Source organism: Nicrophorus vespilloides, unplaced genomic scaffold (genome assembly GCF_001412225.1).
Source record: "Nicrophorus vespilloides isolate i.1.1-1 unplaced genomic scaffold, Nicve_v1.0, whole genome shotgun sequence".
In the NCBI taxonomy this organism is placed as follows: domain Eukaryota; kingdom Metazoa; phylum Arthropoda; class Insecta; order Coleoptera; family Silphidae; genus Nicrophorus; species Nicrophorus vespilloides.
In genome coordinates, this window is record NW_017098071.1 from 1 (window position 1) to 101,787 (window position 101,787).

At 30.6% G+C, this 101,787-nt stretch overlaps 14 protein-coding genes across 21 annotated transcripts; 7 read left to right on the forward strand and 7 right to left on the reverse strand.

Annotated features, from left to right (window-relative positions):
- Nucleotides 1–22,629: 22,629 nt before the first annotated feature.
- LOC108561606 (phosphatidylinositol-binding clathrin assembly protein LAP-like) lies at nucleotides 22,630–46,833 on the reverse strand. 8 transcript variants are annotated; one of them, XM_017919619.1, is made up of 15 exons: nucleotides 46,456–46,833; nucleotides 30,027–30,169; nucleotides 27,579–27,654; nucleotides 27,304–27,324; nucleotides 26,815–26,914; nucleotides 26,545–26,756; nucleotides 26,376–26,482; nucleotides 26,187–26,317; nucleotides 25,851–25,965; nucleotides 25,493–25,799; nucleotides 25,343–25,441; nucleotides 24,620–25,039; nucleotides 24,264–24,459; nucleotides 24,029–24,200; nucleotides 22,630–23,690 (listed from the first exon to the last, which is right to left on the reverse strand). In XM_017919619.1, exons 1-15 carry the CDS (start codon nucleotides 46,595–46,597, stop codon nucleotides 23,589–23,591), a joined length of 2,343 nt encoding a protein of 780 aa, XP_017775108.1. In that variant the 5' UTR covers nucleotides 46,598–46,833; the 3' UTR covers nucleotides 22,630–23,588. The 8 variants fall into 8 exon arrangements, with proteins under 8 accessions (XP_017775108.1, XP_017775106.1, XP_017775113.1 ...); XM_017919617.1 differs by having other exon boundaries at nucleotides 25,851–26,013; XM_017919624.1 differs by lacking the exon at nucleotides 27,304–27,324.
- Nucleotides 46,834–47,189: 356 nt separating this feature from the next.
- LOC108561609 (probable arginine--tRNA ligase, mitochondrial) lies at nucleotides 47,190–50,380 on the forward strand. Its single transcript, XM_017919626.1, has 5 exons — nucleotides 47,190–47,372; nucleotides 48,487–49,648; nucleotides 49,706–49,830; nucleotides 49,879–50,102; nucleotides 50,159–50,380. Exons 1-5 carry the CDS (start codon nucleotides 47,337–47,339, stop codon nucleotides 50,307–50,309), a joined length of 1,698 nt encoding a protein of 565 aa, XP_017775115.1. The 5' UTR covers nucleotides 47,190–47,336; the 3' UTR covers nucleotides 50,310–50,380.
- On the reverse strand, nucleotides 50,288–59,064 carry LOC108561610 (28S ribosomal protein S9, mitochondrial). Its single transcript, XM_017919628.1, has 8 exons — nucleotides 58,913–59,064; nucleotides 58,598–58,801; nucleotides 58,373–58,546; nucleotides 58,231–58,316; nucleotides 57,932–58,176; nucleotides 57,754–57,869; nucleotides 50,514–50,676; nucleotides 50,288–50,457 (listed from the first exon to the last, which is right to left on the reverse strand). Exons 1-8 carry the CDS (start codon nucleotides 58,976–58,978, stop codon nucleotides 50,366–50,368), a joined length of 1,146 nt encoding a protein of 381 aa, XP_017775117.1. The 5' UTR covers nucleotides 58,979–59,064; the 3' UTR covers nucleotides 50,288–50,365.
- On the reverse strand, nucleotides 51,192–54,582 carry LOC108561608 (transient receptor potential channel pyrexia). Its single transcript, XM_017919625.1, has one exon. The coding sequence runs from the start codon at nucleotides 54,547–54,549 to the stop codon at nucleotides 51,628–51,630; it is 2,922 nt and encodes a 973-aa protein (XP_017775114.1). The 5' UTR covers nucleotides 54,550–54,582; the 3' UTR covers nucleotides 51,192–51,627.
- A 411-nt stretch (nucleotides 59,065–59,475) lies between the features above and the next one.
- LOC108561605 (isoleucine--tRNA ligase, mitochondrial) lies at nucleotides 59,476–62,921 on the forward strand. Its single transcript, XM_017919616.1, has 11 exons — nucleotides 59,476–59,633; nucleotides 59,684–59,803; nucleotides 59,856–60,006; nucleotides 60,063–60,261; nucleotides 60,323–60,433; nucleotides 60,485–60,848; nucleotides 60,904–61,140; nucleotides 61,198–61,370; nucleotides 61,429–61,570; nucleotides 61,624–62,568; nucleotides 62,626–62,921. The coding sequence occupies exons 1-11, from the start codon at nucleotides 59,487–59,489 to the stop codon at nucleotides 62,851–62,853; spliced, it is 2,817 nt and encodes a 938-aa protein (XP_017775105.1). The 5' UTR covers nucleotides 59,476–59,486; the 3' UTR covers nucleotides 62,854–62,921.
- A 2,295-nt stretch (nucleotides 62,922–65,216) lies between these two features.
- On the forward strand, nucleotides 65,217–65,912 carry LOC108561603 (probable 28S ribosomal protein S6, mitochondrial). The gene is made up of 2 exons (XM_017919613.1): nucleotides 65,217–65,347; nucleotides 65,401–65,912. The coding sequence occupies exons 1-2, from the start codon at nucleotides 65,303–65,305 to the stop codon at nucleotides 65,797–65,799; spliced, it is 444 nt and encodes a 147-aa protein (XP_017775102.1). The 5' UTR covers nucleotides 65,217–65,302; the 3' UTR covers nucleotides 65,800–65,912.
- Nucleotides 65,913–66,166: 254 nt separating this feature from the next.
- LOC108561596 (NAD-dependent protein deacetylase sirtuin-7) lies at nucleotides 66,167–70,082 on the reverse strand. The gene is made up of 3 exons (XM_017919607.1): nucleotides 69,463–70,082; nucleotides 67,923–68,236; nucleotides 66,167–67,864 (listed from the first exon to the last, which is right to left on the reverse strand). Exons 1-3 carry the CDS (start codon nucleotides 69,592–69,594, stop codon nucleotides 66,373–66,375), a joined length of 1,938 nt encoding a protein of 645 aa, XP_017775096.1. The 5' UTR covers nucleotides 69,595–70,082; the 3' UTR covers nucleotides 66,167–66,372.
- Nucleotides 70,083–70,386: 304 nt separating this feature from the next.
- LOC108561597 (vacuolar protein sorting-associated protein 45) lies at nucleotides 70,387–72,234 on the forward strand. Its single transcript, XM_017919608.1, has one exon. The coding sequence runs from the start codon at nucleotides 70,501–70,503 to the stop codon at nucleotides 72,175–72,177; it is 1,677 nt and encodes a 558-aa protein (XP_017775097.1). The 5' UTR covers nucleotides 70,387–70,500; the 3' UTR covers nucleotides 72,178–72,234.
- On the reverse strand, nucleotides 72,205–72,865 carry LOC108561602 (uncharacterized protein C19orf52 homolog). The gene has a single exon (XM_017919612.1). It carries the CDS (start codon nucleotides 72,852–72,854, stop codon nucleotides 72,255–72,257), a length of 600 nt encoding a protein of 199 aa, XP_017775101.1. The 5' UTR covers nucleotides 72,855–72,865; the 3' UTR covers nucleotides 72,205–72,254.
- Nucleotides 72,866–73,110: 245 nt separating this feature from the next.
- LOC108561601 (methyltransferase-like protein 23) lies at nucleotides 73,111–74,346 on the forward strand. The gene is made up of 2 exons (XM_017919611.1): nucleotides 73,111–73,344; nucleotides 73,743–74,346. The coding sequence occupies exons 1-2, from the start codon at nucleotides 73,240–73,242 to the stop codon at nucleotides 74,325–74,327; spliced, it is 690 nt and encodes a 229-aa protein (XP_017775100.1). The 5' UTR covers nucleotides 73,111–73,239; the 3' UTR covers nucleotides 74,328–74,346.
- LOC108561604 (SRA stem-loop-interacting RNA-binding protein, mitochondrial-like) lies at nucleotides 74,319–74,611 on the forward strand. Its single transcript, XM_017919615.1, has one exon. It carries the CDS (start codon nucleotides 74,331–74,333, stop codon nucleotides 74,589–74,591), a length of 261 nt encoding a protein of 86 aa, XP_017775104.1. The 5' UTR covers nucleotides 74,319–74,330; the 3' UTR covers nucleotides 74,592–74,611.
- A 2-nt stretch (nucleotides 74,612–74,613) lies between these two features.
- On the forward strand, nucleotides 74,614–75,499 carry LOC108561599 (acyl-CoA-binding domain-containing protein 6). The gene has a single exon (XM_017919610.1). It carries the CDS (start codon nucleotides 74,637–74,639, stop codon nucleotides 75,381–75,383), a length of 747 nt encoding a protein of 248 aa, XP_017775099.1. The 5' UTR covers nucleotides 74,614–74,636; the 3' UTR covers nucleotides 75,384–75,499.
- A 2-nt stretch (nucleotides 75,500–75,501) lies between these two features.
- On the reverse strand, nucleotides 75,502–76,664 carry LOC108561598 (peptidyl-prolyl cis-trans isomerase E). The gene is made up of 4 exons (XM_017919609.1): nucleotides 76,400–76,664; nucleotides 76,174–76,344; nucleotides 75,913–76,122; nucleotides 75,502–75,858 (listed from the first exon to the last, which is right to left on the reverse strand). The coding sequence occupies exons 1-4, from the start codon at nucleotides 76,595–76,597 to the stop codon at nucleotides 75,541–75,543; spliced, it is 897 nt and encodes a 298-aa protein (XP_017775098.1). The 5' UTR covers nucleotides 76,598–76,664; the 3' UTR covers nucleotides 75,502–75,540.
- A 620-nt stretch (nucleotides 76,665–77,284) lies between these two features.
- LOC108561595 (rho GTPase-activating protein 17-like) lies at nucleotides 77,285–86,315 on the reverse strand. The gene is made up of 6 exons (XM_017919605.1): nucleotides 85,745–86,315; nucleotides 80,315–80,420; nucleotides 79,983–80,255; nucleotides 79,689–79,917; nucleotides 79,370–79,519; nucleotides 77,285–79,311 (listed from the first exon to the last, which is right to left on the reverse strand). The coding sequence occupies exons 1-6, from the start codon at nucleotides 85,795–85,797 to the stop codon at nucleotides 77,651–77,653; spliced, it is 2,472 nt and encodes an 823-aa protein (XP_017775094.1). The 5' UTR covers nucleotides 85,798–86,315; the 3' UTR covers nucleotides 77,285–77,650.
- Nucleotides 86,316–101,787: the final 15,472 nt, after the last annotated feature.

The following is a 101,787-nucleotide window of genomic DNA, read 5'->3' on the forward strand; positions in this document are numbered from 1 at the left end:
AGATAATCCACGGTGTCCAAGGATTTCTTAACCCTGGGACACGACAACAGAATGGTGAAAGATTGAAGAAAGTATTAGATTTTATTGATATCAAATTCAACAGAGAGATTCAATCTATTTATCTCCAACAATTAATAGCTGATTGAAGATATGGGCCAAAATAGGTATAAGATTTGTAGATTCAATCAATAATCTACAAATGAGCATCTTCGAGAAACTTGAAAAGTAGATAATCTAACTAATAACAGAAGTTATCATTATAATTATAACCTAATATAAATTTTAAAGAAAAAATCTTAATTTGAAAACATGAAAAAATGTTATTAATTTTATAAAACCATCTTCAATAGAATGTCTGGACTATATAACAAGAAAATTAAGTTAAAAATAAATATTCTATTTTATCATACAAATTAGTCCGAATAAAAAATTCAATCTCGTTATTAATCAAATAAAAATTGTAATAAAATATTCTTTTGTACGAAAATATAATTTACGTCCATATTTAATATGGCAACAGCACGTAAAGCCTAAAAGTAATATCCTCTTTAAGCTTTATTACCTACAAATATGTAAAGTTGATTATTATAATATGAACCGAAAAGTAGGAGACTGATGTCTTTTTTGGCGAAATGCAAAAAAAAACAATATATATCATAAGAAGTGAGTCAATTTAAATTTCGCCCGAAGAAGAAATATGTATCAAGATAAAGTTAATACTTATATTATCAGCAATCTTGGCGGTAATATGAAGCCATAAAAATCGAAATAAATGCACCATTCTCCGCATACCGTATTAAGTAATTACGGACGAACAGGCATAAAATGGACGGTATTAATTTGCACAGACTTACCGTTTTAATCGAAAATAATGGAATGCGGGGGTGGTAGGGATAGAAGAGAAAGATAGAGATGAATAGATTGAATGAGAGAGAAAGAGAAATATACGGATGAATTGAGTAACAGGGAAAAAGAGACAGGAATGTGAAGAGAGATAATGCATATACAAAGTATAACGAAATTTCCGGAATGCGAAATATCCCTCGGTATTAAAATAATAGAGCAATTAGTGGATCCCAAACTCAATATTGTAATTAAATTTGAAATATCTGCGTTGGGGCGATAAGAAAGAGGGCATTTGCATGAGTACATATATTATATATATAACACATGGATGGCGACTATCGAGTTTCCATTAAAACTGAGGTAAAAATGCATAAAACTTTTATCGCCGCACGAATTTACATCGAGTCCAACTTTATTTTAATACCTTTTATCTCAATCACATTCACGTATGGATTTACATAAAGACCAAATTGGAAAATATTTACATTTCGCTCTTCCTCCTTCTGCGAGCGCTCGTTCTCCTTCCCTATTTACTTATACATTTTATTTTATTTTTTAAATTTATTTACTTTTTTCGCCGTTCTCATTTCATATGAAATTCATTTATTTAATCCATTCCGGTGCGATCAGCAAAAGCACTAAGGTTGGCCTCTCAGCATAATTTATGCTAATTAACGGACATGATTTTATAAATTGAGTTGCAATTCGATCGGAATGTATAGCAGCATTTGTGTGTTTGGCTCCGTTAAAAGGTCCATGATTAATGGCTTCATTCGTATCTGCTTCAATGCAAATAATTAATCTAGATTCTAGAATAATGCACTTCGCGACTTGGGGAAAGTATGATCACGGGTTTTTGATAGATGAGCAGCACGTTCAATCTGAATCTGCAAATCTATTATGCAAACCCGAGTTTAATAACTTTAATCAAGACAACATTTCATTCGGATTTGCGTTCGAAATATAGAATTAATTTAAATCATCTGTTAGGTGATTATGCAAATCAAGAAGTTGAAGATTTACTATAACAATCATATTTAAATATCTAATCATTTATTTACACTGTAATTATATTTCAGATACACAAAAACTAGATTTTTGTCACTTTACATAATATTTTCGCTTCAAAAAAGTTAGTAAATTCCCTAAATTAATATTATGCCCAAAAGTATCAAATTTATTAAATATTAAGAACATCTTGTATCTAAAGCTTATGAAATTGTAGAAAACAAATATACCTATAATTCACATCATTGGAAAATGAGTTCTATTTTACCCACATTGTTAAATTTGTTTTACATTCACAAAACTATTCACTCATTGCCAGCATGTGGCAGGTTGTAATAAATTTATTTAAATGAAATATAATTTCACACTTTATTTTGTATATACATATTTGTACAAAATTACAATGATTATTGTAATTGCAATGATTTTGAAACTTGTAAGTTTTAAAACAAAATTAAAACTATTCAAATCTATCGTATTTGTTGTTCCTAAAACAGAAATTTAAAACTTAAAAACACATTTTTAAGAATTGACTTAAACCTAAACAAATATGTTTAAATATATACATGCTTTTTGACTGATAATAAACTGATTAAACCATTATTAGAATAAATAATTATGAACCTACAATAATTACTATAAATTATTGAAAGAAATTATTTTACTTTTTTGTTTAAGTAACAATTTAATTGATAAATATAAAATACATTAGTATCTTGCACAAAACAGCTTCAAAAGTACGGTTTGAAATTTTCAAAACAAACAAAATTTTAATTAAAAATCTAAAAAAAATAGTATACAAAATTATTATATTATAATTCTCTTTTTGTGTAAAAGTCCTCAATTAATACGGTTTCAAATAGTGCGATACTAATTAATCTATAAAAATAAACATTATTTTATCGTTCTTAGAACTGTTACTAATTTTGTTTAAATTTTTATTCTATTCATGATTTTTTTAATGTCGTATAATTTTATTCACAATCTGTTCATCAATATGAACATTGAGTAAATTTAAGATCGCGATTGATATTAAATGAATAACCTTTCTCGTTGGATAGTTACCATTATGATGATTTAATTTCTAATTTGTAGGTTAACTTCAGTAGTATATTCATGCTCTGCGATTCCACTATTTCTTTTGACTGTGAATCTGCTGCTCTCCTTAACACTGTCATTGTCCATGGACTTGGCTGAAGGTCCATATGCTAAACTACATTCATTTGACTGTCCATCTGTGATGAAGGATGACCCTATTGCTGCAAGCACCGAGAGGGCTCACAATGGGCCTGGCTTGACCAGGATTCGAACCGTCGATCATGGGTAGTGCGACCATTCGGCTATCAGTCGCCCTATTCATGAAATATTAAACAAAATTTCTTAATAATCGTTATTGTAGCATATTTATTAACCTTTAACTACTCGCGGTATAAAAAGTACACCAATTTTCTAAGAAATGATACCAAATCTATATTTTCTTTCCCCATCTATGACACTTAACGTACCCTATGCAAATAAGTTGTTTTTGTGCATGTTCGTTCTTATTCTGCAATGTTGGTGTAATAGCAGACGAATTTATACCTCTACTCACGCTTATATATAGGGCAATGACGACAATTCTGATTCAGAAATTATTATATTAATGTATAACAAATCGTTATGAATCTAATAAGAAAAGCATTAGTTAACTTGAAAAAATGTTTCTTGTCATAATACAATCAGTTATGCGATCCGTCTGGTAGTAATACATGTGGTATATAAAATACACTGCGCATAGTACATAGAAATTTCAGTGCGCGAGTAGTTAATTAAAGGTTAATTAAAATGGAATGGAATACGACATAAGTAAAATACGAATACAAAAAAAATGTGTACAATTTTGTTAGAACAAAATATAACAATGAGCGGAATAGTTTCCCGGGGACTATTGTGAATCCGGAGTGATCGAATCCGCACTATGCGAGGTATTATTGTTTTTGCAGATGGAATACTATGTATCCATCTATATCTGTATATATTTTTTGGAACATAAAAATTGCATGGTGGAAGTTCTAATCGCGGAGCTTTTACGTTACCCAAGTGTCCTTTTCGCAGCACGTAATTGCCCTATTTTATAGCCTGTGCAAGTGTCAACTGGAATACTGATAACATGTTTAAAAAAAGAACGAAACAAAATTGCCAACATTGTATTCCGGGGAGTTAGCACACCTAATTCTAACATAGTATCCTTCTTTCTAGCTGCACCCCGAGCCACCCCTTTTTCAATCCCAATTAATTACGAAATAAATGTATGCCCATTTAATTAACTGCGCAATTAATTCGGCGGGTCACAGTTGAATGTATTAACTTTCGGACATCGAAGCGTGTATCGGACAGAGAGAGTAAACGTTGTTAGAGAGGGAAGGACGAGGCGTTTCAGACTGATTAGTGAAAGTGTACCATATCTATTTGATTAACGCTAATTAGCCGTGAAATCCAATCAAGCGCGTGGAATTCGCTATTTTCATACAAATTGATTTGCTTCGATTGTTTCCTTTCAATTTGCATTTGCATAAGCGTTTTCAGTGCGAGCCTTTCAAAACGGCCGACCGACCGATGGAGTATTACAATGATAATGTCATTAAAATAATCCAATTTAATAATGTTTTCGTAATTGGTGAAATGAATCCGCGATTAGATACAAAAGCGTAGAGAGAGAGTATCGTTGACGTTTCGCGCTGATAAATACCGTTCGAAAATTGTTCATTATTTCATGTTTGCTTGTCGATCAAAGACTGCCGACAAAGTCGGCAGATAAACAGTTTACTAATTGATGCACCGCAATTCATCATCTCGATAGGCTATGCAAAAACATCAATGTTTTGATCAACTTTACAGGGAAATCTGTAACCTTTGAATTGTTAATTTCCTAGAATTCATACTTTTTTATACATGTCGTGTTATGCAAAGTATAAATGTATATGAAATTGAAACGGCAATAACATATTATAATATAAAATAAAAAAAACTTATAACAACTATGCTATGCTATACTTATACTAAAGTATAATGTAATTATTGTAAAAATGAACTTAAAATCAAACTAATTTTTAGTACAATCAATGATGATTTGGAAGAAATCTCCATTATTTAAATTCAAAATATTCAGCACTTTAATATGCAATTCAAAATTCATTTACTAAATTCTCATCACTAAAATTATTAATAAATTAATTGAAGAGATTAATGTTTATTATGATATTAACAAATGATTACAAACAGAAAATTATATAGAAAGAGTTAAATGAGTCTTTTTATCCACAATTTTCTCTCTGAAGTAGAATTTAATATTTCAATGTGTCTATTATTATCTCTTGATAATGAAATCCAATTATTTACTATGTCTTAGATACTTAATTTATTATGTTATGTTTTTTTTTTAAATCCATACCATACTAGCATACTTACACGAAAGCTAGATTTTGATTACTTTGCATCATATTTTCGTTTCAAAAAAGTTAATAAATTCCCTAAATTAATATTGTTCCTAAAAGTATCAAATCTGTTAAATATTAAGAACATCTTGTATCTAAAGCTTATGACTCGGACATTGTAGAAAACAAATATACTTGTAGTTCACATCATTGAAAAATGAGTTCTATTTTTCCCACATTGTTATATTTGTTTTACATTCTCAAAACTATTTACTCATTGCCAGCATATGGTAGGTTGTAATAAATGTATTTAAATAAAATAAAATTTCACACTTTATTTTGTATGTACATATTTGTACAAAATTACAATGATTATTTAAATAATTATTGTAATTGTAATTATTTTAAAACTGGTAAGTTTTAAAACAAAATTGAAACTATTCGAGTCTATCATATTTTTTATTCCTAAAACAGAAATTGAAAACATTTTAAGAATTGACTTAAACCTAAACAAATATGTTGTATTTTATATACTTTTTTTTTCTTATATAATTGTTGCAATAAATATTGAAATTATCATTATTTTTATATCTATAAGCTCTGTTAGAACAAATCTCATATTATTCAAAATCGTACTGTTCGAGGTTTTTCATAAAAACAATTATTATATAATTATTGTAAGCTTTATTAGGACCAAACTCGTATTACAAACGGTACTATTCAAAATTTTTCATAAAATGAGGCATAAAACGTGAAGACACATTTCTTTCTAATTTACCTAAATAAATGAGTTTATTTTTTTGGTATTCTTGTAATATGCAATAAATAAAATAATTATTATTATGTTTAAATGTTTAAGCTGAATTATAACAAAATTCGTGCAATTGAAAACCGTACTATTCGAATTATTACCGTACCATTATTTTGCATAATATAAACAGATAGAGAGCTCGTTATATAACGTTTTATAGCTATAACTTAACATCATAATAAATTATTTGATCACTAGATTAATGTCCAATGTCCTTGTTGAATTGTGCCATTGACATCATTAGGAATTGCAACGTATCCAACCTATTGAACTTTTTAGCAATTACGAAAAATGGAAATATCCACATATGGGAAATTATTTAGGATTCCTGCCACGTCAATTATTCTTTCGTCGTCGTCGAAGGGTAAAGGTCGACATGGAAGACAATTCCTGCTCATTCCGTTCGTTCTTCATCTTGTTATATTATTTTTACAGAAATCCGCAGACCTCTCGAAAGAAGAGAAGAAAAAAATACACGGAGGGAGAGATGACAAAAAAAATGTAAATTAAAGAAAGCATCGACGAGAAATGTAATTCGCGTATCGCCCATAGCACTCATTTAATTCACGTTCATTTTTAATTGTGGCTCGCGGCTTCGCATTTTCAATTTGAAATTCAATTAAGCCTGTGTATCCCTTATTTGGACGTTATGGCAATTTAATGAGTTAACAGCAAATGATTCATATCGGAGATTTTTCCCTACATTAAATGTCTGTTTAAAAAGAAATATGAAGTAATCTATATGGGTATTACAGTAATAAACGCAATTCAATTTACCTAAAAAGACATCATTTATTAGACACTTCGATCGATCAGATTTAAGAATTAAATAATGAGTCAATTACATAATTATAAGATTTAAATAGATTAGTACAAAATATATACAACTCTTATATAAATATTTCAACCTCTCAGGTTCTATTGAAATAGTTAATTAATAATTAGATTATGTAAATTTATTTTAATCAATAGTTTCTTATTAAAGTTGTACTTTTGTCTTTGCTATAATCAATAATCAAAATTTATCAAAATTATAATTTGCTTCATAAAATATTTGAAAATTCTAAAGTAATCAGCGTTAATTGAGGAAGCGTTAAATTGGGTTTTACTGTATATAAATATTATATAGTAGTGAACCTGATGCATTTCAATAAAAATATCTTTTATTAAATACTTCGATCAGTAAGTTCAAAGTATTGAAAAATAAAGTAGTTTCATAATTATGCGATAAAAACAATTTTATCTGTAATCGATAGTTTCGTATTAAATTCGTATTTTTTTTCTTTGCAAACTGATGAAACCAGGCTGCAATAAGACGCATGGAAATGTTTCCAACTGAAGTAAGTGGTATTGTGCCAAAACCTTATTTGGCAAACGGTGCATATAGGTCAGATGAAATTGATGAAAGGACATAAAAAGAAGATGTAATGTCCGCAATAAAACTTCTTTCTCTTCCTCTTCCTTTTTATACTTGTCGTTGTTGTTGTTTTTTTTTTGTCTGAATGTTATAATATGTAATGGATTGCATCAATCGTGAGGTTATTCCGAAAGGGGCAGCCGATTATTATTGCTGTTCCTCGCCGCAAAAACACAGTCTCATTTTATTTGATTGGAAAAGTACTTCTCCTTTTCTCTTCGTCTGCCACCAGGAAGAAAACGCCTGGACTTTATTGCTCGATTAATAACAATCCATTGTGCTCGAGTGGTTATTAAAACGTTCTTTTTAATTGAATTAAAAAAAATCGTTCTGCGGCTTATTTTGAGCAGTTCAAAAAAAATAAATTATTCTCTCTGACTTGTAGTTTGTATATTTCATTGTATTATTTTTTAGGTCAGTGTGTTCCATTTAATACTGTTTTAATTGGATGCACAAATTTTAAAATATCATGAGAATGTTTCAAAATGATTATTTCTTAATGACATAAGTAATAATGCCTATTTTGTATTGCGCAAAAATTATCCTGAGATTCCTATAATTTTCACAATTCTTTATGTTTTCAAGTTATAGTACGTTTGATACTGGTAATTTTAATTACTTTATACTAAATTGAAAATAATTTTGATGGATGTTTTGATTTTATATTTCTAAGCAAGGTTTGCTGTCTTCTAGAAAAAAGTTGGAGAAGATTGGAAAATTATTGAAAGAACCTACATCGAGAGGCGTTAAACTAATAACGACTATATGTAACGCGATATTATGCCTTGGGATATATCCTGCTCAATGGAAAGTAGCTCAGCTCAAAGTAATTCCCAAACCTGGAAAACCAGCGAAAGAAGTAATATCATAGAGACCAATCAGCCTACTACTAATAATACTAATTAGTTAATACTAAAACGTATGAGCCCAATACTCAAAGAAAACTAAATATTCCCGAAAATTAAGTAAATGCTAACCATACCCATTCTTCCAAATTGTAGAATCATACCTAACGGATAGACTATTTTCGATAAAGTTGCAAGATGAAAATTCCAACTTATTTCCGATTAGATCCGGGGTACCACAGGGAAATGTACTCGGACCTATTATGTATCTCATCTTCACATCGGATCTCCTAACAACAAATCTTGCAAAGTGGATTAAGTCAAATTGAACAATGGCTCAAAGAATAGTAAATTAAAGTCAACGAAACAAAATTGACTCATGTCACTTTTACGATGAGGAAGAAGTAACTCTAAGTAACAAAGTTTTAGCGCAGGAAGATTATGTAAAATATCTTAGTATGCAACTTGATAGAAGACTCACTTGAAAGAAACATATCTGGACAAAGAGAAAGCAATTAGGTCTGAAATTCAGCAAACTAAATTAGCTACATTAATGGATATTGTCGATTACCCATCTTCATTACATATGTACCACCAACAAATTTACTTATTTACTTCATCCATACATAGATTTAAATAAAAATAGATGTTATATAAAAAAATATAGGTTTATGTTTGATTAAGTAAGATTTTGGGAAAAGTTGGGATGTGTAAGGTTGCATTTCTTTAAGAATTATTAGCATTTAGGTATGTTTTTCATGTAGGTAGTGTTAACTTAAGTTAGATGTTGAGGAATATTGAGATAGTTGAAGTTGTACTGCATTAGTAATCCTCAAGGATAGGTTAATGAAAAATATATAAAATCTTAATACTAGTTATGAGCACTTGAAGAATGCACAATTTTCTATCCTCATATCAATTGAATTTTTATGGTTTCATACAAATTCTTAGAAAAATTCAAATAAAATAGCTTAGAAAACAAATTAATTCATTTTATGTTTATTTTTTATACATACTTCCAAGAAAAAGTAAGCGCTTAATGTTACTATATAATCTTTTATGAATAAGAAATATAACAACGCTATTCTCAAAATGTACGGTAATGGAAGTAGACGAAAACACTTTTTTGCTGATTGTTTACGTTCTTCGACCTTGCATGAGTCTAGACGAATTTTTACATTACTTTTTGGGCAATATTAGTAAGAAATAAACATTTATATGAATATGAACAGATTCAATTCCATTAACTTATATTTACATTTATATATTAATTCATTACTCATTTGTAAATAAAAGATATTTTGTGTTTGAAATATTTTTTAATTTTGCTTTAATTACATATAATTATTTAAAATGATTGAAATATTGATGTATTAAAATTTGTAGTTTTAAGATATATTAGATATTTCAATAGTTATTCAAAATCTAATTTTTAATTAATTAAATCATTTAATCCATACGGATCAAAGGTCTAGCGCAGGAGTTCCCAAACTTTTGGGTTTGCGTCGCCCCTAATATTTCCAAAAATTTCCGCGGCACCCCAAGTCGAAACATTAGTCTATCTTAGGGCGAATTTTATGTTAATATATCAGAATTTTCTCGGCGCCCCTGTAATATAGCCACGGCGCCACAGAGCATCGCGGCGTACAATTTGGGAATCCCTGGTTTATCTGTAGTCTTTCTTTTCAGCAAAATGTAATACAACAAATATATTTCGTAGATTCATATGAATTTCTCATAGTTTTATTGATTTATTTTTTTGTTTCTCGGTTTAATTAAAGGAAAAAAAAGAAACTGATAGTTCCATCTACTCCTGTCGCGAAATGAATTTGAATGTCATTCATTTCTATTCAAATAGCCAAGCACTCGGTTATTTGCATTTGCGTTCGATGTTTCCAACTCGCTACGCGACTTATTTCGTTCCCGAAACAAGTTTACTTCATTTTATTGCATGTCAAACCTATCAAGTGCAGTTTATATACACTTTTCCGATATAATCTAACTGTAATTTCTCCTTTCATTGAGCAGGATTCAATTTAATTTTATCTCGCAGTTGCGAAACGCTGGATCGACTCTTTAACTATAGGTCAAATACATGCTGTCTATATATCCTATATTAATTTTTCATTTTATATTAGAAAAATGTTATATTAGTATTTTTTAGTTCAACCATGAGAAATATATAAGAAACATAAAAAATATATATTAAGCGCATATACGAGCATATATATATACGAGTTTAATCCATTCCAAAATTATATATAGTGAAACATATTCAAAAATACGCATAATATGTGTACATAAGTTTTAAAAATGATGTACCAGGCGCGCAATCCTTGACTTCTCTTCTCATTATCACTTGGTGTACAAAACGTCGTTCGCTAAGCGAGTAATTTTTCTTACTATTAATTTTGCTCGTTAAGAAAAATGCTCGTTATGGTAGGTACTCGTTAAGCGAGGTTCCACTGTATTACATATTTCAAATACTTCAAAATTTGAATGACTACAAATTCTTAATATAAAATGAACATTGATCTGTAATATTATTACAAAACTTTACTACCAATTCTAGTAAAAACTATTACGTAAATTCAAATAATTTCACATACAGTAAGACCTCTTTTAGCGCTTTTTATCAAAATATTCTCAGTACTTGTCGCCTAGAAAAGCATTTTAAACGAGGTCTTACTATAAATATTAAATCTATATTAGTTTCAGCAACTTATTTCGTAATAAAATATGTGTGTATGTGTATTTAATTTATTTTGATATTAAAATAAACCAAGAAATAAATTAGAGCATTTTTTGTATTGCAAATTGGCTGTTAATTACATAAAATAAACATATATGCGTGTCATTAGCATATGCTAAACACATGTACAAATATAATATTACAAAATGCTATTTTGATGAAACTCGAAAAATAAACTTATAGTAACTATATATGAAATTGTTGCAACAGTTCGTAATAGAAATAAATAAATATATACTTTTATATTAATATGATAAGTTTATAAATAATCACACTAAGCTAATTTAAATATAAAACTTTTTTCACGATCTTAATTAACAACTATGAAATCTTACTTTCATCGAGTCGAACAGAAATTAATTTCGTTCCGGTTTACGGTTACGTTCCAAGTAAATGTTTATCGTTCAGTTCCGAAATGAACCGAAATTAACCGTAATTAAAATTTCGTTCCGGTTTTTCAATTGAGCAATTTTTCGTTCCGGTTACAGTTACGGTTCAGTTAAAAAATTCGGTACATTTCCATTTACGGTTTTCGGTTCCGGTTCGACTCTCTGCTTTCTTCACACTTTTTCATTAATTACATATTCAACTCTACTTCATAATTAACAGATATTTTATATACACATTAATATTTGCCTAAATATACACATTCTAAAATTTCATTCCTTTATTAATGAATTTAGTTTTATATATGTTTTATAATTATTAAACAATGACAATGTCACAAAATAAATATATCGTGTTGTTGAACATCAATTTATTTTAAAACATTTATTAAATTAAAAAATGATTTGTATGTATAAATGATTCATTTATTTTATTGTTACCAATATTTTCAATTTTCCAGATTTATTGTTAAATATAAATCAAAAATAAATACTAAATGATATTAAAGCAGTTTTGTTCAGCTTTGAATTATACTAGTTCAATGCAATATCCAAATAATGTTTTACATTGATTCCTTATTATGTAATTAATTTGAGTTTTTCTTTATTTTAAATCTTATAAATCTATCTTATTTCTGTTTAGAGTAATTTATTAAATATCAATAAACGTTACAGAATTGACAAAAATATAACTTTAATTTATATTCAATCTATACTTTAAGTATATATTATGTATATAATTTATCAATAAAGTTATTTTATGAGTTTCAATAATGATTATTAGTTATATTAGATATATTATATATTATTAGATATATAGATTATTAGATAAATAATCAATTATAAAGCCACTATTGTATTTTATTACGATTCAATATTTTATTGTGATTAATAGAAGAAAATATTTGAATTTGGTATGTAACAAAAATAGGAGAAATGTCATAAAGAAAATTTGAATAATTTTCCAAATAAAGTTAAACTTGTTTTCATAATAAAAATAACATTTATGGTAATATAAAATAAACTAAGTAACTAATAAGTTTGTAAATAAAATAATCACAAATATTGTTAATTAATTGTTAGTAATAATATATTTATTATAAAAACTTTGAAATAATCCTTCTATAATCATTTTAATTAGTACATTTATTTATATCGAATCATTTTCAAAATTTTCATTCGATGTACTTTAACGTGTTTCTATATTTATGGAAACATGTTAAGTATATAATTGCTCAATTTAATTGATGTCTAATAATGAAAATGTCTGTAAAGTATTTGATTAATTATGTAAATAAACTATAAATAATATAGTAATTCAATTCAATGAATTGATTATTAATATAATATTGCATTTTATATTTGCTTCATTGCTTGTGGATGCAATATGAATTCCCAAGACTATATTAATTTTTATATAGTGATTCAATTCATAGAGTCGTTAATTTTTCAGTATTAATAAAATATGAAAACAATTGTTTCCAGAAGCAATAGTACGAAGCGACACGCAGATCTAACTAAATGGCATGTACAACTAAATATACTCAACACAGCACATGTATACAACGTAGTAGCAAGTAACCCAAATGAAGAAGAAAATTGCAGATGATAACATCAATTATAGTTCTCGGTAGTAATTATTTGGTAATAGCGGAATGCGTGACCATTTAAATGTGAAATGTGTTATTACAGTAATATAATAAATAAAGTAGTAAGTAAACCACACACGTCATCATGCATGGACTGAAAACACTATAGGGAAACGTTGTTTGTGGTTCGATGTGCACATGTAGTCCGTGGTAGTAGTATATGTGCGAACCTTACAAGTCGATATCGTGACCTATTATCTCACCTTATTTCAGCTGCGATGCGATGAAAGAAGCGGAGAAGGTAAACAAAAGAAGAAAAATAAAAAGAAGTGTGTGAGAAAAAGAAAACAAAAAAGAACAAACGAAAAGTAAAAAAACAAAGTCGAAGACGATGTCGTCGGGAACGTCCGGACGGCTGAGATGCAGTTCATTAACTGATTACTTCATTTATGAAACACACCGGGCTCTTGTCAATGTTACGGCGAGGGTTTCCGTTTAAACACATTTATTTTGCAAGGAGGAGGCGGCTGCTGCTGCCGCTGCAATTAAACCGGAATGCCAGTTCAACCCCCTTCATAGTAGTAACACACGAGTTTGACACTGACAGAACTGTAACACATTTCCATTCGGATTTCCATTCATGTTTTTCAAACGTACTCGCGGCCCGACGCCTCCGCCACTTCCACCGCCGCCTCCGCCGCTGCCTCCAGCCGCAGATCCATTTCCACGTTTCACGTTCACTCGGCTTTTACTGTTACTGTTATTGTTTGAATTGCCCGTGTTTCGTTTACTTACATACTCTGCAACGTTTCGCCTTCTAGTGTGTATGTGTGCGCGTTTTTTTTAATAACAATAAAACGCGGCTCTGGCTCGGTTATTATTTAGCTTGTTCAATGTATGTTATAGGGACTTGTGTCAGACTGTTATATCGATTAGGAGGTCGGCATCGCGACGCCGCGCCGGTCGCTAGGGTGCAGTGTTGAAAGAGACCGTTTGTGGCGCTACACTGCTATGCCATCATCGCATCGTGCCTTGCGAAACCATACTTATACCATTGGTATAGCAATGCCATCGAGACCAATATTTTTTAATATTAGACCATCGACCTTCTTCGGTGCTCTCGTGCGTTGCCTTTAACCGGCAACGATGTATTTTTATATAAATAAAGCGCAATTCATTTTCACCCCTAAAAAGTTTTTCCATGAAGCTTTACGACTTTACCGTAGCCAGCGATCTTACCCTTTTTTTTATTAAATGATTTTCTTGAATATTACTCGCTTGCAGCAGATTTTATCTTTCAATTTACCCAGTATGAGGTGCCTGAACGTGGATTTCGGTCGGATTATTCAGCGTGAACAATTTTTTTATGTTTTCTTCTGCTTCCTGATAATATTATATTACGTAATTGTTTTATCATTTATATAAAATTATTATAAAACACATGCAACTGAAGTACAGATTACCATATAAATTTCCACAGGCAATACAAATTTTATTAATAAACAAATCTATCATATAAATTATATAATATTTTAAAGATATTTTCTTACTACTTAATGGTGAAAGTGTTAAAAAAAACTTTTGTCTTTTATTCTAGGAATAATTGAACTCTCCACATCATATGTTTGTTACTGTTCTGTATAATATAAGTATAATTAAGAATGCTGAAATAGCAAAAGTTTACAAAAGTATACAACATGAATTATATTCATATTTAACTGATACCTATACGTAATAAAACATTGTAAACCTAATGTAAGTAAAGAGAAACAGATAATTTTAAAAACGAAGACTCTAAATTAAATATACAATGTATAATATAGAGCGCAAATATGACAGTTTACTTTACAATTACATCCTATTTAATATAATCTTTGATACAAGACTTAACAAATACATTAAATTAAATTTTACTAATAAAGTTGCTCTAATACTCTAAACATATAGCGTTAATTCCTAAATATAATCAAATAACAACTTACTAATTATTTTATGACATACAAAATATATATTGAGAATTACATCTAATCCACTGTATTGTAAACATATGATATTTCCTAATAAAAATATAACTTTTTTAAGGTGATTACTACATCTTTTTTAATACTTCAGGAAAATTTACAAATATTTCTAAAATAGGAAGTTATTTTATTGAATGCTTTTTAACCAACTATTTACAATGAATTCCTAAAAAATAATATTAACATATATTTACAAGGTTATGTTCTTAAAGAAATATATAGTTTTTAAGATATTTTCTTCAAATTTGTTTGTAATCTTTTGTTTCTAAAAATTTCATATTTAGTCGATCTCAATTACAAGTGTATAAAACTTTCTTTATTGAAATAATTTACTTAATTCTCTTAACTATATAGCATTTGACAAGATGACGTTTATTTAAGAACATACAACGCACTAATTATTATTAATAAAAAATGTTGACCTTATTTTAATTTTAACCAAAAAATAAAAATATCATTTAAACACCCTTTTATTGTTGTTTTTATGGTTGTAAACATATTTTCAGCAGGAACTTATTTAATTTCCTCTTCATTTCTTTGTCTTCTATACCTTTCTATCCTTTTCATCGACATTTTCTAAATCTATTCATTGAGCCATCAGGATTTATAACTTCTTAGATGTTATTTTGTACAATTTCCTGATAATTGTCTGCCGTTCGCCTTAACTCTTTGAGAAGAGGTAGGCTTTTGAACATGAACATTATTGTAATTTTCTAGGAAATGTCCAGGAAAAAGGAATTATCCTTTAATTTGGTTAGTATATCAAAGGATGAATCTTGATAGGCCAGATCATCCGATGTTGACTCAGTTTACGTAGCTGTCTGATTCAGTTGTCTAGAAATTAGTTGGAACTAGAAATTAAGACATTTCTGGCCCCTCGAAGATTTAAATTGGAATATTTTGTTTGCTAAATATGTTTTGATATTGAACTCTTCGTTATATCGAAACATCATTATCAGAGGTATGACTGTATTTTTTGTATTATATAGTATTACACTGTCAAAGTTAATCAAAATCTTTTGAAATAATACGATTATCATATTTTTAAATATATACACTTTATGATTAATTTCCCATTAAACGACTACGACAAATTGATTAATTTCTCCGTTTCTTGTTAATACTATTTAATTTAATTCATTTTTTTATTGCATTCTATGTTACATAAAGCTAGTTTATGTTAAAAACGGTATAGATATGCAGTTTTCAAAAGAATTTCATTTAACTGGTTGGTGAACGTGAGCAAAGCGCGAACACACTTTATGCAGTCGAATTAAATAAATTACGTGCACATTAGCAATTGAAATTAATTGCTAATTTGCAGACTGTTAATTTTCAATTAAACATTATAATTAGCATAATTCACGGGCACCCGCAGAGAAATGCAGAAAATATACTTACCACTTTGGCTGCTGCTTCTCGCTCTCTCCCACTCTCACACGAACGTTACTATTTGTTCCGCCGTGTAACGACCCAAACCCGAGGAATCGAGGGAGAAATCCAATTAATTACTATTAATTTTGATGCAAACAAGTATAGAATGGTTATAATGAACATAACGTTTAGCAATAAGCAAAACATTAAATTTAATAGAGGTTCCAGATTTGTGAAATTCCTTTCAAATATTTGTTTTTCATTGTTTGTCATTTTAAAAGATTTTTAGAAAGTAACAGAGATTTTATAGAAATAAACTTGAGTTATACAGTATGACCTCGTTTAGAGCTGCCTCGATTAACGCGGTTTGCTGGAAACCCTAAAAGCTCAAAATGTACCCGGATTCAAATTGTCGCGGCATTTCATTGATTCGTATATAATACGATTATTCCCGAACATATAGCAGTGTGCTTCCGAATCTAAACTTGTTTGAGATGTAGATGAGCAGGAAATAGTGTTTCTGAAGACGATGAATCAAAAGAACTTGCTACAGATTTTCTTAGAAAAAGTTTAGAAGCGATAACCGAAATCGTTCATCAAATTGTAGCGAATGTTTCAAATTTTGACACAAGTGTAAGAAGCAAGATGAAGTTTTATGGGCGCGATCATCTGCAACATTTGATTAATGAAAAAGAACGACAAATAACTAGCAAAAATATCAGAAGAGCCTTCAGGAAAGCATCTAAAGCGCTGAACGAGTTCTTACTGTATTTAATATCGTCAATTATATAATTAGTTAGTTAGCTTAACTGTTCCAAATTATTTTCAATTTTTAAACTACAAAAAGTTGTAGAAGAAATTGTATGGTATAAATTTATAAAAAGTTTTTTTGAAACATTTTATAATATCTCGTTTTATACAAGTAAAACTATTCATTATTGCTATTTATATCTAGAGAATATCTCATTCATTAAAGCATATATGGGTAAACTTCGGCACGCAGGCCGGATCCGGCCCTTTACTTCTTTTGAAAAATCAAATAAGAAGTGGAAACTTGGTTTCATTAATTTAATATTAATGTATTTTATTTAATAATTTGATCAGATGATAGAATGATCATTTAAACCCAGAAGTAGGAAAAATTGCCCATGTCTATATTGTAAAATAATTCCAAGAAATTTGCAAATATATCTAAAACATTGTTAACATAGAATACTAAACATAGAATAAATACAACAATTACATCATAATTCAAGAAAATCAAAATCTATACAACTTTAAACATCTTAGATACGTATCTACAAAACAGAAAACACTAGAAATATCATCTACATACGTAATATTAACCAAGAAGATTAAATAGTGAAATATAATCAAATCAATATAAAATGAATTTATTAATTATACAAATTCAAAATATATAAATCAAATAAATCGTGGCTTCCCCTAATCAGAGTAAAAAAGCTAAATCATTCATATAGGATTTTGTGATAAAAGAATTAAATTTTCTGAAATCTCGCATCTAAAAAAAATCACCTTTCACATTTCTAATTAATAAAAGTTCTTGTAATTCTGTTAGCTATATAGTTATAATTATTTAACAATCTATAAATACACTTATTCAATGTAAAATTCAGGATATTACTCCAAGTCAAAATTGAATCATCAAATTTATCCAGATATGTTTTATTATTAAGTTTTAAATTTCATTTAAGAACAGAAACAGCTAAATTAGTTTAAGAAAATCTTACATTGTAGAGAAAAGATGGTAGCAAATTGTAAATCAAAACTTCATCACAATTTTATTGAATAAAATATTATATTTGCAGCAAAAGTAATCCTCCAATTAATTACATCGATGTGAAATCGTACAGAAATGACTGATGTGAAATTACTTCCGTATCCTTGTGAATCCTTTTCGGTCTGGTCGCAATTGAATGGAATGCCCGCAGGCGACGCCGTAAATAGCGATATCAAGGGACCAACAATTTAAGGTCCGTGAAATATTTGCGAACGATTCCATCTAAAATTACCCGTCGGTACAGCCACTAAAAAAAAATCCGTTTCACTTCGCACAAATTCCGTGCGCGAGATTAAAACCATATTTTTTTCTTAATTACCTTTCAATTATTCACATTTAACTCGATTGCCTTGCAGTTAAAATGCCATTTCCATTGGCGTCAATCAATAAAACCGTCAACGGTTGCGTAATTAACGGTATTAGTTTGGTAATTAGCATGCATTTCGGTCGCGCGAAATTGATTTACTCTTGTATATTTTGCTTGGTATTATTATTACTATATTTTTTTTTAAATTAACTCGTTTAATTATTTCGGGCCGCCTCAAAGTTTTCTTCGAGAAATTAAATATCAATTTCGTCCAATTAAAAAGTTATTGCTGCTGACAGTTCAATAATCATTATTGATTTTTTGTTTGTTTTCAGACGTACGTCGTGCCATAATGTTTGTATGTGTGTAACTCTTTTTTTTATTGATTGATTGTGTGTTAAGTAATGGACGTTCAATAATCTTGATTGCGTGGAAGTAAACAGAGCAGTGCGGTATTCACATATGTCGCACAAATTAATATTATCTGATACATACAAAACTGATATTAATTAACATATATATAACTGCACGTCAACTGGCTGAGATAACGTATTAACATTATCATATAACAAGGCTAATTAATCTGGATGACTTTTTGGATGAATTAACTGGTGCATGCGCATTTCTTCCTGTTTTTCGAAATGCGATCTCAATATGCTTAATTAATTATTGCGGCTTATTACAAAATCAGTTTGCAGAAAGAAATTAACATGTTATGAAATGAATAAGGTCATGTCATTCAGTTGAAAAGAACACGAATATCGATCAATATTTATGATGTGGGTGTATCGATTACATTAATAATTTATTTCATTTTATTCTCATAATCATAGAAAAACTACATAAAATAGAATGTTATATTAATTATAAAATATCTATTATTGATTAATTCAAATATCCATGATAAGCAGATGTATCAATACTTCGGACCTTAATAGTTATCAATATCAAAGGTTTTTAAACGAATCGAAAATAAAATCTTGGAAAACTTCTTAATTTTGAAACAAACGTATACACTTCAAAGCGAATCAAATTTATCAAGTAGACAAAGTAATCAATAAAAACAGTTTCATTTAAAGATACTAATTTCATCTCAATATATTCTTGAACTACTTTAAGGAATGAACTGTATAAAATAAACAAGTAATAAGGTTAGAAAATATAAGATTAGAAAACATATTTCTTGACAAAGATGAAATTTTGAAATTCAGCAGATTGTATTTAGTTGTATGTAGACGCATTAAATATGACAGGTGTCACCTTGAAACAAATCACTAAAAATTGTACTCCCACCGTTCAAAAATAAATATGCAATAACGTAAAATGGAAAACATTTGAAAATTAACACTTATGACTACTATTTAAGAAATTAGTAACTAGACCAGTGATTCCCAAAGTGGTCTATATCCACCCCCAGGGGTCTATGACAACCTGCAGGGGGTCTACGTCAGCAAAAAAAAAAATTGGGGGTCCATGAAATGAAAATGGGGGTCCACAATAGTGGATCTCAGCATACACTGATAGTACCTATTTACTTACATTATACTATAATATAAAGATATATACATTATTTATAAAAGTACCTATGAAGTAAAAAAAAAAATTACATTTGTTTATAAAATTGTGTAAGTTGTAGGATGTAGGCATTCGCTTTGTGGTCGCAATACATTTTGAACTTGTAAAAACTTGCACATAATGATATACCAGTATCATCTTGTTACAAGCATACGCGCAGTCTCAGAGCAAAGATCTTAATAATTATAAAGATGTCCCAATATAAATAATAAATTTACAAAAAAAAATCAATATCAGGTAAGTAGGGGGTCTACCCAAAACCGAAAAACATGGCAAGGGGTCTACGACACAAAAAAGTTTGGGGACCTCTGAACTAGACGGTCAAGTTCCCTGCAAACGCAGTTTGTCCTTGATCATGTGATGAAGCTTGTAATCGTTGCCTCCTTTATGAAGCATGGGTCAATTTTATACACTTCTGCTATATAATGAAAATATTGTCTAGTTTTTCTGCGGCTATTTCGTCCCATGCAATACACGGTTGCAATTAATTCATCAATACTGGATGGTAATGATTGAATAGCGTTAAAGAAACCTAAATCGAAAAACTAAACTCGAATACTTATTTTGGAACGCAGTATAATTGCAAACAAGTTGGGTCGCGCTGCAAAAATGTTAAGAAACGCTTGTATACAATATATACATTAAACAAATCTTTCATTGTGTACTTCATGATAGAAAATTTTGCAAACTTTGAATAAACATATTATTTTTGTATTTTTCCTATAGATTTTATATCCTGGTAATGCAAACAAATTAACTATAAAGACAAGTTATTAGAAATAATTTACCAATATTAATATATTTCCATGGATAATAACTATCAAAATATCAGAAAGACTTGTGGTTAATAGCCATATGAAAAGGTTATTAATAATTGATTATGAAATGAAATAATTAATGTTGTCTCCTTTCATAGTTTTACATTATATGAAATAAATATTATATATTATAAAATATGAATCCAAGTCCCAATATTTATTATTTTTTTCAATATTTTGTACTTAAACGAAATCTTTCAACATACAGCAATGACTCACACGGCTTTGATCAATCATGATTCGTTTTGAAAATTTCAAAATAAATTAAATTTCAATTCAACAAAATTGTACAAATATTTTTTTTTACATAAATGATTGGTTTTGCCTATATACAGTCAACTCTCTTTGATTTTTATGTAAAAAATCTGTCTAGATGATGAGGATAACATAAAATATTGTCTTTTTGTTTAATAAATTACAAACATAACTTTCTATATGTACAATAAATTCCAATATATATGTACGTTTTCAATTCATTCATTCAGTTACTACTTCCTTATTGTCATTCCATTTAAACAACAACAAAAAATGCAACTTTCTCTCTCCAGCAATTAAATCTATAATCACATATACTAATTATATACTTTTACAACTCTTCATTCATACCCATACACCATTAAAACATTACATGGAAAATGTGAATATATTAAAAAAAGGCAAACGAAAATATTACATTCTAGCACAAACATTTCTAAAATTGCAATTTTTATTATCTTTCTTAGAAAATTAAAAAAATCACCGCAAATGTATAAGAAGATATGAATCTCATGTATTTTATTTCACATTAGATCCATAATTTCTGTTAGCCTTATTCAATCTATTCTATAAAATTAAAAGTTTGCAACTACAGGAATAAATAAGACATCATTAGATACTGAACAGTGGAACCTCGCATAACAAACATTTCGCTTAACGAGCAAAATAAATTGTAAAAAAATGACTCGCTTAACGAACGACGTCTCGCATAACAAGTGACGATGAGAAGAGAAATCCCTGATTGTGCACCTGCCATATTATCTGTATTTTTGAATATATTTTACTATACGAGTAAAAATCCGGAAATTTTGGAACGGATTAAACACGTTAAGAGAGTTTCCACTGTATTTTAAATTAATATTGAAATATTCTCGCAAAAAACTATTTATAACTGAAATTATACATATCAATATATTTTAAATAAATATGACATTTATTTACATATGATTTAAATTGTAATTTAGCAGTGAAACTCAGACAAATCTTTTTGTTTTGTGAAAGTATACAAGCAGTATAAATTAGTGCAATAAACATAATTATTAATAAAATTGATTGTACGATTGATCCAAAAGGCTGGTTGAAACGATCAATAAACTATGTAAATTATTGAATAATTTAAAATATGTGTTAGAGTCAATAGTGTTGGACTTCACTAAGGCAGATTTAAGACGATTTATTGAGTTGTATTATCTTTTGAACTATTGATTGTGGAAAAAATAAATAATAAAGACGTTGTAGAGTCGTTATAAAATAATAATTTATTAACTTTATTTTTGAAATAATATGGTACACTGAATATAGAGCAAATATACCAATCACTATATACTATATACAAATATATTATGCTAAATATCAATTAATTAATAATAATACTAAAAAATAGAAAATGAAAATAGTACACAAATATAGTGAATAAACATAATAATAATAATCGCAGCGTTATCCTCCTCTGATCGTTTATTAATATTCGCATCAAGATATTACAATTATAATAATGATGATGATTACGATAAGATAAACAATGTGTCCACCACGTTGATTGTTTATCAATTCATTTACGTTCTCCTCTCATTTTAAATATATACAAAAATAGCTATGCAATAAATCTTCAAACTCCATGTGCATATTTATTCAGTATTGAAGATACACGTATATAACAAAATAATTTCATATGGCGTAGAACAAAAACGAGAATAAGGCCAAAAACAAAACACAGTTTGTGTGGCGTAAATAAACGTTTTCAATATTATACTACTTCATGTACGAATATAAATAATTTCCATGTTTCCATCACAATTAAGTAGATATCATATTTATTGTCGTACTTGTTTAATTTCTTTAATATAGATATATTGTTTCTTCTCATATATATTTTTTTTAAACAAATTTACTTCCCCCAGATTACATGATATGTAATATTGTAACATAATTTCAGCACCGTGCTTCCATAAAAAATAAACATCAATTCCCCGGAAGCAAGGTGAGCAAAATAAATGATTATCCTTTAGAACGGTTACATATGCAACACCATTGACACACTTGCAATTGACATATACTTCAAAAAATAAGTGCTAGTTGATTACTTATGTTGGCCAAGAAACATAATAAACATTAAGAAATAATCGAATTTTATAAATGAAACTTGATATAAGAAAAAGAAAATAGTATTGTATATGATTGTACCCATGTCTTTTTACTGGTTCGAGATACGAGACTTTGAAGCAGAGGGACATACACGATTTGTTTTTCTCTATCTGTCTTTGTAGCACACCTCAATATATACAAAACAAAATTAAAAATAGAAACAAACATCATTCGTGCCCTTTACATTAAATATCCAATAGATGATTTTGCTTAAGATTTTACGAATTATTGGAAAAGTAAGGATTGCTGAGGGCTCATCGGGCTTGCCCTAGCTGGCATCCCTTGTCTGGGTGGTAACATGGGATTGTTTACCATTTGATGCATACCCTAAAACAAACAAAAATATTAGATTCAATACTTCATAGACTATTTTAAAGAACTTCTATCTATCCGTATTTCGCAAATTACTTATCAAGTAACTTGGTCTACATAATAAAAGTAAATTTTCTTCTTTTATAATATTATTATGTTATTGATTATGTTTGTTTAAATATAAGTTGAAACGCATTCGTGAAACGAAATGAATCGTGTAAAGTAAGCGTTAAAAAATTTGTAAACAGCTATTAAACTTTGTGTTGCGTGTCTGAAGTAAATTTAAAATTGTGCCAAATCTGAGAACGGAATCTTTCGACTCAATGAAAACCCATGGATTATAAATATATTACCATTATTGGTTGCATGGCTGCAAACATATTCGGCTGACCCAATGGTTGTTGCGTGGCTGCCATCGACTGGTTCATTGGTTTATAACCGGCGCAAGTAGTGGCGGAAATATGCTGAGGTGTCCAGTTGCCACCTACTTTTGAACCGTTCTTCGGTGAATTCCATTGTATCTCCCTATTTAATATCAACGATTATAATATTACTTAGTCTTGGATGGTAGCTTGAATGGTAACTCACTTGACTGGAACTTGTCTACTGTTTATGGACAAATTTTCAGCGAGTGACGCTAAGCTGGACTCCAAATCGCCGGTAAGTAAGGCACTGGAGGACTGGCTATTTGAGTTACCGATGTTCGTCGCATTGTTGTTGGATGATTGTCCGTCTTGTTTAGAGGTCGGCTGTAAAACTCCACCTAGTGCATCAAAACCCGAATCTAGAATCAGCCATAGAACAAACGAAAACCACAGGTGAACCCAATACCGCAAACATAAACCTCTGCAATGCGACAACCAACAAACAACACACCGAACGCATTAACAAACAACAAACAACACATCGATTAATGAAACATACCAAAGAACGAATGAAATTACCAATGGTTTGTGAAATAATAGGCAGATCTTCACTGGCAGTGAGCATAGTAGTAGTAGTAGAAGTAGTAGTAGAGCTAGTTTCTGGGGAGCAAGAGATCTTTGCGGGAGGATCGGGAGTGACGGGAAGCTTTAGTACCGGAGGCGGTGGTCTCGGTGGCCTGTCTTTGACGCTACTCCCGGAATTCCGTCTATCTAGATTCAAACTTTGGTTAACTCTAAGTTTATCATCAGATTTAACGTCAGCCTCGTTACTTGGCGTTAAATTCAAGTTCTCGATAGTGGAATCCTTCTGGAAGTAACTAATCACCTCTTGCAAAGGCTTCGACCGGGTCGGGGAATCGTTATCTAGCATGAGGGACGGTTCGGTATCTTCTACCAGGAAAGGATTGAAAGACTGGGGTGTATTAGTGCCTTCAGCAGCTTGCACAAAACAATGAACAGAAATTAATTACAAAGAATGAAACAAAACGTAATTAGTACACATATAAAATCAATGAATCATGAAACGATTTTATGCCCCGCCGCTCCACCGATTGATTCAACTGATAGAGAACAGCACGTGTTCATTGATTAAAAATTGAATTTCTCAATTTCGCTGGGCGTGGCATAAAATATTGATGGACACTGGCGCTAATAGTGTGCACATTAATTAGCATGCGACGTACGTGTGATGATAATCATGTATGAGAAACAAGCGGAAACAAGCACCCAGTGCACACTTACTTTTAACATCGGGATTACCGAAAACTGATTGGAAGCTGCTTTCCGAGACGAAAGTTCCGTTTTGCGCCGTCTGCTGAATAGTACTTGCCGTTGAATAGCCTGCAAATAACTCCACTCAATTAATGTCCATTCGTAGACTGAAATAATTACCATTTCCATTTGTGACCCATGCGTTGACATTATTGGGCTGCTGTTGCATCATCGCCGGCAGTTGGAATGCGTTCATGGGATTCGTTGTTGTTGGCTGTGCAAATGCATCGGCGAATGGATTGTTCAATTGCAGTAGATCGTCCGATGGCCTCGCTTGATTTTGCACTGCTTGAGTTTCAGAAACGAAGAGATCCAAAGCCGGCGATGCTGGAATTTTGGGTGTAGCAACCGATGAGTTGCTTCCGTTGCTACTAGCATAAAACGGATTGTTCATCGTGATGGAATTTGTCGGAGAATGAACTTTTGTCTAAAAGAATATCAAATTTAAAACACAATATTATTAAGCAAACGGTAATACCTTGAACTGATTCATAGCAGCCTCTTCTTCCGCCAAAACCTGCAACTTCAAATTCTCATCGATGCCGTTTTGAGTATCGAAGCGTCCGTTTGCCACGATCGTTCCAAAACTGGAGCTAGTGGAAGATAGAGCTGTTACAGCTGATCGGACATTCTTCTGATTGCTACAGTGGTTGCATTGTTTTTTATGCGTAGGATTAAATTATTGGGAAGGCGACGTGTGTTAAAAAAGAGGTGGGAATAAAGAAAGAAAAACAAAAAGAAAATTAAATCAAATTGTAAAAAATAAAATAAACCAAAAACAATATGTAATTGGGTGCAGAGGGTGGTGATATACCTTTGTGAGGGAGTGCTCGAAGCCGACGATTTCTTGCCCTCTAGAGCGGCCAGGTGTTGCTCCAGCGCTTCCAAAAGACTACTGGGCACTTTCGTGAGATCCGGAATATCTCCTTTATCGATGCCGACATTCTGAAAGAGCACTCAAATAGATTACATGTATCCACACATCACCCACTCTCCCACTCACTTCTGCAACTTTAAGGAACTCCCCTACACGATCCATCCGTATCAGGAATTTCTTGTAGATCTCCAAAGCCTCTCTGCCCTGTTTCTTATTCATATCGAAGAATTTTTCTTTAAAACCATAACTTTTAGAAAAAAATGCACACACTAACTTTGTTTTGTTTGAAACGTACCTAATAAATTAATAATACCATTGTTGTAGCACGCGAAGAGTCTAATTAAATCCCTAAAGAGCAGTACAAAGCACATGTATATAACGCCATTGGTCAGGTCATTTAGGGAGCAGTCAAACTCGAGCAGCGAGTCCAATTGGGTTTGAAGCACAGGCAGTGTCTTCAGTAATTTATCTGTGTTCATTGTCCTCAGCATACCATCCTCGTTGTTGCTGAGAAATGAGTTAATATAATATTAAAAAAAGAACTGAATCAGTTATGCAACTTTACCTTCGCTTCTTGCAAAAATCGAACGCAACAGTCCTGTACGACATGGCCTTGGCGTTCAAATATTTCGCATATCTTCGGATGAACGGCGACATATCGTACCCTATAAACCATTAAGAATCTAATCAATTCGACTTCATTAAATTTATATGGAAATTAAGCTCTAAATAACAACCTAAACAATCCCTTAAACCAGGCAAAAGAAAAAGCTAAACAGTCTTAAAAAAAACAACATGCGATCTTTGTTAAGTTTTGAAAGTAAATCAAGAACTATAGTTCTCTGTATTGATGATAAAGGTTTCAGAAAGATCGAATCTTGTTATCAATTAACTAACTGAATTCCAAACGGCAACGTTATGAATTTCAATCAGTTAATGGAAACTAGACTACAAAATTCATATATCATTTATGCGACAACCGCAACCCAACAAAATGTTTTGCTAGAACCAATATGACTACAAAGCATGGGGGTGGCAAAACTTAGTTACTCACCGGTTCTAACACTCAGCATCCCTTTGAAACAAAAAAAAGAATATGTAATAAATATACCATGGGTTATAAGAATCGGTGTTGTTAATGCGTTATGGATTAGTTTCGTATAGAAGCAAAGTTTACTCGTTAGTTTTGGCTTTAGAAATAACTTTGTTAATTACTGTTTGGACACCATCAATTACGACCAGTTATTAGTTGGCAGAACGAATTTCGTTTAAATCCACTTCAGGTAAAAGTAAACAGACTCCGCGTTAATTCATTTCGTCTATATTTACCTTGCACTCCACTTTTGTCCAGATAACTGCTCAGTTGAAAACTACTGTTGCTCGATGCCAAATATTGTGTGAACCTCTGAAAATAAAACATCGTTAAATAACTCATTTACAGTTGCACGAAAACTTATACAACAATATATATATACATATATCAATAAATCGCAAGTTTAGACAGGAACCGAATTTACCCATCCAATTATTATCCGTTATAAATATTGCTTAACTTTTATTATTGCTTATATTTTATTTTAATATCATTTAACTAGACAATACTTTGGTACTCAATAAAATACGCATAATATTATTTTCATCAAAATCCCTTTGTATCAGTTGACTTTTTTGAAATTATATATATTTATTTTCTTTTTTCTAATTCAGTATAGGTTGTTTTTGTACGACTGGTGCAATAAACATTATTATTAGTATTTTTATCAATAGCCGTTTGTAACAGATAATCTTTTGTTTTACTATTATTATTGTTGTGAATAATTATGTTTAATTTTGTTTTTGACTGTTACAATAAAGATTATTATTATTATTATTTAATACTCAATAAAACAATTGAAAAATTAATGACAATTTAATAAACATTAGAAAATTAAAAAAAAAGGATAAATTTAAAAAATCGTTTCATTGACATTGAGAAAACTTAATTTTATTTTATTATTCGTAAATAAAAGTTCTCTCTCCATCAAATAGAATAACAAACTGCAAGAGATAACGTTTTATTTATATAATTACACGTATTCGAATATGTAATAAATTACATGGTGTTTACACGTTGTAATCTTTTACAATTATTAAGCAAATAATCAGGCCAATTAAAATCACCATCTTGCACTTTCAGTTCCCCACTGAGCCAATAACATAAAAAGAGTAACATCGAAAGGACGTATGCTGATTTCTTTTCACAAAATTTATGTCATTTATACACACAGAAAGTGGTGTATAATTGCAGTATCCTTGAAATGGGATTATTTATTAAACACATTTTTAATCATTCAAATGCGTAATCGAAGTTCTAATAAAATATATATCAGTGTAGTAATAACTGCAATATGAATAAAAAATATATAATAATAATAACAATTGCACACACCTGATGAAGGTGACTTGACAATAATAGAGAAGTATTTCTATTTTATAAATTTGCATTAAGAAATATTCTAGATTTAATCGACTGTGAAGAATTATTTGCAGTTTTGATGTGTACTACGATTAACTATTACTAAATACATCTCTTGTCTATTTTAACATCGTCAAACTAAATAATTTAGAATTTGCAAATAAATTAATGGAATTAAAGTAGCAGTGTAACCTAAGGTAAGGAATAATAATATATTCCAATCAATCTGGGCTGAAATACTCAATAGATTCAATGTTATATAACAATGTACATAATTAAGAAAACTGGTTTCGTTGAAACAATATTAAGTTTTGCTTCTACTTAATTACCGGTTCCAAGTATTTAGAAGGAACTGCAATTTTATATAAATTTTACTTAAATAGTCATATTAATCATGCGAATTAATCAATAGATAATCATTAAAATTCGCATATATTTAATGATTTAATTGATATTCATGGAATGTAGTATCTTCTGGTTCAAATGGTAATTAGTTTGATTATATTTAATTATAGGAAATATAATTCACGTTTCTCACAAATAGTAAAAAGTAATTATTTTGTTACATAATTTACCCGAATACATAATTAAAACTAATTCGTTTGGAATGTTTTAAGTACTTCGACGTGAATGCATGTAAAATGACATTAAGAACATTAGCATTATGTGTACCGGAAAATTTTTAGAAAGAGGATTATTTACGTTAAAGCATATTACAGTTCCTTTGTTAAATAACTACACGATTTGTGTTGCATAAATGTCAGCGTAGTGAGCACATAATATCTTAGGTACAGTCGATAATTGTTCTAAATTCAACAGGTTCGAATCTATATTATTCTTACAATTATTTCAAATACGTTATTTACATAACAAATTGAAAATGTACAATAATATTATCTCCAAAAAATCAATACACGATTCCAAAAGTGTTCAGATATGAAGAAAATGAATAAATTGAATCAAAATATATAATAGTCTGTTGTAAACTTAGTATAGGGCACATAAGTGCGTCTGTTGATGGATTTACTTTTACAACTGCAATTGCGAAAGAGGAGGAAACAGCCAATGGCTTCTATCCTATTATTAGAGAATTCGCATTTGTTTGATTTTCGCTCTGTAAACCATGTAATATCAAGTCCCGTGTTGTGTAGTATGTATTTTGTGCCACATAAGGAGAAAGTAACGTTTTATATAACTCAGATTATTCATTCCAAGGACGCGGCTTGAAAATGAAATGGCATTAATGACCAGACGAGTTCTTTAGTCTTTCCGAGTTGGCGAACGAGACGTTGGCGATGATGTGGTAATGATGATGCTTTTACCTCGTTTCCATAGCACATCATGTGGTGTGCAGTGATAAGCGCCTTGTAGACCACCACCCAATTGCCGTTCTGGGATCTCTCTATTAATAAATTCGCTAATTGCGGTATGGAAACGTTCGGCTCGTTTGTGCACTGCACCAAATCTGAAACAAAAACATAAATCGTCATGAATATATGTTAAATCGAAAACAGTCGTTGCTCCTTAATTAGGGAACACTTTATGGAGTTTGTGTGTGAATGTGCGCTGTGTTATTAACGGGCTCCAGTGAAGTGTAACCCGATGAAAAGGCCCGACATCCAAGGGTCCGACTAAACGAGTCATCCTTTTGTATGTGTGCGTGTGAGAGTCTTTTTCAAGAGCATCCTCATGCTTGAATTGCCGTTGACTCATGTTGCCATAGCCCGAATGTGCCACCTCTTTCATCTTACCTTTCCGCAGTCGTCGCCGTTGCGTCACAAACCTGCCTCCTCCTTTTTGCCCTCGAATAAGTAGAAGTGACCGGAAAATGAGTCACTTCTGTAATATTCAATTTACATTTCGATTTCCAAAAGAAATGCAGGATTATAAAAAATTTCCACTTTTATTAGTTAAAAAAATCATCAACATCGAATCGAAACTTAAGAGGAAATAATCATTAGTATTCGAGTGCGTCAACGGAAAATTGTTTTTTCTTTTCTTTGTTCAACAGTGGACTTGGAATATCTATACTATTTTTACATTTCGAATTCTAAGTCCCGTTTATAGTTATCAAGTCTTAGTCCACGCTTTATAAAATACGTTGCCAATACATTATTATAAATTAATAATAAATTAGAACTCAACATTCCTCATTTGAATTTAATTACAATAAAAGTATTATTTTGTATCACTCGTATAAATCCATTCATTTTGTATAAATTACAATTTATAAGTTAGCTAGTTTTCTTCTTCAGCAATTTTATGCGAACATTCACAATTGAGTTTGTTCTTATAGGAAACCGATCACCGCTAATCGTTACAACTTTACTTAACTTTCAAATTTTGAAATTACATCACTAGATTTTTTTCATTACATACCGAAATAATGCGTGTTCATATTCATGTTTTTTAGTAAATCTTCTAATTTGTTATCTATTGAATCTGCTTGGAGAATTGTTTGAATTGTCTTATTTCAATTAAAACGTCGTTGCATTATTCAAGAAACTGTTTAATTATAATCTCCGTAAAAAACTTAATCCCGTGCAAAAGGAAATCCCCGGTTGCGAATCTAGAATCACGATATGTATGATGACCTTTTTATATTTTTAACATTTTTCTTCTGGTTAATTCTGAAATACTACAGGTCGATGACATTAATTTCTCACTTCCGCAGTAAATTCTTTATTTACATGAGAATATCATAACTCGTATTTATGTCTATACAACTTTATTTTTATCGTACATATTAATTAATTATTAATTATATTAATATAATTTTATTTTGCTATTAATTAATTTTATAGTGTTTCCATACCTAAATCTGTATTTTTCAAAAAGATTTCTATATGTGAGAAATTTGTAAATAAATAATTACTGTTGATATGTTTGTTTCTTTTTATTCATTTATTGATTGTTTATGTTTAGATAGTTCAAACGTTAATCTAAAAGTATTTTCCAATTATAAAAGTTCGTGAGAAGTTCACTCACTAATCTAAGTTTGAAGAGCAAACTTCAACTATCGTAAAGAATGTCCATCATTCATAGTAATTAACCTTCCACTCATTCCTCTGCAAAGAAGACTTTAATTAAACAATTAATGTAATAAATTTCGTCGATTATCTACTTCAAAGACATATATCAAAATATTTCATAGTTTTACAATAAATTACTTTAATAACTTATCATTCGCATGAACATTTTTAGTGGTATATTGATTTTGTAAAACTGAAAGCTTCATTGGTATTATTGAGTTCTATTAAACCGTTAAATATCTCATGGCTTATAAATAATAAGCGAGAGCACATTTTCTCTTTCTCAATTGTCTCGTGCACAAAACTATCGTAAATAGATTTAATCGAAATAGAAATTTCCATTACAGCATACACTGTATTTCTAAAAATAGCATTTAAGCTTTTCCAATAACCAATCGTTAATTTTGATGTCACGTTGCATGCATTTGGATAATGCTAAAAGATATTTGTACTTTGCTCTTTACCGCGTTGGTAACAGATCCGTGCGATGAACTAAAGTGTAGTTTTAATGATGAAAGTTTAATTACTAGTCCTTTCTAATTGCGAACCGAAAGTTAAGCAACAAAATGGGATCGCAGATGGATTTTGCGGATTCATTAACACCTAGTTCGAAAGTGCAGAAATGTAATCTATTAGTTGCTCACAGAAGTTCGTTCATTATAAATGGTCCCATCTGTGTACTTGATTCGTTAATTGGTAAGTCCATAACAACTGTAATCTAGTCTCACAATAACTTGATTTATGAGTTAAATATAAGTTTCTACCAATTTTCGATGACCTCACGAGTCAAGAGGACTTTGATGAGAGACCAGAACAATCTCGCATCCGTTTCAGCTGACATATGGAAAAAAAAATGCAAACACACAGTGTAGCTCTCTGTATTTACTTCTATAATTCTATCTTATTGCGATTGGATAATATAACGAAATGTTTTAGTTGTTTAACTGGGAATGTCGCAACGCATCGATATGAATATGATTAATGCACGTGCTACCAAGTGGACGTCTTAATTGGTGAAATGCATGCGAAGTAAATTGTTATTATTACAGTTTTTTTTTGTTCGTATCGAACTCATTTTGTGTACTTTTCCATCGCCTAGCAATTGTTATCGCCTTTTGTTTGAAGCCACATTGCTAACCACTTATCACCATAGAGACTATCCACCCACAGAAAATGATACTCCCTCGGCCAGCTTGCGGATTGCGATATAAGAATTTAAAAAAGGAAACAACTTAGGATTAATACATTGAATTATGTATGAATCCTTTGTATTAAATCTAAAGTGATTAAGAGAAACAATTGAAGAAATAATTTGTTATGCTTAAAAATTAAAACGTAAGCTAATCTGCATGAATAAAAAACACATATACTACTAATGATTCATTTAAACCAGATGACCCATTAATCATAGTTGCAAAACATATTTTGGGTAATCATATTATAGATTCTGCAAGATGTAGATGTAGAAATTGTGATATTGAACTTGGAAATGCAGTCATCAGTGAGTGTCTTGTCGCATGCATACTTACACGAAATCGTGAACCATCGTACGTGATCCTAATAAATAAGAGGAAAAGAACAACAGTTTGTTTTTACTCATCCACGGATTATCCGGAATGGCAATTGTTCTTCTTGTTCATTCGAATCCACGTCGTCTAATACTTATGCGAGACCACAGAAAACAATCTGCATGACTCTTACTCACTTCAAGAATCCCATTCTTAAGACTACTTCAAAGCGAAATTGAAAAAAAAAAACAAAGTCCGAATTAATAACGAAATTAATATGCAACGATTAGCGTATTGTTACTGCATCGAATTCCATTTACAAAAAACAATCTGCATGACCCTTACTCGCTATGGGAATCATATTGCTAAGACTACCTCACAATAAAAATAACAAGGTAATAACGAAATTCATATCCGACAATTAGCGTATTATTCCTGCATCGAGTTCCATTTACCGTAATTTGCATACGTCGTCTCGCGTAAGTTCAAGGCTTCAGCTGAACGTTTCTTTCAATGTTTTTTGCATAATTAATACACTGAATGAATCATTTAATGTGTTTCGATTGTTGCTCGGAGCCATGTTATGAACATCAATCAGTTTCAATATTGATCGGGATCCATGCCGAAACTGTGTCAAGTGGGACATGGACCCAATGAGAGTTGACCCACAAAAACAAATACACCAACAATTACATGAGATTGATAAGTAATAATAATGGTTTAATTGTCGTGTGTCAGGAGTCAGATGAGTCAGGCTTTCACGAAAATAACCGCAGTTTATTTGCTTTTCTGAGTACATGGCAACTGTAATTATTTTGTTTATGCAGTTGCGATTTGTATATTGTTTGTTGTAAAAACGTTACAGCTACTCGGATCGCCTTCAGCGAGGTTCAACAAAGATAATTCGCATTGCGAAAATTTGTAATTAAATTTGATTAAAATTAATTAAGAAACATCACATGATTAAAACAGATAGTTATCTGTGAGGAAAGGTGTAACCTTATTGATAAACTCGTGTCGCATGTCGTCGGGTATAAAATTAATAAAACCGGTTTTTTTTTTCTCTCATATTCCACACTATACGACAGTTGCATAATGAACAATGTCGATTATCTATCCCTGACCTGTTTGTTTTAAATTTGTACGTTTATGTACTTGGATTACAAACTTTATCAATCTGCGCTGAAATTCGTAAATTAATATTGTACGTGGTTGTAAGCAACTTGGGATAGGCTGGGCTCGGTGCAGTATATTTTATGCGCACAGGGAATCTGTGTCATTCCAAATATATAATTGTCCCCATTGTCTCGTTCATACCAGTCCCATAATTTCCAATTAACATCTATTAATAGATTTAAATCAATCGATATTCCATGATGTCCGATGGCGAAAGCAATTCATATATTTAATGCATGTTTATTATTAATATCGAGTCAAACGCATTAGGCAAATTATTCCACTAGGGTTTCGTATTACATCGATGTTTCTCCGAATCAATAACGATTTTATCAGTTTATATGTTTGTTTACCTCGACAAGTGTGTTTTTCGACAAATACGGAATCCATATGTAGCGTGTAATCTTTGCGTTATTTTCCATATGCGCCAAAATCGAAAACAATAATACGACGAACATGACTACATTAAACAAAGAAAAATAAAAAAACTATTTCAAACTTGTAAAATTTGTAATTATTCCTATAATTGTCGAAATTGTTTTTAATATAAATTAAATAATATCATGAAAAATACAAAAATGTTTTGATAGTTCAATGATTTACTTTGTAAAACTATCAGTGGTGACTCTGCCTTACAGCTGCCTTTATTAATAGACTTTCGGTCACAAGGATTATCCATTCAGGGAAATTCTACCATTTTCCAACCACCTGTCTACACAAGCTGCTGGTCTTCCGTTCGATATTCCTATTACAATCTTTAACTTAGTAACATTCACTTTATCGTATACTGTACCTTGAGCTTATTAACTTTCAGTAACTTTACCATAATCATTTATCACATATCTCAATACTTCGTTATAAAGTTATTGTACTAAAATAGTTTATCTATACGTGACAAACTTAGAGATACAATAACTATTCAATTATCAATCAGATTCAATAGTATTAGCAAAGGCAAAAATATAGTAACATTTTTCTTTAAAAAAATAGATTCAAATATTATTTTATTATTGCAAATCAATTTAAATCAATTATATAATTATTATTATTCAAATAAAATTCAAAATAAAAATGAATATAATAAAAATATTTCCACTCATTATCAATAATTAATATGTACATCAGATGCATCAATCAAATGATATAATTCTGGTATTTCCACTCCTGGTATTGCGAAATTCACCAAAATAGCAATAACATTATTTAGATAAGTAAAATTGAGTCATGATATAAATATACTATTATATAAATAATATTTGTATCATGGAATTTAAATCTCTGCGCAATAGAAATTATATATACAATGAAAATAAAGTTGCTACTTTTGCTGAATAAGATATAAAAAGATCTAGTTAAAACGCATTGTAAGTGCAAATTAGTATGTAATGTAACAAAATAAAAATAAAAATATTTAAAATGTAATGTATAAAAATACACAATCTAGAAGGTATTAAAAGTATATATTTTATAAAATTATTGTTTTTATCAAAACATTATTATTGATATTCAAAATATAATCCTAATTTATTCGTTAATATATTAATGGTAAAAAACAATATAAAATTAAAAATGTAAAAGTTTTCCATATCAGATATGTAAAATTTAGTAAGAATTTGAGTAGAACAAATAATGTGAAATAGATATCATATATTTTAAGTTTATTGGATAAGTTCTACACGATGGAACAAACGCAACCATATAGACTATTTTCGTCAAAACCAAAAAAGAAACTCGACACCGGCCCACGCCATGTTCAGTGAAAACACACAGCATGAGTTCGATTACATGTAAGACAACTGATTCGTAATGCCATGGACCAAAACCAGCTTTCACTTTTTCAATGTATGTGTGTGTATGTTGTTGTATGGAAGAGATTCGGAATGGATCGAGCAAAATATTTGAAGAAATTGCATAAAATACTATAGTCTAGTAAAAAAAAGACGTGGTCATCCTCGAAATCAATTAAATGCTAATTTAAAATATATGTCTACGAAATTGAAAATGCAACAGCGTCTGAAAGCGCCGTTTGCATGGTAAATACCAAAACTTTATATTAGAATTTACATAATTCAATTAAGATACGGCTCCAAGTGCCGGCGAAAGTTTCACAATCAAGTGAACTTTTGCACGAACAGCTCAAGTTATTAATGCAAAAGCCCGTCGTACGGCATAAACCCAATGCATGCGCGCAGTCAAAGTTCATGGGTATGACTGTCCATCAGGTATTTGAACTTCTTCAAGGACGCTAAATTCATGCGGAATGCAATATAATCCAAAGCAAATGGTATTACGACGATTAGTAGGGAAATATTAGCGGAACGGTCGTAAAATTAAATTATGATATTTTTTTTGCTGACTCCGTGCTCCATTTGCATGGAAAAAGTGAATTCTAGGACGCTTTATTTTTAGTGCCAGTTTCATTAGGGTGGCTCCGACAAATATTAAAATTCCTGAGTGTCACTTGGCCCTGTCTGAGCGCTTTTAAAAATACACCACTCGCATCCGACGATTCTATATCCCACACAATGCAGCACATCCTTCCGTTTGAATATTCCGAGATAAAATTCTATACTAGATCGTTTCCTCTATACGTTATTTAAAAAAAAATAACGCAAACATTTCCACGTGAGCTGGCACGACTTTGAGGAAGATGTTTACGCCACGCGGGTCTTCTTCTCTGCGACTTGCATAACCAGTTAGTCGCTTCTACAACTCTCGCTTGCACTTTTACCTGTGTGCATACGCTTAGAACCTGGTGTATCAGTGTGAGTACGGTGTATATGCCTGATGCCGTTCCTTAGAACTAGGTTACAGAACAGAAATCACGTTATATGAATAGCTCCGTTCACATGCCTTATTATACACAACATCTTCCACGTTATTATAAACAGGAAGAAACCTTCATTCAGCCAACCCGCCGTTCGAATTTGCAAACCAAAACAATCAAGTTGTTGCGCAACAGTACTTCTTCTTTGCGTGCAAGTGGTAACTTTCAAGATGCGAGTAGATCATTATCTTTAGCAACGTTTCAAAAGGCAATCATATGGAATCGAAACAAACCGCGCTGGTTTCGCAATTAAACCGAAACACGGGGTTCTATAAATAAATGCATCGACGTGTTTCGGGAGGATGAAATTGCGCCAATCGGTACGCGTTTTAATTAAATTCTAAACTGTTGTCGCTGCTGCCTGTTGGACACGAACATCCAGCATCCAGTTTTAATTAAAAGCAATTCAGAGAGCACACGTAGCTGATGATGATGATTGCTATGACATTGCGGAAGTGGTTTCGCTGGGTGGATGCGTCAACCCATTTCCCTTGCATCAGGTTTTCAAAGATGCAGCAGCCAGTTGGTTCCCACCATTTGCATAGAATGGCCGATTAATAACGAGGGATATACAACGTGCATTATTATTATTATACACCTGTATGTCATTGACCTAATCATACGAAAATGAGATATTATCAACGCTCACTCTCATAGATTTCCGATGGGGACTAGAGAAAACATAATAAAACAATACCAACAGTTTGCACTTTTAATTTACGACCTTCGCTCAGGGAACGATGTTGCGGTTCACGTGACGCTTATGCATACACAAAATATATGTTGGCCATAAAACAAATTGGGTTTAATTGAGGCTAAAACCACACAACATAAGTGCAAGTGCAAAATCGATAGTTCCATGCGAACGATTACAATCTGTAGCATAATATATCAATTACCATCAAAGATTTCCTTTCACCGACAAACAAAATTGGTAAACTTTTCCATTATTTCAGTTTGCAAACTGGTTTTCTATAATGAAGCTACTAAATTTTAAAATGCTATTTATAAGTATTATCTATTATTTTAAAATAACAAATATACTCGTTTTTATATTACATTGTGAATAATGTGAATGTACATAATATTAACAAAAAATCGGTGTTTCGATTAAATAAAACTGAAAAAAAAACATATAAAATAAGCATGTAATTAATTATCGGTAGCTTAGTAATGAATACCGCAATAAATAATCATGATAATACGTTATTTTCAGAATTGAATTTATTTCTCGCCACATGGCAGGTTGTCAGATAATAAATCAGTATTAAATGTGCCAAAATATCCATTAAGTATTTGGTCTGCAAACTGCGCATTCACTTTGAAAAACGATGATCTGTCTTATTTTTTTATTTTCGAATCGCGATTATTAAACAATTGCTATATTGCAATTTTCATTTTGATATAGTCGACAGGAAATTTCAATCGATAAACGTTTCCTTTAAATACATGTTAGCAATAACAATTTTATATTTGTTAGTATTATTTTCTCTAAGATTTTAACGAACCAACAAAAATCAAAAGCAATCATTACACTTGGCAACAAATGAAACTTAGATGACTTTGTAAATAACCATATAAAGTTCACAAATTAAGATCTATTGATAATGAAATGGATAACATGAGAAAGCTGAAGAGAAAAAGATGTTATATCTCGTTGTTCTTTTAGAAATAAAAACATTGACGAACCCTTTTAATATTAACAGAGCAAATACAATTTCCTAGAATCTAGACTTCAAATTTGCTTAATATTACATAAATGATTGATATTATTTTAGAAGAATATATTAAAACTTCTCCAACAAACAAAAAATATCTATTAAATTGTGTCATTTAAAAAATCAGTTCACACTTTACAAATTGCCACTTAATGAAAGATGTATATAATTAAATTAATTATTTGATAAGTAATTATTTTGTGTTTATAACATCACATATAATCTAAAAAAACAATAAAAATTTATGACAAATTAAAATAATAATTTAACAAGGAAATTCATTTCTATAATTTAACATTGAAAACTCAATTTCAAGTGTATTATAATAATACAAAATAAAGGATGTCATAATTCGACACATTAGATTAGCGCGAAAGGTCATCAACAAAACGGTTCTTCAGCCTCTGTATTAAAAAGCAGCACATATTATTTTAAAAAATAATAATTTTCTAAAACGAATGGAAAATATGAACTTCCTCAAAATCTACAACATAATTTAAAATAAAACTAATTTCTACATACAAAAAAATGATTAAAAGGTGAATATACAAATGAAAATATTATAATTTGACTAAACTAATTTTTCCATAGATTCACAAAAATCAAATACAATTGAAAGTGATGATTCAATTGAAAAGGCTACAAATGTGCGGTAGCCAACAATCCTGAATTTGATGTCCTTGGACATTTTTTTTTTAATTCCATTGAAATCGAACCATGGCCAGCTGGCTATTTTTAAAATAATGTGCCCACTATGCATTTGAAATAAGTTAGCACTCCAAATCGAGAATCAAGAATGAAATATTGTAGTTATAAATTAGAAGTAGGTTGATATAAATAAGACTATATCACTAATTGTTTATTATTTTCATTTAATAATTCCTAAGGTCACGTTAATTAGGGTAATACTTCACAGTAAGTAATTGTCAAAGCTTGGTTGAGCGAAATACAAAAGCAGACAATGCTGGTATAATCAGTAAAACTCGCAATTGTTTGTACATAAATGTAACACGAGTTATTTAGCTATGCATAATAAGTATAATGATGGCAAAATAAAAATGTTATTTGGTATTTGTTATTACTGAAACGTTAACAAAATAAGTATATAAAATAAAGCAAACATAATTAATTTCTCACATAAAGAAAAAGAAACCATGTAATTATGTTGTGTTATATAATATCAACAAAAAAAAGTATAGTTTGTCCTACATTTAATAAACGATTTGGGTTACACAATTATCATGTTAGAAGCAGTAGGCGACATTTATCTACGAAATACGCCTTTCTTTCGCTGCGTACTTACACGCTGCAATTCCGTACTGTTTGCTTTTATTTATTTATTTACATTTAGGTGGAGCTTCCTTTTTTTGCCACCTATTTACGTCCAAAATAGTTGTCACTTGGAAATTTTTGGCATGTGCGCCAGACAACAATCGCCTATTTATACAATCAAACACGTGAAGTTCAATGCTATTCATCTCATTGAAGATCGATTCTCTAAATAAACAAATAGAATTCCACATGTTTCTGTACGTCTGCAGTCCACTTATCGTTCGTACTTGTGCACTGTATAATTCGAAAATACAATCGAGCTTCCGGAATCGTTGGTCGATAAGATACGCCCCATGTCTTTTATGGAACAGCGGAATAAGTATCTTATTGACAAGTAGAGGCGATATAACAGCAGATAGTTTATTTCCTCTATGATAATTTTCACTTTCACTGGTTAATACTACTGTAATCCAATTTCCAACGCAAGTTTCGTTCACATATAACAAACAAATATCAACGAACAAAGTGTTAAAACTAAAAAAATAAGTAAATTGTCCTACATCGATCGCACATTTAAACTAGTTTTATAATAAACGTTCAGATAGTTTGCACCTTTAGGAATAAATTAATTCCAATCAATATTACGTAACTCAAAAATTCGTAATATCAGAACGCGGTGAATAAACGCGTGCACATGAAAGTAATGCTTATTGGGATTTAAAACAGGTATTTTATATGTCAGATATTAGTAAACTAGAAACATGTGTCAGAGTTGTCTCTGTTTATAATTTTCGAATGGGTAGGTTCCACTTTAGAATCATTTTTTATGTTGTTTGTAAATAATTTATCTTATATCAAGTATTTTTAAAAAGTTGTTTAAGTTAAAAATATAATAATCAAAACATTTATGACTAATAGAATATATAAAAGAAGCCGCAGTTTTATATAGATAGAGAAGCTTATTTTGAAATGATGGTAGTAATTATTTACTCAACAATTCCTCGAATTATTCATATAAACCATACTCAACAGTCAATAACAATTGAACGAAAACATATTATTATCTCATTTTATCATTAGTGCAGATACGATCAAAAGTCTGATTATAAAGAGAACATACCGAGTTAACATATGTTCAATTCGATTGTTTTCTAAAATTAATATGTAATAAACATGTTTTGTTTTAAAAGTTCATATAACCAGTTTGTTACAACCAAAAAAGCAGCAGACGTTTAAAAAATATTTAAAATATACTAAAAATATATTGGTATTGTGAAAATAACGTTTTCGAATATTTTGAAAAGTTTTTTCAAGGCAATATTTTGAAATTTCTTAGATACATTTTGAACAATTCGACAAATCTTTTGCAAAATTTGTTATTGTATCAAGTAAACATATGGATGTTTTGAACTTATAAAGGAGCAAAACAAATTACTGTTTTTTTGTTTGTTTTAAAAGTAATTTGTTTGAACGTCTGCTAAATTTGTTTGTTGTTCGACATACACCAAGCTATTATTATTGCTGTTGTTTTCTGTTGCCAATTACAAACCTCGTTGATACTTTAATATTAATAATAAGCTCTTTAAAAACCACTTATTTCGCTTGTTCTGTACGTAATTTTACTTAATTCAGTTCAATTATTACAAAATATAAGTTTTGCGTTTGCATATAATTCACAGAAAATAGTACAAAATGTTTATAAAGTTTCTTCAAGGAAGTGTTTTCATAAATTGGCAACGTTTATTAATATTCAGCACAATCTCTAAGCTCAATGTAAACGTAGCAATATTGTATTTTTCTCTATAAAAATGATTAAGTTGTAATCCCAGCTACACGCGCACAAAAATTCCGACATTGACTATTCATCAGATTTAATCCCGGATATATTGATTTCTTGCAGAGAAAATATATTAAAAACTGAGATGGAAAACTCACGAGGAAATGTATCAACTTAAATTGAATATCGATGTCGAAATTACAAACTTTTACTTGACTGACCTTGATGGAACGCAGAAATTGAAAAAAAAATTATAACATTCACATGCTTATTTCTCCGGTACTATAATCATTTAAATAATATATTTCTACTAAATAATATAGATTTGCAACATGACCTCATTCAGCTATTTGTGTTATGTGAAAATGACAAAATCGTCTTCAGTCGTAGAGAAGAGCACATTACTTAACTCTGGTAATTTTATCAATTATTAAGTATTCTAATTTAAGACGATTTTACGATTATTTTAAATAATAAACTCTTATAATCAAAACATTTTGTTAATGATAATTAATTAGTAACATTCGAAAACTGATACTTCGTATTTTTTTATTGATTAACATTATTTAGATTATAATCCATTATAGTGTTAATTTACAATGCATTAATTAAACTATAAATAATTTGTAAGCTTATAAAGTAATCAATAAATGGACTTTTATTATAAGGCATACACTTCTGAAACATGCTGCATGCACGCAGTTAAAACAATGTTGCTTTTATTTTATTTATTTTTTTTATTATAAATTGTTTATTTCAATTCGAATAAAAAATAGGTAATTGATTCAACGAAGTTATAATTGTCTGTTAATTTATCTTATACATAAAAAAGTTTTAATACCAAAGGAAACAGAGCTACATAAAACTAATAAATCGATTTCTACCCCCGAGGGAACAAAAATTATATTACTTACTTCTTAAGTATTTTATGATAAAGTATATTGAATTACGGACTGAAGCGAAATGAAGATGGATCTATAGTACTTAGTAGGAGTTATAGTAGATTATAACTAAAAGTGACATGGATTTTCTAGTCAAACTTCAAGAAATACAGAAGTATAGAAATTTTCAAAAGCAGTGCCACCCACAATGTACTGTTTTGGGTTCAACTTTAGAAAATATTGCAATTCTGATAATGTTAGTGCACACGAAAAAGTAATAATTGAATCAACAGCACCGAAGACTGTTTTCTTAGCAAAAACCTAATACAACCCAATAAATTGCGATTTCACAAGTGATCACAACAATGGAATAAGATATTTTGATATTCATATAATCAAAATACAAAAAAACTAATATACATTTCATACATTTGCATATTCATATGTATACTACATATGCAGATATTTATTTTATTAAGTATTATAGGATACAGCAAATAAGTTAAGAGATGTAACAGTTAAGAGGATACTGTTATTTAGTAGAAGTATTTCATGTTACGAAAATAATATATTCTACGAATTGTGAAGACGTAATGCAAAATCACAACATGAATATTTATAAAACATTAACGGAAGAGTCTGGTCATTATCATTCGATTCATATATTCATCCAAAAACAAGATCGTCACCGGATTCCATAAACAAATATATTATGCATTGGTGGTAGAGGTTTTTGACGTTCTTTTTTTTGTGAAAAACCAGTTTTCAGGTCTTTCTTTCAGTCTGGCGGCTTCTTTTTTTCGCCCTGACCCCAATATTACATTGCGACACAATAAGTCCAGTTTCGCAATCACCCTTCGTCGTCCGAAAGATGGAAAGAGATAGGCGAAGAGCCGTCGGAATCCTCGACCATAGAAGAATAAGAGGGGTCGTCATCGTGTCCGCGCAATTCTCGCATCTCAGTCAAATGACTGAAATACACACCTCGTTTAACAATGCTGAGAGAATACAGTATTATTATTGCAGGAACGCGAAATTCAGTAACACTCAATAAAGCACATTTCGTGTGAATGTACGAAATTAAACAGCGATTTTATCGCTACAGCGAACATTGTGTAACGAGTATTTACTACAATTGGATTACGTCGCCATAATATTCGTTAATTCAGGTTGAATAAAACAATTCACTTAACCAAGTTGTATGAAATTCAATTGACAATATATAGAATTACTGAATACATCCAAAATACATTCAGAAGAATTATAAACAATAAATCCAAATCAAATCTGAATATTTATAAAATTACAATATTAATTAAGATTTTCTTTAAAAATGTATGCAATAGTGATGTAATTACATATTTTAAAATATACATATTAGTACAAATACGCTATAATACAAAAGTTCTTGTATCAATCACACAAAATGACTATAGATTATATATGTAAGTGGTCGTAAATTAAATACTTTGTGATATATTATTCAATTTTTAACTCAACATCATGACCTATAGAATGTCTCATTGAGTTTACTGCAACGTGTTGCCTAGTACATAATAACGATAAAAACGCGTAAACCGTGCAACACCAATAAAATCTATATCTAAGTAACTTATGATTCACCAAACATTCAAATAAAACAAAATATTCATTATGACCAACTTATATTTCCTTAAAACCTATATAAATTTTAATAAAATAAGTGAAAGTTAAGAAGCGTATATCATAAATAGTTCAGGTCAAATTGAAGTCCTATAAGAAAAAATTGAAGAGACTGAGAATTAGGAGAGAAAATTCCAAAATAAATAGCTCTACATATACATACTGTCTAGTAGAATAACGTACAATTGTTAAACTTTTAATACAATTTTCTACAGAAATCTGAAAGACCACATAATTGAGCAATATTTTTGTCGAAAATTACTCCCATATTGTCTCACTCACAATGATACAAAAGCACAAACTTCCTACTGTCCCCAATAATTTTAACGAAAATGAGGTCACTGAAATCAATATCTCAAACGAACATTTTGTAAGTTTGAGAAACACTGCCTCCAAGTAACACATTCACTCTATTCTCACAAATACAACAGCCATTATTCAAATACAACTAGCAGTTTTTCAATTTAAAAATAGGATTCAATAATACAAATGTAATATTAATGATTCAAAAGTCCAACTGAGTAGAAAATCAAGTGTAAAGTACAACATTTAAAAACATTGTGTGAAAATCAGTAAGCACTCATTTCAGAAAATACAGAAGGAAAGTTATGATAAGTATAAATAGATTATAATTACGTTTATTTTTTATTTTCATAATAATTTTATAAAATGAATTAAATAATTGTAGTAAGTACTAATAATATAGAAAATTTCAAATCAATTCAAAATGCGTTATAGTAAATAATGAATAATTTGTTTAATTATTATATATAAAAATGTATAATTGATATTTTAGTAAATCTAAAATATAAAAAACTGAAAATTACTTTCACAATTATTTATTCTATTTTAATTCCTTTAGTTTTCATAGATTAATTAAATAACGTAGTGAATATTTAATAAATTATATATGCATTTTGAAGATTAAGGAAATTGTATTTGACTGAAAAAGTTATTATTACATAAATATCGTAGCAATGATACGTGTCGTTTCCTGTGAGTAATTCATGGAATATTTATATATCTGGATTTCTGTGAAACGAGCAATAATTGCTAGGAGCATAAAACGCACACTCGTAAAGTGGCGCTTCGATTTTTACATTTCTTTTTCGTTCCTCTCAGTTACAATCTCCACCCCATTTCCATTTTATTCAAATTTTTATAGATTACATGGATGTAATGAAATTAAGTTACACTCAAAAGGCCTCGCTCTGAATCTGCCTGATATTATGTATCTCGGAGTGCGTGTGAGAGTGTGCATGTATGCAATCGTCACATGTTCGTTGCATAAACATTAAGTATTATGTAGAAGCATTTTATATGCGTCTATTAAAAAAAAAACGTAATTGGATTCGGAATTATTTCTAACTGATAATACTCTTAAATTACTTTTATCTAACGAGAGATTGCGCAGTTCAGTAATCTCCATATCGTAATTGCAAGAAGAAGCAAAAATCATGATGACATCAATTGGCATCAATTCTTTGAATTTTGATTACCTGCAATGTATAGATATGAAGAAATCTTGTTAAAGTTAATAGTTTCAAAATGTTATGATTGTACAAAATCTAATGATATCTAGAAGTTTTACATCTCTTGATGTTTAATTGAATTACTATAGCAAATTAATTCAATAATATATATAGACAACAACTGTAATGTGTTTGCTCTGATAGGAGTGCTATCTTTGGGATGAGAATGCCAATATTTGTATTTGGGCGCGCGTAAAGGAATCCACCTGTTTCCAAGTGAGAGAGTAGAACAGGTAGTGTGGGATGCGCCGTTGATTACAGCGAGAGAGCAACACGTTGGGGGTCGCTTCTAATTTCAGATGCTTTGTTTACAGCGAAACCTAAACACTTTCATGAAATATATATAAATGTATACTAGGAACTCACAGTCTAAATGCTTGTTCTTGGGGCCAATCATCTCCTCGGTGGTAGCCTTGCAAACGGACTTGGCTAATCCCTGACCGGCTATGCTATGTCGGGCTGCTAAAAGCCTATCGTTTATAGTCTGTCCTGCCAATCTTCCAGCCATTTTTGAGCACTCGTCGACTATTACTTCCTGGGTACACTAATTTCCTCTCCTCCGTTCACACCCAACGACACGTCAACCAGGATCACTTCAAATTTTCTAGACTCGACGATGTTCTCTTATTTTTTTTCGTTGCTATCGGTACAACAAAACTACTTTGAAAAAAGCACCAAAAATTCAACTCCCCTGCCGATGCTCCACGACCACTGACAGATTTCTGACTGACAAATTCCTTGCCTTGCGTTCACAATTCCATCGCCCCTCTCACTTGCGTCAGACACATCCACCTATTGCCTTACACAACGAAGTTAGTCCCAAACCACATTCGAATTATTTGAAATCTTTAAATATATTAATTAATACTAATATTCGCTGTTACTTGTCTTAGATACTATACCTCTTTTAAATAATATATCATGTTAAACAACAACATCAACCTCACCAGATGAAACATTCCAATAGGATTCTTCTTATCCAATAACATATCGAATGATCATACTAGAAACTAGAAATACATTTGTTTACTTTGTTCATAATGTAACATTTTTATCTTAAGCATTTAGTAAATAAATATATTGAATTTAAATGAAAAATGACAATAAAGAAAGTCGTCTCTAGTGATCTACTCATTATGGACAAAATGGGTTCCACTCCTGTCACTTTTGAGTGAAAATTCAAAATATCACCGACCATTTGATCATTCCTCTCTAAATTCAAAGTTGTAGGGGATAGCCGCCCAGAAATGGCTACTAAATTGAAATTGTACATTGGCCGAAAGGTAAGTGTTTCAATAAATATCTTGAAAATAATTGACATAACCTAAAAAGATCTTATTTAAAATTGTATTGTATGCAACATGATGTACACCACCTACGTAATTTGATAGTTTTACAAATGAAATTATGTTAAAATTATGTATACTTAACATTCTGTAATTTTATTAATGTAACTTATAAGATTTTCAATATATTCTAATTTGAAAATTCAATCCTATATGAAAATTATAATACAGTGGAACCTCGCTTAACGAGTTTAATCCGTTCCAAAATTTCCTCATAGAATGAAACGTATTCAAAAATATACATAATATCTGTACACAAGTTATAAAAATGATCGTCACTCGTTATGCGAAACGTTGCTCGTTAAGCGAGTCATTTTTTTTTTAAATTCATTTTGCTCGTTAAGCGAAATGCTCGTTATGCGAGGTAGGCTAGGTTCCAATGTACTTAAATAATTAAAATTGTAAAATAAATTCCGCCCGGTGAAATATTTTTTAAATTAGCGCATTTTTATTTAGTATCATATAATAATTCTAACAAATATAGCAGTTGTATTTTTAGATAGAATATTTTAATATTCTTTCATAAATATTCACAGTTGAAAAAGATAATTTCGTTATAAATATTTATTAAATTTTAAATGAATAAATCATTTACTAATACATCAGCAATTTCAAACTCAATGGTTCTAAATTGAAGACAAATGAAAAATTCTTAAAGTTAAAATTATATTGTTTTTAGTTAGTTGAATTACATCTAGTTACGAAATATTATTATTCAATTTTTTTCTTATATAAAAGTATATTTATTATAATATTCTTACCTTCTTAATATACTTCAACATTTTTAAATCGTAATAGATTAAATATACAATTAAGTATTATTTAAAAATAACGGATTTACTAATCTCAATATTCATAATATTGTTGGCATTCATAATTATCCATATCAAGATTTGAATACGAAAAAAAAGCGAACAAATAGTTTGTATTCAAAGTATTGTATTGTTTTAAAATTAAATAAATATATAAGAAGTTTTTATTAATATTTATTAAATTTGTTACATACTAGTATATTTCCATTACAAATAAGCATTTATTTTTCAAATGTTAGGTGCTGGATAGCTTCCACAAGACGCCATCAGTGACGGCAATGCAATTAAAATCATTGCTGCAAGTAGAACCGTCAAAAGATGAAAATGCCCCAATAGAATTGAGCATGAGTTTATCCACCATAGAAAATCGTTTCGGTATAGCAAATGTAAACAAAATCCTGAAAATACAGCCGGACGACATAATACAGAACATCCACTCGATAAAAGACCGTTCAAATAGTAGAATATGTTTCCAAGTGAAGAATGATATATTCATGAAGGAAATTGTCGAGCATGCTTATGAACCTGACCTAAACAACGACAAGAAAAAGATCGTTACAGAGTTCAGTTCGCCGAACGTGGCAAAACCTTTCCACGTTGGTCATTTGCGATCGACAATAATTGGCAATTTCATTTCAAATCTGCACGCGTTCATGAATAATACCGTTGTAAGGATCAATTATTTAGGTGATTGGGGTACGCAATTCGGCTTGATTAAAGTTGGTGTTGATGATTTGAAGCATTCGAACGAAGATATCAAGAACGATCCTTTGAATCTTCTGTATAGGAGTTATGTGCATGCAAACGCTTTGGCCAAGAATGATCCAACGATCCTGGAAAAAGCTAAATTGGAATTTAGTAAATTAGAAAGTGGATCACAAGTGGAAATAGATAATTGGAAAACGTACATGGGATACACTATCGATGAATTGAAGTCTACTTATAACAGATTAGGAGTGAAATTTGATGTCTATAACTACGAATCTATGTACGGTTCTAAAGAAGTTCAGAACGTACTGGATGTGCTGCACAAAAGAAAGATTCTACATAAAGAGGCAGATGGAAAGGAAGTGGCTAAAGTTAACGATAGATCGGTTTCAGTACTTAAAAGCGATGGGTCCACATTGTACTTGACCAGAGATATAGCGGCTGCTATTGATAGATTCAAAAAATACGAATTCGATCAAATGTATTACATAGTGGATAACGGCCAAAGTGATCACTTTAATGCGCTGACAAGTATTTTATATCAAATGGATCTACCATGGGTTCATAGACTTAAGCATATTAAATTCGGTAGAATTCGAGGTATGAGCACAAGAAAAGGTAACGTTGTGTTCTTAAAAGATATCTTAGATGAAACCAGAGATTTAATGGTGCAAAGGCAAATCACTTCTCCAAGTAAGGAATTTAAATTATTCTTTATTAATTATTCTATAATGTACACTTTATTCCCAGCTACCAAAGTCCCGGTTTCAGACAAACACGTTTCGGATATTTTAGGAATTTCTTGTGTTATAATCAACGATCTGAAACAAAGGAGGCAGCGGGACTACGAGTTTTCTTGGGATAGAGCTTTGCAGGTAATATAATAGTCATGTGTTATAAACTTATGTAAGGGTAATCTATAGGTTCAAGGAGATAGTGGTATTAAACTACAATACACACATTGTCGGTTATGGAATTTGGAAAAGAACAGTGGTGTAGTAGCTTCGAGTATATGCTTACCTGAGCTTCTAATCGAACCTGAACTTGTATTGTTGATCCGGGAGTTGTCCAGATTTCAAGATGTCTTGCACCGAGCTGAAGAACAATTAGAAGCTTGTATCTTGGTGTCCTACCTTTTTCAGCTATGGTATTAACTAATTGACATCAATAACTCACAATATTACTTACCGCATTTATTTTTAGTAATCACATTAGCAAAGCGTTAAAGGTTGTGAGAGTTAAAGATCAGGACCTGACGTTAGCGTCGCAAAGACTTTTCGTATTTAACAGCGCCAGACACGTGCTGGGTCAAGGAATGACCATTTTGGGACTCCATCCTCTCAAGGAGATGTAAATGATTTCTAGTCGCATTAAATTTATTTAGTACAAATACAAAAAAACAAATACATCCTAACGTTTCTTCCAAGTGAACTTCTTCCTGGCGCCGGCTTGACCAGGCTTCTTCCTTTCTCGTATACGATAATCGCGTGTTAATAGACCAGCTGCAAAATTACACAATTACCTTCAATTGATTTGTTCGAGGTGCCGTTTCACATACCTATTCTCATTTTTTCTACAATTTCTTGGTCCACGAAACTCCTGAGACTCCATGCTATTCCCCATCGGATAGCGCCGGCCTGTCCAGCTGGACCTCCTCCCTCTACGTTAGCCACAACATCCACATTTTTGTGCAAGTTAGTAAAAATCAGTGGGAACAAAAGCTGTAATCAGATCATCGTTATATTAATTTAAGTAAATATCAATCGAGTAACCAAATATTATTGACAATTAAATATATTGTGCATTTATAAAGAAAATAAATATTTTTCAATTATATAATACTTACTTAATTAAGTTATAGCTTGAAAAATACGTACAATAACCTAGTTGTTCATAATATATATTATTTAAAATAACAATATTTATTGTCAACCAAAACAAAATTATTACATAAGATCAGAAAATATCTATAATCTATAGACCATATTTTTAATAATAGTCAATAATAAACATATCAATGTTTCAAATTTAGGAGACAGTCCAACAGTTTTTAAATGAAAATCGATTACAGATACTTTAAACGTTAATTATGTAATATCACTTTTTATATAATATTGATATTAACAACTAAAATATAACAAAAAAGAGAATATACAATACATTATTTTTTATTAAATTACTCTTACTTTTCTACACGAAAGTACATTATTAAAAAATAGAAATAGTTGTATTAATTAAAATTAAAACTATCCAAATTACTATATGCTATGCACTGTGGAAACTAACAATAAATAATTATATGATGAAGGTCTCTATTATACAGCAGAGCGACCGTCATTTCGCGCACGCAATCGTGAAAAACTACAAAGGATCAGTGGAAATGTTGTTTACCGAGGCTTTATTCGTAAAATGTTAAGCTCACACTAAAGCAATAACAATAAAAAGTAGACGAGACGATTATCAAATTGTGCACAATGAACGGCCAAACAATTACTCTTCTCATAATTACTTGTAAACAACAAAACGTGAAAAGATATTTTAACCATAAATATATTATCTACGTTACTAATATCACAATTTAGAAATTTTTAGTTCGCATAACACACGAGGAGAACTCTATTTCTATAGTTTAGGCATTTACGATGGAAATTCGTACCATATTATAAATCGATTCAGCAATTCGAACAATTGACATTCTTCGGTGCCAACAGGATAGTCAGTTGCTCCATGATTTGATTATTGTTCAGCAGAGCGTCTTTCAGCTCGCGCACTTCGCTGCTCAGATGTTCTATTTGTTCACTGCTCTTTTCTACATTACTCTGGAGCAGCGAAAGACTGGTTGCGTAATCCGCCATTGTGTCATTACCTTGGTCGATGTTATTGTTGATCCACTTGTGACCTGTATAGTTGGACACCTGTGTGCCCTGAGACGAAATTGTATTACCATAATTCTTTCTCTGCTTTGCAATCTCATGAGCAGCTTTTAGTATATCGCGAGGTAATCGCTTCTCTCTGGGATTTAACGGCTTCACATTTAATACTACTCTGTAAGCTTTAGGAGAAACTAGTGCAGTCCAATGCAGTAAATTTAACAGATATCTCGGCAAATATCCGTTAAATAGCGCCAATTCCATGTAGGAGATTAACTTAGTTTGGCGTACCAATTTCGATAATCCTGCAGTTTTCTGGAGGCCTTGTATGTCATGAACTGCTATGCCAACCAACAGATTCATTAGAATTACTGTGACGAATAGAAGGAAAAGAACGAAAGTTACTTGAGCACTTACTTCCAGTAAGAATGGTGGATCCTCTGGGTCGTCATCGACGAGCAGATCCAAACTCAATTCACCCGTCATCATCACCAAAACCGTTATTAAACCTATGAACGGATTGGCGAACGTAGACGAGTCGGGAAATATAACGCAAAAACTTATAGTGAAACCTACCAATAAGCAAGAATACGCGAGCAGAAGTTTGGCAAATTCTCCTTGGACTCTGGTGTACATAGCTACGTACGATCCAAAAATAGGCAATTGACCTATCATTAACATCAGATTTGTCCATCCGAATAAAACAGCAAAAGCTCCAACGTGATTCTGCCAAGTGTAGGTTCTTCCTGTGTAAATGAACGAAATTATGAAAACACTGGCTATTACGGACCATTCGATTATGTTTTCAGGATGCGAGAGATATTGCTTGACTGTTGGATATCCTGCAATACCGTATACTTTTCGGAGTATTTCGCATCCGGTGATTCCAACGAGGACAAACCATTGCATTTCTATTACAAAGGGATTGTTCCTCAGCATGTGCCCCATCATCGATTTCTTCTCGCACAACTCAATAACATTCTGAGGTTGGCTCTCGTTCATGTTCTTTCCATGGTTATAGCAGTTATGAGCTAAAGCGGTCAACACGTACAGTGATAGGCTTAGTACAAAAATCAAGCAAAAAAGCATACGGGCAATATAATATTTGCGGATCTTCTCCCATTTCAGGTATAGAAAAGCGGAGCACAGTGGATGCAGTAGGATTTCCTTTTGACCTTCGTCGACAAATGTATTGAGAACACTAATTTCGCGAGGATGGCAATGCTGCAATATGCTTCTGAAATCCAAACGTAATTCCACCTCTCGATTTGACGATTCCGGATGGTGGTGAAGTGTTATTGCTGCGTCGAGCTTTTGAGTAATCATGGCCAAGGAGGCCGGAGTTTTCCTTGTAATAATCCCTAAGGCTGTCATCCCAAATTTAGATTTGGCAGTAACATCGGCCCCGTTGTAAATTAATACCTCGACGCATTGCGAAAGTTCGTTTAAAGCTGCGATGTGCAGCGGTGTGTATCCGTATTGGTCCTTACAATTAACATCCGCCCCCCAGTTAATTAGGATTTCTATGATATCGTATGATCTCGCAGCTTTGCCAACGGCTGCATGAAGGGCTGTCCTCTGGTCCAAGTCGGGGATGTTAGGGTTGCAATTACCTTTCCTCAGGAGCAATTCGACGCAATCCAGTGATTGTGCCCTGGCTGCAAAATGCAGTGCTGACTGCCCTCTGTAATTACGGACATTTGCATCGCAACCTTTATCTAGTAGATGCTCGATGCATCCTACGTATCCGCCTTCCGCAGCCAAATGAAGGGCTGTGAGGTCTTTATCTCTTGTTTTCCCATTCGGGTTAGACCCTTTAGCTTCTAGCATAATCTTCAAGCACTGCGGGTGTCCTAGATCGGCGGCTAAATGTATCGGGGACATTCCGGCAAATTCAACTTGGCCTACATCCGCTCCTTGTGCAGTGAACAATCGCACACAGGCAATTGCATTTGCTCTAACAGCGCAATGTAATACGCTCTCGTGACAATCGAGTGGATATGCCGTTAATGCATTCACTTTAGCACCACTACTTAATAATATCATAGCCGTCTCCGGGCTGTCGCCGAAAGCAGAGCAATGCAAAGGCGTGTAACACTTGTATGTTGCATTCACATCGCAACCTTGCTGTATCAAAAACTGGGTTCCTGCCAAGCAGCCACTAAAAGCTGCCAGATGTAGAGCACTCAACCCTTGGTTTGGCTCGAAGTACTGCATCTGAGCACTCAGCTTTAGTAATCCATCTAATAAATCCCAACGCTTCATGAAGGCTGCCCATAAAAACGAAATATTTACTTCGACTTTCGAAGCTCCAGTGAAAAATGTGTCTAAATTATCTTGCTGCACTTTCTTACTCTCAATGTCATCCAAAAGCTGATGTCTACCTGATGAACTCTTCATATGTTCCAGTAGGTTCATTTTAATCGTGTCATGGCATATTTGCACTGTCAACTCATGATTCGTCGAGAATTCTTCGAAGCTCTCGTAAATATTAGGCGTATGATCAGCCGGAGGGGAAGGTCCACATTCCATGTATTCAAACTCGTCGGAAGGAAAGTCTTCTTCCAAAACCGCCGCAGGTTCACCACGAGTCCACTTCCACTTCCTGAGAATCATACCTGTGGGGGTCCTGTAGAGCGGATAGCTCTCCACTTCAGCATTGACACTGACTGACCTGTCCAGCTTCAACGAATTTGTGGATTCTTGAAATCCCGAGTTGTCCATTGTAACTGTAGCCGAATTGTCTTCGGAGGCGGAAACCAGTTATGGCACCTACGGAAACGAACATTCATCGTGTCCAAATTTATAAAAACTTGCACTTCAAAAATGAATTGAGATCCTACAATTGGCGAGCGTGGGGTGGTTAAAATTACTTAATTAAGAGTCGAGAGTATCCCAACTTTACGTAATCCGTCCCAATTTCAGTTAATTTCAATGTCGCGCCGCATAAATATATAAGAGGCCAACATGGAAAAGACAATTAAATGCCGTCAATGAAAACTCGACCATGCGAAACCGAATAGAAAACAAATGAAAAAATAGACAAAACATTACATAAATACGTTCGATTTTGACTTTGGCCACCAAACAATGGTTGTTGCGAGCACAAAGTGATGCATTTGCAACCGTTGCGTCAGATGCAGGTTCGCAAATTGGACGCAATTGCCGAAGAAATTCATCGCCCAAACCAATTTTGATAATTTCAGGATAATTAGAAGAGAATAACTTCCTCTCTTAATCGCGCTAAATTCCTTAAATCGTTTTTGGAAACTCCCATTTAAAAAAAAATCAATTAGCACGTCGAATGGCTTTATAATATAATTCAACAAATATTTATTCTTCTTTTATGTTTTCAACTAAAATACACATTTTAATGTTTAACACAAATTACTAAATTTGCTTTATAGATGAGACAACCACGTACAATTGAACTTTTGTCATGCTCACTTCTTTAATTATGTAAGGTTATAACCCCGGATATTTTGTGAAGGACGGAAATGTGTTTTAAGGTCAAGAATTCTTAGAAAAATGCGAAAACATCTTCCAATAATTAATTAATTAACATGAGACCTTGGTAATATTAAAAAAATCAGTAATTAATTGGGGGCCCTGGGCTAAGATCAGTGGCGTATAAAGGCATGGTGATCAATTCTTAAACCAAGAAATTCAAAACAATCAATTATATGAATCATATACAAAAACATCTTCATAAAAGTTAAACCTTGATGATATTGCAGAGGTAATTACAGTTAAGTAAACATAATTATCAACACATAAATTTCAATTCAAACACAGTATCTTCTATAATTTTGAGATTATATTAGATTTATGTACAGCAATTTAGCAGGTAAATATGAGAAAAATAAATAATTTTAAAAGGGGAAACAAACAACAATTCCACGTGACCTTACAAGAGAAAATTCCATTGATGTGAGTAATTAGATTCGAGTCTAGTTTGAATAATAAAGGAGATTTTCACATTAATTTCCCGTGAATTGAATCACACCGAAAACTGTTGTTATTATTAAATAAACAGGTCTTATTGACCTTCTCCGATAAATTTAAACGCTATAATTCCTGCTGGAATTAAGTCGCATATGAAGAATAATAGCAAGGTTAATAATTTCTTTGTATTCCTCTTAAATAAAATGAAACACATTCGGAACTCGCCAATTGTTAAACGCTCAATTCATTAATGACGGAAAATCAAGATGCAAAAAAGTGCGAGAATTCGCGGTTCTTACCTGCTTCTTGTTCACAAACCGCATACAAACAAATTATAAAATCCGGATACCATGAAAGAGTTGTAATTACTTTAATAATTGTTTTTGTTCTTGTAGTGGAGCGCGCGCCCTCAGCACTGAGACACTGTCTTATTAAGTATTGGCGGTAACCGGTAAACCATTACTCTACGGTTTTTTTTTTATACCAATACATCAAGTTCGTGAGAGATGTAAATGGCTATCTCTACTGCGAATAAAGTAAATTGTTAAATGACTGTAGTCTGTATCTATTCAATCGGCGAAGAGTGGGGACCAAGATTCTTTAAATACACGTGAGTTCGGGATGATAAAACTGTTTGTCATTTTATATTGAGGTGTTAAGCCAAAGAGGATTAACAAAGTAAGGACTGGTTTCGACATTACGAACAGCATGTTTCCACATTTTTAAATCAAGAGCATATCTCAATTTCTGGGAATCACTGCGAATCGACACGATTCAACATTCGCATTGATAAGGTAAAACACAAAACAGAAACAACGTGTCAAAACAGAACAGTGAAGAAACAGATCAATTGAAAAATAGCATTTTTATATTGTAGTATCACTTTGCTCCAACCGTAGCTTCAGCCAAACGTAGTTTTTCTGGATTAATTACAAATACCTCCGAACTATAAGCAAACAAGTTTTAAATAGTTGGCTATTTTGCCAATCGAAAGCAAATTCCGTAAATGTTTTGATGATTTTGCAACAAAAAATTAACTAAATTTATTATACTCGTACATACAAAGGGCTATTAACCACTGTCCTTATTAACCACAGCCCTAATAAATAATATAATTAGAAGTATTTTTTGGGTCCGAACAATTTTTGAAGCCGACCTCGCAAGGCCGACCCTGGGAATAATGATTGTTTTTACTAACACATATTTGATTATCTCTTGAAATCCATTAATTTCATGTAAACATGTGTATAAAATGTCAATAAGAACTATGGATTACATCATAATTACAATATGCAAAACTCGTCAAGTATTGGATAAAGTACGCATATTTACAATCAAATGGAAATAGTTTTATTTGATCTATTACATTAAACACCGGATTACCATTTTTATTTAAATATCAAAAAGATTTTAAAAACATTCTATTGACAAACTATTAAGAAATACGGTTTTTCCACCTATTTTACATACTTGTCTTCAATGATTAATCTGATTTATGTTTTACCAAAGATAATAATATTAATGTAAATATTCAAATATTTTTATTTTCAGATAATTTTCTTCACTTTAAGAATTTTTTTAATTGCAATATTTTGCTTATGTTTTTGAAGAGTTTGAAGAAACTCTAAAAAATATTATAAAACTCAAAATTCACATAAAATGCAAGAGAAGATATTGCAACTAACACTAATATTCGTTATTTTAATAATTTAAAAATATTAAAATCTGTCACAAATTTTAATTCCTACAAAAAGATTTAACAAATGTTCAAATCACAAGATTCTAAAATAAATATAGAGAACACTATTTTTTAATAATATAGTTAACTAACTATTTCTTCTTTAAAAGAATATAGCACTGAAAGTATATAATTTAATGGTATACGCATTATAAAAATACTTTAATGTTTTAAATTTAGATTTTTTGTTTTGGTGACCAACAATTATTGTTACTTTAAATATCTAATAAAAAAAAATCACTCACCTGTTCGCGACAATGGATATCATCAAAATAATTGATGCCTTCTCCATTGATTGTAATTTTCCCTGTACCTGGACTGCTAACTGTGACATCTGCTCTGGCGCGTTTCCTTAAGCATTCTAAAACAAAGGAAATGATATGTAAAAAACATCTTTATTGTATAGTTTGAAATAAAACATACCATAAGTTGTAATAAAGGCTTTGCCATCTTTATCATACTGAAGTTCAGGCACATCATGAGTTTTAGTTTGCATCATCAAGGGTCTACTATACTCCATAATGAAATCTTTCACTTTATAAGAGTAAGGTAATTTGGTGAGTCTCTCCATAGCATCTTTGAAATTATTGTATTCTTTATCATTAATTCCTTCTACACACTGCTTCTCCAAAGCATCTTTATCTAACCATTGGTAACCACTCATTTCCCTAAAAGATCATAAAATAAATCCACAAATAAGGATATGATTAATATAAACTTACAAAACTAAATTAGGATCCCTCTGGATGCTCTTCCTATTCATAGCATCCTCATATCTATTGCATTCATTCACTCTTTCAACAATATCCTACAAAATTTAAAAAAAAATAAAATCACAAATATTATTTCTTACACAACTCTTACATATAACAGCTTATAGAAATTAGGTTTTCCTGTGTAAAAGAGGAAATGGTGTGGTCTGCCCATAAGATCAAACTCAGCTGCTTTCCTCTGTGGAAATACTTCCTCTGGGGGCTTCATCAAAGGTCTGGCTTTCTTTTCAAATAAGCCTGAAGGAAACAAATAAGAAATGGCATTCTACAAACACAAATTCATTAACCAGAATACATAAATAAATTGTATCATTACATCAACATCTTCCTGTGTGAATGTTTCAGGATTTTCCCCCATCATGTTGGCCAAATGCCTTTTTCCAATTTGAAACTCCAAATTCTTCTGTGCCATAAATTCATCATGTTCCTTGGCCCTCTCAAGATATGCTTTCATGGCCTTACTGACAACCTTCTTATTAGCATCTTCAATTGGTGCAGACGTACATAGTGGCAATTTTGACTAAAAAAGAAAATTATTTTGAAAATCTTGGAATAATTATAATTTAAGTAATTGAGGTTAATATCTTATAGGTTATAAACTTGAAACTCTAGAATACGAGTAGCCACTTACCACCAATTGTGTACATGCTGCATTATTGGATAATTGCAGTAATCTGGCATTGAATTTTCGTAACATTTTGATTTTATTCACAATTTACAACAAATATCACAAATCCATTTCTCTTGTTACAAAGTTTGCATAACTATCAAAAGTGGAAACATGCAGCGCCAACATATTAGAACTTCATACCAATCAAATGTATATTTAGTTGCCTACAATACATTTTCTTATAGGAAATTCCTTAATTCAAATATACTCGTATTTGTACCATAGGGCATATCCATATTACTGTTAATGATGATGATTATACTTGAAATTTCTTCTTAAGAAATGTACTTTACATAATTTCTATGTTATATTTGTAATTTGTAAATAGTATACTTTGGTTTTAATAAAATCATAAGTAACGTTAATACAATACAACTTATTTTAATTTATCTTGAAACATATATATTTTCTATCAACAAAAAAAAAAATTATTGATATGTATTAATACATATTGTATTTTATTTCTTGCAATATATGTTTACAGTTGTATAACCTCAATTTAAAGATAACGTGAGGTTATGGTTTACAAATCAAAATGCAACTCTTAAGATACATAAAATTTCGTTCATACTCTTCCAAAGTAAACAAAAACAAATATTCCAATACAGTGCTATTGCCACAGACAAGTTTTCCACTTAGATTAGAACATCAAAAGTTAATTGAAAGAGATTCAAAGCTAAATGTAAGATATAATTCAAATTATTTGTTATAATTTTTAATCATATTTTGCAGGAATTAAATAAATCTATCTATGCTTGGCAAAGAGACAATTTGCCAGGACCTGATTTTGTTTTGCATGATGGACCTCCATATGCAAATGGTGTTCCACACATGGGACATGCTATTAATAAGGTGTATACTTTGATATTAATTTGTCTTTAATATTAATTTAACTAATATTTAGATCTTGAAAGATATAATTGTGAGAAGCAAGATCTTGTCTGGACAAAGGGCTCATTATGTGCATGGATGGGATTGCCATGGGTTGCCCATTGAATTGAAAGCAGTGACCAATACAAAAGGGGATTTGACTCCTATTCAAATTAGACATAGAGGTAAAGTTATTATAAACACATTGTTTTAATTATATTTTATATAATTAATTTTCCAGCAAGAAACTTTGCTCAACAGACTATTGAGAAGCAGAAGAAAGCTTTTATTAGTTGGGGTGTTATTGGTGATTATGAAAATGCTTACAAGACATTCAACAAAGATTATATTCAAAATCAATTGCAACAATTCTATACATTGTATGAGAAGAATTTAATTTACCGCGATTTCAAACCGGTTTATTGGTCTCCTTCTTCTGGGTAATTTGATAAAATTAATAATTTGTTTAAATCTTATAGTTCATATTTTTTTTATTTTTAGGACAGCATTAGCTGAATCGGAATTAGAGTATAAGGCAGATCATAGAAGTACTGCGGCCACAGTTGCCTTTGAGACAGTAAAATTACCAAATCAACTAAGTCATCATAAAAAGTATTATGATTATTTCAATCAAGTATTGTAATTTGAAATTCTGAATTTTAGTGTATCTATATTAATATGGACAACAACTCCATGGACTTTGCCTAGCAATCAAACTGTATGTTTCAACAAAGAAATATCATACAGCTTGATACAGGACAAATCAGGATCTAGCAATAAGTTCATAATATCTACTAATTTAGTTCAGGCTCATTCCAAATTGGTTAACAAAGAGTTTACTATTTTGGATACCTTTTCAGGAGACCTATTAGAAAATGTTACGTACAAACAACCAATTTACGATAATGAACTGCCTTTGGTAGAGTCTAATCATGCTACAGATTCTAAGGGGACAGGTCTTGTTCACTGTGCTCCAGCTCATGGACCTGAAGACTTTTTAGTCGCATTAAAATATAATATTAATATTGTATGTATTTTTAGTAGAAAAAAAAAATCAATATTACAAATTATTATTTTTTTAGAAAAATATGGTGGATGAAACGGGCTCGTACACTTCAGAAGCTGGCCCAACTCTCGAAGGTTTACCAGTACTAACTGGGGGCAGTGAGAAAGTTTTGAAAATAATTAAAGATAAAGTTGTTCATATTGAAGATTTTGTTCATAGTTATCCTTATGATTGGAGAACAAAGCAACCTGTTATATTAAGAGCTTGCAAGCAATGGTTTATTGATACAAACGCTATTAAAGATAGAGCAATTGTAAGACTATTTTTATTATGCATAGCTTGGTAAATCTGAAATTGTATTCATTTGCAGGAATTATTGAAAGATGTACAGGTTATTCCGAAAATGAATGGAGAAATGTATAAAACAACATTAACAAAGCAACTGAAGAAAAGGCCCTATTGGTGTATTTCAAGGCAACGTATTTGGGGAACACCAATACCGGTATTCTATGAAAAATCTTCAGGAAAACCAATTGTAAACAAGTAATTAATTAATAATGTTTTTTTTGTGAAGCGAAATCAAAGTTTATTTTGTTTCAAGAAAAATAATTGATCATCTAGTCAATATGATTGAAAGTAATCAAGGTGTAGATTTCTGGTGGCAATTGCCCATAGAAGAATTGCTACCGCAAAATATTCTCGATGAACTTAAACTGTCTATAGATGAAATCGAAAAAGGACAGGTAGAAATGATTTAAATATTTCTTTTTTTATTTATAATCACAAATTGTATTAGGACATTTTAGATATTTGGTTTGATAGTGGCGTCTCGTGGTCCAAAGTGCTTGAGGGTGAAAAAGTCGCGGATATTTATTTGGAAGGTCTCGATCAATTTAATGGATGGTTTCAATCCTCGCTGATGACCTCTGTAGCCATTCGTGATAAAGCACCGTACAAGAGTCTTTACGTCCATGGTTTTGCTTTGGATGAGAATGGTTTGAAAATGTCAAAATCTCTGGGAAACGTTATTGATCCACAGGAAATTCTGCAAGGTGGAAATAAACAAAAACCATACGGTGTAGATACTTTACGTTGGTGGGTTGCTTGCCACGCCAATCAAGATTGCATGGCTTACATCAGCAAGAACGTTTTACAGGCTAGCGCCGAAGAGGTTCAAAAGGTCAGAAGCACATTGAGATTTGCTGTAGGTGCTTTAACGGATTATTCCGAGGACGTTCTGGATAACAGCAAATTGCATTTAATTGACAGGTATATGTTGCACACTTTATGCAACTTTAAGAGACAAGCTGATGACTATCTAAAAGAGTACCAATTTAATAAATTATGCACATCTGTTATCAATTTAACAACGAATCAAATATCAGCATTATATTATACCGCAATTAAGGATCGATTATATTGCGACACTGTTGATAGCGATAACCGAAGATCCGCTCAATTCGTTTTAAACCAGATGTTCTTGGTTTTGGGTGAAAGTCTCGGTTCCATAGTCCCACATTTAATTGAAGAACTTCACGGACACTTACATAACGAATCATCAAAATCCTTTTATGAAAGCCATGAACCTAACAAACTCGATGAATGGCATAACGATAGCGTCAAGGAGGTAATGAAAACAGTGCTGGACGTAAAAAAAGAATTGAATAAGATTCTTGGTGCAAACACTAATAACTCTTCAATCAACATAAAAGTCTCAAAAGAATTTTCCAATAAGATCGAGGTAAAACTAACACAGTTTAAGAAGTTAAATTATTTTAAATTATATTTTTTGTTGCAGGATATTAGTAGATTCTCAGATGAGTTAGTTGCCATTCTGCAAGTTTCTTCGGTATCGATTGAAGTAGATGAACAACAAAATATTTTGTTCAATTTGGAAACAAAGCAAACGGATAAGTTTAATTGTCAAAGATGCCGAAAGTTCACATCGATTACTGAAGGCGATTTATGTAATCGCTGTTCCGATGTCCTACAATTACTGGAGAAAAGCGATGCATTGAAAATTTAATAATTTTTAATTAATTCAATTTCTTAACATCAAACACAATAAAGAACTTAAATTATTGAACTATTTAAAGCTACATTGAAAGAAGTTCTAATTTTTCTTTTTCTTCTGAAGTTTCCTTAATAAAATTTCTCTTGCTGATGGTCCTTCGAAGCTGCTTTCACTCATACCATCAATTATCTTCTGCAGCTTAACAGGTGGTGAATTCGGAAGACGCGGTTTAATATTTGCATTTTTGGTCAGTTTCAACGTATCGATTTTTCTTTCGAGTACGTTTCCTTCCATGGTAAGAACAGCGACATCGTCGTTGAATTTCGTTATCTTTTCTTTAGTCATTTCAATATTCCTTTTCATAACTTCATAAGATTCATTAAGATTAATGCGTTTCTCTTCTTGGTTAGCCTTAGATTCTATTAGACGAGCTTGCGAGTTTTCTTTAATCTGCTGAATATTCATACGAAGATTATTAATAATGTTCCTGTACATTTCGCAGTTGATTTCAAAATCGTTCTGAATTTTCTCTTTCTTCTGATCAATTTCAGAATCTACTTGGATTACTCTCATCTTCTGGTGTTCTAATTCTATCTCTTCAGTAAGTATTAATGTTTTATTGTCCAGTGATTGAGACTCCATTTCGATACTCGCTATATTTTGTTCTAGCTCTAAATTGTCAATATCAGTTTTCATATAATGCTGTATTTTGCAAATTTGTTCTTTCCATGATTCGATTGAATTATTTTTTAAATCCCAGTCCTATAATAAAAATATTTAATATATATAAGGTAATCTGTTAATTTATATAATATCTAGATGATAATCCCAACCAATAATAGTTTTAAGTCAATACGTCAATCCTATTACATAGGACGAAACAAAAAATATTCAAAATAATCCTTTGAATAGTTTTTTGTACTTCTCTACTTTGAATTAGATTTATATATTTTGATTGGAAAATTTGTCTCAATATAGATAATACCAGTAACGGATTATGTATAGTTGAGCCCATAGGCAAATTAGTTTTGGGAGCACCCAAAAATACTATAAACAATCATCTATTTTAAATACTATAGAAAAATCTCTTGACTCGGGCCCCCTAACGCCCGAGGTACATGCCTCATTGCCTTAATGTATAATCCGCCACTGGATTATACAATAACACATTAAATATTTACCATATTTACAACATTTACATCATCCATATGTTCATGATAATAATCTTTCAACAGATTAACTTCAGAGTCCAATTTTGATTGGTTGTATAAAGCAACTTGCTTGTAATTGTTTTCAGTATCTTTTAATAAAGCTACCGACGATTGCAAACTTTCCAAGGTCATACTAAGTTGCTCGTTCTTTTCATTAATCCCGCTTGTTCTAAAAGTAATAATTGATTTCGATTTTACAATAGAAGAAAAAATAAAAACTTACTTTTTCAAATATTCTTCCAACACATTTCTAAGTCTTTCGATCTCAGTATCATAGGTAACTTTAATTTTATCAATTTCTTCTTTAATTTTCAAATTATTCTCAGACACACTAGAAAATTCTAATTGAATCTTATCATTTTCGTCACTTAGTTTCAATAAGGTTGAATTTAATTCTTCATTTTCCAGTTGGAATTTCTCGATAGTTTTATCAATTTCGACATTTTGTGCTTGCAGTTTCTCAGTTTCCGTCTGTGCTTCTTTTAAAGTATCAGTAATAGACTGATTCTTAATTTCGATCTCTTCGAGAACTTTAGCATATGTATCATTTATTTGATTTAAATTCTTTGTTTCATTGTTGATGCGTAAGGACTCTGTATTGTTAAGTACTATTACTTTCTCATTCAATTCATGGATTCTCTTTTTTATTAATTTATCATTAAGTTCGCATTCCACAGAAATCTGCTTTATATCACGGAAGTAACTATTAATTTGTTGTACCCGAGATTCAATATTTTTGGCAACATCGAAGCCCCCGTTGTAAGTTTTTATGTTCATGTTCCCATTAATTTTATAAACGATATACTCACTTTGCAACTTACTTAATTTTGATAGAAACTCTTCGTTTATTGCATTGTCTTGCACTTTACTTTCCTTATATATTTTGCATTGTTCTTCAAAGCATTTCTAAAATATTCTTAAATAATTTAAATTTACCAATTACGTAATAACCGTTTCTTACTTGATCATCTAGTAGTGCTTTCGCTATAGCTTCCGCGTTCGAAGGATTACTCCGTGCTGCATTCATTATTTAAGTTATTAATTTGAGTTACTTTGTTTCAAGTAAAATTTTCTTGAAATTTTAAATTTCAAATCACTTCAACCACGCGTTACAATGAAGTTAGTTCTATACTTAAATCATGAATACCAATCATAGCTGATCCAAGCCTAGTTAGTTTGGTTTTTTTTGAAGGATAACCTAACTTTTATTAATTGAACCACATATAAGTCTTATATTATTTATTAAAAACATGATTACTTATGAATTATGCTTGTTATTAAGAGTTATGCCAAAAGTAAGTATGCATAATTCTTGTCGAATTCATTTATTGTTGTTTTAACATTTTAGAAAGAATTGGCTGCAACTTTAAAGCGCACTGCAACTGCAATATTTGATAAATCTGGTTTCATAAGGAAAATTGAAAACCTTGGTACAAGGGATATGCCATACAAGACTAGCTCTCATGGAGTTGTATATAACAAGGCCAGTTATTTCTTAATTGAAATGAATGTACCTCCATCAACAGTTGAAGAATTGAAAGAAGAGTACTCAAGAGATGTTGATATTATCAGGAGAAGAGTGTACAAGAAAATTCCACCATCAGAGGCTGAATGCACTTTACATGAAGAAATGTTACCAGCACCTTACCGTAAGGATGTGCAAGAGCTCATAGCATCATCAAAGAAACTGCAAAAACCAAGATTTAGTTACAACAGTGGTTTGGATTACTATCCATTCCAAAAATAAATACACCTTTTAGAAAACTGTAGTTATTAAATTTAATTAGGAAAATAAATTAAATACAAAATTGTGTACCCCATTCATATTACATCTACCATATAATGCAGATCAAACACCAATACATTTAGTACTTATTTTGCATTTGTAACTGATATAATAGTTAACTGTGTCATTCAAATTCTAGAATACAGACAAAATTAAGGTTATTGATGTCTGGACTTATTTGTAAATTATAAATAGTCTAGGCATATTCGTGTATTCAATGGATTTGTGATTTACAGTGGTATTTATATGATTGTTGGGATTTTAATAAATATTGTCTTAATAAAGAAACGGGTATTTCTTTTGTTTTAGTTAAATTAATTGTTCTTAAATATATTTTGTTTTCTTTCAACAATTAATCACAAAATGATAGTCAGTACGAAGATGATTTGGATCACTGGGAAGATGGGAGATGTTCTTATATTAAATGCACAATAATTTACAGAAATTAAGGATAATTGTGTACATAAATAATACTTAAATTAACAATAACATGCAAGAAAAATAATACTGTAAACAAAAAATAGTTCTTAAACTCTAACTTGAAATTCGCTTCTTGTATTTCTTGAGTTTCCTATAACCTTTGCCAAACCAACCTGGCTGGACTTTAGATTTTTGTTCACTAGATTCATCACTAATCTTACTAATTTTGTCTGGCGAAACATCTTCGTCATTATCTTCATCCTCCTCGGTGGTGTAATCACAGCACGTACAGTAAAGCGGTTTATCTACATTATCCATTTTACTGAAACGAAGCTCTTGTTTCGCGAATACAGGTTCAGTTTTGTTGTAGAAAACGCAATCTGTGGATTTGTAATGTTTATAACAGAATTCGCATTTGGCTGTCTCTCTTTCTTTCGCATCGTCCTTATCCGATGTGCTTGAATAGTTGTGTTCTTCTGTGATGTAGGGCAAAGGGTTAATAATACTATGGAGACCAGAATATAATAGACTACTCTGTATTGGATAGGTAAGCATGTCCCGGTACGCAAACACTGGGTTTTGTAGAATCGTGTTGGAGATTTGGTAATAAGTTAGAAGAGCCTGGCAATTCTGCTTCAACAAGAGATTATTCTGTAACAGATTTTCGGTGTCCGTCCGTTTCAGAATGTCGTCGATTGAAAAAACACTAGCATTCGAGTGAGGTATCATAGTCTGAGTATTTGGAAGACCTAAAGGAATCGGTGCTTTGCCGGTAATACTATAAATATTGCTTAAGAGTTTATCACAGTTTTCACCATCGGGTTTTTTCAAGTCTATACTAGATTTGAGATCTTTATTCGTGCAGTAGTCTATTGGTTGATCGTCGGTAATTTCCTCCTCCTTCACTTCTACCTTCTCGAGTTTGCAGTATTTCAGCAGCGGTTGAGTCGTGGTGTGCAGCTCAGGTTCACTTAAAATAGTACCGTGCACGAAGATTGGGTCCTTGTCACGGTCATATTTAGGCACAGGAATGCCTAACAAGTCCATAACAATCTCCATGACGATATCGCATTTTCCGTGGATCTTGGCATTCGCTGCATCGTCTTTAGGTGTCCATTGCAGATTCACAATATACAGATTAGGCCTCCTCTTCTGTGGTTTGTGCATCTGCCATAGCCACGGATATTTCTTCAGTACTTTAAGACTAGATCCCAAACACAAAATTGTTGTAGCTTTACGAGCATTCTTACTTGCACCGGACCAATTCAACGGCCACGGTAAGCTACCGCGTTCACCGAAATGAACTATAGTATCTACTAAAGGTCCATTACACACGTAACACTTCCTCATAGTCTTGTGAGAATATCGAGCCGTATTCTCAGTGACGTCGAATAGTCGCCAATATTCTCGGAACGGTTTGCACGACTTGCAAACCTCAATGTACATATTCCCATGCACTTCGGAAATCGCAGTTCTCGGTAGACCAGATCGCAGATGCAGTCCATCGCAGTTTTGCGAGACGACGTACTTAAGTATTTTCCTTCTGTATAACTCTGATAGTGCCATGTGCGTGTAAGTAGGTTCCGCTAAACTTAGATCATGATTTCTGAAAATTGATTATCACAATTAATAACGTGAAATTGCAAATCCAACTCGGATTTTACCCTATATCTTTTCCCTGTTGCAACCTAGTCCAAATACCGTTCGTGCCTCGGTAATCCGGTATCCGCGCTGCCGTGCTAATTCCAGCTCCAGTATATACAACCAGATGTTGCGATTGGGCTATGGCCTGCGCCAGAATGTTGCACTTGTCTCGTAACTGCTCTACAGGCTCTTCGAACTCCTCTAATCGCCGTTTTGCCGCATCGCGTTTTTTCCACCTGGCTTGCACCTCTTTCACTATCTCATTATACTCCGTGAGCAGTTCAATATCCTCATTTGTGCGATCCAGCTCAGGCTTTTGCAAGACCAAAGATACCTACAACAATATAAATAGCTTAGATATCTAGTACAACTAAAATATATTTCCTTGTATAATAATTCAAAGACAATTTACATATGCCTTGCCAATAAATAAACAAACAAAAATAGATTTATTAAATAATAGTAATTAAAAATAAGCTAATAATAACTATAGACAATAAAGAAAATAAAGCTTTATAAATCGCAAATAAATTTACTGAAGTGGATTATATTATTAAAAAATGTTGTTCGAAAATTAATTTACGAATTTGTAAAATTGTTATAGAGTGCGCAAGTTGTTTATTCTTGTTCTGTACTAAAAAAGTAATAGACCGGTGGATTAAATCGACTTGTTGGCCGCCCCTGCTTTATAGAAACCATGTAAAACAACAGCTATTATCACCTAAATAAATCCAGTTATGAAAACTTGGAATAATTATATAATGAAATATTTTTTATAAAAAATCTATTATGATTTAACATCATAAAATTAAGTTTCAAATGTTTGCATCCAATGCCAGCTACTAAAAATGTAAACATTCACGTTTGAACTAGTCTATAAAATTATTCACTGTTTAAGCAACAATCATAAAACAAACAAATATTTTTTTATTAACTCCAGTCAGCATCATTTGATCTTTTTGTAAACTAATATTTATACATGTAATATACATATAATATGTATATGTACACAGTATAAGATTTATACAAATTTTATGGAAATTTAAAATCAAACTATATGTTGAAAAAAAAAGTCTAATAGGTTGAAACACTTTGGTCAGTGACCTTTTTTATACATAAATATTGGTTCTCTGTTGAAGTAGTGATAATAGTATTAATAATTATAAAAATTAGAGAAATAACAATAAAGATTGTTATTAATACAATAACAAAATAATAGTAATAAATGTATGAGTATAATATGATAATGTTTATATATTCTTTGCATAATGGTTGAAGTTAATATGTTCCAATTTTGCGTTATTTTGTTGAAAAAGATATGTTTATTTATTGTAAAACATTTAATCTTGAATTGAAAGTGGTATATAAATAATAATAGTGTGTGTTTATGTGAGTATTATATGTTGATTAAATCAGAAGTGGATGCACTTTGAATAAGTCTATTTATAATAGAGTGAAAGAATTCCAATTGCATAGAATATTCGCAGTGGAATATGCTTGCGTTTTGTTTGTATTTTCTTCTAAATCATAATATATAAATAGACTGGTGTATTTATTTACCTTCTTGATGGTGGCGTTTCTTTCATCTTTGGCACACAGTTGTTTCACTTGCTGTTTTCTGAGTAACCTTTTGCTGACATTTAGATCATCGTCGGTATCAACTTCAGGCACATCGCAATTATCAATTTCCATCTTTAGAAACGGCACTGGCACATGTTTACCTCATACCGTACTTTCACTACCGATGCAGTTCTCTCTGCTGTTACACAACTTTTACACGGGAAATTCTCATGCGTTCTTATCAAAACATAAACAAGTACGTTGACCTTGTTAACCATATTGAATCCATTCTATTTCCGAACCAATCAAAATAGCTTTCGAAACATGCATTGTTATTGCCGCAATTACTGAATCAATTACTTGATTTTCATATGCTCCCTTATGTCTCCGTTCATATATATGTGATATTGAGTGTAGTATATATATACTATATACAACGATGCTGATTGGCTGCACGTAATTGTTCAAATTGGACCACGTTATTTGTTCATTGGCAGAAACAATTTGTTTACCGGGCGCCACCTTAACGACACTAATCCAAATAATAAATATTTAGACTTTAACAACTAGGAAGTGGAGAGCACTGAACACTCCAGGTGAAGCAGAAACATGTACCAACGTTACAGATTAAAATCTATAATTAAACTTGTTTGAAGCTGACTAAATTCAGTCTTCCAATTATTCATATAATAAATAAATGTTCTTTCCATGAATCTTACCATTATAAAGAACTTAGCAACAAACTACATTTGTTAATTATTTAACACTTTTTCTTTCAACAAATTTAATTTACCTATACTTTAATAGTAAACAAACCGAAAATTGTTATCTTAACAAAATAAGAATGGTAAAAAGAATAAAATAAACAAACAATTTTGTTCCGGTATTGTTTTTTTTTTATTATGTTCATGTTGACATGTGAAATGTCACCATCAGCTGTCAAGAAAATTTAACACTTGTAGCAATGACAACATTTCTCGTAATATTTAAGTAAAATAGTAAAGTTTAATTTAGATAACTTTAAAAAACTGCATCAAAATGAACGTTATCGAAGCTGCAAAGGCGTATGTAAATAAAATGATAGAAGAAAGTGAGCCAGGAATGAAGTTGCTGCTCGTGGATAAAGAGACTATAAGCATCATAAGTATGGTCTATGGTCAGTCAGATATACAGCAAAAGGAGGTATTTCTAGTTGAGAGATTGGATGCGAACAAGCCAACCCAAGGACCTAGCCTCAGATACCTAAAGTGTTTAGTTTTCATTCGTCCTACTCAGCAGAATATTGAACTGCTCTGTAATGAATTACAGAACCCAAAGTATGGAGCTTATTACATATATTTTACCAACATCTTGGCCAAAGCTGATGTTAAAATCTTGGCTGAACATGATGAGCAAGAAGTTGTTAAAGAAGTGCAAGAATATTACATAGATTTCTTAGCTGTCAACCCACATCTGTTCTCACTTGGAATACCATACTCCATGACTAATTCCATCTGGTATGCTCCAGCTTTGCAGAGGTCTGTACAAGGATTATTATCAATTCTGTTGTCTTTGAAAATGTGCCCATTGATTCGTTATCAAGGCAACTCAAAGCTTTGCAAGGATCTAAGCTTCAGAATAAAAGAAGTCATTGATAAGGAAACCACCCTATTCTCATTTGGCCAAAACGGAAACGCCCTGCTTCTGATACTGGATAGGAGGGATGATCCCATCACACCTTTGCTTAACCAATGGACATATCAAGCAATGGTTCATGAGCTTTTAACTATTAACAACAATCGCGTGAATTTATCACAAGTCCCTGGGATCTCTAAAGAGCTGTCAGAGGTCGTTCTATCAGCTGAACAGGACGCTTTCTATGCCGAAAATTTATTTATGAATTACGGAGAGATTGGCCAGAATATTAAAGATTTGATGGAACAATTTCAGATCAAAGCCAAGGGACATCAAAAGATCGAGAGCATTGCCGATATGAAGAACTTTGTGGAAACATATCCGCAATTCAAGAAACTGTCTGGTAACGTTTCCAAACATATCACAGTCGTAGGAGAACTGGCTGCAAATGTGACAAAGTATTCTTTGCTTGAAGTATCTGAAATTGAACAAGAAGTTGTTTCACAGAATGACCATTCTGGACATTTACAGAATATTAAAAAGATGATAAATAATATGTCTAACATAAGAGATGCAGATATTGCCAAACTAGTCATGCTATATGCCCTAAGATACCATAACCAAAGTAACAGTGAGACAAACCGATTGGTTGCAATGCTGAAACAAAAAAGTGTCTCTGAATATTACATAAAAGACATCTACAACATTCTTGAATATGCAGGTACACATTCCAGGCAGAGTGAATTACTCAATGTTGAGAATGCAGTTAAAATAACAAAGAGATTCTTCAAGGGCTTGAATGGTGTGGAAAATATCTACACACAGCACAAACCATTGCTTCATGAAACATTAGATGCTCTCTTCAAAGGACGTTTGAAGGAAAATCTTTATCCATATACCAACCAGTACCAAACCAATGGACGTCCACAGAAAGTGATTGTATTTGTAGTTGGTGGAGTCACCTATGAGGAATCCCTTACAGTCCACACATTCAACAAAAACTTCCCAGGCATTCAGATTATTCTTGGTGGAACTACTGTCCACAACTCCAAAAGCTTTTTGGAGGAAGTGGAGAGGTCCATCAGGAACAAACATTCCTAAATTATTAATTAAACATTTTATTTATGTGTGATGTAAATAAAAAATAAGAGTATATGTACTAAATAATTTATTTATTTTTAATAATTTATATCATAATCTGTCATTTTCTTTGCAAGCATCCACCAAGTATCTAGAAATCCAACATCAATTATTCTGTTTATTATTTCTGAGTACTTCAATTGTAAGTAGGAACATTGTGTTTGGAAGGCAGCACATTTGTCACTGTTATTGTCCACCCAAATAAATGAAATAAATCCCAAGCTTGTGTGTCTGATCAATTGGTTATTATAACATTTCTCAATATATTTTAAATGATCCATGGTCTCCTCTTTCGTTAAACTGGGATGAACCAGAGAAACATCATTGGCTGCTTTGATGTAGGCATCTCTGAAGTGTGTTGAGTTGGGATTATGTTTGGCACAGTATACTAGCAGTCCAGCAGTTGATCCAATTAGTATTGCTTTTGATGGTTTCTCTCTGGATTCTTTAATAACGTCTCCAGCGACATCCTTGTAATCCCTGCATACATTTTTCCAATACCTTACCCAGTTCTCTGCCATTGTACCTTCAACTCTTTTCTCGAGTTTTGTAAACCTCTCATTGAAATTCTCCGTTATTGACAATTTTGTTTGTTTTATTTTAGTGAAGAAACCCACACTTTTCTTTACTTTAAACATTTTCGTTATTTAAAATATATAATATAATGTTCGTATTTATTTCTAGGTTATGCAAAGTTTTGACATATCAATCATGAGGTAACATTCGTTATTTAGCAACAATATATTTAAATTTTGCAAAAAATATTTACTCAAATGTTTATTAATTGTTTAAAACGTCCATATAAACATATATTGCAAATAATAAATTCAAATTTAAAAATTCTACTTCACATTGGCAGCAATGTTTTGGTAACTTCAGTTCTGTCATGTCCACCATTACAATACATGTGGGTTAGTGTTTCACTTGGTCAAAATTTTGTGGATTTTTAATTTGTGCAAAGGTAATTTCAGACAAATAGAATCGATGTCTTTAAGATAATTTTAAGTGTAATATGCCATCCAAATGTCGGATGGAGTTACGGAACAATTAAAGCGTTTTGTGTTTACGTCCAAAACTATCCTAAGAGGCGAAATACAGGAGGAAAAATTGGAAATAATTATACCCGAGGTACAAATTGGCCTTTATCTCATAATGAAATTGGTGCTGGTTTAGTTCTTGATTAGATAGTTGTTTAGCCATTGAATATTTAGTGATTATGTAATAACCAGTAGTTACTGCAACAACACATCAGTTGACTTCATTAATTTTGAGTTACACTCAGGAGAACTCACAGTAGGCAATAGTGTTATTAATAATTTTTAGATCTACTCATATTTCACTACTAAAGTTATTTTCAAAATTTAAATTAAATCTTAAGGCCAACTTGAATGGAATATGTATTTGCATTAAATCTCTTCAATATAACTCTTAATATTATTAGTATTTCTCTTAATTCCAATTATTCCTAAAACTTAAACATAACTTTTCATAGTGTCTTTTATATTATTTGTATTTTTGTTTTGCAGCTATTGCAAGCCAGCTACTCATTTTATACTTGGCCATCTGCACCAGTTCTTGCTTGGTTCTTGTGGGAGAATAGACAAGAATTAGTTGGCAAAAGGGTTTTGGAAGTTGGTTCTGGAACAGCATTGCCAGGAATATTAGCTGCAAAGTGTGGAGCTATAGTGACTCTCAGTGATTCAATAACTCTTCCCAAATCATTAATACACATTCAGAGAAGTTGCACTTTGAATAATCTCAAAGTTAATGAGAATATCCGATTGATTGGAATCACCTGGGGACTGTTTTTACACAATTTCGAGAATTTAGGACCAATTGATTTGATCTTAGGTTCTGATTGTTTCTATGAGCCTTCTGTTTTTGAAGATATAATTGTCACTGTGTCATATATTTTTGACACAAATCCAGGTGCCAAGTTTCTCTGTACTTACCAGGAGAGAAGCTCTGATTGGACCATAGAATCACTTCTAGTTAAGTGGGGTTTAAAGTGTCAAGTACACAGTATTGAGAATTTAGGCGCAAGTGCTGGCCTAGATATACACAAGCTAATTGGAGATCATAATATTCAACTGATTGAAATATTTCGATAGATTATGGCTACTATTGCACGTAACATTTTGAAGTTGTATGTGGGAAATGTTCCATGGACCATTGGAAACTACGAGTTGAGGCAATACTTCAGCAAATACGGACATGTATCTTCTGTCAGCGTTATTTTCGATAAGAATACTGGATTTTCGAAGAATTACGGTTTCGTAGTTTACAGCAATAAGGACGGATTTGACACTGCCACTAATGTTACTAATCACGTCTTGGAAGGAAACAATTTGAAAGTTGAACCGACGTCAAATTAAAATAGATACTTAGGTATAATATTGTAGTATATTTATAGTAATAAAATGGCTTGTGACGACTATGACGATCTTGTCGAGCTCGGCATCGAAGATGAATTAAGTTCAGGATTTTCAAAAGCTTCCGATTATGTGCAAAAGAATGCCTCTAGCATGAGTAGCGAAGTTCTCTTGAAACTCTATGCTTACTACAAACAAGCGACTGAAGGAAAATGCAACACTCCCAAACCCAGCTGGTATGATTTAAGGGCCAAGTCTAAATGGGAGGCTTGGAATAATTTAAGAGAATTACCTCAAAACGAAGCCAAACAATTGTATATTAATATAATTCGCGAGTTGGACTCCAGCGTCTTGACTGATGTGTCCAGTAGTAAGGAAGGATGGGTAACTGTGTCCACATTGCAACAAAACAACGAAGAAAAAGTCGAATCCGATTATGAATTTCTTGATTACATAAAGGATGGCAATTATGCGAAGGTCGCGGATTTGCTTAAAAACAATGCAATAAAATCGGAGATCAACGCGCTGGATGGTGAAGGTTTGGCTGCAATACATTGGGCATCCGATCGAGGTTCATACGAAACTATTAAGATGTTACTAGCTAATGGCGCCAAAGTGAATCTTCAAGATGCCGATGGACAAACCGCGTTGCATTATGCTGCCAGTTGTGGGCACAGTGAGTGTGTTAAAGTTTTGCTATCTGAAGGTGCTGATCCAAAATTGAAGGACTCCGATGGGTCCGACTGTTTTGGTGTCGCTTGTGATGAGACTGTAACTAGTTTATTGCGGATGTAGAAAGTGGAATACATATTGTTATCTTAATATCATGTCACTGTCATTTTAAATGTAATAATTATCTTATACATACTTTTCTTCTTTTATTATTATTAAAATGAAAACACTGTAAAAAAGGTACTTGTTTTTCTTAATTTAATGTGTATATATTAAATAATCACTGAACCTCGCCGCAGGCAGAAATAGTAACTTTTTCTGACGGTGTTCCGCTTTTTGAACCACACCGTTCCATCCTTTTAACAACATCCATTCCGCTAATAACATGACCGAAAACAACATGTTTAGAGTCCAACCATTCCGTCTTCGCTGTGCAAATGAAGAACTGTGAACCATTCGAATTAGGTCCAGAGTTTGCCATGGATAGTGTTCCTATCCCAGTATGCTTTAATTCAAAGTTTTCATCTGCAAACTTCCTGCCATATATCGATTTCCCACCAGTACCATTGTGATTGGTAAAATCACCACCTTGGCACATCTGAAAAGACACATTGAACCAAAAATAAATTTAATAATTTTATATATTACTTACAAAGTCAGGGATGATTCTGTGAAATGAACTACCTTGAAATCCATATCCTTTTTCATGTGTACATAAACACTTGAAGTTTTCTGCAGTTCTTGGTACAACATCCATTCTTAGCATCATAGTTATTCTGCCCACTTCTGATCTACCAATTTTAATGTCAAAGAACACTTGTGGATTCTTCACTTTCTTTGGAATTTCCACAACTGCTCCATTCTGTAAATTTGTTTCTATAATATTTGATTATTGAATATTTTAAGTATTTACCTCATTGGTTGCTGCTGGTTCTTCTTCATTATTAGACTTTTGGATAGTTTCTCCTGCATGTTGTTGCAACCATGTATCTTCTGACCAAACAGGCCTAGTAGAACCTTCTTTGATCCTTTGCGGTTTAGCCAAGTTAACTCTAATTGTTCTACCAAACAATTCTGAATCATTCTACAAATAAATAAATTGAATATTGATGTAACTAAATTTAATATATTTCTTTTACCATATTATCAATAGCTGCTGCAGCATCTTCAGCACTTTCAAATTCGATAAAAGCGAAGCCCCTGTGTTTTTCAGACTCATAATCCAATGGGATTTGAACATCCACTATGTCACCAAATGGAATAAATGCAGCGTTTAATACCTTTTCGTCAGTCTCTTCTGCTAAACCACCCACATAAATTGTTCTTTTATTCGACATGTTTTCAAATTGCTTACAAAATAAAACGAACGTATATTTTTGAGGTTAGGACATATTTTTGTCTTATTATTACTATAGGCAAACAAGTTTACAGCATTTGATAAATTGTTTGTAATTTCATAATAAATTGCAAGATATTAAATATCTTATAATAAATTTGATTAAAATAATTAATTTTATAGAAAGAATTATTTTGTCATATATATTGAATATCCTTTTATAAGATTTATATCAATTGTTATTGATATAAATCTCTTTGCCCTATTTCCACCATTTCACTTTTTGGTGTTGACTATATATATTTTGTTTTAATGTACAAAGTAAAATATACTTGAAAGCCATCATTTCTAATTGTTTGTGGGTTTTCATCCTATTAAAAACTATTTTAACTATATTTGATATAACATAATAATAGCTTATTTAAATTATTTCACATCACCAATTGCTATTAAACAAATCAGCATATGAAATAAAGGAATTGAAATAAGTGATTAATAACTATTATAAACTTTCAATTTTATTTATTCTCATCTTTTATATATACTTGTATATAGAAACAAATAGAAATTTATATTTTAAATACATTAAAAAAAGGAATAATATATATATTTATGAAATAAACATAGAACGAGCAAATAAAGTTCTCTCAAAACATTTGTTACAGGAATAAAAAATATGGTGTTTTAACTGTACCAATATAGAATTTTCTTTAATTAAAATATAAATAATACTTATTTACACGATTTAAAAGCGACATGTGATTAAAAATAAACTTAGCGAATTCAGTTCTATTAAAAATAAGAATAAAAAAATGCAGTATGAATATGTAAATATCATAAGCGCATCTCGCGTGTCTCTTTTACATACTTAAACACCCTTCTAAGAATTCCTTTGCGCTTTTTTAATTTTTCTCTCTCTCTCTCTTTCTATTTATATATGTGTGTTTGTATAATACGATTTTTATCACCCAGATTTCAGTGTGCTGTCAGGATAACGAAAATTAATAGAAATGCAAAATTGCAGAGCACCAACAACAATAAATTCATATACGTATTAATTGTCTAAATTCTCCGTTTCGACTTTTGGTTTAACTACTGGCGGCGGTGGGGGAGGCTGTGAAGGTTTGTTTAAACTTCTAGGGGAAGCGGGCGGCTGCAGGGTTGTCGCCGTTATTGACTCTGAATTTAAATCTACAATGTTTCCATCGGACCTTGTTCGTATGTGACTAGTTTTGGGATTACCATTGATCCTCTCACTGTTTTGATCGACGTTGAGTTTTTCATTGGACTTCATGATTGGAGGCCTCGTAGGAATATCCGGTTTCTTCTTATCGCAGTTGAAATTAATGTCATTAAATTTGTTCTCAAGGGATGGGCGAGGCGCGGGCTGCTGATTTAAGAACTTCTGCTTCTCCGCAAACTGATTGTCGTGTCCCGAGTTCTTGTCCCGTATGTTCACAATGCTAGGTTGCTGTTTGTGTGGTATGTTGTACACGGAGCATTGCGTCTTTTGTATCGACGGATCGATGTCTTGTGTTCTAGGAAGTGGTTGGCGTAATGATGCAGGTCTCATTGGTATTGCCGGCTTTCCGGGTCTCTCTAATTCGTCCCTGGAGAGCCTCCTCATCGAGACAGTCTCACCTTCGATTTCTATTGCGGTTGTGGACTTCGACATTGCATCGTTCTGATTCACTTTGTCCGGCTCGGCGAGTATTGACGTTCTGGGCGCTGCGACAGGTTTGACAATTTCCACAGGGCTATCTTGTGCTGAAATTGACTGTACGGGCTTGGACTTGGTTAATTGCACGTTTGTTGCCGCTTGTACGTATTTGTGGTCTACCACTTTGGCACTATCTATATTGACTAGAGGCGGATTCATTGCATCGATTTTTTGTATGTGCACTTTACTGTTATCATCTATTATTAAACTTGACCTTCGAATTTTCTCTTCGTCTTCACTTTCCGCTTTCGAGGACCGCCAAGATTTATCCGATGACCTAATTTTATGAGATCGGTTTAGCGTGGAGCTGCCGGAAGGATAAGACGATGTGCTATCTGTGCTGTCGCAGTCATCATTCCTCTGGTTAGGCGGCGCGGGCGCTTGTTTAACTTTCTTCCTCATGATAGGCCTCGGACTTGCGGTCTCAGAATGAAAGCTGCCATCTAGGTGATCGATGTTCCTGATTCCAATCACCTCGGGCCGATGGAAAGTGTCCCCATCCAAGATATCACCTTTCCGGATTGTCGTGAATTTCATCATGTCGTCAGGGAACAGCAACTCGACATTGATCAAAAACAATTCTACAATCATGTTGAGCGCAGCGCATACTTTCATATTCGTTTTCATTTCATCGTTTTTGGCCCACAGAAGATTCGGCGAAATTACTATGGCGAGGTTCGACAAACTCATTTTGTTCTCGTGGTGTTTGGACAACTTGTTAAGAAAATGCATAAGAAATGCCAAATTTTCTCTATTCTGTGGAGGCATCAGTTTCAAAATATCCTGCGCTTTGGGAATCCTCTGGTCGTCCGGGAGTTTCATTAGCTCTATCCAATCTTCATATAATGCATAAGTTAGAAGCGGCTCCGGCAGTTCCCTCAAATAGGATTTCAGTGTACTGGCTAATACATGAACGTCTCTGTACTCCTGAATCAACGGTAAACAGAAGCATCCGGAATCGATCGACGATTTTAACCTCTTCACCCTAGATGCACCTATTAACAGTTGAAGTGTTTAGTAAACAAGCTCTCTTTTTAGTGCATTCAAACTTACCTCCAACTATTCTAAATAAACCTTCCTCCGACATGCCTAATTCCATCAACGATACGACGCACAGCTCCAACGGATACGCTAATTTTCTTTTGCTCACCTTCAAATGCTCCCTCAGGTCACATCCAAATATTGGCTTTACTTCACTATCATCTGTTAATTTAAAAAATGTAAATATTGTTCTTAAGGAGGTCTAAAACTTAAAGCTCAATGAAAAATTGGAAAAGTTATAAAGGTTGATACTATTAAAGTTGTACAAATAATTCATTCCAATTTTTTAAATTAATATACATGCAAGTATAATCTAATATGTTGTAGTTACCGATATGTTTCTCCAATTTTGGTATGATATCCGCTAACGTCTTTAAGGCACTCTCATGATACGACCGTTGCATCTTTAGAATTTGTAAAAGGTATGAACTAATCTCATTTTCTCTGCGTAAAAGGCTAAACATTTCCACTGCCAATATATCCCTGCTCTGATCTACCTTGATGTCGGCTTCCTCCATGTCTTCTTTCAAATTTTCCTTTTGTCCATTTTTAGTTGCGCTCTGCAAAATCAAAGATTAATCAAATCGTGATCAAACAGAATTACACTCTCCCTAGATCCACTTACTTGCCACCTATTCGTCGCCGAATCTTTGTCCAAAATATATTTACTCAAACTCTTCTTCAGTTTCATGATGTTGGGCAGATCCTTCTCCAAGATCGTATTCACCGGCGCCATCACATGATTTTCTACATTCCCTTCGCATATTGCTTGATCTTCGGATATGCACAATTCAATATTGCCAAACTCCTTGAGGACATACAGCAGCAGCGACTTTTCAGTCTCATCTTGTAATAATTCATTCGTGTAATTGCCAAGTGAATGCTCATAATTCTTTTTCTAAAATTAAATCAAAAATCAAATGGAATCCCTTGATTAAGGTAACAACAAAAACAAACCTTTTTCAACTTTTTACTAATCTCGGTTAAAGCTCTAGTTATATATTCTACTTTAATGTCGGCCTTCTTCAATTCATCGTGATTCAAACCTTCGCTTTTGTCAGCCCTGAAAGAATAAAAGTAAATATCGTAAATGAAACAGATATTATAATAAATTAAATTTCCTTGTGAATCCCGACTGCACGAAATCGTGATTACAGGAGGACACACTCAATAAATTCAATTTAAGTCTTTAGATTGAGACCAATTTTCTTTTGATACGTTAAATAGGATAATCGTCCAATTGAGGCTTGTGTAAGGATGCATAACAAGTTATCATCCTTTTTTACGTAGCATCAATATGCTTTATGCAAGAGCGTTAAATATTCACCGTATATTATTTATTTCATAGCTGCTGGAATTGCACCGAACGTGCGGCAACGTTCCCATGTAAATTCGCCTTTTCCTAATGAAAATTATACAACAATTTATTGATTGGAGGTTCCCGTGGTTAGATGCCTTATGCAAGCACATTGTTGATGCATCAAATGCGAATGATTTATGCGCAAATCCGATACGCGAGTTATTTTTAAGCAATTATTTACTTTTATATATAACAGGAAACGATTGAATTCTATAAATATAAGGAAATTTACAGGTCATGCTATCTTAAAATACACCCAGACTGTAATTCAATATTGGCCATTTCGATGGATTCGTTTCTACATCTATTTTTTTTCGTCCTGTAAGACATATTTATAGAGCACAAAAATATGCATGTTTATTTACTTAAAAACGTATTAAGCAATCTGGATGCTCGTTGATATATGAATATGCTGTCTCTATTTAAAATTTTAAAGTAAACTATTATGTAAAGCACATTCGAACATAAATTGCTCACGAAAACGAACTTTTTTTATAACGTATATTGTGTAATTCCGAACATAATTTGTATTATTAAAAACGGATTGGATGTAAAAAGATTTCACGAAATCATTCGTAATTTAATTCATGCTTTTATGACGCAATGAACATTTTACGAATGCACAATTTTAAAGTTTTATGTTAAATGCTTCTCGACTCTCAGCAAAATTATTGGCGAATATTTTTATAACATTAACATTTTACAAATGCACAAAATATAAAGTTAAAATTTCTAAAGTTTTATGCGTGTTGGTTCTCAGCAAATTATTGACGAACCTTTTCATATGACATTAACAAACAATGAATTAATAAATTTATTATGTTCTATACTCAATATCATTTTGGACAGGAAAATATATACTGAAAAGGGCGGAAGTTGAAGATAACGAGTATATCTGGTTTTCCAATGAATGAATCGTTTTTTACAATTATAAGAAAACTTTAGTTTTCTAAATTGTAGTGCTTATTCAATTGTGGAGACTTATCTTCACTGCATGTTTCCTCTAGTGATAATTACTAAAAATAGGCATGTTCCTCTCAACCCTGATATAGATGTAAGAGGAAATCCCAATAGTAATTGTCGTTCGTTCGATAAGGATGTTCACATGCCTAGCATTTTAATTCTTGCTTCGCAATAACGCTATCTCCGTGTTCATTTACTAATCTGTGAGCAATGAGATCTAGCCGTGACCAATATATAATCAATGCTGTTTGTATCGAGTATTTCGTATTAATGCAACTCGATAAGTAAACAGCATGGAATCATCAGTTTACATATTCACAGATAAGAACATTATTATTGTAAAAAAATGCTTCCATGAAAAAATATTATATAAAAATGATACATTTTATATACAATGTTATGAATTAATACTCAAAAATGACACTATATTAAATTAAATTATTTATATTTTTCTGTTTTGTCCTGTTACCGCTCAAAATATATTTGGAATACGGTGGAACCTCGCTTAACGAGTTTAATCCATTCTAAAAATTCCGGATTTTTACTCGTATAGTGAAACATATTAAAAAATTCACATAACATGTGTACACAACTTTTAAAAATGATGTAGCAGGCGCATAATCCGGGACTTCTCATCGTCGCTCGTTAAGCGAGTCATTTTTCTTGCAATTCTTGCAATGCTCGTTATGCGAGGTTCCACTGTATTTGTTTTCTGTAATGCACAACATTTTACAACATCCAAGTATAATAAAGTTTTGTAGGTCAAAAGCACCGCAGCATTTTATGGCAACTAACCAAATTGTATGCACAGTTGTCAAAAAGAAAGTTTGAAATAGGAAGTCCTCGGGCCATATTTTACAGTTTTTATATTGTCATGCCAAATATAGAAGGTATAAACATAAAGAATAGTATAATAATTTTTTTTTACTTCTATCAATTTAATTCGTTTGCTTCATTTTTATAACGAATAAATCAAATACAATTAAATATGTTTGCATTAAATAAATATATGTAATATTCTACATAAGCCAGGTTAAAAATTAGTATTAGTAGTAGTATTATCAACAAAATTCGTTAGTTTATTACATTGTATTGTTAAATTTCTTTGTAAAAGTAAATGCAAAAGTTGAGTAAAATAATATACATTGCATACAATATATCACTAATGATGAAAATGCAAAGAAAAGTGTATAATTTATATTGTTTCTATGAATATTAATAAAATTATCCACGGACATTTTAATCTGGTAAACATTGTAGGCTTAATTCATAATTGGATCGATTCAGGCGCATATGGTTTTCACAAAATACATAGGAAAATGTAATGAATGCATATTATATAGTTTAATACCAAAAGTTGTGGCGCGCACAGAATTATGAATCGATCTTCACACTATGCAGAAATGTACGCTAGGGCCGGGAGAAACAAAAGCCTATTGTAAAACATTGCATAACAGATATGTAGAAACAAGAAACAATAGAAGCAAAAGTTTACAACAACCTTCAAATAATAATGCGCTGCCAAAAATCAATCGGTAAAATTGATCTCGAATTCAACATATTTTCGGTTTATCTACATCGAAAAATTTCAAAATCAGGCTTTTAATAATCGATAATAACACAATATATTTTTATTTTGTTTTTAATAATATTTGGAAAGAATTCGATTTGATTATATATGCAATAAATTATGTTTATTATTACGATTATTTGTTAATACGTTTCCGTATATCACTTTGACCTTGACTAAGTATTCCAGAAATGAACCAAATTTTGAAATACAAAATCAATAACTGTCCAGTATAATTTGTTAGTGTTACGTGAGTTTTAACATTATAATAATATTTGGTTGTATTTATGTAAATTTATTTATATTTGTAATGTGAACATTACAAATATAAATATTATAATTGTAATGTTCACATTACAAATTGATGAGGCTTCAGTTCTTTTTCTGATTTTGAAGTACTTAGCAGAACACGGAAGCAAACATTGCTCTTGACAACAAATTTGAACTGGATGTAATGATGTTAATGAAGAATTTACGAATGAAGACTTCTTAGAAACGGAAAACTAAGAGAAAGTTGACAAGTAACTGAAACTCCTGTTTTTTATTCTCTACAGACATTTCAAGACATCGAAAATGCAATGGATATTCTTAAATAATCTTTTATTTTAATTTTAATTTTTAGAGTTCCTAAAAAATTGAAAAGGTAACAAATGTATATTTTTTTCAGTCGTTGCTTTGAGCACAAATAAAAAAGAGTTGTCTAGTATTGAAGTAGACGGTGAGACATTCAACAAGTGCAGCTTATTTAGATATTGAGGACGATGGAGACATGTTAAATATGTATACTGTAGCTAAAACAAATATTATTTTGTTTATACCCATATTTAATTATGTTAACAAATACTTTTTTGTTTATTATTTGTAATTGTATTTGATGTAAACGGAGGCTTAAAAAAGGAGACGTTTTCATTTTGTAGAAAAAAATAATAATAATCGTAATAAACCTACATTTTGATATACTAAAAATTCAATAAACTTAATTCTTGAAAAAAAATAAATATTTAAAATTACTTTTGCCTTAATATTTCTATCATAATTAAATCGCATCAAGAAAATTATTTATTTTTGTTCTAATCTTTCTTAATTTTTTTGGCCCTAATTCAGTGATTCTCAAAGTGTGAGTCGCGTAAAATATTTTGGGGTAGCAAAAAATAATGACAGATCAAAACAGTCCTAAAGGGGGTCGCAGTCCAAAAAGTTTGAGAATCACTGCCATAATTTATACGAAAGGACGTAAGTTTTTCTTTCCTCTAACTCGTATTATAACAAATTCTGTATACAAAATATGAGAGTATCAATGTGTTTTACAAATGTTACGATTTTTTTAGTTGAAAATTATTACTAATTATATATTTATCTCTGTATTTAAGTTTCTACAAATAATCATAATTTTATCAATATTTAAGTGATTCAATTGCTTTTCCATTATTCTCTAGATAAATTGTTCGTCTAATAGCTCCTAAAATTTGTTTATAATCCTTGTTTACAAGAAATAACCGGCATTCACTAAATAAACAAACATTATATAAGGAGCAAACCTCTTCACCCTAATGTTTAGGTTATTTCTAGGAAGCCCGAATAAATAAATGAACAATCTTTAAACTCAATAAAACAGAAAATATTTATCAGAAACCGATAAACGTAATGACAATTGTTCAAATATTACAAACATTGCTTATACACACGTAAGTAATAACCGATTAAGATAGTCGGCCGAGGCGAAACCGAAATTAGAAATTTATAATTTCGCCTGATTCATTTAATTGACTTACATACAACTCTAATTAACTAATTTCGTATTAATGATAACTTACAGTTATTTAGCGAAATGATACATATAATTTTTTTGCTAGAACCAAGGAAATTGTGGTTTATGGAATTGAAAGGAGCGCATTGTTGAATTGTGTAAACAAACAATTACGCTATCTGTTTTCTTCTCTTCAGATGCGCCAGTTATTAATAAGTAATTATATTTAATAATGCTTCGCAAGAATTTTAATTGCGCGTTTCAATTGACTCCGCAATACCAGCAGAAAGTGCATCTATTGTGCTAAGAAGAAACTGAAACCATTTATTTATTAATACAAAACACGTAACGCGATTTCAGTGAATACACTTAAACTTTTTTAAATTATAATTGCATTTATGAGACTTTTATGTAATGAGTTTTCATCATTAAGTTAATACTTTTACTGGGAAGTGTTTTACAAAAAAAAAGTTAATTAAAGAATTATTTTTTTTGTGAAATTTTTAACTAGGGTTCATTTAAAATTGTTTATAAATGCAAATGTGGAGAGAAAATTGCAGATTAATTGGTATTCAAGTGAGGCAATGATTAAAACTTTCAAAACAATCAGAATGAATCACTTTTCTTGCATCCCAATTGAAATGAAAACAATATTGTTAATATTTATGTGATGTGCAGTCCAATTGGGGTTTGTATTGGATTCCTATTGGTCTGTAGCTAAAACTAGATGGTATTAAGTGAACTTACCCAAGGAAGGCTTGATCAGCTAGCTGCTTGACTCGAAAGAATTGCTTCTTCATTATTCATTCAAGTTTTCTCGATGAGGAAAACCCAAAGTCTGGTTCTGTGTAAATTTTCTCTCAGTGCTCAGCAGAACTGGGTTCTATTTGTTTGCATTAGATATAGATATGGTAATTGCAAATAATCTGATAGACTGTAATGGTGATGAGATCATTGAAACCAATGAACATATATATATATATGTATGTATATATATAAGTATGTATGTGTTTCACTTTTATGCATACAACATTGTTTTTAATACACTTCTAGATTATGCTATAATTCCTACACTTCTATGAGCAACAAACGCACGCACTGGCATGAATCACATTGACAGAATTAAACTATGTTCAAACATCAACAACAGATCACAGATCTCCTCCTGGAGTTCGTATATTTCTTCTTTTTTTCTTTCTCTTCTTCTTGTTGGTCTGCTTTTTGTTTCGCTCAAGCGACCAAACCTACAACAACGTTCATTGCGATATGAGCGAAAACTCTGTATTGAGACGTGTGTGCAAGAGGAGGAACGATTTCTGCTGAGCCGAGAAATGTCATGCATGTCATGGAGCGCAATGAAGTTGGCGCAGCACGAAAGGTGACATTTAAAAATAACCCCCACGGTTATTTTAAATCAATTCCTTTCTTTTTACGCATTCTTTCTGTGTTACCTTTTTGCTTCAACCCTGTCGCATTTCAACAATTGAATCTGCGAATGCCTGAAGAAAGCCGACAGTATACAATTGGATTTTAACCAAAACTATCCAATTGGAAGAATTGTTGTTAACAGCAATATTTCAGTTAACTATTGAATATTGTTATGAAACTAATATAATGTAATTTAGCAAACTAATTGTAATAGTTTTAAAAATTATTTTAAATTAATGTTAAGCTATGTTTTAACTACAGTTTAATAGATGGCGCTACATGACTATGAAATTTAACTCTCACAATTTCTGATACGAAGATGAAGGTTTAAATATCACTTAAATTATAAAAATTGTGGTGTCTATAAGTACCGAAGGTGTGAGCAAAATAAGCCTTAAATATAAATAAAACACTCTTGTAGTGGAAAGATGCATACGGTTGAAAGATTTAAGCTCTCAATGATCACTAATAACAAAAATAAAGAATTTTGTATTGAAAATGAACAATAAACAATAAATACAGCAAAATTTAACAAATTTAAATTTTAATAATATACAATTTTAAAATTAAAAACATAGAAATGTATAATTCTATTAATATTCAACTTTTAGATATTTGATGTTAAAAAATATATACAGTGGAACCTCGCTTAATTGTAAGCAAAATGACTCGTTTAACAAGCGACGCATAACGAGTACCGAGAAGTATGAAGTTTTGGACAAGTTTTGGATTGCGAGCCTGCTACATCATTTTTAAAACTTGTGTATTTTTGAATATGTTTCACTATACGAGCAAAAATTGGGAAATATTGGAACGGATTAAACTCGTTAAGCGAAGTCCCACTGTATTATATAAATGAAATAGCCAATTGAAACGTAATTAATGATTTAATGTTGTGATTGTTGCACTATTAATATTACTACTAATTGACGGAAAGACTGCGGTCTATAGCTCTTATCAAGGCAAAATGTATTTCAACTGAAACTCGTCTTGTATTTTATCTTCAAATATTGATTCATTTGTTATTTTATTTTATACTTTTTTCGTAATTAATTTAATTTTGTGGTTGTAATAAATCTTGATATTATTTTTAATTGACATATAGACTGCGGTCAATATATATGTATTTTTATGTCTACAATAAATATAATCTTTTATCATTAAATAAATATTATTAATAATGGAAAGAATCACAACCATGTAAGAAGAAAAAGTATCAAAGATGAAGATTTAAAACTAATAAAGAAGCGGTTTATAAATAAAAATATGAGAAAATAAATATAATTACATAATTCTTGTATTATCCCAATGTTAAATAAGTAAACAAAATACAGAAAATATATATTTATTGTAATTGTTTGCTATACTAGTTTCTTTTTTGCTACCCTTTTTGAATAGCTTAATAATCTGGACTAATTTACCCATATTTTCTTTCTTTTTTTGATGGTTAAACGAAATTATAAACAAATTAAAAAAACGTAAAAACTTGTTTTTGAAATTTGAATTAAATTTAATGGATTTCTCTGTCATTTCAACTGTCAATGTCATTTATTATTTATTTATTCATTCATTCTATACAAGGGTTTTGTAAACATATTAATATTTTTTAATAAATTTTCTATTTCTTTTATGTTACATTTTTTTATAGAATGCGGATTGGAATTATTTGTTAAAAGAAAGGATAAATCAGTTAAAATCAGTTAAAAGAGCGGATAAATCAGGGTCAGTGGCCGTTTGAATATATAATTTTTATATTATTAAAAAAAAACAAACACTCATATTTTGTTATTTTATTTGTAATAAATGAGAATGAGATGTCAAATTTTTCAATTTATTTAAACTAATCTATATTTGTGACGACAATTCTTGAATAATGTTTTACAGTTTGAATTGGTACATGATTCATTCAATGATTTAGCTAAGTATAAGACTATTTCTATAAAGCAATGCTATGTTTTTAGTTGTATATTATTTCATTGGGTGTGGGAGATTTTAAATTAAAATAAAACATTAAAAATTTCTAAAAGTAACTGACTTTGTTTTTTTTTCTTAATTGCAATTAAAAATACTAAATTGAAGGAATACATTTGGATTCAGGAATACATTTGGAGTGTTTATTGTTTTCTTTATTACTTTTTGATATTTTAAATTTATTTTTAAGTACAGTTCAAATTTAATTGAATAATTACATTTTCAATTATTTTCTTAAATGTTGATTGATTTGCAACATAAAACAAAGATAATTATATAAATAATTTATTTTTAATACGTATTATATTAAATTGTAAATTTAATAAAATCTATTAATTTGATCAAAAAAATATAATGAAGGAAATACGTGAGTTGTTTTTTGATTCATGTAGACTATTATTATTATTATTTAAACTCGTCAGAAAAGTCTAATTTTAAATTATAATGGTATTATTTTTAGATTGATGATTGGTCTTCTGGTGAAATAAATTTAAGCGTTTTAGGCGTGGTATTGTTTCCAATACAAATTCATGTCATTTTAAAAATAAAATGTGATTCATTAATCTATAATAAACTTTCTTCTATTATAGCTTTCTCAACAATCTTTTTAATAATAATAATATTGAATTCAGAATTGTTTCCTTAATCAATTAAAAAAATAAATATGTTTACTTTGCGAGTAAAAATTATTACATTTTTAATAAATTTGTGATTAAATTAAAATTGAAAAAAAAATCTATAACAACAATATAATTTAGCTATTGACAATATGTCTATCTGCCTTAATAATTTATTATTGTATTTTTTACTTTTACTTAATAAAACAATGATTGAGTTTGAAATAAAATATGATGAATTAATTATTTAATTTTACTAATTTGTAGATAATAAAGATTGTGATATATGTTTCTTCATTTCGTTAATAGATGGCGAAAGTTGTTTAGAATTGCATAATTTAAAATAAACTTGTTTGTAACTATAGAAAATTGAAATAATTCAAGTTTGTATCTTACTCTTTGGTGAAATAACAACAATAAATACCACTTTATGATGATCTACATTTTAGGACCAAAATATAATAAGAGGTGATATATTTAATGCCATGGTTATTTATATTTTGAAGGTTCTAAGATTGTTAATTTTTATTTTTTAAACTTTTAAATTAATGACCTGTGCTTCTGGACTTGTGATATATAAGGCAGCGTTTCTCAACCTATGGGTCGCGTTCACGTTACATTAAACGACAACTGTCACTTTTTGTCGAAGTAAGGAACTGGTAAAATATTCTTAGGAATTGATACGCAGTAAAATAAAACAACAAACAATTATTTTGTGTCGCGCGACATAAAGATTGAGAAACGCAGATATATGATACTTCTTTTTGTATTTGTATACTTTTGATTACACTTCTGTAATATCAGATTATAACGAAATCTATAAATCTTTTTACATATTTTAAAAGGAACAATCTTTATATAATAATTATTAAGTATTTACTGACAGTTTTTGTATTAAATCTATTACTATTGTGGATTTTTTTGCCTTGTATTTCTAAGATGCAAAATGGTTTGCAAATTATGTATATTTTTCACAAAAAATTATTAATAAGCTTATTTTTGGATTCTGTTATTTTCTTGATATTTTTATTTATTTCTTTGACAAATATATTGCAATAAAGTTGTTACTAAAAAATCAGACTAACTGTCTCAATAGTGAGACAAGTAACAAGTATCTAGATAAAGATAATTCATAAATCCAGTAAATTCAAGTTATCGATGTTATCAATAATATTAAATCTCTGAATAATCCTTGCAGCTTTCATAATAAATAGTATAAAATCAATAAATGTTTTGTCGCAAATTCTGTATTATTTCTCATTGATGAATATTTCAAGTACAGTGGAACCTCGCTTAACGAGTTTAATCCGTTCCAAAATTTCCGGATTTTTATTCGTATAGTGAAACATATTAATAAATACACATAATATGTGTACACAAGTTTTATAAATGATGTAGCAGGCGCGCAATCCGGGACTTCTCTTGTCATCGTCGCTCGTTATGCGAAACGTCACTCATTACGTGAGTCATTTTTCTTACAATTCATTTTGCCCGTTTTGCGAGGTGCTCGTTAAGCAAGGTTCTAATGTATAGCAATTTCTAAATTTTGTATTTCTATCTGTCCTCGAAATAGGCCAAAGAATTTGTAAGAATTAAAAGATTGCAAGACGCCTTCCTGATTAAGTGCCCATGGCATTTTATCAATACACCTTTGTGAACAACATTTGATTTAAATATCTATAAATAAGTTAACTGTCACATGGTAATACACTTGTTAATTAACTTAACAACGCAATGACAAAAGTGTACCTAACTGATAAGAACAATTATAATAAAACACAAAATGAGTAATTGCTTTAAAGGGAGGTCTTTCTGCCCTAGTAAATATTTATAGAATTTTTAAGTATTAGTTACTTTCTGTAAATTCTATGATAATGCAATAATTTATGGTATTATTATATTATTTCTATGAATCTATAACAATGTTATAATTAATATTAAGCAAATGCACGAATTTTTTTGTTTTCAATTTGTATATAATTAGAACACCTTGAAATATGTGAAATACCTATTAATTAATTTGAGTATTCATGCATTCCTCAATTTTGTCTATTCATTGTTGGCTCACTCAAGTATTATGCAAGTGCTATATTCACGTAATTAAAATATCGACAGTTTTTAATACCTCATAGGTTGTATGACGAACTTTTCTATATATAACCTTTCACGATGAGAAATGTTACCATATAGAATTGCATTACCTTTAAAACCCTTTCAAAATTACGCCAAGCCTTATCTAAGTAATGTCCGTATACAATAAATTTCAGTCAAACAACTACTTTAATAATAAAAATATATTTTTTTTAATATGATTCAAATAATTCAAAGTAAGAGTCTATTGTGTTTGATTGAAATAGTAATAAATAATTCAATAATGAAATACATTATATCATTATTTTTTCTGTGCTAAAAATGGTCTGATTTATGAATGTTTTACACGGTTATGTACAAAAACAAAATAATTATTAGAATGTGACTACAATTAAAAAATATTTGGTTAATAATGAATAAATCCTTTTTAAATATAATAAAAACAACAGGACTATTTGAAACTGGACTAATAGAGGATATGCACAAAATTCAATTTGTTATGAAATTTTCAAACCGGACTATGTGAGGTATTACTGTAGTTAATTTTAGTTTTTTTTATCAAAAACTTTCGGTCACAGAATATAGCAATAACTATTAATATATTTGCTCATTATTAAATAGTTTTTCTGTTTTTTTGTCTCACTACAAATCTGAACATATTTATTTAAATCTTTGCATAATAGTAATAAGCATTATTTATTGCATACATAAAAATACAGTTTTATGTAACATTTATTAATACAAGAGCTCATAAAATCACATCAATTTTAAATTGAGAAGTATTTATTTTTCTTATGTTTGTTAGTATTTTGTAATATAAGTTAACCTTCTAAATAGCGTAATATTTTAACAATTGTGTCATCGAAAATTTCGTAAAATTTACTTACTATGTTTTTTTAATTTTACTCGTCTTTTATATATCAAATATTTTAAGCAGTAATATGAATTATTGTTTGAGAAAACTATTTTTTTCTATAAAAAAATAGAAACAAACAAATTAAAATTGTATTAACCATTGAAAAGAATTATGGGAATGATCATCAAGTAATACATAAATATGCAAATATTATAGGCAAGAATCCTCGAACAGATCCTTGGTATTTCATCCTTGGTGTATTAGTGTTTTTTTTTTGTATGAATTGATGACAACGATTTTTTTAAAACTAAAATTAATGCAAAGGGTTTTATTGAACTTTACTAATATTTATTAATCATCTATTAATTAATGTGTCTTAAGATTTAAAGTTATTTTAGATCAATCTTTAATAACAAATCAACACGTGCATTTTATATTTGAATTATAATATTAAAAGTTTTTTTTTATAATATTTATAAAACGAAAGTTAATTTACCTAAGGTTAAATGAGATTAAATTCTAAAATAAATATATAAAATATAGATGCTGTCTTTTTAGGAATAATATCAAATAAGTGACAACAAGAAGAATTTCTCTATTTTGTAATATGCTTAAACATAATTTTTTACATGCATATTTCCAAAACTTATTTGTATACATATATTTTCGCATACATCATATAATTTCCATATAGATTTTTTTTATTAAAGTAATAAACTGATTAAAAATAATTTTCAATTTAATAAATGTATGTAAAGAACAAGAATACAAATTGTATTCTATTTTAAAATCTGCGTGGGAGGTCAAGTATTTTGTATCTTTTTAGCAAAAAATATATAAATTACAATAGTAAATTAAGATAAAAGTTAAAATAACAGTAAAATATTAAAACAAATCCATGTACAAGAAACTACAGTTCGTAGTCTTCCTTTCTTTAGAAATATAATATTTTAAAGACAGATTTTAAAACACTGTCCACAGTGACAGTAACAAACAAATATTGCAGAAAATAGTGGATCAAGGTAATATATAATATATTTGTAATATTCTGATGTGATTTCTAAAACAATAATAACAATTATTGAATAGTATTGTTGTTTTTTTTTTGTAAAAATAAGATTATTGTAATGTTTGTAAAATTAAATTGATGCAATAAACGTTGCTATATGTCAATGAGAATGTTTCTTCTGTGATTTGTTTCATTACATAACTATAGTTATTAATGTTTCGTACAATTTATATCTTCAATGAAACTAAACTAGAAGTAATAAACGTTTCATCAAAACATTGTTAGATGTCTATGAAAACGTTGTTCAATGATTTGTTGTGTTTCGTTACATAACTACTGAAACTGTATGTAAACAACAATTGGTTATTAGCAAGAGCACAGCAGATAATACAAATGAAAAGGTGACTGCAACGCGCAAGTGCACGGTAAAGTATAAACTATTATAAAATTTATGATTAGTTCAGCTGCGAGTCCAGTCCGTTGCGGTACGTGAAAAGAAAGTGAGCGCGTTACGGAGCGGAGCGATTTTACGATACAAACTAACCGAAAATACGTACAATTACCAAACGAACATCATACTAAGTGCGGCATTTCATCAATTCATTTAATTCCGATTCATAAAGTGATCTACGACAAGTAATTAATGATGGCATACGATAAGAAGTTTTTGAATGTGATCCACCTTGGGTTCGCATTCATGTCCGTCTTTACGGCTTTCCAAACCATGGGCAACATCCAGGTAGGTTTCCCCGAAAAAAAAAAAACCTGAACCCATTTGTTTATTGAGCGCGAAAAAGAAACAGAGAAGAAGAGAAAATGCATCGAACTTTTCGGTCTACTATTCATATAAACAGCTTGGAAATTATTATCTCTGGTGTTGCGTAAACAGAAGCACGATATCCAGATATTTTGTTAGAAATAGTAGTCGACTGTCCGTGACAGTGCACCAGTTTTGTAAAATGTGCCATATGCAGACATCCCACAGTGTTTCACTTTAATCATCGCTGCGTTCCGCGAATGACGTTACAAGTTATGCGAAGAACGCTCTGCTAAATAAACGATGATATATTTGACGCTAAGTATGAATGGAAATTAATTATTCAATTCGTAATTTCATTCAATTAGTAATATATTAGTAACAACATCAAACAAAGCTACAAAAGCAGCTATTATTCTCACATTATTATAATTAAACATTGAATATTTTTGACATATTGCAAAGAAATTAGAAAATTTCAATTTCATTTAAAAAAAAATACTAGTTTGCATATAACAGGGGTGGGCACACATGATGCTAAAGAGAGCCGCAATTATTTTTTTTGTATTTTATAAATAGATACACAAATTTAAAAAAAAATGTAATTGCATATTGTCACAAGTCACTTATAAGTACATAAGAACACATAAACAATAATTATTTCAAAATTTTAGTCATAAAAAATAATATTTTAATAATTATGAAACAATTATGAAAAATTACATGAAAAAAATATATTTGTTAATACAATAATCAATAATTAAAATCTTTAAAAATATACAGATGAGAAAAAGATACATTACAGTACATATTCTTTTATGCATAGGATAATTATGAATATTTTTATTTAATTGAAAAATGGATTTTATGTTATGCATATTATATTATTAATAAATCGATAAAATTGTGTTTTAAAAAATTGTTGGAAATAATTGAAAATTTCAGGGACGGATTTAGATATAGTTTTCGGTTAATTTTATATGCAGGTCTATAGCAGTGTTAGAACAAGGCTCCCAAACCATATTAGAATGGGCGGGTACTTTTTTTACTTAAAAAATGTTTGTTTACTCAATAAATATTATTGTTTATATCGATGATATTGATAGATAATTCAAAGTTACCAAAATAAGTATACTTCAGTATTTTGAGTAGTAAATGTTTATTTTATTATATCACTTAAATTAAGCAAATATGTAATATTTGATATAGAGAAAGGTTTTTTCTTTAATTATGTGCAATAAGCATTAGGAGCGTTAGTATTTTCAAATACATTTATAATAAATTAATTAATTTGCAATGAAAGCATTATCTTTATATGTTTAAGTATCTATAAAGTGAGTCAATATAAATATACATTTTTTCATCAACTTAGATATTTTATATGTAGACATTCATTATTCATTATATAATTAATATATTTTTTTTTAAAGAGATTTATATCAATTTATTTATTGATATAAATCTCTCCGGTCCTATTTCTACCTCTTTCGGGTTTAATAGCCACCACAAATTATTGTTGATTTTTCGGAATTGAACCAACGACCTTTCGTATCAGATTTTCGTGATACAAGCGACCATAGCCACACGATAATTAATATTACTTTCATTGTTTGAGCGCAACAGTGGTTGTGAATGGTGGCAATGCAGCAAACAGTGGCGACATTGCGCCCTGAAGTTGTTGAGGAAGTTAGGTCGGGGGAGTTAAGCATGGAGAAGTATTAGTATAATTATTAGTTCGGTAGATTAAGTAAGAGTATTAAGTAATATAGTGTAAGCGATGTATGTAAGATGTAGTAAATAAACGTCATCTTGAAACCCCAACAATTTCTTCCATTCATCCGCACAACTTGGTCCTTAGTCTAAAACATTCATATTTATGCTAAATTAATATTAAATAGATATCAAAAATATTTTTCAGTGCATCATAATTATTCATTATAAAATGAATATTAGTAATTCATTTTTATTTAGGATTAGTCATGAAAATCTAATGACTAACATAATTACCTCAGTTAACTTTTGTAGTGATGGTGATAATAGATTATTTTGAAAATACAAAATAATAATATTGCATATTTTGACAAATGTAGAAATCAGTAAATAAAATGTAATAAATACAAAATAACAATTAAATTATAAATTCAATTCAATTAACATATAGTAAGTTAATGAAGTAATAAGTCAGCATATTTTTTTTATAAATTATTAACTATATAAAGCAAGGAGTAAAGTCAGAAAGTAAACTAAGAACTGAGAAAATCACATAATTTTATTTAATAGAATTGTACTTATTACATACGTATATAGCATTAACAACATAAAATGTTATAATTATAAATAAGGAATCTATTTTTTTATAAATTCCAGAATTTAGCATTGAACAATTACTTCCTCATTTTTTATCTCAACTATTAACACATTCTTCTTTTTATTTTAACTCATTAAAAAAATAAGAAAAAAAATAAGTTAAAACTTATAATTTGTAAAAAAAAATAAACAAGTCGATTGAAGAAAATTGATATGAATGCCATTGTTTTATTGATTATACATTCTCAGATAAAAATGTATTTGCAGTAAAACAATATTTACGTCAATATCATTAGTAAATGTTTGTTTTTCTATACATTTCCATTGTACAAGTTTTTTTCCTGTTATTATGATTAAATAAATACGTTTTATTATTATTTATTTATTGGTCTGATTCAAAAAGTATTATTATTTATGAAATATAATTTTATTCCAAATTATTTTTTTTAGATAATTAATTAAATCATTAGAAATATGAGTTTATTATTAGGAATTAATCGTTAAAATATGTTTATAAATGAATTAAGAAATGTCTGGAAGCAATTAGAATGTAAAGATTTATCAATAATGAAAGAGGTGGGTCACTCGATGTGTCTGACATTTCGGACAAACCGAGTCAGGAGTTAATTGTTGCGCAACAGCGTTCGTAAAATATGATGAACATTGAAACGTACGGAAAATCACACAAGCAATGACCATTTTTTTCATTATCAATTAAGATTTGAATAAAGATATATTTTTATTAGAGGCATTACAATTATCTTGAGTTACTACTTCGTAGAAGCATTAAATGTGTTACTTTTCTTCTTGGAGAAATAGAAAACGAAATTACATTCACAGTTCTCAGAGTTTCTACTAATTATTTTAACTATAAGATGTGTAGATATAGAAAATATGATTAATTTAATCATTGGTTCTGTTTCTACTCAAAAATGTAGATTAGTAATGTCAATTATTCTTTTAACAAAAACAATATCATTATTCAACATTGATAAATTTTTGATTGTGCATCATGATTAATCCTCGCAATTATTAAGAAATAAATCACACAGACATTTTCATAAAAATTGTGTATTAAAAATATCTAAATTATCCAAAGATTTCATGAAAAAAAAATAATATGAAAAAAATCTATAACTATTGAAATGTATTTCGTAAAACAATTATACATTATTTTCAAAAATAAGTTCATATCAGAGAGATCCCATTTCGCAATGTGTTTTGTACAGTATTGTATTGTAACTAGTAATGATCAATACGAAAAAACAGACGACATTAATGCTTCAATAATTTCAAGGTCGTTTGCGATATTCATTGCAACGTTCTCAGGATTTATTAACAAATCCATATCGATTGGTGGAAACCGTTCAAATATTTCGCTTTCGTCACGTAACAATATATATATATATATATATATACATTTTTACAGTGTAAACCATCAGTCACGAATATTGAAATTAGTATTATAAAAAAAAATGAAAGCAATACGTACTTTGTGGTTTTGTCCATATTGGTAATCATAATTTTTGCAAAATGCAATCATTCTGCAACGCAATACATTTCTTATATAACACTAAAATTCGTCAGTTTTTAGCAATATTTGTGAACGTGTCACAAATTAATTGCCGTTAGATTCCAGCTGATTTGTAGTAGCTACTGTCAATGTTACGTAATTTGGATTGAATACGTTCACGCAGAAGAAAGATCTTTTAGTTGATAGTCAATTAGAAAACAAACATTCTAAAATTTAAGTTTTGGAATCTAAACAGTGATTTTGAGCATTGTCCAAAATTTAACAAAAGTTTATTATTTACGCTTTTTATATATCAATACCTTGCATAGTTTGAAACTGTGCTAATCGAGGTATTAAATATGTTCAAAAATAATTCGCACAAAAAGAGAATAATTTATGTAATTTTGCTGATTTCAAATTTTGATTCATTTAACATTTTTAAACCGAATAATAATGAATCCGGACTATACGAGGTGTTGTTGAATGCAATAAAACTATTGTAAGTAGTTCTCGTTTCAGCTATGTCCATTCGTGACTGTACTACTTCAGAAACTTCTTTTATGGTGTTCCAATTGGATAATCTTAAGACCCAATTCTCCATACCACATCACGTAATAACAGACTACAATATCTCTCGCTCCACCTTACAATATACAATGTAAAATTACATCATTTAGATTTAAACAATCTACAGCACACCATTATTACATAAGTGTACATTCTTACTAAATTTGATATTAAATAATGAACATACACCACACATTAGTTTTTTTTTAAATATGTATATATAGATAATAAAATAGTTCTTGCCGGAATTTTGTATTGAAGTTTAACTATTTGCAATTTCTGATATTTGAATTGCATATTTTCTTTCTACGTAGAATAAATAGAGAAGTATTACGCAAGACTTAAACATCAACTCTAATAAATCCGTTAAAGCATCAAATTATGCAACAATAATAGTAAGAATTAATGAATCAAAAGGCCGCAGGTGAATTTCAATATTTTGCGTGTCTATTTTTTATTACAAAAATAAACAATAAAAAAAACTATATTTAATTTTATAATTAAATTTTAATTATAACAACTTAAATGGCAGCAATAACAACTAATTAATGTTTTTGATTAATAAACGTTAATTTATTTATCGTTATAAATAAATCAGGAATTCCTAGATATTCGAAATGAATCTTGTTTTTCAACATTCGTTTATTGCCTGGTTAAAATTAAATGTTGAACAAACAATCTGCGTACATTTCTATTTTCGCATCATAAATCTGATAATGCTATCTCGTTTTCATTTCAATTCGCATTATCCTCTGACAAAAAGCACATTTTTACATGAAATAAGTTTGTTATATGTTTTTTTATTACAATCTTAGGTTTTACAAATAAAACGATATTTTCTTTAATTGCGTTGTTAGAGATTATTTGAATAATCGAACAATTTTTTTAGAGGTGAACTGGTGTTCAGTATAACAGTTCTCTTCTAACCCGATCTTTCTCTTCATTATTAAAAAATTCTTAGCTAAACGTTCTATGTCAAGTTTATTGCCACGCTCTAAATTCACGTAAAAAATACGACGTTACGCAACTGATTTTTTTTGTGTATCTTAATTGTGGGTTATTAAAGTTCGCGTTTCTGTATTACAAGATTATAAAAATTAGGTAGGATGTGAAATATGTTAATTATTTTTTAAGCATATCTGCATATGGAAATAAAGTTTATATTTTATGACTCAGTTATCATGTCATATATTTTCTGAATTAAATGACTTAATACCATTTGGTGATCCGCAGTTAATAACATGATTATGTATAACAATTCGCGCAAATATTTGACAAATAATTATCGTAGTATTACCTTGTTCACTCCTTCGCTTCGTTCTAGGACATGTAAAGGTCTTTCGAATACATCCTGTTCAATTCATTCATTCATATTCTGCTAAAGATGAATGGAATTGAATAACCTTTCAAATAGTTTGACAAAGTCAATTTTCAAAAAAATTCACTTCATAAGCAAATTAAGCATGTGCAAATTAAGTTCAGCCATCCTTGACAATAGAAGGCATATGCATTTGAAATTGGCTAGGCTTGCTGTTACAACGCTATCTGTTACATAAGACTTTTTTTTATAAATACGAAATTTGCTAAGAAACTACAGGAAAGTAATTGTATTTTTAATAATCATGATTAAACAATCAAATTAATTACCATTTATATATTGCTATACCTTTAACATTTTTTTTAATGTAGCAAAAAAAACTTATTCGAATGTACATAAATTTAGTATTATCTTTAGATCGATGGACAGGTTGTTAGCCTGTTGAAATTATATATACATTTATAATTTTGTTCCTGATTTGGAAGTTGTTCTTGGACTTATAAACTGTAAATTGTTATTGTAGACAACACATAACATTCGTCATTTGTATATATGTTATAGCAATTAAGGATTATTTTGAATTACATAATTTAATTTTACTACATATATATTAGAAGCTTTGTCTGTAATAATTATTTCATTAAGAATCACCAGTTAATAATAGTATAAGCATGGAAGTCATACATTTAATCAAAATTTCATCAGAAATCCTTATTATTCATACTAATTGAAAAGTTTCTTGTGTTTGCAAAATTGTATGCAGCACCTACATATTTTTTAGCATTTCCAATATAAATATACTTACCAGTAATAGTATTATATAATTGTACTATAGTTGATAAATTCGTTTTTAAGTATATAATATTTAGTTGATTCCATGCGATTGTTATTTATATAAAAAATCTAAATAGACTGGATTGAAATAAATAGTCTTATTGTAATTTATAATTTGCAATCCAAGGCTGAAGTACATATGGTCGATGGCCTGTAGCCTTACTCTTTGTATTAGTTTTCTTTTTTTAATATTATTAGATTTTGTTGTATATGAAATCAAATAAGAAAAAAAACATAGAATTTATTAAAAAAAGCATTGCTCACGCCCACAAAGTGAACGTAGAAACTTCAACGTTTTAATAAGTAAGATTGTGTTTAATTAACGGAAACTAATTAATTATTATTATTTTTATCTATTATACGAATTTTTAGTGTATAACAATAATTACATTTTATTGGATATAAACAACTAATGTTTATGTAATAATAATTGTTCAAATTAAATTTATGTTTATGTTATTTCAAAGGTATTTACAGATTTATCTAAAATATTGTAATTAGTTACAACAATGAAGTGATACATTTTGTCACAATAATGTTAGTAATTATTTATAATTAAGTTATTGTGATTAAGTTTCCTAGACCGAAAGTCACAGTGAAGATGAGATCTGTGGATCAAAAAGAAGGAACTTGTGAATGGGACAAGGACATAGTTTGTAGATTGGTAGTAGTTTAGATTTAATGACGAAAGCTTCAAGGACATTTTGATGACATAACCTCATAGAGCCATAAACGCCCAAACCAAAAAAAAATGTCTTTAGATGACCCGAAGGTATAAAATATTTAAAGTACGTCAGAGAAGTTTGAATATCTGATTTATTGATTTTATCAATTTAAAAGACTGTATGAAAATAAATAATGTTTTCGTATTTCTATTTTAATATTTGTTGTTAATTTTATGTAATATGCCACATGCATTGTATATTGGACTATTTTGTTCATTTTTAATTCATATTTAACAATTGCATTAAATAGAAACACAACTAGTCACATATTTAGTTTGGTTTCAATCGGTTGGTTGTTCGTAAGTCGAATTTGTTCGTAAGGCGGGGTAATTTTCAAAATATACTTATCTTACCACACTTTATCACGATTTTTACTTGTATATATGTTAAATTCCGTATTACTGACCGCATAAATTTGAAAAAAATAGATTAAAATAAATAAAATACTTACAAATACTTTTCAATGTAGACATCACAATTATATAATAAAAACGACAAAAGAAACAAATGCAACTAAACAGTACTATCTTCCAAAAATATTATATTTTTTTTTTATTTATATACAATTTTTACAATATTTTTTTATACATTTTTATTATGTTTTTATATGTGTATGCCCCTCAGGTTCGGTTCTTTCGGTACGCTCCTTGGAACCGGTATTTTGAGCGGCTTGTTGGTTTATCTATTTCTATGTCTTCGTTCCGCGACCCGCATCCAACACATCATTTTTGTTTTAAACTTCTTTATGTCATTTTCTCTTCTTATTTCCTCTGGAACCATGTTGTATTGTGCTACGC

What these genes read in the sequence shown, in the direction of transcription:
- LOC108561597 (XM_017919608.1), top strand. Translation starts at nt 70,501, where the DNA reads ATGAACGTTATCGAAGCTGCAAAGGCGTATGTAAATAAAATGATAGAA.
- LOC108561610 (XM_017919628.1), bottom strand. Translation starts at nt 58,978, where the DNA reads ATGTTACGAAAATTCAATGCCAGATTACTGCAATTATCCAATAATGCA. An exon ending in TCACACAGGAAGATGTTGAT is followed by an intron (nt 58,547 to 58,597) that starts GTAATGATACAA and finishes TTGTGTTTGTAG; the next exon opens with AATGCCATTTCTTATTTGTT. An exon ending in ATATCCATTGTCGCGAACAG is followed by an intron (nt 50,677 to 57,753) that starts GTGAGTGATTTT and finishes ATCTGATTACAG; the next exon opens with CTTTTGTTCCCACTGATTTT.
- LOC108561601 (XM_017919611.1), top strand. Translation starts at nt 73,240, where the DNA reads ATGTCGGATGGAGTTACGGAACAATTAAAGCGTTTTGTGTTTACGTCC. An exon ending in TGGAAATAATTATACCCGAG is followed by an intron (nt 73,345 to 73,742) that starts GTACAAATTGGC and finishes TTTGTTTTGCAG; the next exon opens with CTATTGCAAGCCAGCTACTC.
- LOC108561608 (XM_017919625.1), bottom strand. Translation starts at nt 54,549, where the DNA reads ATGGACAACTCGGGATTTCAAGAATCCACAAATTCGTTGAAGCTGGAC.
- LOC108561598 (XM_017919609.1), bottom strand. Translation starts at nt 76,597, where the DNA reads ATGTCGAATAAAAGAACAATTTATGTGGGTGGTTTAGCAGAAGAGACT. An exon ending in CAGCAGCTATTGATAATATG is followed by an intron (nt 76,345 to 76,399) that starts GTAAAAGAAATA and finishes ATTTATTTGTAG; the next exon opens with AATGATTCAGAATTGTTTGG. An exon ending in AACCAGCAGCAACCAATGAG is followed by an intron (nt 76,123 to 76,173) that starts GTAAATACTTAA and finishes ACAAATTTACAG; the next exon opens with AATGGAGCAGTTGTGGAAAT.
- LOC108561605 (XM_017919616.1), top strand. Translation starts at nt 59,487, where the DNA reads ATGCAACTCTTAAGATACATAAAATTTCGTTCATACTCTTCCAAAGTA. An exon ending in CAACTAAGTCATCATAAAAA is followed by an intron (nt 60,434 to 60,484) that starts GTATTATGATTA and finishes TCTGAATTTTAG; the next exon opens with TGTATCTATATTAATATGGA. An exon ending in GGAAAACCAATTGTAAACAA is followed by an intron (nt 61,371 to 61,428) that starts GTAATTAATTAA and finishes TTTTGTTTCAAG; the next exon opens with AAAAATAATTGATCATCTAG.
- LOC108561595 (XM_017919605.1), bottom strand. Translation starts at nt 85,797, where the DNA reads ATGAAGAAGCAATTCTTTCGAGTCAAGCAGCTAGCTGATCAAGCCTTC. An exon ending in CGGCGACGAATAGGTGGCAA is followed by an intron (nt 79,918 to 79,982) that starts GTAAGTGGATCT and finishes TTGATTTTGCAG; the next exon opens with AGCGCAACTAAAAATGGACA. An exon ending in AAAATTGGAGAAACATATCG is followed by an intron (nt 79,520 to 79,688) that starts GTAACTACAACA and finishes TTAAATTAACAG; the next exon opens with ATGATAGTGAAGTAAAGCCA.
- LOC108561609 (XM_017919626.1), top strand. Translation starts at nt 47,337, where the DNA reads ATGGCTACTAAATTGAAATTGTACATTGGCCGAAAG. An exon ending in AAGGCAAATCACTTCTCCAA is followed by an intron (nt 49,649 to 49,705) that starts GTAAGGAATTTA and finishes CTTTATTCCCAG; the next exon opens with CTACCAAAGTCCCGGTTTCA. An exon ending in TCCTACCTTTTTCAGCTATG is followed by an intron (nt 50,103 to 50,158) that starts GTATTAACTAAT and finishes ATTTATTTTTAG; the next exon opens with TAATCACATTAGCAAAGCGT.
- LOC108561603 (XM_017919613.1), top strand. Translation starts at nt 65,303, where the DNA reads ATGATTACTTATGAATTATGCTTGTTATTAAGAGTTATGCCAAAA. An exon ending in TATTAAGAGTTATGCCAAAA is followed by an intron (nt 65,348 to 65,400) that starts GTAAGTATGCAT and finishes TTAACATTTTAG; the next exon opens with AAAGAATTGGCTGCAACTTT.
- LOC108561599 (XM_017919610.1), top strand. Translation starts at nt 74,637, where the DNA reads ATGGCTTGTGACGACTATGACGATCTTGTCGAGCTCGGCATCGAAGAT.
- LOC108561596 (XM_017919607.1), bottom strand. Translation starts at nt 69,594, where the DNA reads ATGGAAATTGATAATTGCGATGTGCCTGAAGTTGATACCGACGATGAT. An exon ending in GAAACGCCACCATCAAGAAG is followed by an intron (nt 68,237 to 69,462) that starts GTAAATAAATAC and finishes ATATTGTTGTAG; the next exon opens with GTATCTTTGGTCTTGCAAAA. An exon ending in CAACAGGGAAAAGATATAGG is followed by an intron (nt 67,865 to 67,922) that starts GTAAAATCCGAG and finishes ATCAATTTTCAG; the next exon opens with AAATCATGATCTAAGTTTAG.
- LOC108561602 (XM_017919612.1), bottom strand. Translation starts at nt 72,854, where the DNA reads ATGTTTAAAGTAAAGAAAAGTGTGGGTTTCTTCACTAAAATAAAACAA.
- LOC108561604 (XM_017919615.1), top strand. Translation starts at nt 74,331, where the DNA reads ATGGCTACTATTGCACGTAACATTTTGAAGTTGTATGTGGGAAATGTT.
- LOC108561606 (XM_017919617.1), bottom strand. Translation starts at nt 46,597, where the DNA reads ATGGCTGGAAGATTGGCAGGACAGACTATAAACGATAGGCTTTTAGCA. An exon ending in CAAGAACAAGCATTTAGACT is followed by an intron (nt 30,170 to 46,455) that starts GTGAGTTCCTAG and finishes TTTTTGTTTCAG; the next exon opens with ATTTGGTGCAGTGCACAAAC. An exon ending in GATGCTGAGTGTTAGAACCG is followed by an intron (nt 26,915 to 27,303) that starts GTGAGTAACTAA and finishes AATGGTTTATAG; the next exon opens with GGTACGATATGTCGCCGTTC.